Source organism: Leptonotus elevatus, chromosome 1 (assembly GCF_054856555.1).
Source record: "Leptonotus elevatus isolate MCC_2025b chromosome 1, RoL_Lele_1.0, whole genome shotgun sequence".
NCBI lineage: Eukaryota > Metazoa > Chordata > Actinopteri > Syngnathiformes > Syngnathidae > Leptonotus > Leptonotus elevatus.
Genome location: NC_141239.1, coordinates 4,249,779 through 4,361,493, shown reverse-complemented (window position 1 = coordinate 4,361,493; position 111,715 = coordinate 4,249,779). Strand labels below are relative to the sequence as shown.

The 111,715-nt window shown below is 42.7% G+C and overlaps 4 protein-coding genes across 6 annotated transcripts; all 4 read left to right on the top strand.

Annotated features, from left to right (window-relative positions):
- The first annotated feature begins 2,241 nt into the window (after nucleotides 1-2,241).
- dnaaf11 (dynein axonemal assembly factor 11) lies at nucleotides 2,242-19,011 on the top strand. Its single transcript, XM_086077407.1, has 12 exons — nucleotides 2,242-2,553; nucleotides 3,813-3,980; nucleotides 4,078-4,155; nucleotides 6,169-6,341; nucleotides 7,774-7,943; nucleotides 8,121-8,273; nucleotides 11,995-12,072; nucleotides 12,173-12,238; nucleotides 12,812-12,881; nucleotides 13,543-13,638; nucleotides 13,771-13,862; nucleotides 18,015-19,011. The coding sequence occupies exons 1-12, from the start codon at nucleotides 2,544-2,546 to the stop codon at nucleotides 18,205-18,207; spliced, it is 1,347 nt and encodes a 448-aa protein (XP_085933533.1). The 5' UTR covers nucleotides 2,242-2,543; the 3' UTR covers nucleotides 18,208-19,011.
- Nucleotides 19,012-27,493: 8,482 nt separating this feature from the next.
- On the top strand, nucleotides 27,494-85,004 carry kcnq3 (potassium voltage-gated channel, KQT-like subfamily, member 3). 3 transcript variants are annotated; one of them, XM_086075301.1, is made up of 16 exons: nucleotides 27,494-27,809; nucleotides 28,413-28,820; nucleotides 62,257-62,347; nucleotides 62,436-62,562; nucleotides 63,654-63,826; nucleotides 66,210-66,383; nucleotides 66,455-66,565; nucleotides 67,585-67,680; nucleotides 67,764-67,858; nucleotides 67,988-68,014; nucleotides 74,116-74,348; nucleotides 76,464-76,572; nucleotides 76,658-76,789; nucleotides 77,743-77,838; nucleotides 77,928-78,015; nucleotides 79,397-85,004. In XM_086075301.1, the coding sequence occupies exons 2-16, from the start codon at nucleotides 28,531-28,533 to the stop codon at nucleotides 80,042-80,044; spliced, it is 2,490 nt and encodes an 829-aa protein (XP_085931427.1). In that variant the 5' UTR covers nucleotides 27,494-27,809; nucleotides 28,413-28,530; the 3' UTR covers nucleotides 80,045-85,004. The 3 variants fall into 3 exon arrangements, with proteins under 3 accessions (XP_085931427.1, XP_085931435.1, XP_085931419.1); XM_086075309.1 differs by having other exon boundaries at nucleotides 28,410-28,820; nucleotides 74,119-74,348; XM_086075293.1 differs by having other exon boundaries at nucleotides 28,410-28,820.
- Nucleotides 85,005-87,339: 2,335 nt separating this feature from the next.
- Nucleotides 87,340-95,234, top strand: LOC147180452 (uncharacterized). The gene is made up of 9 exons (XM_086097030.1): nucleotides 87,340-87,462; nucleotides 87,546-87,629; nucleotides 87,718-87,774; nucleotides 87,883-87,954; nucleotides 90,076-90,162; nucleotides 90,235-91,656; nucleotides 92,625-92,757; nucleotides 93,694-93,776; nucleotides 95,079-95,234. Exons 2-9 carry the CDS (start codon nucleotides 87,572-87,574, stop codon nucleotides 95,120-95,122), a joined length of 1,956 nt encoding a protein of 651 aa, XP_085953156.1. The 5' UTR covers nucleotides 87,340-87,462; nucleotides 87,546-87,571; the 3' UTR covers nucleotides 95,123-95,234.
- A 3,589-nt stretch (nucleotides 95,235-98,823) lies between these two features.
- On the top strand, nucleotides 98,824-107,430 carry vcpip1 (valosin containing protein (p97)/p47 complex interacting protein 1). Its single transcript, XM_086098034.1, has 3 exons — nucleotides 98,824-101,676; nucleotides 102,647-102,733; nucleotides 104,938-107,430. Exons 1-3 carry the CDS (start codon nucleotides 99,096-99,098, stop codon nucleotides 105,615-105,617), a joined length of 3,348 nt encoding a protein of 1,115 aa, XP_085954160.1. The 5' UTR covers nucleotides 98,824-99,095; the 3' UTR covers nucleotides 105,618-107,430.
- The last annotated feature ends 4,285 nt before the right edge of the window (nucleotides 107,431-111,715 follow it).

Here is a 111,715-nt window from a genome sequence, read left to right as displayed (position 1 = left end):
AGAGTTTTAAACGGCTTCACATGCCCACAGTTGACAAATATCAACAACATAAAAAAAAAAAAAACATCAGGCGAAAAATGAGAAACCTTGAGAAGGGACCGCAAATGTGGTCATTCGTCTTCCAGGATGATCAGGTTGCAATCACTGTAGAGTCTCATTTAAATCTGAGTGCAACCAAATTAATCAATACATTGAATGACCTAATAAACAAGTATACAAAGTCTTGGACTACCAAACCTGAAAAGTACTCTTTTCCACGGTTATGCTTAAAATGGATGGTATTAGCATGAATGAAAATCAGTTAATTGCGAATGAATTGAACAGATTCTTTGTGGAATCGGTCCAGGACTTGGCAAATCATTTCAAGAGTATGCCATCATCTCAAAGTGAAGTTCAGTTCAACAGTAGTCATTTTTTCCACATCAAAGAAGTCTTACAAAATAAAATTAGGGAAACTATTCGAAGTCTAAAAAATGATGTCAAACTTTGTGAACATCGCCGTGGCAACAAAGTGTGCCCAAGTAAAAAGCTTTCTGCTGTCCCTCCCACTTTTTGCAAAAAACACCTCAGCTGTTCGCAATGGGTACTCCTGCAAGCCCCTGGTTAATAGTTTTCAGACTGGAATCGGGTTTGAATTTCCCGCGCCCTGTCTGCGGATGTGACGTGCGTGGTGTGTATGTGAAGAACGATATGTGCTGTTTCATTTTCAGCAGGTGGCAGTAGCGAGTCGAAATGGAATATTCGACGTTCGGTAGCTTTAAACTCCAATATTTTACGAACCCTTAACGTTGTTCAATAAACATATGCTTAAAATAAATAAGAACTACAGTTTGTATTTTTAAAATTTTTGATGCCAATGTTTTCCCTTTTTAGTGAAAATGTTGGATCACGTGGCCTTGGCTCGCGACGAGCCCGCCGACGCCTTCGAGTCGGCACGCGCGTGCGGCGCAGAACCGTGACGTGCACACGCGCATCCACGCGGGGGCGCGGCCCTACGCGTGCCAGCTGTGCCCGCGCACCTTCCTCACCAAGTATTCCCTCAACGTGCACCTCAAAAAGTGGCACGCCGTCACGTATGACGTCATTGTGTCGGTTATGAAAAACACGCTTTGTCGTCATCATCATCATCGTTTGACATTCTTAGCGTTAGATTCCCATTCAAGTTGATTTTTCACTAAGTGGCAATCAAAAGAGGAATTGACAAGATTACAACAACAAACGACAAAACAATACACAAAAAAATGGAAGTTGGAGTTCTGAGGATTCAGTATTGCAAAGTTGTTGGAATTTTGGAAAGTTGAATTACTCAGTTTGTTTTCTCAAGTGAATGCAAGACGACGACATCCCTTTGCATTAAATTGATTTCAAGTCCTTCTTAATTCCACTTGAAAGTCTTCAATTTAGAATAGTTCCTGAATTCCGCATCTTAGATTCCCATGGCAACAGTGTTCCCACCCTTAAAAAAAAAAGAAGTCCTACTTTGCATCTTGTTAGCATCCTTGTATCATCGTATGTCACATTTATTTCCACTTTTTTCAATTAATTGTATAAGCAAGAGACAGGAAATTGACTGTCACCCCCAAAATGAAAGTGATCCCTTCTGAATAACGGCTTGTATATCATGTGCGTGTACATTGAGTTTATCATACGTATGTGTGTGTTTACCTTTCTTTTTAACCAAAAGATCATTAGAACGTGACTGAGCGTGCATGAAATATTGACCTAAATGACACGTTAGTCGTTTGAGATATATTTGCATGATTTCTCAGGCAATGTCGGAAATGTGATGCTGGCACACCAGGAGAAAAAAAGTTTAGTATCGACTTAAAACAAAAACAAAAAACGTGCTCGCTTTCACTTTATGACGTGATACATTCTCATTGAATTCAAATTTCTGAATTATTTTTCTCCTATTCAAGTCGCTGTGTGACTTTATTTCTCATTTTTTTGTGTCGTATAAAAAAAGATTAGTAATAATAATAAATAAATGAAGTTAGTATTTAAATAGATTTACGACATAAAAAGATTTAAGTATTAAGTATTTACTTTTTTCTACGTTTTAGTCCGCGTGTCTATAGTGTAGATGTCACGGACTTCAACTTCCGGGTTTTGCACACACACACACACACACACACACACACACACACACACACACACACAAAAACCTTAAACTACAAATTAATAACGTGAAATTGATCAGATATTGAACTTTTTTGTTGTTGTGTGGCAGCAAGGTGGTAGTTGATAGAAACAACGTGACATAATTACGCGAGTGTGCGACGTTCGCTGTTTCCGTACGTGTTGCGAAGCTATCCTTAAATAACGCAAACATTAGAAGTGAGAATGTAAAAAAACATAACTGTTTGTATCGCGGGGCAACTTGTAAACAAAATATGTAGCCACCTGGGTTTTTGATTTGCGTGCAAGTTGACTAGACGGGTTGGAGGAAGTTGGCTGCCGGTGGTGTTCGTATTTCCCAGTGCACCTGGACGCAGCACGGACGTGTTAGTTTCTATGGCAACGGCTGACAACGGAGACGAAAGATGGTTCACAGTAAGCCCACTTTTTCCTCTCCAGAAACTCACCCCAATCATCTCGTTCCGTACAAAAATGATTTAGCAACCTACTACAAACCACTGTGAAAGTGAATGATTCAAATACTAGCTAACTAACTGCAATGCTTACTAATAAACAAACATCTGTTCTAGCCAACAGTCGCGCAAATGAAGGAAGTCACTAACTAGCACCATCATATTTCGGTTCACTCCTGTCAAAGTGATTTACCAGCTAACTAAACACATTACTAACTAGTGTATTGATCACCAGGTCAATGTTTCTCTCACCAGTTGAGATTGAGTCTTGTGATCAAACCAGCCGCTTACTGACGAACTTAACTAGCTTTCGATTCGGTGCCACACTGACGAGGGAAGCAGCTTCGGTAAAGCGTGATTGGCTGAGCAGCTAACTACTAACCACCTAAAAATCCTAATAACTAACTGGTTGTCTGGCTCACTGACTAGCTAACTAACTACTATAAAAGTGACTGACGACTAGGCAGCTAGCAAGACTGTAACACATTTTTATTATTAGCTCACTGATTGCTATTTACCTTATAACTTTATTGACAGAACTGACTTGCTAGTTGACTAGTTCTCTGGTGCACTAACTCAGTTAACTAAGTAAGTACAATGCAATCCTATTGTGATAACTAAAGTACAATGTCCTTACGAGCTGACTAACAACTTTGTATCGATTTAACTGAATTGTTTGATTAATGGCTGATGAAAGGACATGGCTAACTTGCTTGCGATATAGCAAAAAAATAGAACAAACATGCTATTGTCCAATCTTGATGATCAAATTTTTTTTAATGTTGTCTTTCAACTGCCAGCTGGAAAGCATATAAAGAAGGGATGTCCGATACCACTTTTATTTCAGATTGATACCAGTACACATACTCAATACTTGGGTAGTCACCGTTACCCAGTACTGATACCACAGGTGTTGCTTTGATGCATACAATTTCTATTAAACCAATCATGACAGATCATTTTAAAGATAGACCTTTTTATCCCAATATAGCATTTTTCCTACAAATTGCATGAAACTATTGACATTTTCCTATTCCGTTTTTTTCCCATTTATTCATAAAATATTTTGTATGGAACACAAAACAAAATGAATTTAAATAATTAAATACATACACTGAGATCACTAATGGCCCAGTCCTACTCCTGGTTTAGCAACTGAACTGACCCGTTGACCGGGCGAGTCGCGCTGACTCGTCCTTACCCGTCCGTGTGTGTGTGCAGTCACAGAAGATCTGATCCGGCGTCGCGCCGAGCACAACGAGTGTGAGATCTTCTCCCTGGAGGAGGTCTCCCTGCACCAGCAGGACATCGAGAGGATCGAGCACATCGAGCGCTGGTGCAGGGATCTGAAGATCCTCTACCTGCAGAACAACCTCATACCAAGAATCGGTGAGGCCGTCGTCTCGCGTTTGCGTGCGTGCGTGAGTGCGTGCTCGAAGCCCAACAACAAGTATTAGCCGTTTTTTTTTTTTTTCTCCTCTGGTAGAGAACGTGGGCCGTCTCAAGAAGCTGGAGTATTTGAATCTGGCCTTAAACAACATACAAGTCATTGAAAACCTGCAAGGTGAGTTTGTGTGCATTAAACAGCACAAGCTTCAATATGGAGGACCAAAACTTCCCAAATTAAAAATAAATAAATGTGAGGAAAAAAAAACAGATATCAAAAATATACTGCGGTCTCCTCCCACATTCCAAAGACATGCACAGCAGGTTCATTGAACACCGAAATTGCCCAAGACAGCTGGGATAGGCTCCAGCAACCCTTGCCAGGACAAGCGGTTAAGAAAATGGATGGATTTTATTGTATTCATTAATTTGTTTTTAATTTGGGCAGTTTTGGTTCTCCATACTTTACATAAATCAAATCTCATGTAAACAGCAGCAAAACACAAACGTCACGAAAGGACACCATCAATGAAAAGTAGTTGGGTGGTCACTTAAGGTAAAAAAAAAAAAGTGAAAACAATTGGAATGAATGACTGCAATCCATGAATATATTTATCAAATGCGATTTTCTACAACTTCTATAACAAAAATAAGCAACAAATGATCCACTGTGTGAACGGAAACCTTTTTAAAAGTTACAAAAACACATGATGTCATATCCTGGAAGTACATCAAGGTCAGGATCACAGGTTCAATTTGGTCCCTGTTTTAGACAATCGGATTTAACATTCAATTTTGACGACTTTAATTTCCTTTGATATTTCTTTGTTTTGCGAATACAGATTGGAATGACAATGACATCCCTCCTTCTAGGTTTCATAGACGTCTGTACGTCCTTCTGGAATGGCGCGTTTACATTTGGTATATATTAGCGGTTATTTCAACATCTAATATTAGACGAGGCGTATATAAAATCGGTATAAAAATAACGTCTAGCAAACGTCTAACTTGAGACGTCGGAAATGACGCGGGGGTCTCGACGTCTATTCTGATCTTCGGCGCGGAAGAGGTTCACGCGCGGCCGTGAACTTGTGCGTCGTGAAGCTTCGTAGTCGTAGAAGTGAGAGTTGCTTTGAAAAGACAGGTTTTAGATTCGTAGTCGATTTGTAGTCACATGAAAAGCACACCGATTACGACTATTACGGACACGAATCGCTAATCGGCACTCGCTCCCCTGCAATCGTTCCCCCTTCTACGATCAAGGTCTGCGCGGCGGCCTTTTCGGCCCGCCATATTGCAGTGGATGGCAAGTCTGTGGGTTGCCATAACCGAGTGGCCTCTTTTCCTCGGGGATACGCTTCGTGCACGTTTGTGCTATTCACATAAGCTTGTAAATGTCTATAAGCGATTACCCGTCGTTGCAGCTGTGAACTTTTGACTCCAGCGTTTACGAAGGGTGAGAAACCGCTACCTGCCGGGAAAGTGGAGAGAAAGGAACATTTCCTCCGTGAGGATGCATTTCAAACGCAATCTGTAAAATAGATTTAGCGTTGTGAAAGAGTTTGAAGGATGAAGCGCTGGGATGTAGTTTTTCGAATTGCGATGAGATTGTGCGCCATTTTGGGCAACTTTGGGCCCCAGTAAAAAAAAAAAAAATACCATAAACAATATTTACGTGCTATGTAAGCAAAAAAAAATGCCGAAAAACTCACTTTTGTTTTACGGCAGTCCCGAGAATACCATTTTCCACACCAGGTGAAACCAGTTGTCGCATTTGTTGCGTTTCCGCAGCGCTTGATCCCAAAAAACGCAGACAACCAGTAAGACGTTCAAAATTGAATCCACAAAGCACACAACACAAAAAGTACAAGTGAGGGAGCTTGCAACAGATGATTACAGATTGATTTCAGGTGTGTGTGTGTGTGGAGGGGGGGGGGGGCGTGGGTGTGTGTGTGTGTGTGTGTGTGTGTGTGTGTCTTGTGCGCACCTGCTGGTCAAGCTGTAGCTGCAAAACAAAAACATAGTCTGAGAACAGAGCCTGCCGGCACAAGACACGACAGTACACAACCCCCCGTCGTAACGTTCCTAACACTCCTGAAGACTGGCTCGTCATTGAAGTTCATTGAAAACCTTCAAGTCGTGCGCGTGTGTGTGTGGTTGTGTGTGTGTGTGTGTGTGTGTGCCTGCGCAGGCTGCGAGAATCTGCAAAAGCTGGATCTGACGGTGAACTTCGTGGGGCGTCTGAGCAGCGTGGAGAGCCTGAAAGAAAACATCCACTTGCGCCAACTCTTCCTGGTGGGGAACCCCTGCACCGGTTTTGAAGGCTACCGCAAGTACGTCGTCGCCGCCCTACCGCAACTCAAGGTAAGGCGTCGCACGCAAACCCGAGGGCAGAGGGGGGGGGGGGGGGTTGGGGGGCTTCAAGGTAGGGTGTAGGTTTAAAATGAACATTTCAAGATGGAGTCGGTGTTTTCAATGATTTTTAGTTGTGTTTTCAAAGTGGGGTTAGGGTTCGAAATGAATGTTTTTAAGCAAGGGTTAGGGTGTCGGGCTGGAGTTTTAAGCCAGGGTTTGAGTTGCAAACAAGGTTAGGGTTTCAAGCAAGTACAATTTTTAAGCCATGGTTAGGTTTGAACGTCAGTGGTCGTTTTTTAAAAACTTGATTATGATGATGACCATGGATTGAATCACCGTAATCAATTGATGCTAACGTCACTCCACGAACAAAAGCTAGGCTAGGTTAACGCTAGGCTAGTTGAAAAACGCCATAACGAACGCGTTCAAATCTTTTCATTTTCTCAGACTCCTCGTTTGAAACCCTAACCTTTGTTTGAAAACCTCAACCTGAAAGCTTAATTTGAAGCCATCACAACTAACACTAACTTGGAACTCCGGTTTGGAAACCTGCCCTTAAGACCTCGGACTCTTGTTTGTAACCCCAATTTGAAACCCTAACCCTAGCTTGAGACCACAACCATAATTTAAAATTTTAGCCCGAACGCTGGACCTTTATTTGAAACTGTATTCTTTGTTTGAAACCCGAATATTTTTCTTGAAAACCATAACCAGCATTAGAATTAGAATAGGGTTTCAAATTAGGGTGTCAAACAAGGGTTAGGGTTTCAAAGAAGTTGGGTTTAAAGTAGGGGTGTCAAAAATAGTGCATTAAGTTTGAATTAATTTCAAGTTCCTTTCACGCCACAATTTTTTTTTAACCTGCGATTAATGAGCACTCCTTACCTGCACTGGGGGAATTCCAGTCGCAACGTCAAAATTTAACAGTAATAATAATGCATATATTTGTGAATAAAAAAATTTGCAGAATTTCACAAGTTACTTCATGTTAAAGATTAGATAGCTCTTAATATGAAAAGAAAAATGCACTGAGCTGTCACCAATGTCTTACAAATGCAATTATGCCATCTAGTGGCAGAAATATTGACCTCAACACAAATCAATATCACATTAATTTTTTTACAGTACAGTACCTCTTTTAACTGAATTTTATGAATTATTATGAAATTACTGTATCAATGACTAAAAGATGCAGCCGTACTTTTATGAAACATTTTTTCCCCACTTTTATGTTAACAAGAGTATGAAAAAAAAATGTACATTTTATTGTACATTTAGAATCGATATAAAAGTTACGATTAATCGTGAGTTAAACTATTGAAGTCATGCGATTAATTTCGATTAAAAATGTTACGCTCCTGACACCCCTAGTTTAAAGTTGGGTTTTCAGGTAAGGTTTACGGATTTTCAAGTAGTCTCATTCTCTCTTGTCTGTGTTCAGTGTCTGGACGGCACTGAGGTAACGCGGTCCGAGCGCATCGCGGCCAATCAAGGCCTGGTCCAGTTGAGGAGGCGTGTCCTGGAGCAGGAGGACGAATACCTGAGCAAGAACGCCCTCGAGAAGGAAGAGGAGGAGGTCAACAAGAAGCGGGCCGAGGAAGCAGGAAGTGGGTACGAGTCATGTCTGCAAGGATGGATTCGGTCAAGTTTACAAGGCAGGGCTGGGAGTCATACACTCGTTCCCGACTCCCTAAAACGTGCTGTCATCTGGGAGTCGGGTGGGAGCGAACGATTCCGAGCGCCGCGACTTTCTATCTCGTCTGCTTGAACGACTCTTTTGGTCCGCAGCGCTCCCGACTCGGAGGAGAAGCAGGAGCAGGCGAGCCAGTCGGACGAGGAGCGACGGGAGAAGGAGTTCTGGCACACGCCGTGTCCCTTCACTCCGGAATCCCGGCTGGAGGTTCACCGCCACCAGGAGGCCAACAGGAAGGCCAAGGAGAAGTGAGTCATCGCGGGTGGTCAGCATCTTTGCTTCACGCTTCTGAGGTTGTGGGGGTTCGAGCCGTCCTGTCTGGAGTTAGCATGTTAGCTTCATTGAAGAGTCGAAATCTAGGGTGCTAAACTCTTTTGAGTGCAAGAGTCACAATTGATCTCAAGTGGGCTATTCCTGCCCGAGTAAGCTATAAATAATGCCAAATCCACATTTTTCTCATTTTGGGGTAAAAAAAACAACAATATCCGTTGATCTACAGATTTTTTTTTTTTTTTTTTTTTTATTATTTTTTTCTTTTTCTTCTCTAAGAGCTCAGTATTGTTCATTCGGAAATGTCATCATCATTGCTCTTTTTTTTTTTTTTAATATATATATATATATATATATATATATATATTTTTTTTTTTTTTTTTGTGTGTGTGTGTGTGTGGGTGAGTATGTGTATGTGCGTGCGTGCGTGCGTGCGTGTATTTGTTAGCTCACCAGAAAACCTATTAGAAAAAATCTCATACCGTTTTATTATTAGATTTTTTATTTATTTAAAAAAATTTATATGTTTAAAATATTTTTGGCTTTTTTTCTGCATTTTTCCCTCGTTCAGTATATTTAGTATTTATCAGCATTTTATTTTTGTGGTGTAATGCATTTCAATGCGCCATCCCCTACCTAACCTAATTTAGCTCGGTGGTTCTTAAGACGGGTTCAATTGAACAATTTGAACCCCCGAGGTTGGTGAACCCGTCTCGGGGGTTGGGCGGAGGTCAAGAGTAAAGAAGACACACATCCGACTCAAATGACTAATAAATTCTTCCGAACTCGTCCAATTCTTTACCAATTTTGACATGATTTGTTTACAAACATCAGACGTGCAATTGTGATACCAGACATGCGAGTCATTTCATAATCAGGGTTTTCATGATAATTAAATATATGCGGGTCAGACCAAATGCTTTTTAGTAATAAAAAAAAAAGAAAAAGAGATCAGCATCAGCAACAACAACAAAAAAATCAATAAAACAGCAACAACAAACTTGACCTTATTTGAAATATTCTTTCGTTTTTCTTGCTATCACATCACATGTGGAATTGTTTGAAGCCTGATGAAAAGCTTTGCGTCACGTCCCGACCCTCTGTTTTCACCAAATGGAAAGTCAGTCATGATGAGCCGCAGGTTCCGCGTCTCACCACTGGATGTCGCCACCGCATCACTCCATCCACCTGCATCCTTCTCCTCAGCGTCACTTGCCACTCAGCAACGCCCGCTGCTGCAGACGCAACCGCTGCAATCTTTAGTGCTGTCCATCCAGTGCGCTCTTGGGGGCTCCGCCTGTTCTCTTCTGCCCGGTATGGGGTCGGATGCGCTCGAGCGTGATTCGGTGTGGTTGAGTCGGGTCCAGAATGGTCCACTGTGATGCAGTTGTGGTTTAGTTATTTATCCAGCGTGGGGTTGATATGTAATCAAGTGTGATCCAGTGTGGTAAAGTATGATCCAGAGTGGTAGTCCAATGTGATCTTAAGAGATCCAGTATTGACCCACTGGGGGGTTGAATGTGATCAAGCGTGGTCTAGTTTGATCCACTGTCATCTGTGATCTCATGTGCGCTAATTTGATCCAGTGTAGTCGAATATGATCCGTTGTACTACGGTGTGATCTTATGAAGTCCAGTGTGATCCAGATGTGGTTCAAGGTGATCCTATGTTGGTGCAGCAGGATCTAGTGTGATAAATCCTGGTTGTATATGGCCGATATATTGTGATCGATCAAGTATGAGCCAGTGTGGGGCTGGATTGGATCAAGTGTGATCTAGTTGGATCCAGTGTGTTTGAGTATGATCCATTGTAGTCCGGTGTGAGCTTATGAAGTCCAGTGTGACCCAGTTTTGGTTCAAGGTGATCCTGTGTTGGTCCAGTAGTCATCAATCATGATCCATTTTAGCGCTGTATATGATCAAGTGTGATCCATTGCAGTCAAGTGTGGTCTAGTTGGATCCAGTGTACTCCAGTGCGAGCCAGTTGTGGTCCGATGTGATCATGTGGGGTCCAGCTGGATCTATTGTGATTGATCAAGCATGATCCACTATGGGTGTGAATTGCCTCGTACCTGGCGATTTGATTCGTCTCACGATTCATAGGTCACGATTCAATTTGATGCCGATTAATCCCGATACGAATCTATAAATTGATTATTGCGATTATTTTTTTAAAACTCAAATTTAGAAAATACTAATCAGTAAACTTGTACATATACACTGTAAGATTTGTATGAAAATGTCTTTATTTATCTGAAAATTCAGGCTTTTAACAAACAGGTTGCAGTCTGTTTCATGTTTGAACTGCACTGAAATAAAATATTAAGGCTTAATGTTCCATTAATATAACATTCTTCCATGCTTAATGTGTGAATCCTAAACTTAAGTAAGACGTTTTGTTGAATATTCCCATAAAAAAAATGTATGTTTAAAAATCGATTCGGCCGCATATCGAATCGATTCGAGAATTGCGCGCTGTAATATCGCGATATATTGCCGAATCGATTTTTTCTGACACTCCTATGATCCAGTGTGGGGCTGGATTTGATCAAGTGTGATCCATTGCAGTCAAGTGTGGTCTAGTTGGAACCAGTGCAGTTGAGTGACCCACTGTGGTCAAATATGATCCAGAGTGGTAGTCCAATGTGATCTTATAAGGTCCAGTATTGATCCACTGGGGGCAGAATGTGATCAAGTGTGGTCTCGTTTGATCCACTAACATCTAATGCAGTGTGTCCAAACTCGGTCCTCGAGGGCCGGAGTCCTGCGTGTTTTGGATGTTTCCCTGCTCCAACGCACCTGTTTCTAAGGAACGGGATTGTGAACACGCTTATTCAGAGTGTGCTGTGAGCTTCAGGTGTGTTAGAGAAAGGAAACAACCAAAACCTGCAAGACTGAGTTTGGACACTGAGTTTGGACACCACTGTGGTTGAGTATGTTACTGTGTAGTCCATTGGGATTTTATGAGGTCCAGTGTGACCCACATGGGCTGTCTCGAATGTGATCCAGTTGTGGTCCAGTGCAACAGGATCCAGTGTGATCAATCCGGTATGATCCGGTGTGGGCTTGGATTTGATCAAGCGTGATCCATTGCGGTCAACTGTGACCGAGTGTGGTGCAGTTGGATCCATTGCAAATGAGGGCGATCCATCCGGCGTGCTATCAAGTGTGATCCGTTTTGGTTCAATCAATGTGATCTACTTGTGGACGAGTATGATCCAGTGTTGATGATCAATCGCGGCTCGTTCCACGTGGTCCGCCGAGGCCTTAAAGGAAGCGGTGTGTCAGAGGGCGTCTCAGCTCAGCGCCACTTTCGTTCCAGACGGACACTCGACAGCGAGCTGTCACCGTGACCGGTCACGGCGACGCATTTACAACGACGAGGCGCTCGCCGCGGCCTCGACCGCTGGGCCACCCCTCGCCTGCTGCTCAGGGTTCACTCCACGGACGCTCCATTTTCATGGCTCAACCTGTGTGTATCCTACAGTAGCATCCTGTGTGATATATTGTCATCGTGCTCCTGCATGGAGGGGGGGGGGGGGGCGAAGGGGGGGGCGGAGGGGGCGGGGTGGTCCTTCACCTCTTGGAGCACATCATATCAACATTCTGTACAGTCATTTGTCAGTCTCTCACACACACACACACACACACACACACACACACACACAAGCTCAGTTGATGGTGTTGTGTGTCCCTGCAGAGGCAACGAGAAGAAAGTGAAGCCCCCGAGGACTCTGATAACTGCTGATGGACGAGTCCTGAATGTCAATGAGCCCAAGTATGACTATGCACGCACGCACGCACGCACGCACGCACACGCGCGCGCAGTGTATCAAGTAACGTCTGATGTTGAACGACAAACTTTTCTGACTTTGCAGGCTGGACTTCGCGCTGACGGAAGACGACAACAGCAACAGGATCGTTTTAGACCTGGCAGTGTACAGGCACGCACACGCACACACATTTAGAAACTCACGAGCAGTTGCGGTACTATTAGGAATGTTCAATACCACTTTTTTTCACACCGATACCAGTACACGTACTCAACTCTTGCGAAGGGCTGGGTATCGATGCAGATTTCCAAAATGGATTCAATTCGACTTATAAAGGTCAATTAATGGTTTTATGAACCCACTATTGGGTTATGAAAAAGAAAATTAATTTGATTCGATCAATATATATTTTTCAACTCTTGAGTAGTCACCGATACCAAATAGCAATACCACCCCAGTATTGCATTTTTTTTCTCCTTAAAACTGCACAAAATGACTGTAATGTCAATTTTCTACTTTTCTCATTTCTGGTTCCTGATCGTAAAACGGCCATAAAAGGGCATCCGACGCAAATGCGATACCTTGAAATGAGGCCGGGTATCGGTTCAATGCAGATACCGATACGTGATATCGGTACTCGCCCATCCCTAGCCTGTCGTTACTTCAGAGGTGACAAATGTTTTATTATCTCCTTGTGGCCCCTCCCCCCCACCCCAACCCCGGCTCTCCTTCCCCACCTCACAGGCACATGGACACTTCGCTGATGGACGTGGACGTGCAGCCAACGTATGTCAAAGTCGCCGTCAAAGGAAAAGTAGGTAATGGCCGACCGATGGGCGTCTTAATGACATGAGGGCAAGAAGAGATCAAGTGGCGTCCGTTGCATCATCGTTGCCATGTTGATGTAAAGTGACACAAGTATCTTCACTGTCGTCGTGGAGATGTAAAGAAGTTACTCCTGCAGCGTGACTGTTGTCACGGCGACGGTCACCATGGTCGTCATGGTGAGGATGTTCCCGCTGGTGCGCACATGCTGGACGGCCAGTGAAAAGCGTGATGCCGCAGATTAGGTTTTGGCGCCTGTGAGTCAGCAAAAGTTCATTTTTGCACCGTCAGCAGACTGGACCACATTGGCGAAGGGGTCCCAGGGGGGAGGTCAAGCGCGCGACATGCTGCCGTTTGGGCCGCCTCGGCCCCTCCTGGCGACCTTCCGGCCCGACAGATCAATTGCGCTCGCCTCATTCGTCGCCATGTTTTCACGCCGACCGGCAAATTGAAGTCCACACACTGCGTGGGGGGCCATGTTTTATGGCGGGGGTCAACCGGGTGGCTTTTCTGCAAGGTGATGAACTCAACGCGGTTCCCTTGAACCTCACGTCCTGTACGTCCCGTTGGCTTGTGGAATGCACGTCATAAAAAAATGTCCAGTCATGATTAACCTGCTTGTTATTAACGCTAAAATGATAAATGCGCAGATATTTCAGCTGGTTCTGCCGGCTGAGGTCAAGCCCGACAGCTCGACAGCGCAGAGGTCGCAGACCACGGGACACCTGCTGCTCCTCATGCCCAGGGTACGTACACAGGCTCATGTACACGTTCATAGCGTGCGTTGGATTGACTCCTAATTGAAGCGTCCGGCCGCTAATTGTTGTGCATGTGACACAATTACAACCTCGTCATCGTGACTTCTTCTTACTTTGAAGGCTCGAGGTGAAATCAAGGCGACAAAAGCCGCCACGCGTCCGTCCAAAGGCGACCGCCGGCGCCACTGCAGCTCGTCTGACAGCAAGAAAAGGTAAAGCCATTGTGACGCAGCGTTTAGGCTAAGCGCAGAACATGATGAAAAGGGGACAAGACGGGGAATGGATCGCTCTCTGTCGCCAAGGTGACACAAAACAAAAAGGTCAGAGCGGTTGCACAACTGAATGAAAAATGAAAAAGCTAGCGTAAGGAAAACCGTTTTTTTGTTTTTTACAATAAATTCAAGTGTTTACAAACTGGGTCGAAAACAAAATGCAGCAACTGCTGGCACACAAACCAAGGAACGACACCAAAACTAACTAATAATAATAATAAACAACTCCAGCTATGAATAAGAATACACGAACGTGGATGGGTTGTTCACACATATATATATATATATATATATATATATATATATATATATATATATATATATATATATATGTGTGTGTGCGTGTAAAAATAAATACAATAATAAAAACGAGATTCAATAATATATTTTTTTTTATATATATATATATTTTTTTATATATGTGTGTGTGCGTGTAAAAATAAATACAAAAATAAAAACGAGATTCAATAATATTATTATTATTTTTTTTTTATGAAATAAAATACAAAAATAATATCTATTATCCACCTCCATTATTCATGATTTCTTGTGTCACTGATGACACCAGCAAGGGTTGTTTGTAGTGTTTATGAAACGCGTTGCTTTTCCGTGTCCTTCTCGGCATTTTACGAGCGGGGCGGCTTGTCGTCCTTCAGCCCGGCGCCCCCTGCTGCCCTGTTGACCGCCGTCTTTAATGAAGCGTTTGATCAAATAAGCTGACAGCTGATTTATTCCCCCGTGGACGCCATTAGGGCGACCTCAGCGTGTGATTGGGTTTGATCTGCTCACTGATGACATCATGATGACATCATGACCAGCAGCTCATGGTGGGGAAGTTAAAAGTTCCGTGTGACATGAAAATGTGATGTTTGGGTTTCGAAAGGTCAAAAGGTCATTTCTTGATTTTTCAGCTTACTCATTTTGTCTATATTCTTATAATATAATTATAATATAAATTGCATTTTCATTCATGTTTATGTGACACCATGGCATTAACCCCTCGGTCAGGTCGTCTGCGTGAGAGGTCAAAGTTGAGGGAGAAAGGCAAGCGAGTTGATTAAGCATCTAACCTGTGAGTGTTTTTTTGAATATTCATCGCGTTCCAATAATGCAGCGCTGGACGTTTTTCGCCAGAGACTGATGGCGTCCCTCGGGACTGATTACGTGATGTTTGTTTACGCCTCCTGCGCGAACCCTGACCCCTGGCATCCTTGCAACAAACGACCTGCCCGAATGTTGCAACATCTGCAACATCCTCATCGCTTGAGACACGTGACCGGCACTTTTGTTGCCTTTGTGACGACGTCCATCCTCGTGTTCTGCTCACTTGCATGCTAACGTGCTAGCTTGCTAAGCTGTCCCGAAACCCTAAACGCGTAGTTTAAATCCTCACAAATGACTTCTTATTTCACGTACAAGGGCGGCCATTACTCCAGACAGGCAGCAATAAGATGCTTTTCAGGGTACTTGAAGTCACTTTACATAAAAACAGATTATGAACAGATAACAGTAAGATGAGGGTCCTGGCTAGCGAGCGAGCTCAAGAAAAGGGGGCAGCGGTCCCAGCCAGTAAGGATTTACCACCCCAAGAAACGTACAAACCAGCCCGGGTTTGATCTTCCACCACAGTACAGCGATGGATCAGAGAAAAAGTCAATCAAAACATACCAGCGTACTCTAATCCTACTTGGGAGCCTGCCTAGCTAGCGCGTTTAGCTAGATTACTCAAAATGCAAGACAACTAAACAATTTTCACGTACTTGTTAAGTCAATTCCTTCCACAAAACAGATGATGGAAAGTCTGTCTGTCGCTTGTAACTTTTTTGTACAACTACTTTTATTTATTTGTTTATTTATTTTTAGATTAGATTAGACCTTTTTTTTACCCGTTGTTGCGGGTACAAGTACGAAAACAACGAAATTGGAAAATACCTAAACCACAAACACAAGACGCTTTTGTCATTGTGTCAATTCAGGTCCGTACATCTTCTTTTTTTTTTTTTTTTCAAACATTATGACATATCCCACATAATGATTGGGATGTAGTCAATAGTGGGGTTTCCACCCACCCATTTTTATTCAAATTTTCAAGAAATGCGAAAATAAAACTGAATAGAAACGCTAGAAATTCGAAAAAGGGCCCAAAATTCACAAAAAAAGTTTTTACACTAAGAGGGGGTAGATTTGGAAGCATATTGGAAAAAAAGGAAAATTCAAATTTTGGCTATGGAAATGTTTTGCAAATGAACGCTGGCAAGACCGGATACATGTCTTGATCGGATATGACGTCACACGTACGTTTGTAGTCACAAAGCAATGTCGGACGATAAAGTAGGGTATGTTTGGGGGGAACGACAAAACTGAAATATTTTTGGAATTAATTAAAGAAGGGAATATTAATGCAATTTTTGAGGAAAAACTGCAAAGGAACGCTACAGTTTATCAAGAATGACAAAAGTAAACTCATATAAGGTCATTGCACGGCGCAGTCGCTTCCTAGTCTTCTTCGGCGTAAGTCGCATGTCCCTTTTGCGCATTTTCACTAAATTCACTTAAAAAATTTTAAACATTTGGATGGAAACTTGACTATGGATTCCAATGAGTACACCAGTTTCTTAGCGGATCAGGTGATTTGGCAGTGTAGTGCCGACGGGTCTTTGACTATCTGCGGGTGTCTATCCGGCCGTGCAGAAGACGACAACCAGCAGTGATTGCTTTAGTCTTCCTCTTATCTGCACGCTGGCAGATGGGCTTAAGATGGGACCTGTGACACGGACATGGTCCCCTGACGCTAAGCAGAAGTCGCTGAGGCTGTCACGCCGGCTGCGTCAAACTCAATTAGAAAGCCATCAGTGAGGGCCGGCTCGAGGCCGGCTCGAGGCCAGCACAGCGGAAAACTTTCTTTAAGGTCACGTGACGCAGCAACATGCAGGCGATGTCGCCAAACGTCCGTCATCAAATGGATCAAAATTGCAGAAATGCACACAAATGCTTGTTACAAATTGTTGTAGACAGTGGAGCTATTTTTGGACACGCCAACCAAGTGACTGACTGACCGTTTCACTGGCCCACTGACCGAGAGATCCTTTGACTGAGCCAACGACGCCACATACCCAGCGGCCAGCTAATAACCGACCTTCTGACCAGCTGATCAATCGACCCTGTGACTTCGCCTTGTTCCCACCTACTGACTAACCGAACTAACTACCGACCATCAAGCAACGCGCTGAACCACTGTCCGATTAAACTGCCTATAGATTGAGCCACCGTCTAACTGGTCTGCTAACTCAGCCACCGTTCCACCAAACCCAGTGTCCGACTGACTGACCTACGACAAAGTAACCCCTCATCCGACGAACACAACACCCTGACTGAGTCACCTACCCGCTGTCCAACTAACCCACCCACTAAGTCAGTAACTGACCAACTTACTAACCCACCAATCGCCACCGACCCACCTGCCGGCTAACCAACCTACTAACCGACTAACTGACACCTGCCAACCCACCAACACAATGACTTAGGCCACTAACCCATCTTCCACAACTAACTGACCAGTCATCCAAGCAACTGACCCACCAACTCAGTGGCTAACTCCCAGACCTTTTATCCGACAAACTGAACTAGTGACCCACCAATTAACTGACAGACTAGTTGACCCCCCAGCAGACTGTCACGCTACTACATGACAGACAGACCAAATAATCCAGTGACTGAGTGGCTGACCCTTTGTTTGACCCAAAGACCCACCAAGCGACTAATGACCTTACCGACCTACCTACCTACGATGCACTGACTGACCTCGAGACCAGGGTTGGGGAATCCAGTTCGCGAAAGTAAAAACACTGAAACAGCTTGGCTTTAGCCACAGCTACTTCTACTAAACAGGTGGAGATGAGCTTGTTTACCTGCCAGTTGAGTAGAAGTACTTGTGGCTCAAGGCAATCTGTGGCGGTTTTTACTTTCTGGGCCGAGATTCCCCAACCCTGCTAGCGACTTACCTACCTACCTCATCCAACACAGCAGTTGCCAACATTCATACTGCTTACCCACACAATGTATATTTTTGATTTTATATTGTTGACTCCCCAGAGAGCGTTCCATTCCAGAGAAGCTGGAAGTGGACGCCAGTGGAACCGTGGACATCGCCAACATCGTAACACGTCACCATACCGTCGAAGGGCCACTGGAAGCTTCTGGCTGGAATCCCACCGTCGACGCTCCTCCTGACGATGAACCCTCGGAGGGATTTGTGGACGACCCCGACGTCCCGCCACTCATTTGACCTAACCCCGTCACAGAACGGCAAAGGGGGGTCATCCACTCAAGGAAGATCAAGAAGATGAGAAGAAGAAACTGCTGAGAAGACAATATAAGGTGGACTCGTGCAGAAGAAAGAAAAGTCATAATCAATGACTTTGGTCTGCTTGGCTTCGTCCTTGAGTATGCGATGTCTCCGGAGGACCCGAAACACTTCTTAAGGTCTTTTTCTGACTCGTCAATCAATCCAACCTGACTGGGACGCCTTCTTGTAATCGTTGAGGACATCACCTTTACGTTTGGTAAGCATTTGGAATGAAACGGACCAAAAAAAAAGAGCCGACAGACAAACAACAAATCATGTGAAATCATATCCTTGTCTGCTTGTCGTCTGTTTCATCTATTTTGTGTCTGTTGCCGTGACGACACAAAGTCCTCCTCAACTGCTGACTCACCCGGCACATTCGGGTCAGGAAGGACCACTTGGGACTTTGCTTCTCTCTTCCTATTTGCTCGTCCTCTCTTGCATATTTCTTCCTGTCTTCCTCCTCACTTTATGCTCGTCTTCCAGACTCCTCCCACCCACCATCCGACCTCACTTTTACTCCTCTCTTCACTTCCTCTTTCCTCGCTCCCAACTTTTAAGTCAGTTCTTTGTGTTTCCTGACTTTGCGCCAGGTCCGTGACATACTTCCGTTCTTGCCAGTGATCAATAAAGTAGTTTCCGGTTAACTTTCTGCTCCATTCTGTGACAAAATCCCTACAACAATGATGGTATGACATTTGAGACCAAAACCCGTCCACGGAGTAATAAAGTCTCTTTTTCATATTTTTGTGTATCCACTAGGCTAATTTGTATTTACTAGTGTTGTACTGAAGACCCACACCAACTGAGACCAAGACATTATCGAGACCAGAGAGCATCGATACCGAAAGAAGACTAAGACTTGGTCGAGAGTTAGCAGGACAATCAAGTGTAGTTTTCAGGTTTCATTTCTGACTTTCTGCGGCCGGAACGCCAGCAGAGGACGCTGTCCACTTCAAATATGTCCCGCTTTTCTGCCACACAAGCTAACTTCGGCTGTAATATTGACCGCGTTCGGAAGTACGCTCTGAAGTCCGTGCACGACAACGCACCAGGGTGTTGTAGCGCGGCTTGCGTTTTTGCTCAGTAGTAATCAACTCCAGCTCACATAGCTAGCGTAACGTCAACGTTAGCTAGCCAACAACCACCATCTTAAGAAAAGCCAACTTGCAACTGCAAACTTCCGAAAAGAAAACGTTACCTAGCTTAGCAACTTGAGAATTTCCATCCCTCAAGCTACAACCCTCGCGTCTCGCTCGTCCCGTTGCCATGTCATCCAGCGCAGAATGTTCCGCTCACATGCCGCTTCACAAAGTAACTCCTTCTGGTTTTGGAAACCTACTAAAGAGTTTGCCGACATTTTGTCGAATTTTTCAGAGGCTTGCAGTTCGCGTGACACTCTTGGCGCCACCGGGAAGACGAGCACGCAAGCACTTTGTGTTATTTCTTGACCGCAGTCGTACTGGCCTGGTCTCGACCGGTCTTGCTGAAAAAGCCAGTCTGCCGAGTCCATTCCGAGATACGACACTTAAAAAAAGTGTTCTCGAGACCATGACCGATCTGGAGAACTTCCAACACCAGTTTTTCTGCGACTCCTTATCGATCCTCCTGGCGACGTCGCCATCGGGTCGACCTCACTCACCTACCAAACGACAGTTGTGATTGGTAGTTGTTTTTTGTTTTTGTGTTCCTACCGCACCCTTCCAGAATGTCGGGAAAACCCAAATGGAGCGGATGCGCGCTGGGCGACTGGCGAACCAATCGGCATGGGCTTGTCGACGTGAGCGGAGAAGAGCGGCCAAGATGTTGGCACCTTCGCCACTTGCACGCTGAGGTAAAACCCTCTTTAATAAGTCCGGCCTTTCAGCTCGCATTCTTCTTCGGAGACACTTTTATTAGGCAAGTGAGTTCGTTGTTTGGAGGAGGATTGTCGACCGGGCGGACTTTTGTTCCATTGAGTGTGAAGAACTGCTTGTAAATGACGGTTTGAGGACAGACGCAAAACTCGCCTGCAAAAATTCCACGTTTGCTCGTCCATCACGTCTTCCTCTCCTCTTCCTTCTCCATCCTCTCTTCTTCCTCGCTTGTTTTCTTCTCATTTTCTCCTCTTTCCCGATTCCTCTTTTTCTTTCTATTTTCTTTTTTCCATCGCCTTCTTTCTTCAGTTGCTCACTTCTCTCCCTCTCTCCCTCACGTCACTTCATATCACACTTCTTTTTTGTCTTCCTTTTCTTCTCACTCGTTTTAAATTTTCTCACTTTCTCCTCTCTCGTTGCTCATTTCATCCTGGCTTCTTTCTCATCCTGCTCACTTCTTTCCTCTCCTTTCTCAGGATCTTCTCTTCCTCCTCTTCCTGTTTTTGCTCTCCTTTCAATCCATCTTCTCTTCCTCTCTCTTCCTCTCTTCCTCCCTATCCACTTTCTCGCTTCTTCCCTTGTTTGTTCTCCTTTCTTTCCTTCTCCCTCTTCTCTTTCTGACTTCTTCCTCCCCTCTTCTTGTCTTCCTCTCTTTCACCACCTCATCCTCACTTTTCCTGTCCTCTTGCTTACTTGTGCATCTCTTCACTCATCAAGTTTTCCTGTTCTTCCTCTTCTCTACATCTCTTTCCTCTCCTTCCTCTTTTCATTGACTTCTTTTCCTCTCCGACTTGTTGACTTCATCCTTCCGTCCACACTTCTTTCACCGCGCGCTCTGTTTTCCTCACACCATCCTTACATTTTCTTCTCTTCTTCTCCCACCCTCTTTACTTTCTTCTGACCCTCGCTTCTTCTTTATCTTCTTCCTGTCCTCCTCTCTTCTCCTGCACGTGCACACTCCTCTTCTTGAACTCTTTTTACTCACTTTTTTCCCCCTTTTTTTTTTTTAAATCACTTCATCCTCCTCTTCCTGTCCTTTTCCTCACTTCCTCTTCTCCTCTGCCTTTGTCTCCGGCGTGTCCGCTGGCTGACCCGCCGCCACGTGTTCACCGGGTGATGGAGAGCTCTGGCTCAGACCTTGTTGACGTGGCCCCTCACCTCCAAATTGACGGCGAGATGGACAGATAGACAGATCATTGGGGACCTCAGTGGCGTGTGAGGAAAGTGTGGTGAGCAGGTCAGGGCCAGCAAGGCCTGACCTGCATTATAAGCTCAATTCTAATATGTGTTTCATTATTTTTGTGTTCCCTATTTGGCATGGGCTTATATCCGATTTTGACGGTAAAAAACTGTGTTACTCATTTGACCCAACTTTTTGGGTTAAATGAACAAACAAAAAAGTTGGTTCAGTGCCTTTTTTTTTTTTTAAACCCAGTTTGGGTTATTTTTGGCCCAACAGTTTTTAGTGACCTAACCCTTTTTTTTTCTTTTTCCTTTTTTTTACAAAAGTTTGGGTTATTTTTTACCCAAATGTTTTTAGAGTGTGTTATTAGTTATTATAGCTAATTTATGTACATTGAAGTTAATGTTACCTGTACTCTTTGAACTACATATGTATAATTATGACCTCAGCTAATTAGCATTGTATTGAGGAGGCATTTACATTTATTCCCACATGTTTATTTTATTAGTAGTGTTATGGGTTAGGGTTAGTAGGGTTAGATCTAGGGATGCACCAAAATGAAATTTTTTGGCCGAAATCAAAAACCCAAAATGAGAAATGCTTGGCCGAAAACCCAAAATCTGGAAAAAAAATTATGCCAATTTTTTATTATCATTGTATTTATTATAATTAATTAAAATTATAATATTATTATATAACATTTAGGCCTATTTAGCACGGGCATTTTAACAAAGCACAATATCAATTGAAATACGTCCACACCAGACATCAGAGACATGTTGGCAAATGGTACATTAAACACCAATCGCGGGGCGAGCAACGGAGCATTTTCTGGCGGTTCAATTGCACTTTATTGTTAATGTAAAGTAGTTCACACCGGGGGGCACGGATGCGTGCGGTGCGGTGCGGATGACGCATTTGTAGGCTATTTGGAGCGGGACACGGTGCGGCACGCTTAAAATCGGCACATTCATATATTCACCAAAGTTTAAAAATAAATAAATGTATTGGCTTTGGGAACGGACTGCAAAGTCACACACGGCGTCCCGTACGGATCTGAAGTCACCCGGAGATAGTGACTGGTAAGTGTTGACTTGTTTAAAACTGTTGATAGCAATAGTGCTAACATTAGCGAAAATATTTAACACGGTGAAAAAATGGAAGCGCTCGAGGGGCTCTCATCAAAGAAAAAAAAAAGGAAGGCACCTGTCGTGCAGTACTCGGCAGCGCTCTCTTTTTCGACATTGTTTAGCAAGCGACCCTCTCCTTCTCCGGTTTGCACAATGAAGCTGCCGGGACTCAAAAACGCCAGCGAGCAGCAAAGCGGACACACACTCCCGCGTTTGGTGTTTCGTTCAAACAGACGCTTGCTTGCAGCGGGTTTTTTTTTTGCTTGCGTCACCACAACATTCTCTTTCGGCCATATTCTTTTGGCTTGAATTTTATTTTGGCCGAATAGCCAAAATGCAAATTTTTGCCATTTTCGGCCGAAAATTTTGGGTGGCCGAATATTCCATGCATCACTAGTTAAATCTCTTTTTTACAACGGCGTATTAGGGCCACGTATAAATAATTTTTTTTAGAGGGCGGGGGCAATGTTCCGCAAATTTGCCACTTTTTGAACTCGCAAATTTGCCACTTTATATAGTGGCAAATTTGCGAGAAAAAAACCTCAAAAAGTTACGAGAAATACACGTAGCGTACGACTCAACTGTTTTGTGCCAATACTTTTCGGTCGGGTTTCCAAATAAGGAGATTGTAATTGCTTTAGCAGAGACGAACCAACTGATGTTAAGCATTCGCTCTTTGAAGCGTTTTGTACGGCGGCTGGCCAGCAACAATGACGCCTCGTTTTGTGAAGGTCCACACACGGACGATCAAGCATTTCAGTTAATATGTTAAAATGTATATTTACTTGTACATTTATGTTTCCACAATTATTATTTACACGTTCATACATATATATTTTTTTGTACAAGTATCTATGTTGATGCGTCGAGTCTGCTGCTTTCCATCATTCACTTGCATTCACTTTAATTATGCTAGCATCTGATTGGTTAGTGTTAGTCAGCTGATCGGGGATCAGGAAGTGTTGTCGCTCTAGCTGCCGTGTATGACGAGTAAAGTTTCAATTAAGAATGAATCCGTCTCCATCCTGCCTTTTCATTTTATAAACAGTGTCTTACTAACCACTATCGAATCCTCACATGATTAGACTATCGCTACGCTACGTGTATTTCTCGTAAGTTTCAGATTTTTTTTCTCTCGCAAATCTACCATTATGTGAAGTCGCAAATTTGCAGAAAATTTTGGGGGTAAATTTGCGAGTTTTTTTCTCTGAATATTGCCCCCGCCCTCTAAAAAAATATATATTTATACGTGGCCCTAATACGCCGTCGTACTTCTTACACCCCTGGCACTATGCTTTTTAATTTTTTAATTTTTTTTTTTTTTTTATGACAAAAAGGAGCATCGTTTACTCAACTCTGCAAGCAGCCAATCATTTTGCACCTTGCTTAGAAGTCCCCTCAAGAAAGAAAGAAAGAGCTCAATGCCTATTCCCAATCATTTCGTTTGGCTTCCCGTTCATGTATGTGGATGTTAGATTTTTAATTATTTTTTGGGGTCCAATCAGATTTTCAGATTCTCTGTGTTGCCACGTCAATGTAATCTGCCCCCGCCGGGCCTTCACATTCAGCAGCGTTGGCTGATGTGACGATATTAGCAACGGGATTGTTAAACCAACTGCGCTAGAAATGTGAGCGCTGGCGACCTCGGCAATTCTCCGCCTTCTGATTGGTTGGTCGGAGCAAGTCGAAATTCTGAGTGGATGTGCACACATGATGACTTCCTTCCCTCCATTCTAACCTCCTTCTCTTGTTTTTGGATGAATAATTTAAGGCTTGAGAGTATCACCCAGCAAGCGCCCCCCCCCCCCCCCCCCACGCCCCCCAACACTGCCTGCCTGCCTGCTTTCATCCCTCCTGCTCTCTCCAAACCGCAGCCAAGGGCAAAAAAGAAACCAGTTTTCTTCAGTGATCACCTGCTTGTGGGTTGACGCTGAAAAAGATTTCTTGGATGACTTGAGGTTTTGCTCAGTAAAAAAAAAAGAACGATGAAGACGTTAAGGGTTAGCAAACCCAGAAGTTCTCCGGTGGCGGCCCACGGAGGGCTCGTTGTTGCGTAACAGGAAGCAGAAGAAGACGTTTCAGTGGAAAAGACGGCAAGCGCAGCAACATTTTTTTGGGGGGGGGGGGGGGTCTTCGTGCTCAGCGAGAAATACAAGCTTACCTCCTACTCTTCATCTTCATCCTCCTCTCACTCATCATCATCTGATCGCTAATCTTTACGTTTTTGTCTTCATCGGGACAGCTCGTGGTTTCAACCAATCGGCTTTCTCCGGCCATTTGCGTCTCGTCAGGCTGTTTGGTTTTAGTTGCACGAGTTCTCTCTTCCTGTACATCTTCTTTTTTTTTTTTTTTAACGTCCTTTGATTGAGTTCTCGACTGCACGTGTGTAGTAGATGTGCTTTTTTTTTTTTTTTTTTTGTCCAATCAGATTTCTGCTCAGGGCCTTCACAATCCGTGCTGCTGATCCATGGAATTGAAATGAGAAAGCATGCAATGAGAATTTTTCAGATTGGTTGGTCAGAGAAAAACTTTGTATTCGTTGCATCGCCAGGAAATAAAATAGAACGACAGGATGACGTTAGCAAAAAAAACAAAAACATTTCTTCTTTTTTTTAACTAAGCACATTTCCTGCATGTTGATCTACTTGCATATTTAACAAATACAATACAACAAAAAGATGAATTCAAGCTAACTTAAACACTGAAAAAAAAAAGTTTGTTGCCCACTTTTATGGTCTTTATGTACTTGGGTTGCTCCAAATAGTATATTTATCTCTAAAATTGCTTTATTAGTATTTAAGTAATACTCTTTGCACACTCTGTCAATGAGTACACCTCCGCTGCCACCTACTGTAGTGGATGTACAATTACACAAACATAAAATAACAAAAGCGTAATAAAAAAACAAATCTCGTCAAGTTGCCTGAGCTGGCCAATGCAAATTTTCAGTTATCGGATGAACTGTTGATAAACGGCAGACATGAATTGACGTTTTTTTTAGTTTTGTTTTTTTTAGAGCGTTACAAGGAACCAGGTAGCAAATTCCGGCGACTTGGATGTCGTTGGCCTCAATGGCCTCAACTCTTGTTTGAATTAAGAGCACACTTCATTCTGCGCTAATTAGTCGCAGGTGGCGACAATTAAGTGGACTAATCAATCTATTTTAGGAGCGCCGTAATCCTGTTAAGGCCGATGCGGGAGGGGCGGGGCTAACGATATCACGGCTGTCAGCAGGATCCAGAGGGGCAACTTGGGGCAGACATCGGCCTCGAGCACACCTCTGCAACTTTGTCATGTTTTTTGTTTTTGTTTTTTTTCTTGTGCTGGTTGTCCTGCCTCACTCGCATCAATCAATCCCCAAAAAGATTTATTAGCTTCGTTTATCGATGAAGCGCTCCCACTTTGCAAGTCGTGTTTAAATTTACGACCTGCAATTGCTGAGGAGCATTCACGTGTTATTCGGCACCAAAATTATTTTTATTACTATTATTGTGCCATTCAACTACGTTTACATTTCAATGTCACTCCAAAATTCGCCATTCGGTGTCAATGGGACCTTCGACGCGATTTTCAGCCCATTCAAAACTTCTAAAAAAAAACACATTTGAAAAATTCTTACAACCCAATGAACGCATTCAAACTTCCACATTTAGTTATTCACACCTTCAACATTTTTTTTGACACGTTCAAACCATTTCAACCACAAAGCATTTTTCAAGTTCCCAAAAATGTCTACAATTCAAATTTTGCATCACAGCGTTCCCTCGCTATAACGCAGTTCACTTTTCGTGATTTTTGTGTGTGCAATTTTTTATGATCTATTTGAGAAAATTTCTAAAAGGTTTGATCATTGAGAATGTTTAAACAAGAGAAATGTGTGAAAAAGTGTATAAACTGTGTGGTGAGCGCTTTTAGAGTCTTAAAACATTTCTAATAAATGTAAAACACAAAGTTAATAATTTGCAAGTAATTTTTGGAACCGAACTCCAGTAAAAAAAATAAATAAATGAGGAAACACTGTATTCTACATTCAGTTCCACATTTTTGCAGTAGAAGAATTACTTATTTTTCCACCTTAAAATGTTCACTTTTTTGGGGGGGCTGATTCAAACATTCGAACTTCGAACTGTTCAATTTATTCCACATCATTTCATATCATGCAATATGATTTCATATCCCGCCATAGAATTCATTCAAAATCGTTCCATATGCTTCCATATTATTTCATTTTGTATTTCAGCATTCATTGACAATTTCTCCAGAAATGGCATCATTTCTTTGCATATTATTTGATTATTCTATTCCGTTTTCACCAACTTACTTCTTCTGCATTTCTCCATTCCAATTTCAACATGTTTGCTGGCCGTCCGTCTGCTTTCCGCATCCACCAAATAAAATAGCACAATTTCCTCTGAAAAACTCTAGTGAGACATTCGATAAAAAAATTGGCTACATTTGATGTATTATATATCGAAAGAAAAAGGTGGCCATCTTTATCATTCCCACTTCAAACACTTGAGCTCATTGGGCACATCTTGGCAACTTTCAGAATGTGGAAAATAGTTGCCCGCTTCATTCAGTAAAACTCAAATAAAGAGATGTTTAGTTGTTTTGTTGTTTTGTTGTTTTACTCATTGACTTCCTCCTTCCACACTTTTTGACCGATTCAAACCATCCCAACGTCAAACACATTTGCATATTCCGCACTTAAAAGTTTTCACAATGCATAAAATTAACCATAAAGCACCGCACAAATAATTTCCTTTTCAATGTATAATTACATTTAAAAAAATAATTTAAAAAGCAATTTACAACTGTGTGCGAATGTGTGCGCGCGCACGTGTTGCGCGTGTGCCGCGTGTGTAAATCCAGCCCGCCCTCCAATGGACTGCCAATCAATCAATCAATCAATCAATCGATCAGTCGATGTGATCTTGATTGATTGTGCAGTGATGGATGTCCTGACTTGTTTTTGCCCACCTGTGCTGTCCTTTCATCTTTGCCCCTTTCTTTTGGTGAACAAGGTGTACCTGCTCGTCTGGTTCTCGCGCGCGCGCGCGCGCGCACGCACGCGCCACCGTGTTGCTGCGTGCACGCGCACGCCGCTGCCGCTCGTCTCGCTTCTGCTTCACTTCCAGTATCGACCTCCTTCCTCGCTCCTTCATCTCCTCGTGCCGCCTCCGTCTCCACCCTGCTCGTCTTCCTCTTCTTGCTCCTCTCTTTTTCTTTCTTTCTTTCTTTCTTTCTTTCTTTTCTTTTTTTTTGTCGTGTAGCTGGCGACCGGCGAGTCGTCCTCGCTGCGGAGCTTCCTTCATTTTCGCGCGCGGGCTGCATGGAGGCAGGAAGCCAGGAGGACCCGAGCCATGCCTGCCGGTGAGCCTGCTTTCTTTGTTTTCTCTTTCCACCCGACAAAAGACAAAAAAAAAAAAATGACAACAAAATGTTTTGGATGAATTGTCGCGCGTGCGCGAGTGAGGGCTCCTGCGTGCACGCGCGCTTCCAGCTCTTTTGTCTGCCGTGCGTTTTGTTTTGAGGTGTTGCTTTCGTCTCAGTCAGAGATTATTAATACTACTAATAATAATACAGTAGACCCCCGCGACTCGCGGTTTGGCAACAGCGGATTCACCAATGCATGGAACCCCCCCCTGAAAATGCCTATTAGCAGCATCCACGTGTCAACAAGAATTTTTTGGGTGACATAAAAAAAAAGTCGATTTTATAATTGACACTTTTATAATCAACACCAGTGATACACAGATTTGCACTATTTACGGAGTGACACAGTTTATCACCAGCGAAAAGCGGGGGGGGGGGGGGCTCTACTGTACGCTTGAAGCCATCTGGGGACAAATGACAACAAAAACTAATAAGAACAGAGTTCTACTCTGAAGTCAAAGAATGAAGCAGTTGATCGACAGCAACGCTCCTCCTCGGTGATTTGACGCCACTTTTGTTTGTTTTGTCCCGTCGCAGCAGCCAGCACCTCCCCCGGCATTCTTAAATGACCCCAGGCTGAGGGCACGGGGCGGGTGGGGGGCACCCGGACCGGACCGGACCATGGCATGCGGCCCGACCCGGGCAAGCAGCACTGACCATGGGACTGCGGTCCAGGAGCGCGGCGAGTGGCTCAGAGGACCACAAGAAGGACCCCTCGGACCAGCAGGGTGGAGTGGGGGGGGCCAAAGACGGCGCCCTGCTGGCGACGGTGGCGCCGGACTACAAGCGGGGGTCGCAGGGCACGGCCATCGGGCTGCTGGCCAAAACCCCCCTGAACTACAGCCGGCCCGCCAAGAGGAATAACGCCCGCAAGAGGAGGATTCAGAACATGATCTACGACGCGCTGGAGAGACCGCGAGGACGGGCGCTCCTCTACCACGCCTTCGTGTGAGTAACGTCATCAACAATTCTCACTTTTTTTTTGGTTCGCTTCCGCTTTGGGTCTGAACACATTTGGCCGTCATGCTTTGTTTCTTGGCCTCCTGTCATGTGCGGGCGATTGACATCTACTTGTTACTAATTACAATGAAAAAAATGGAATGAGCTCATTTGCTCCCAAAAATGTATGAATACGTTCTGGTCCCGAAAACGTATTTATACGTTTTTAATGTTTGTTTGTTTTTATGCTAGAGAATACAGAAGGTTTTGATGCAGCTTCTGAACTGAAGCGAAATGCTTGAAGCAATGGTAGTTATTACAAAAAACGGCCGGCAGGTGGCAGCAGAGTATAAGAGATCAACCAGGGCCACGTTGCAAAAAGGTGTTTTTCCCATTGTTTTCAACAGATTTGTGAATAATGATGAAACTTTGCAATATTCTAATGCAAATTGCTGCAAAATGGAAACAGATAGAAATATTTTTTTTTTTCCTGATGAAAAAAAGAGACTGGAATCTTTCTTTTGGTAGGTTTTTATAATAATGGAACACAATATTCTGTGGGCCTTGCAAAATCAGTCAAAATCCAGTAAAAAAAGAAGACGAGAGCGAAGGGGGTTGCTTCAGTCAAAATGGCTGCATGTCAATGAGTTAAGTGTGAGAATAGGGTAAAAAAAAAAATATATATATATATATATATATATATATATATATATATGCAGTACGTAACAGCGTTCCTTTGTGGTTCGGTTCGTTGCGTCTTAACTCTGATTTTCATTTGCGACCATAATTTCATTGATTGCAGTTTGACCTCGATTGACCCTTGCTGACACATTTCGAGACTATTTAGAACAAGCACAAACCACACAGCAAAAGTGCAAAAATGATACGAAAAAACTTCCGGCGGTGTCCTCCTGGCCAAGTTTGGTTCCGTCGCAGGAATCCTTCCAGTTGTCTTTTCTTCCGTGTCATGAAATCACTTGCAAGCCGCTGGATGTGACGTCGGCAATCTTCGGCACTGGAATGTTGCTTCCCGCCTTGGCCCTATTTATTACGTTGAACGGGATTAGGGTCACCTCACTACTCCAACAACACTACGGTATTCCTATTTTTTATTCCTCCCAATTTTTTTTTACATGCATCTACTTCCATATCATTCAGCCGATGCACATCATTCCAATTTCAACACATTTTAAAAAAAATTCACGCCGTGGAGGCTATTATTTTTTTCATTCCAAATATTTATGTTTTTTTGCAAGATTCCACATTTTTACTCCAAAATTCCCCATCCATCCCCAACGAGTTTCCCTGGAATGTTGTTGACCTTTCATTCCAATGGCACATTCAACACATTTACATCGTTATTCAATTCTGCTCGGAAACTCGTCCAAAATTCCTCAAAATTGTACGTTTCACAAAATTTACGAAAGTCACCAAAAAATTGACCTCTTTATTCCCAATGACACTTTTGACAAAACATTCACATTGTCCCCATTTGAAATTCAAAATGTTCCACTCATTCTATTTTGCAAAATTACATACCAAAAATTCAGATTGACCAAAAATTCAACTTTTTCCCAAATAATAATACGATTCCATTATATTCAATATCAATCCATGTTTCAATATTTTGTTATTCAACATTTTATCCTTCACACGCAATTTCTCCATCAACTTTGAGTGCAACATGTAAGGCATCTAAAAGATTGGACGCCGGCTGCGTGTGAAGTTTAACACACGACACTCATTCCTCCCAAAAGCGATTGTCGCCGTCGAACGGGCAAACGGCAGTCAAAGGCGAGCGAGGAACGCCGCCGCGATGACACTCGGTGAGTCAGCCATCAGTGTGCGTCTGGCGTCCCATCCATCAATATGGCCGCCCCATATGTGAAGGTGTCGCCGACTTTTGTCAGCCAACGCGTGCCGTGACATCATCATCATCATCATCATCATCAGCGCGGCGCCGCCACAGCACGAACATCAACATTTCCCGGTGGTTGTTTACGCTTCGTGCGGGGCGACGGGCAAATTTGCTGCAGTGCGAGCGAGCGCTCGTGTGCAAAGCGCGTGCATGTCAAATCGGTGACCTTTCAACTTGTCAGGACTGACAGGGCAGATGCTGTGCCATAATTCCAACGACGTCGTTTGTGATTGGTTCCCTCTGCCGGGCTGCATCTCTTTACAACCGTCACGCGACACGGTGACGTCGTCAGATGATGACGTCATACAACGCCTCGAAATTCCAGTGCGTGATTTGAGTCGATTTTAAAAGTCACCTGATTGATGTCAATGTCAAATAGTTGATTGAAATCACGATCTGTGACTTAGTCCATTTTAACTCCCCTGTTATGCTGTGGATCAAAATGACCCACTTACAAGTGAAAACAAATGTACGCTTTTCGACATCAATCTTGACACCGACAGACAATAAAAAAAAAGTTCATTTCGACATATTTGCAGTGAAAAAGGATGATTTCGATATACCGGGTCAAACTGACCCAACAAGGTTTTTTTACTATGAAAGTTCACATCAACTGATGAAGAAATTAAGTTCGATGCACTGTATGTGCAATGGAAGCGGCTAATAATACCGGTATGCAATGTTTATCGGAATGGTTTTGCAACTTTGAACATAGCCCGGGTCAAATTGACCCATTTTAAAGTTGAAGATACAAATTAGTAGTTTTTTGCGATGAAACTTCTCATCAATTAATCGGGCGGGAACATTATTGCTGTTGCTGAGAAAGCGACATAACAGGAGGGTCAAAGGTCACATTGACTATGTGACTTTAAGGGGGATGATATATATATATATATATATATATATATATATATATATATATATATATATACGTATATATATACGTATATATATATATATATATTTATATATATATATATACGTATATATATATATATATATTTATATATATATATATACGTATATATATACGTATATATATATATATATATATTTATATATATATATACGTATATATATATATATATATTTATATATATATATATACGTATATATATATATATATATTTATATATACGTGTATATATATATATATATATATATTTATATATACGTGTATATATATATATATATATATATATATATATATATATATATATATATGTGTATATATGTATATGTATATATAACCCGGGGGTTGTGCCTTGGCGCCACCGCGGCCTGGGGGGTTGTGCTTGCTTTTCATTTTATTGTGCTCCCCTCATTTTCATGCATGCCAGATCCACCACACGAGCATCTACCGAAATGCAAACACAATCTGCTTCTTCCTCTGGTCGCTGAATCAGTGGAGGCTGATGTCTGTGGATCTCACTTTGCTTCATCTATCCTTCCTTCCTTGCCTCAGTGTTTCCTTTGGTCTCTAATTTGTTGGAATTTATATGCTTCTGGGGTTGGTGAAAGATTCTGGTTTGTAACCCGGTGGGTAGTAGGTGGTGTCTGGTCGGAGCTGGATTTCACTTTTCTTTCTTTTCTTTGATCCTTCCTCGGGTCTCCTGACAACTTCACGACTCTAGCGGGATTCTGAAGTGTTCGGTTCAGGTGAAGGGTATGAGATTTTTAATAGGTTTTAGGTGAATTAATATGCACACACGCACCTGCACATTCACATACAAAAAAAAGAGAGAGAGACAGCAATGATGATGACATGTCGAATCGGTAAACAATAGTTAATCAAATGTCAATAAACACTACTGAGCTCTCTCACGAAAGAAAAAAAAAGATCAGGCAAACCTGACTTCGTGGACGAGGGTGACCGACAAGCGGGATGAGCAAGCTCATCGTTAATGAGCCAATGGTCCTCCTGCTGGGCGGCGTTCAATTGCAGCGGGGATTGTGGGAGGTCGCGGGGAGGGCACGGTGGTCCCGGTGGGGTGAAGCTTCTGATTGGACGCCAGGCCTTGCGAGGGCCTTCGATCTTTATTGCTCCCCACAAGATTTTCATCCTGCTTCAAACACATTTTTTTGTGCACTCAAAGAGCCTTTGTGGTCAAAATGGACGTCCTTCAGAGTCGCGGGCGGCCGACCACATGACCACTTGTTTGAGCGTGCGCCCGTCACGTGGACTTAAGACACCCCGATCAATGCGAGGGTGTCAGGAAGTGCCGCCGGTGGTTAAGAGCATCGTTAGCGCTCACTTTGCGGCCGCGGTCATTTCACGTAGCGCGGAAGTCGTTAGCGCCGGCTAATCAAACGTACATAAATGACCGGCTGCCATCTGGCTGTCAGGTTTGACACTTCCGGATCGATGGAAACGATTAGCTGTTTTTTACGCGTTTTTTATTTATTTATTTCCTCCCCGGCGGGACTCGTCTTTGAAGCGGCGGCGGCGGCGCACAGGAAGCCGCCGGGCTGTCGAAAAAGCACTTAAATGCGCACAGGTAGTGTCTTCGGGAGGTCGGCTGCCACATTAGCGAGCGACGTGCTAATGTGGCAGGAAGGAGAACCTGCAGAGAAGCTAAAGCACAACAGCAACAACAAATGACCTTTAGGACGACAACACCTCAACTCTTGCTATTAAACACGCAGCAAAAGAAGTGCGTACGTTGCTTGACACGCTAATTGGAGCGTTAGTTGCAATGATAAATATGCTAATAAACAACTAGCCACAAATTTTTTTTGTTTTTGTTTTTCCCTTCTTCTAACTAGCCACAAGGGCGAACTTGCTAATATACGCTAATTTGACCACATTGTGGCAAATGCTAAGAGATTCTAATAAGCATCATAGATGCACGACCTTAGACCAACCGCTTTAAATTGACTCTGGCATGTGAGTTATTAAATGGACTTAAGTCACGTGGCTCTTTAAATCAACTTCTAGAAAGGATTTATTTGTTTCACTTGCATGAAGTCGACTCTTTCAATCAACCAAGTCGTGTCACTCTCTTTGAATTGACTACTTTAAGTAGACTAAGTCAAGTGACACTTCAAGTCGTTAAACCGACTAAGTCGTGCCACTTGCGTTGGAGTCAAGTGACTCTTTAAATTGACTAAAGTAACTGGAGCCTCTCTAACTCAAGGAAGTCATTTGAGTCTTTTAATGGACTAAGTTGTTGTGACACACTTGAAATCGACAATCATTTTGACTCTTTAAACCGAGTCGACTCTTTCAATCAAGTCGTGTCACTCTCTTTGAATTGACTACTTTAAGTAGACTAAGTCGAGTGACACTTCAACTTGATGAATTAACTGGAACTCCTCTAAATGAAGTCAGTTCTTTGACTCTTTAAATGGACTGAGTTGTTGTGACTCACTAAATCGACAGCCATTGTGACTCTTTTAGACCAGCTAATTCATCTCACTGGCTTTGGATGACTACTTTAAGTACACAAAGTCAAGCGACTCTTTAAATTGGCTAAAGTAACTGGAGCTTCTCTAAATCAAGGAAGTCATTTGAGTCTTTAAATGGACTAAGTTGTTGTGACACACTTGAAATCGACAATCATTTTGACTCTTTAAACCGAGTCGACTCTTTCAATCAAGTCGTGTCACTCTCTTTGAATTGACTACTTTAAGTAGACTAAGTTAAGTGACACTTCAAATTGACTAAGTCACTGGAACTTCTCTAAATGAAGTCAGTTCGTTGACTCTTTAAATGGTCTAAGTCGTTAAACCGACTAAGTCGTGCCACTTGCGTTGGAGTCAAGTGACTCTTTAAATTGACTAAAGTAACTGGAGCCTCTCTAAATCAAGGAAGTCATTTGAGTCTTTAAATGGACTAAGTCGTTAAACCGACTAAGTCGTGCCACTTGCGTTGGAGTCAAGTGACTCTTTAAATTGACTAAAGTAACTGGAGCCTCTCTAACTCAAGGAAGTCATTTGAGTCTTTAAATGGACTAAGTTGTTGCGACACACTTGAAATCGACAATCATTTTGACTCTTTAAACCGAGTCGACTCTTTCAATCAAGTCGTGTCACTCTCTTTGAATTGACTACTTTAAGTAGACTAAGTCGAGTGACACTTCAACTTGATTAATTAACTGAAGCTTCTCTAAATGAAGTCAGTTCTTTGACTCTTTAAATGGACTGAGTTGTTGTGACTCACTAAATCGACAGCCATTGTGACTCTTTTAGACCAGCTAATTCATCTCACTGGCTTTGGATGACTACTTTAAGTACACAAAGTCAAGCGACTCTTTAAATTGACTAAAGTAACTGGAGACTTAGTCTAAGTCTTTTCCTTTGCTTTAAGTCCAGTTCTACAATTCGATCAAGTCACGCTCCTCGCTTTGAATCGAATCGCTGTGAATGTGCTAGCCAATAAACATGCTAATAGCGCGTCTGGGAAGTGCGTCACTTTTTCCCACCTTTTATGTTCCAGCCTTATTCCAAAATGAAACGAGAACACTTTTATTTTTGCCGTTGATACATGCGCTATCGCAGGTTAGCAGGAGGCTAACGGCGGCGTGTTTGCTTCCGACGCGGTCGCGACGCGAATTGATGGACTGCGGGAAGCGGAGTCAAAAGATGACGACTCGAGAGTGTCGTTAAAGGTGAATCATGAGTACGCTGCTGGCTGGCGCGGCCTCACGCGACGGGGGGAGGAGCTGTGCCGAGCGAGACCCCCCCCATCACAACAAACGGCAACGAGCGGCGTAAATCAGCACCAAGCACAGCTCGACGCTGGGGCGACATTAACGCGCCTACAGGACACCGTACTTTGTTGTCATTAGTGTTGCCCACCAGAAGACGTACTTTATTGTTATTACTGCTTGGCACATGACGTACTTTATTAGTATTGCTCTTAAGAGGACAGACTTAATTAGTATTACTCATCACTGCATTGAGACTCATTGGACGTAAAAGTCTTTTACAACAAATCTCTTTACGCCAAGTAGCCTTGCGCCAACTCGTCTTAAATCAAATCTTTTCACGCCAAATGAAGTCAACTCTTTGTACATCATTTAAAAAAAAATCTTATTTAACATCAAATCATTGGATGTCAAATCATGACTCGTGAAATTATTATAAACAAATTGTTTTTTGTTGTCATTTTACGTCAAATCATTGCATGTCAACTTATTTCACGTCTCACGTTAAGTCATTTAAAATCAAATCTTTTTGCGTCAAATTCTTTTTGCATGAACTCATTTGACACCAAACTTTTTTTCACACCAAATCACCATACGCCAACTAAATTCACGGCAAATCTTGTTAAGCACAAAACTTTTTTGCCAAATCATTATGTCAATTTTTGGGGGGGCGCCAAATTTTCGTTTCACATCTAATGCTTTTTACTCCCCAAAATTTTATGTCAACTCTTGTTCCTTAAAATATTCTTACATAAACTCTATTTAGGTCAACTCTGTCAACTTATGAACTAATTTCACATCAAATAATTCAACATCAAAATAGTTTACGTCAACCAATTTTAAATCAACTCTTCTTTTCCTCCATTCTTTTTCAAAAATGTGCTCATTTGAATGATTGACATGATTTGATTTGAAATCACATTGTGTAAAATCATTGTTCATAAAATCGTTTTATTTTAAATAATTTCATGTCAATTCATTTGACATCTTTAAACACACCTAATTGCTTTAACGTGTCAGGTTCAGTCAACCTAGAACATTTAATAAAGAACGGACAAGGAAGAGAAAGACAAGAGACTTTGATTCTTTTTGCTCGCGAGGAGAATGGACAGAGATGTGCACAGATTACAATCTCCTACCACTCTGAGCACATTCTGTTAAGCCCTCTCTTTTTATTTTTTTAGGGCGATTACACAATCATTTCTTTCCTAAAGGTTGGGGGAACACACAGCAGCAACCATCACGGGTTTGAGTCATTGTGCAGATACTAATACAGACGTGTCGTCTTTCTTCGGCGCTGAAGGTTTCAAAAGTCAAAGTTCAACAGTTCATCCGCAAAGTGTTTCTATCTTGTGATAAGGGCACAGTTCCTGTTTTGCAGCTGCAACAGTTATGCTTTGCAATGCTATAAGAGTAAATATGGGATAACTTATGTACATTTATTCTAATATAACGTAAAATCATTTGATCTCAAAATCTACGGCAACCCATTTGACATTATGACATTTTACGGTAAATCATTTCACATCAAATCTTTTTGCTTCAAATTATTTCGCATCTTTCACATCAAAATCTTTTTAAGCCAATTTTTTTTTACGTCAACTCCTTTCACGTCAAATATAAAAAAAAAAATGTTTTATTAGTTTTATGTCCAACTAGTTTACGGCTTCTCATTTCATACAGTAATAATATCAGTAGTAGTGCTGTAGTGTTAGTAGTAGTAGTGGAAGGATGTTTTTGGTGGGGGAAGGAGGGGGGGGGGGGCTCATGTGCACATACATGTAACGTGTACGTAATCACTACCAGCAATGCCTGACAATTTGATACTCGCGTGCACGCACACACAAGGCGATCAATGGGTGAGGGGTGGTGGCGGCGGGACCCGGAGGAGGATGAGCTTACTGGCTGCAGAAAGGAGATCTGCTCTTTGTAAAAGACCCCCCAAAACCTCAGACACGGTGGGCCGCTCGTGCACTCGCGTTCACTCGCCAGCTCTGCAATCATTTGACATTTTGCATGTTAGTTGCTTTGCATTTTCTTTGAACTTTTGTTTTTCAAATTCTCTTAATTTTAGTTCATTGATAAAAAAAAAAAGCTTAATTTTAGTTTAATTTTCATTAGCTTAAGTATTAGGTGGGTTTTTTTCAGTATGGGGTATTTCTTGTAGAGATGTAACAATATGCAAACATCACGATATCACAATATGAACCTTACGATGCGATAATTATCACGTTATTGAGGGAAGGATGGCGATAAAAAAAAAAATACTGTATAAAAACTCACAATATGAAAAAAAAAAAGCTCATATTGGAAAAAAGCCCAATATTGTGTTTTTGTACATAACTGTATTGATATTGAATATAGATGTCTCTCCTTTGTCAATTGGGGCCATCTTGCAAGGTCGCTGGAAAAGCCATCAGATGGGTGATACTGCCCTCTAATGGATTATTCGTGCAATGCATGTGTCAGATTATATACGTCAGGGTTTTAATGGAGGGGAAAATTCTATACTCATGAAATAGAGGCTCAAAATGTCATTTATTTAATATGATGATAATTTTACATCAAATTGACGTTTTCTGTTGATGTCAATTCGTCAACTTCCAATAATTCATCGTCAACTGATTTCCCTTTTTGTTTCAGTCAAATCATGCTCCAAATCATCAACGTCAACGTATTCCTTGTCGCCGCTTTTTTATGACATCCTGCAATATTTATTTCTAAACATGGATGATATTCAAAGATACAATTTCATGAAGTGAAACATCAAACTTTAAAGCTACTTTTCCGATTTGCAAATGATGGACTTGATGCGATGATGGTCAGCAGTGGACGTGCGTTAAAATGCTGACACGCCATCTTTTTGGATAAGACGTGTGAAGCGGTCGAGGACACGGCCGCTCGCTTTTGGGTCTTGGCCGAGCGTGATCAGCATCGAATTTCCCGGCGAAGTCGCCAGCCGCTGACTGCGCACTCCCGCGTGAGCGACGCTCATCATTTATTCATCTCCACCACCCCCCCCCGCCCCCCCCACCAAAAAAAATGCTAATGGCGCCTCGCCTCCGCTTCCTGCCCTGGCGGAACGCTTCCTGCTTCCTGGACGGCAGCGAATCTGATTGGCTGGAGGACGGATTGCTTTTCGCTTACTAGGTTGAAAGGAGACAGAATTTGCCTCACACGCCAAAAAACTTCATGGAGAAATCAATCAGGCGCCGTTTCTAAGACCATATCAGACTTAAAGCAGAGAAATTCAAATCATTTCACGTCAAATGATTTGACGTCCAATCATATGTTAAATCAAAATTAGCGATAGATCGATGTGTTTTTTTCAAGGCAGACGGCGATACCGATTTATTAGTAGTCAAGGAAGCAGATAAGCAATATTTCATGTGCAGCAAAAGAGAAAATATTCCTGTAAAAAAATTTTTTTCACAAATAGTCAGATGACAACAACAACAATCTTTTTTTTTAATATAAAATTACAATTTGTGCATTTGACAATTAAATACCTGAAAATGAATTTCAAGTTCAGTGACTTGTTGCTGCAATGTTGCGTCCACCATTGATAACAAAATTCGCCTCTTACGTTGCGAACCCTTGCTTAAGTCCCCAAATATGGTCGTCACCCTCCGAGCCCTTCCTGCGAGTGACCAAAGTCAGCGTGGATGACATTTCACACACTTGTTTGTCTTTTTAAGGCCAAATCGGCGCTGCAAGGCCCGGGGTGGGGGTGGGGTGGGGGGGGGGGGTCTGAAGGGCGACAGAGGACACGGTGGGGGGTGACGGGGGGGTGGGCTTGATATATGCTGACACTGCAAGTTGGATTTATTTGCAAAGACACCAATGTTCTCGTTTTTGTCGGGACAAGCACTTTTTTTTTTCTGTGCCTCACTGACTGTGATGATGTCACTTCAACTTCCTGTTGAAAACATAACAATTAAAAATCAATTGTGACCCCTCACAAGACCCTCTCGTTCGTCACCGTTATCGTTCTTGGGACAAATAACATCCCAAAGAGCTTTCACGCTCTAAAAAGTTATCTAAGTTGTGTTGGGGGAAATTTGCACGTCGGACAAAAATTGGCCCGGTCACACTTGATGAATTAATGAACTCTTTGAATGCCGTCGACGGAAATTCCCGGTAAAAAAAAAAATAAGTTTAGCTTAGCAATGATGTGCACGTGAACATGATCAACTTCTCAATGCACAGCACAATGTTAAAAAAATAATAAATACATTCAAACCGGAGCTGTATTGGCATTTGCAAATAAATCGGAAAGTTTATTGGCACAAGTGTGGGAACATTCCACATCGAAACGCGCAACGTGTGGCGCGATCATTTGTCACATGGCCGCTGCTCGCCACTGAAGTCAGCCACTCGCTTGGTTGAACTCATCTCGGCTCTCACCGTGCTTTTTTTTACAGCGATATTCACGTTAATGTACCTTACTAATACACCATTATACCTGCGGAGGTTTTTTTTTATTTGTGGTCATCGATTCGTGGCTTGGATTGTCACGAACGTGCACTTTATGCGAACCGCTGACGCTCGTGTCACTTATTGCGCAGGACGTTTAAAGAAATGATAACAAATAACAAAATCGTGGATGAATGAAATTGGTTGAAAACAAGCAAAGTTGCTGCTTTTGTCACTGATGCCGCCAATCATCGCAAATTTCCAATTGCCTTAAAATTGATTTCTAGTCAATTTGGGCCAACTCAAAAAGTGGCATAAAATCCAGAATAGATTCTTACAAACTCCGCCTAATTGTATTCATGATACAACTTTCATGAAATATATGTTTCTGGAGTTGGTGAACGGTATGGGATTTTTTCTAATAGGTTTTTGGTGAGCTAACGAATACACACAAAAAAAAATTTTAATAAAAAAAAAAAAGAGCAATGATGATGACATTACCGAATGAACAATATTGAGCTCTTTTTGAAAGAAAAAAAGCAACAAATAAAAACAAAAACAAAAAAAAAATGATACAACTTTCTATCCAACGATATCGTCTATTTTGATATCTTCCCTCACTTTTCACTGGTGAGACATTCCGGAGATTTTGGCCTCATTTTCATCATTTCAATTTTGATGAAATTCAGCCCCCGAAGCCAGTTTGACGTCACTTGAAATTCGTTTATCATGAGTAGAATCACCAAAAAAGTCTCAAGAAGCCATGTTGGAAAAGACACAGGAAGTCTTCCAATTTTCCAAAGTCCGCATGTAATAACTCCCAGCGTCCTCAATTTGTTGCTGCTCTTAGCTTCCGTTTCCAATTTAACGTCCCCTTAAAAAAAAAAAAGACAAACGACATCTGAATGAGGTCAGCGAGAAGGCGGGGCAGACGACACGACGATCAATAAACTTTTCCAATACGTTTGCGCTCCAAAGGACTAGCGGCGGGACGTTAGCGGCGGGACGTTAGCGGCGGAGGAGAGCTCGCCCTGGCATGCCACTGAGCCCGGGGATGATGGATGGCACTTTTAGCGCCGTCCTGCCTTGGAGGGATAATTACATCTGGAGAACACACAGCGCGGCTCTTCCGTGCCGCCATTGGCCAACCACAACACGCGCACGCACACGCTCGCAATGTTGTGTGTGAAATGAGTGCACGCTAAATCCGACATCCGCCAGGGAGTGCACGGCGTTATTAGGGTTATTATAGTTTTGCAATTTTCATTTGAGTTCGTTTTTACTTCAGTTTGAGTTTTTGTTTTTTAAATTGAGTTAGTTTGACTTAGTTTTCAGGGTGGTTCTGTTGTTTTTTTTAATTAGTTTTAGTTATTTAAAAAAACACTTAGTTTGAGTTTAGTTTCTGAATTAGTTTTCTTTCTTCTTCTTTTTTAAACAAACTTAACTCATCATCTGAGAATAATATCATAAAATGAACATACAGCAGTTGATTTTCATCTTCAGCAAAAACCAGGCTGGGCTGAAATACTTCCTGTTTTCACTCTTCTTCTTTCAAATCTAAACGGTGACAAACAAATAGCATGTTGCCATCTAGTGGTCAATAGCAAAATGACACCCAAAATAAACACAGACGGAACAAAATGGAGCAATTACATTTGTAAATGTCGATGTTTAGATAACTTTTTTTTTTTACGTTCAATCTGCTTTGTAGGTATATTAGTAAACGCACAATCCACAATTGAATTTTCAAAATAAAGCTGAACCGTACTACAAGAGGTCAAGTAATTCTTTCTCAGAAAATTAAATGAGTCGCTAATTCTGTGCTCGTTAGTGGCGCGATGCATTCTTCCAGCGTTGTCATTGGCCTGCCCTCCATGACATCAGCATTTTTCTCTCCTCTGATTGGTCGGTCAGAGCAGAGAATATTTAGTGCAGAAGAAACATGTGAAGATTCATGTCATGAATAAATGCTAACATTCTTCTTAGTAAGTCGCAGTGTCCCATGCTCCCTCCTCCATGCGTAACTGCTCACCCCTCCCCTCTCTGAGAAAACAACATCTGTCGTGCTCGTCCGCTTGTTATGGCAAATTGACCAATGGATTGGTCGTCGCGGTCAAACCGTCATCACAAAGACAAAAACAAAGTGATAAACAAGAACATATCGAGACGAATGCCAAGAAAGATTTCCTGCTGTTTTTTGTACAATTGTGAGTGACAAGGATTTCCAGAGCTGAGCGGCGGCGTCCCATCGAAGCAAAGTGATTAGCTCGACATTTGTCACCTCATTAACCGCGCGGACTTCAAGAAGTCTTTTCACGACAAATGCACAAGAAAGAATAAAAAGAAAAGAAAAGTGAGAAGCATGACGAATGACGGTTGGCGCGTCTGGTCTCACGACTTCCTGTGGGTTGCCAATCGCTTGTCTCTCTCTCCATATGTGACTTGACATTGACTGGCGACCAATTGCCAGTTTGTCTATATGTGGCATATCATTCATTGGCGACTAGTCCATCATTTGTCCATTTGTGCTCTGGTATTACCTGGCGACCAATCGCTAGTTTGGTGACCGGTCTATCATTTGTCCATATGTGTCCTGGCATTAACTGGGGATCAATTTGTTGTTTGTCCATGCTATCTAACATTTACAGGTGACCAGTCACTCATTAGTCCATATGTGCCCTGTCATTTACCCGATGGCTGGTGACCAATCAACTGTTTGCTGGCGACCAATCAGCAGTCTGTCAACATGTGGCATGTAATTAATTGGTGACCAGTCCACAATTTGTCAATATGTGTGCTGGCATTGACTAGCGACCAATCAGCTTTTTGTCTATATGTGGCCTGGCGTGGCTGGTGACCAATCAGCAGTTTGTCTACATGTGGCGTGTCATTCATTGGCGACTCGTCCATCATTTGTCCATTTGTGCTCTGGTATAACCTGGCGACCAATCGCTAGATTGTCTATATGTGGAATGTAATTGATTGGCAACCAGCCCATCGTTTGTCCATTTGTGCTCTGGAATTGACTGGCGACCAATCACCAGTTTGTCTATATGTAGCATGTAATTCATTGGCGACCAGTCCACCATTTGTCCATATGTGCCCTAACAATGGCTGGCGACCAATCAGCGGTTTGTTTATTTGTGGCCTGTCATTGACTGGTGACCAGTCTATCATTTGTCCATATGTGTCTGTTGTTTGTCCATGTTATCTAACATTTACTGGTGACCAGTCGCTTATTTGTCTATATATGCCCCGACAGTGACCGATGACCAATCATCTGTTTTCCATTCTGTTTACCAGGACAGGCGAGTTTTTCTCCATTTGCCTTTTAATGTTGACCAGTCTATGTTTGTAGGCTAGTTTGTTTATACGTGCCTACGACCAGTCCATCATTTGTCCACGTGCCCTGAACATTGCTGGCGACCAGTCAGCTGTTTGACCCTGGAAAAGATTCAATCACTTGGGTTTATTCCCCACAATTGTTTGAAGTGGAACGCGTCCTGTTTGGTTGCCATGGCAAAAAAAATCAAACGACGATTGCGTCTGCGATTGCTCGGCGGGAAATTCTTCTGACTTTGATCCTCGGGACACACACAGCCTTAATTATTAAACATGCACGCAAACACACACAAATACACAACTTCCCCCCTCTGGGCTCTTGCACACGGGAGGCGACGTCGCTCGCTCTCAATTCATTCCAATGGAAGCAGGGCCACAAGGCCAAAATCGCGCCCCCCCGGGCGACACGCGACATTCGTGCACGTGAAATTCCGCGCTCGTAAATGTAAGACGTGCACGTGTACGCTCGCGACGCGATGCTAGAAAGTTGAAGCATGTTCAACTTTTGTCGCCGGGAACTTCAACCAATCAGCGAAGCTTTCATTGATCAGCCAATGAATGCAGGGCATGCTGCACAGTGGGCTAGCCAGCAAAATGGAGGAGATCATTTTAGCAGCATGCGACTATCATTTTGTAAAAAAATATTATATATGTTTATATCATTTTGTATAATACTTCACTCAATGATTTCCGTGACGTCAACAAAAAGGCCGGTGCGTGAGTGCTTGTTGGTGAAGGGTTAATTTGTCTGGTAAGTTTTCTTTACCGTTTTTGTAACAGTTAATAATAATAAATAATAATAATGATGATAACAAGTAACTTTTCTGTGGGTGTTTTAATGGTGAAAATGTTGAATTTATGGTATGTGGGAATTTCTCGGATGTTGAAAATCATCTCCAAGGTGAATTGAATGAGTTCAATGTTTAGAATGATGTAAATGTGAAATGTTGAATCTGCCATTGGAAATGAGTGGGAAAAATTTGGGTTGGAAATCGGGAATTGTGGGAATGAGAAAAATATATGCAGTCGTTGTGGGAATTTTGGGAATATGTCGAAGTTTGAATGGCTAGAATCGGTTGAAAAATGTCCAAAAAGTGCGAGGAATAAAATGTAAACAAACAGTTTGAGGAAACTTTTGTGTCGTTAGCGTGTTGACAACGGCCGTTGTTGCTGTTGTTGTCCTCGCGTGTCATCGTTTTTGTCAACAGACGCACGCCCCGGCGCGCTCGCCTGCTCGCTGGCTTCGACCGCCACTTTGCACCTGATGAGCTCCCCGCTGGCATGCGGAGTGCGCCGTTGCCACGCCAACCGCCAGGCTGGTTGCCATGGTAACCACCCGGGATGAGCGGGCGGCCGCGGGAGCATCTGCTCCCGCTTTGGATCTCCACGTAGCATGTCGATGCACACACGTAGACGCGATCGTGTCGTCATGTGACGCTGGCACATGTCGCATGCTTGCTCATGCATGGAACACGCTAACCACAATTTAGCATGTTAGCCTGTGTGTGTGTGTGTGTGTGTGTGTGTGTGTGTGTGTGTGTGTGTGTGTGTGTGTGTGTGTGTGTGTGTGTGTGTGTGTTTGTGTACAGCAGGCAGGATGACACAACAAAGAGTTTCAGTTGCCTGGCAACCACGTCTAAAAATGCACACCAACCCAAAAAATGTGGAAGCAACAGCATCTTCAGCATCCTCATCTTGGTCTTCATCCTTATCAGCATCGGCTATACGCCATCATCTTCATCGTCACCATCATCATCTTCATCCTTGCCAGCTTTGTCGACACGTCATCATTTTTATCAAACACCTTCATCATCATCTTCATAATCTTCATGATCTTCATCTTTATCAGCATGGTCGACACGTCATCAATGTCATCATCACCTTCATCATCGTCATCATAATCTTCATCATCATCTTCATCATCACCGTCATCATCATTATTCATGACTTTCATCATCTTCATCATTTTCACCATCATGTTCATCGTCATCATAACCTTCATCATCATCTTCATCATCACCGTCATCATCATCTTCATGACCTTCTTCATCTTCATCCTTATCAGCATTGTCTACACATCATCTTCTTCATCATTTTCATCATCACCTTCATCATCTTCACCATCATCTTCATCATCCTCATTTTCATCATCACCTTCATCATCTTCATCTTCACCATCATCTTCATCATCATCATCATAATCTTCATCACCGTCGTCATCATCTTCATCCTTATCAGCATTGTCTACACATCATCATCTTCATCATTTTCATCCTCATCTTCATCATCCTTATCTTCATCATTTTCATCATCACCTTCATCATCTTCATCTTCACCATCATCCTCATCTTCATCATTTTCATCATCACCTTCATCATCTTCATCTTCACCATCATCTTCATCATCATCATCTTCATCATCACCGTCGTCATCATCTTCATCCTTATCAGCATTGTCTACACATCATCATCTTCATCATTTTCATCCTCATCTTCATCCTTATCCGCATCGTCTACACGTCATCATCTTAATCATTGTCCTTTTCATCATTGCCTTCATCATCTTCATCTTCACCATCATCTTCATCATCATCATCATAATCATAATCTTCATCATCATCTTCATCATCACCGTCGTCATCAACTTCATCTTCATCATCATCATCATAATCTTCATCATTTTCATCCTCATCTTTATCATCCTCATCTTCATCCTTATCCGCATCGTCTACACGTCATCATCTTAATCATTGTCCTTTTCATCATTGCCTTCAACATCATCTTCGTCAGCAGCCTCATCTTCATCATCTTCATCCTTATCAGTATTGTCTGCACGTCATCATCATCATCATCTTGTCATCATCCTCATCATCAACGTCATCAATCTCCATCATTGACGTCATCATCATCATCGTTATCATCTTCATCCGCCTTGTCATCATCATCATCATCATTTCTACCTATATAATCCTCGTCTTCATCATCAGGTGTGAAGAATGACGGGACATATGTTGAGGGTGGGGTGCGTTTGTGCGTGTGCGCGTGTCACTGGCGGAAGTAGATAAACCAATCAGATTCTGTTCTCTCTCGTCGGGCGTCGACTTCGGCACGTTGACGGCGCCGGCGCTGAGGTCTCCTCTGATGACCTCAGCAGGGTCAGTCCGTTCTCGGCCGGACAGCTGACTAATTAGACGGAGGCCAGCTCGTTAATGAGGCTCGGGCGGGCGGCGACGGCTGATTGGCCGGCCTCAGTTGTGCCGTCCTTCAACTCGGCTTCAACTTTGCCGCAAAGACGTCAGGCGGCTTGTGGGGGAGCGGTCGGCAGGGTGACGTCACAGGTTTCGGGTTCGAGTCTGGGCTCAGGCCTTTTTTGTGTGTTTGCGTCTTTTCTTTTCCTTCGACTGAATTCGACAGGCGACCTGTGCCCTGATAATGGCTGGCGACCAATCCCCTTTTGGGCTATATGTGCCCTACATGAACTGGCGACCAGTCCATTCTTTGTCTATACCTGACACTGACGTTGGTCAGCTCATTCCAAATTCTTTCTTTCCGAACTTAACTCATTCACTGCCATTGACGGCTATAGAATTCATTTGAACTGTTAGTTTAACATTTTTTTGCACTTTTGTTAAGAGTATGAAAACCGAGAAACAATTTTGTTGTTGTACATTTAGAACAGATTTTTTTAACAATTTGAACAATTTTTTAATCGTAATTAATCGCATGACTTCACTAGTTAACTCACAATAAATCACAAATTTTATATCTGTTCCAAATGTACAATAAAAAAAAGTGGAAAAAAAATGTTAAACTAATAGAAATAGTTCGAATTTTTGACGTCATCATTGGCAATGAATGAGTTAACTCATCACAGACGTTCGCCCACTCGGGAGTACGCACACACACAACCTTTTGGGCGCTGCAACGGTGAGCTGACGCATCATTGTGTGTCCATAAAGTGCGCGTGTGTGTTTTTGGTTCTGATCTGTTCTTTTTCCAGTCCTGTTGTGATCGAGAATGAGGAATTGGTGAAATTGTGATATTCCATTCTGATGCTATGGTAACCATGAGAACAAATATTGCGGTATCACAGTATTAAAATGAGCTTTTTTAAAAATATGTATATTTGGATAAATAAAAACAGCAGTTGGTTGTTGTTGTTGAACATTTTTGTTATCGTGGGATAAGCATGATGAATTTATGGTATGTGAGATGCAAATTGCCGTCTATGATTTAAAGAAAGCCACCCCAATTTATCAGACATTATTACACAGATCTAATAAAAAATATATATATATAAAAAAAAAAAAACTCATATATTTATCGGAGTCCTGATCGGGAGACAACGTCCGATTCCGATCGGGCCCGATTTCCGATCACGTGATCGGATCGGGACATCCCTAAACTTCATATTCGTATAGTGATTAAAAAAAAATAAATGGAGATTGATGTTGTACTATGCGACCGGTTCAATCATTGTTTTCCAAAGTAAAAACAGATATTTGCAAATGTCTTCCTCCATGAAGGACTCCAGAAATCAGTCAACAATCGCTGTTGATATGCTCAAATTCAAAAATGGCTCCAAACAATTACTCAATTATTAAAATAGTTGATTCATTTGCTAATGGATTACTCGTCGACGAATCGATTACATTTTGACGGCTCTCGTGATGTCATCTTCAGTCGACGGCAAGTGGCAAAATGGCCGCCCCCTGAGATGGCTCAAAACGGCCCGATTTCGCTTCACATTGCACAAATGTAATATTCATCAGAATGTCACGTTTCGACAAGCGCGCTCACATGTAACGTATTATTGTCAAGAAATGTTTCAGGTCGACTTCCCCTTTTTTTTTTTAAAACCTTTGTAAACCGTCACGCGGCCACGCCGAGTCGTGTACGCGGGAAGCTCGCCTTCGTCCGTTCTCTTTCTCTTCGGCTTTGCAATTGAAGATTGAGAAATGTACTTCTTCCTTTTTCCTCTTCAGCGAGACGGATGATCGTCGTGCTGCTCCTCCTGGGAAATAAAACGCTAAGACGTCAATAAATCTTGAGTTGCGATGTCGAAGGAGTTCAGCTCAGTCTTATTGACATCGAATGCAACGTGCGTGCGATACGACAGCTCGTTCGTCTTCCAAATCGTATTCGGCGTCTTGTGTCAATCAATCGTTTGGGAAACGGATGAAGGGAAAAACAATGGAATAATCGGAATTCAAGTAAAGGTAAAAAAAAATAGAAGTGTTTTAATTAGTAAGAATTATAATAATTAATAATTATAAATACTTTTTTTTTTGTATCTAACTTGCTTGCTCGTAGTTAATTTCACTTGTAAAGTCAGCTTCGGCGGCGTGACGTCTCGTCTTTTCCCGTGTCCTCCTCGTCTCGAGCGGCACGTTCTTCAAAAGGGCACGTTCACAATTGCGCCCAAACTACGATTTGTAGAACAGCGCGTGGGCGTGGCCAGTTGATTTTTCGGACAAGGAACGCAGGCGGGGCGACTGAGAGAGTGTCATTGGTACGAGGCAAAACTTGGGAACTGACTCGTTATTTCACCACAAATGTACTTAACAGACGTATTATGGTTACAACAAACCTCTGCCGCTTTTGTGACTGGCGTTGTTGTGACCGGGATCGAATGGAGGGAGTTTCCAGAGGGAATGTCTCCGCTGGGTTCAAGCATGTACAATTCAACGGCAGCCATTTACGTGAAAAATGTCACCGAAGACACCGTTATGTGCGCCCTACATTTCGTCAGTGGAAATGGGCCAGCAGCTGAAAATCCAGAACCAGTCGATTGCAGGTCTGGTTATCGTCTGTTTTCAACCCACGACAGCCCCACAACATCCAGAGCCTTTAGGAACTCTGGGCGTTGACAGCTCCGCCCCTCTCTTCACCCGAGTGTCCAAAACATGCGGCCACAAATCTGATGACACGACTACAAAGTCGATCATCGAACTGCAGCCTAGGGTGTCCTGGTGCCAAGTGCACATATGATCACCCTTGTGTTTGAACATGGTGTTCGTTATGGACAATCCGTGACGAGCACAGAAGTCCAATAACAGAACATAACTCGGTTTCTGATTGGGGGGGGGGGGGGGGGGCGTTCCTTCCAATCACGCCCCTCCTGGTCTCAACGTTATTGCCCACGTGAGCGTTGAAGTCCCCCAGCACAACGAGGGAGTCCCCAGAGGGAGCGCTCTCCAGCACACCCTCTACGGACTCCAAAAAGGGGGCGGGTCCTCTAAACTGCTGTTTAGTGCATAGGCACAAACAACAGTCAGGACCCGTTCCCCCCCCCCCCCCCCCACCACCCGAAGGCGGAGGGAAGCTACCCTCTCGTCTACCGCTGTGAACCCCAATGTACAGGCGCCAGAGTCGGGGGGCAATAAGTATGCCCACACCTGCTCTGCGGCTCTCACCATAGGCAACTCCAGAGTGGAAGAGGGTGGTACCAGAACCCAAGCCGTGTGCGGAGGAGAGTCCGACTAGATCAGAGCTGGGCAACCTCGGTCCTCGAGGGCCGGAGTCCTGCAGGTTTTGGAGGTTTCTCACTTCCAATACAAGCTGATTCCAATCAACAGGATCGTTATCAGGCTTATGCGGAGCTTGCTGATGAGCTGATCATATATCAGCTGTGTTGAAGAAGGGCAACATACAAAACCTGCAGGATTCCGGCCCTCGATCTAGTCACTAGATCTAGTCGGAATTTCTCTGCCTCACACACCAGCTCGGGCTCCTTCCCCGCCAGAGAGGTGGCATTCCGTGTCCCAAGAGCCTAGCTTCTGTAGCCGGGGATGAGACCACCAAAGCTCCCGCCTTTGGCCACCCCCCCAACCCCCCCCCCCCCCCCAGCTCGCTACGCACCTGGCCCCCTTTAGTCCCTTTTACAAGTGGTGAGCCCATAGGAAGCGCGACCCACGTTGCCTTTTCGGGCTATGCCCGGCCAGGCCCCATGGGTAAAGGCCCGGCCACCAGACTCTCGCCTTCGAGCCCCGCCTCCAGGCCTTACTCCGGACGCGGGTCCCGGTGACCCGCGTCCGGGCAATGGAAACCTCGATCCATTTTTCTTTTTCCCCAATACGGGGTCTGTCTGAGCCATGCTTTGGCCCAACATGCTTTCTTTTTAAATGTTGCTTTATCTCTGCCGTATTGCCGTGAAAAAGGGAGGTTGACCTCGTATGAAGTATTTTTGGTTGAAATGCGCCTCAGGTTTCAGGTTCTGTTGCGAACACGGGTTAGCCATGACACTACACGACCCATCATGCTTTTCTTTCCATCACGGATGACCCAGATGAACGCTACTGCGCATGTACCGTCACAAATACGACACGAGAGAGGGAGGGAGTGCGAGACGAGGCAGTTTCCGACAAAAACAGAGCACCAAATAAATAAATACATAAACAAACGACTCGTCGACTATTAATATTAATTGTCGACGGTTTTGATCGTCGTGACTAGTTGACTAATCGTGGCAGCCCTAATTTGCATACAGCCATACTCCACATTTCCAGCATGTGGCGCTAATGCAACATTTATTTTTTTATGGCATTTGAAATTCAAATTCTGAGTCAAGGAAAAACAACTTTGCCAGATTTTTTTCTAATTAAGTGTTTTATTGCTATTGTTAGTTGTTTGTGGTCCTCTTGTTGTTTTTATGCGTTTTACATATTTAGTTTTATGTATTTACAGTAAATGTTACGATCCAGCATCTTCATTTGCTGTAACTTACAATTGTCTGTCCAAGCTCACATTGGCCTGCTGAAGGGAAATTTGAAGTCATGTGAACGGTTGCAAATTTGAGATGTAATTGAAATACATAAATCTTGATGACGAGGCCTAAAATATTTCATATCTTGCGCGCAGACGTGCCTCATCGCACGAGGCAGCGGCGTTGTGGTGGCAGACATGTTTGTTTTGTTTACGCTCCATCACGGCGGGCATCCAATGGAAACGAGCTCAGACCAGGCACGACTGGCGATCCCTGACTGGGAGGGAAGCGGGGAAGCGAGCGGGTGTCGCCATGGCGACCGGGGATCTTCCCGGGAGAGTGGAGAGCGCAGCTGTTGCCATGGAAACGGGATGCGTGTCAGACAATGTATTTAGTCGGGGGGGAGTAGGGGGGGGGGTGGTCTGGCGGGAAAATAGGACGCAGGATCCAGGAGATAACGTGCTCAATCGCCGTCCCTTCATCAATTTGCTTGAACCGTTGCCAGCCGTGTGACGGGCAAATTACAACCTGGCGAGCTCGCCAACGGGCAGCAGTTCAGCCTCACGTTCGCGTGTCGCCAAATGAAAGCAAGCGGCCTGCACAAAAAGTCAGGCGGATTTGGATGTAAGCGCTACTCTGCGCGTCTCCTCGTTTTTAATAAGGCTCGGCATTTCCCACAAGAGTCGCCACTTTTCCGTCCGCGTGCGTCAGCGCCGCTCTTTCCCGCACAAAGCGTTCCTTCCGTAATGAGCGTTCCCGTCAGGTGAGACCGAGTCGTGACAGCGGGGCAGCGAGGAGGACAATGGAACGGGAAGTGACGGTTGGATGGGATCGTCAGGGACCGCACCTTGACCTCGCGCCGGGGTCACGACTGACTGAACCCGTACTGTTCCAATACTCGGTACCTGGGAATCGATACCGATACTGTTACTGATAACGGTACCAATTTTTGGTACTTTTGACCTCTCTCTTTTTTTTTTTTTTTTTTAATGTTACTTTTTTTAAATTAATTTATTTGGGTGGTAGTAAATATTTATCATTGTTTATTTAATAGTAACATATTTTTAAAAACAAATTTAACAATTACCTTTCAATATATAAAATTAAATAAAATGTCATTAAAATGAGACAGACAAATAGTAAAAATAAAGGTTTAACATTTTACAATTACTGAAGTATAATTAATAAACATAAGTTAATATTACAAAAAAAAAAACTCGGTGTGAATGAAATTTCTCGTGATTGCATTCAGTGGGGCAAGATGTCCGCCGACATCTCCCTCCCGTGCGCTTCATGTGCGAGGACATGCCAGCTTCCGCCCGGGGCGGAGTCTTTCATACTTCATAAACTACAGTATATTTGTTTGGCTTGGCGGCGCTAAAATCTTGCTCGTTTCTAAATCCGGAAATGTAGGCGTCCCCGCGCGCGGGGCAAACCGGGGCGGCGGTCGGTCTCTCAGCAGAATATTTGTATATTAATATATTCATATTTGTGGAATATGAGTTATGAAACAAAATCAGGCTGTTTTCATCCATCTCGGGGGCGGCCATTTTGCCACTTGCTGTTGCAACGACCAATCACAGCTCACCTGTTTTCTGAAGCTGAGCAGCACTGTAAAAAAAATAAAATAAAATTCTGTCAGTTGGGGCGGCAGAAAAATACTCGTGTATAGTAACAGAAAATTGCTTTCTCGTAAAAACAGAGTTTTTTTTCATAACTAAAGTACAGTTTAAACTCATTTTAACAAGATTGTATGTAATATAACAGTATATGACAAAAAAAATTATGTGATTAATCTTTCAAAACATTGCCAATAATTGTTGAAAAACTAGAAATTGGGTTTTAAAGTTGAATTTTACATTTTATTCCATTAAATAATAACTAGAAAAATTCCCGCGGAAATTTTGAATGGGCCTGCTAACTCTTGCAACTCTTTTCAATGAGCAGTTTAAAATTTCAACCGTTGAAATCACTCAAGAAATGTGGAAGTTATAATCAACTAAAAGTATTACTGCCCCTTTAAGAAACATGCACATTCACGCACATACATTTGATTTTAACTAACATTTCAATGAGCTGAACAGTTTAAAATTCAAACCATTGAAATCGGTCAAGAAATGTGGAATCTACCATAATCAACAGTATCTCACTGCCCCTTTACAAAACATGCACATTCACGCACACACATTAGATTTTAAGTTGTGAGGAGACGTCACGCACCAACGTTCCATTGATTTGTATAGGATTACGCTCACCTCAAACAAAAGCCTCTCGCGACTTAACGGTTGAAGATGCAGATTCCAGAAATGGCTCGTTAGAACGGCAAGGGTTTGGGGAACGCGAGCATGTTCTCAGTTTTTTAATCGGATGAAAAATGACCAAATGAGAGCAGGTTGAAAACTTATGATTGATCGAAAATGAAGAGGGGAACACGGCGAAAATAACATTGAAAAGAGATCAAAATTGTGCGACTTCTCCTCGCTTAAAGTGAAAATAAAGGTACTAAATGACACCTTAGCCAAATAAAACTTAGTTTGTCAGAAAGCAGAGGCTTGTGGCTATAAAATGTGCGAATTTGATGTCTAGTGAGCAAAGATTGTGGCCATGGTGACGAGTTGAAGTGAAACTTGAAATCTATTTTTTCTCTGTCTACACTCTGATTCTTAATTGGTCCGCTCTAGCTCATGCAATACACACACATGGGATAACGGATATTTCACTCACTGTCTTTGAACCCGCACAGGGGGGAGAGCTTTCATTCCTTAAAATTTTTTTGACACTGAGCTAAAGATGACAAAAATTCCAACAAAATGAGCTAAAATTCATATCGGTCGGTTAACGTATGCGCGCGCAGCGTGTCTTGGAAAAAGGTGCTTGATTGGAGTTGATCTCTTTCGGTTTCCCATTCATTCCTATGGGACTTTTTTTTGGGAGTTTTTTGGGAATAGCGTCGCCATGGTAACTGGGAATTCTTATAAAAATAATAGCGCAGCGAGTCAGATCGAGCCGCATCGTTTGATACCTCATTTGTGCCGGTGCGATCTACGGTACGGGCCGCATTTTTGCGGAAAATAATAAACCCTTTTTCCCTTTTTCTAGGATAGTAATATGTGCCTTCTGCTTCGCAGCAGGCCCATAATAATATTTCTGGAATGACGATACATTTGTGAACGTATTCTAACAATCAATATTTACATGTATTTCTAATGGAATTTTTTGTAAAAGAATCGAAATATTCAGAGGTGGGTAGTAACTAGTTACATTTACTCTTTTACGTTTACTTGAGTCGTTCGCTTTTGGAAGGAGCGTCATCTTCGCATATTAGCGTCAATCAAACAATTAAGTTGTAAGTGGGTCGTTAAGCTCTGAAACAAGCAGAAAAGGAAGGAAAGGGGGGGGGCGGGGGGGGGGCGGGGGGGGGAAGGACACTGCTCATTAAGCATGCCTGCTTTAGCACCATGGCAGAAGTTAGAAACACGACGAGCTCAAAAAGTTATATTTTTTTATTTTATTTTGAGATTTGAAGATGCCAGCATTTCCACATCATTTGATCTTTTTGTCTATCTGGTGACATTGTTCAAAAAATAATAATAATAATCAGAATTCATGTTCAAGCAGTTATTCAGTACTTGTACTTGAGTGATTTTTTTTTTTTATGACTACTTTTTACTTTTTCAACGTGTGATTGGTGGTCACCTGAGACCTGAGAAATTGTGGAGTAATAATAATAATAGATTTTATTTGTAACACTTGTTTGCAACACATCTCAAAGTGCACAGCAATAAAAGCACAGTTTAAAAAAAATAAAAAATAAACATTCAATAAAAAATAAGATTAAAAAAAGTCGAGGCTAAAATCAAAACTCAAAATAGAAATAAATCAGGAAAAGCTTTTGATGTCATTTTCACTCGACAGCAAGTGCCAAAATGGCCGCCTTCTGATCATGTTGATAAAAACTGCTGAATTTTGCTGCTTAATTTATATTCCACTGACACAATATTAACCAGAATACCATATTTAGTGGAAACATAATGTGAAGAACAAATGTCTGTCAAACGTTCAGCCTCGAATGAAGAAATCAACATTTGACCTTCGCAAATCGGAAGCTAACGAGCGCTAACGACGCTGATTGCTTATTATTTGTTTATCCCGTGTGGATGTTGGCGCCCTACGAGATGGCGATGGACGCGCGCCAGTTGGATGTCATCCAGCCGCTCGTCCGTCACTTTGATGAGATGAGAGATTGATGGCGTTCATCGCTGGTCAATTCACGTGCGTTTATCTGCTTTCCTCGTCATCTCTCGGGTTCATCGTGTGCCGTTCACGAATGCACCGAAGAGGCGAACCTCCGGCCCGTTTCCTCCCGCTGACTAAAACGCTAATTAAGCGAGCAGGAAATCAAATGTAATTAAAGTCCGGCCTTCCCGAAGATGAGGTTACACCAGGCCGTCGCTTCTCCCACAGCATCACCTGCAAATATGCTGAGTCAGCGGCGGCAATCGGAGCGCTTTGTCATCATGTGGAATAACAACATGCCGTTTATGCGTTCATGTTGTGAGCATGACGTTAAGCTAACGGTGGAGCATTAGGGACTCAAATCAAGTCTGATTTTGTTCACAAAAATAAAATTTTCATTTATTTTGATCACATTTCCTCCCTTAAATTTCTAGAAAAAGGACAATGACCGACTTATGGCAAGTTTTGCTTCTGTCAAACCCCCCCCCCCCCAATCCCCCCCCCCGCCCCTTCAGGAATTTGGGTTATTTTTCCAATACCTTTAAAAACAAATTTTGGCACTTGCTGTCAACTGAAAATGACATCACAGGTCAGCTCAGAGTTCCGATAACGACCAATCACAGCTCAGCCGTTTTCTGGGCTTGTCCATGTGACGTTAGCAAACTGAGCCATGATTGGCCGTTACCGGAGCCCTGAGCACACGTGATGTCATTTACAGCCAACAGGAAGTGGCAAAATGTGTTTTTAAAGGTATTCATTGTAGAAGCAATAAAAAAATCATATTTTGTCCAGAATTAATTGTATAAATTAATTATTTTTCATGTACAATAACAATTTTATCAAATTTATGAAAGTTTGAACATTGAGAATGTTTAAACAAGGGAAAAATGTGAGAAAATGTAAACGCCTCAATGAGAAAAGTGTATAAACTGTGTGGTGAGGGGTTTTAGAGTCTTCAAACATTTATAATACATGTAAAACATAAAACTAACTACTTTGCGGGTTTCATTTGTCGCGGGTATTTTTTTGGAACCGACCTCAGCGGAAAACGAGGAAACACTGTATATGTCAAATGCTTATTTTCCTTCCCTTAAGTGCAATAACGCCACGTGTCCATTTTGTTCCAAGTTTAAAGTAGTCAATCCAAAGGTCACATGACTTTAGTTGTATATATTTTTTGTATTATCCTATATACAATCATCTGTAAATATTAGTGGCGCAATGGATCACAAAAGTCACGGTTCGGATCGGAGCACGGATTTGAGTCACGGTTCGGATTGTTTTTTTGGATCAGCGGGAAAAAAAAAGGATTGTCTTCATTAATTTTGTAAAACCTTTTTCCCTTCAAATAAAAAAAATCAATATAAAATGTCTAATATAGCCGCAGTGTGTAATACGAGGCAGAAACATTCTTATTTTTTACAATATGGTCCATGTTCCTAAAATCTAAACAGCTATGAATGTTTTTCTTTTTTTGATGGGCAAAACTGTTTTATAAAATAAATGAAGACAAAGTTCTACTTATTTTAATTTTATTCTTTTAGTAATGAAAACACCACAAAGTAGCCGTAAGCCAGTTACCAGCTGTCGAACTCATTTACGACTACCAGCCGGGCACTCGTTGGTAATGCTAACAGCTAGCTTCTATTATGCTAGCCAGTAGCCACTGACGTCGGCGTAATGAATTAGCGCTTTCTTAGCGTCCTGAATTAGCGTTCGGGATAGCGTTGCATTGATGTTGGTTGCAACTTTATCGTCTAACGTCGAAAAGGGAAGTCAAGCTCGCCGTCACGCCACGACGTGGGCAACTTTCAAAGTAAAAGTTTACCCAAGGCTCTTTGCCTTGCCACCAATGTCTTATTTGGTACTTTATTTCGAAGTTAGCCTTGTTACGTTGAGTAGTAGTTAAGTTTCAGATCGTGTGAATAGTGTCGAGACGCAGAAAAAAAATCCCGTATCACGAAAAGGCACTTTTGTGATCCACGAGAAGTTTCAACTTCTTCTGCTGCAATTATAGCGAATGTGGACTGATCATGTTGCTTTCGTGTGAATGCGCTCTTTGTTTTTTTGTTTTCCGCGGATCGCGCACAATCCGAACCGTGGGGCCTGATTCGAACCGACCACGGATCAATAGTGATCCGTCGCGCCACGAGTAAATATCCTATTCTGATTGGAACGAACCCCAATGGATTAATCAGCCTGTAGTTTACATGAAAGTTCCCACGTCAAAGTTGACGCGACGACAAAAATCAATTAAGGTTTCCCCGATCGATCCCGCCGCCGCTCGCCTCCTCTCTCGGGACGTCGGAGCAACCTGGCGAGGAAACTCATTATCCGCCGCGAGGCCCGATTAACTGCCGGCTCCCTAACGTGCACTAATGGCTCCAATTAGCGCCGCTAATCACGCTCGTTTGTTTGACATCAGTCGGACCGGAAAAGCGGAAAGCGCTCCCGTCGCAAATGCGGCGCTCGCTGGGCTAATCTCGCTCTCAGCAACTTTCCACCTGTCAGCAGAAGAAGACGAAGAAGTGGAGGCGGCGAGCAGATGTGTCGGATAAAAAACTGACGCCGGCGCGGCTGTGCCGCCTGGAAGTCGCTGTGAGGCTTGCGAAGGGCTGCGGAATTTCTGGTCGGTAGGAAGAGGTTCTCGCGGCGTAGTTTGTGTAGCTGGCGGACAGATAGCTAAAGGCTAACTTCAAAATAAAGTTGACCAAAGAATACATTGACGGCAATGCAAATAGCTTTGGTAGACTTTTACTTTGAAGTCGAGCCACGTCGCGCGGCGTGATGGCTAGCTTGACTTCCCTTTATGTACAACATTGTATAGTTGCGACAAACATCGACACGACGCTATTCCGAATTTTATATTCAATCACAAAGTTCGAACGCTGAGAAAGCGCGAGTTAATTTGCGCCGCCATTTGTATGGCACGGCACAAACTTCCGATGTTAGTGGCTATCGAGCTAGCATGACCTACGAGTGCCTGGCTGGTAACATATATGAGTTTGACAGATAATACCTGGCTTGCTTCTTTATTCTATAATAATAATAATAATAATAATAAAACATTTGATTTATATAGCGCTTTTTTTGGAAGATACTTCACAGAGGTTGCATTATTCATGCGCTCGCACATTCTCACCGTGGTGGCGCTAAGCTACTTAAATAGCCAGAGCGACTTTGGGGCAGGCTGACGGAAGGATTGCGTGGCTGCCCGTGTGCGCCTACGGCCCCGCCCACCAAACATTGGCACCTTCCATACACCGGTGTGAGTAGCAACACATTGGTGTGGCAAGTGCCTTGCCCAAGGACACGCCGACAGGTAATATGGGCATCGAACAGCCGACCTTCTGGTTACTGGACGTCCACTTTTCTGCTTTGTAATTCACTCTCCGTAGTTAAAGGAAGGGAATGTGCCTTAAATTGCAATTTGAGGACTTTTCATTATTTAAAAAAAGAAGAAAATAAAGATAACTAGAACTTTGTCTTCATTTGTTTTATTTTATTTTAAACACACCCATCCAACTCAAAATGGTCAAATATAGCCGTTTAGATTTTAGGATTTTACTTTAAGCCATGAATGACTTTGTTATTTTACACATGGACCAAGAATGTATCACGCTTCATATTGCACTTAAACTTGTGTTCCTAAATCCTAAACTGCCATATTAGACTTTTTTGTTTTTTGTTTTGTTTTCTAATGCTCATAAGTGTTTTACAAAATAAATGAAGACAAGTACTATTTATCTTCTCTCTCTTTTTTTTTTCTCGCTGATCCTAAAAATGATCCGATCCGAACCGTGACTTTTGTAATTGCATATTCAGCATAATTTTGGTATATGTGTTTTTTTTTTTTTTAATATGCCAACGCATGCATTTTGTTACCACTGTTGTTGTTGTTTCAAGTAAAAGGCAAATAACACAAATTTGGCTATAAAATAAATGTTGTGAAACATGAGAAGCTCGCTGCTGTTTTGCTTGCGGTGGAAAAAAGGTTGCTGCTCGTTGAGGGACCGTCCAGAAAAAATGCCACCAAAATCACCAACCAACATCACAGTTGCTCAGCTCTCAGGTAACAAACCAGCCCAAAATCGCGTTGTGCCACAACTTAGACCGGTTTTTAAACTTTAAATCCCCCCCACACACACCCCAAAAAATCTAAATCAGTACTGAAAAATGTCAAGGATTTGTTTTCCGACACTTGGATGTAGATGCTTTGATCAAGTGTCCAATTGAATGAGAAGTTTGTGCTTCTCTCGCATTTTCCCACACAAAGGACGCATCCGACCTGCTGCGTCTGCAATCTGCTTATTGGATCTCGTCAGTAAATTGCTCGTTAGGAATCCTCGGGGGTGGGGGCGGTCCGGGCGGGGGGGGGGGGGGCGAAAGCCTCCCGCGGGCTCCGCGGATGGGAGCGGATTAATGGCGGGAGCGCAAAGAACTTTCCTTATTTTCCTTTATTAGCCGAGCGACCTTGAGAAAACATGAGACTGGCAGCTGAAGCAGCAGAAGTGGGACGACCTTCGCGCTGAACTTCAAGTGAGCAAGATGACACCAAATTTAACACACCTGCTCTCCATTTACACATGATCAGACATTGTCACATTAACGAGAAGGAAAGAAAATTGCTAATTGGGCACAATTGGGACATTTTCACATAGGGGTGTACTCACTTTTGTTGCGTTGTTTTTTTTTTGGGGGGGGGCGACAGTGAATATTGAAATATATACACAAATGTATCACATATTATTCAACAACTAATTGATTATCAAACTAAATGACATATTTTGATAATCAATTAATTGTGTTAGTAATTGTAATGGTTTCATCCTTTATATTGATATTAATTATAAATAGGCAGGACAAAATAAGTCAAGTTTATTTTGTGGAGTGCAAACCCCGTACACAAAGAAAATTCAAAGTGTTTTATGTACAGCAATATAAAATGACAAAAAGGCCGATAAAATAATGTCATCTTTATGCCCGTGTTCGCCTGCGTTGATGGAAGCTGGAAGCATGTGCAGGTTGAACAGACGGGGTTCCGGGATCGACCCATGGGGATCTCCACACCTCGTAGCCATTTGGCCAGATTACAATCCTTATTGCCATCGCACATATTTTTTCTCTCTACCGATTTATCACATTTGATTGATGTGTTGTAAATACAATAAGATAATTATAGAGTGATTATTAGTCATATCAACTGTTTTAAATATTTTCTTACAAATTAAACGTTTCCTTTTTATTTATGTATAATGTATTTTTATTCTATAAAACAAGAGAAATACGTTTGACTATAGTTTTTACAATTTTACAAATTTTACATGTCCATTGTTTTTTTTGTTTGTTTTTTATGAATGATAATATTTACTTTTTTGAGAACAAATTATAAGAAAAATGTTTTCTGGAAATCTAAAATGGGAAAATGAATTAGTATTAAAATGAACTATTTGACATGTATATTTAACATGCAGATTTAATGTTTTTTATGAACTTGACCTGACCCCTTCAAAATGAAATGTGACCCTTAACTCATTGACTGGCAGCCATTTTCACTGAAGCAACCCCCTTCGCTCCCGGCTGTTTTACTGGTTTTAGACAGATTTTGCAAGGCCCGCAGAATATTGTGTTCTATTGCTATAAAAACAAGGAACCTACCAAAAGAAAGATTCGAGTCTCTTCTTTCATCTGGGAAAAAAAAGTATAATTCTATCGGTTTCTGTTTTGCAGCAATTAGCATTAGAATATAGCCAAGTTCCATCATTATTCACAAATCTGTTTCGAACTGTGGGTAAATGAGCTTTTTTTCAACATGGCCCTGGTTGATCTCCTTTGCTCTGCTGCCACCTGCTGGCCGTTTTTGTAATAACCAATGCTTCAAGCGTTCTCTTCAGTTCAGAGGCTGCATCAAAGCCATTTGTGTGCTCTAGCATAAAAATAAAAATAAAGCATTTTTAAAAAAAAACGTATAGATACGTCTTTTGGACACGTCAAACATTTAAATAGAAATGTATTTATACAATTTTGGGAGCAAATGAGTTATACACAAACATAGCAAAGTGCTTCACAAGGGGACGCTAGTGAGTCCAAGAGTCGAGTGCAGAACCTCAAAAGAAGACTCTTCACAGGGACAGGAAGTCAATCATTGTTTACGATCAGTGGCGGCCAATTACAGTGTGGAACTTGTGTCTGCTGAGTCATGAGACTTGACAGACATAAGTTCGCTACAGGAAGTGGAACGGAACCGTGAGTGTAAATCTATGGTAACCATGACAACGAGACACATCAAAGACACACTACGTGTGCGTGCGCGCGTTTGTGTTGTATTGACGTGCTGAGAGCAACAAGGCCGTCGAACGGCACGTCAATGAGCATTGATGCTAACGCTGTTAGCGCTTCGTTGAACAAATACACCACTTGAAGGCAAACAGGAAGTAGCATCGATTGCCCTCCGTGTGACCTTGACATCGAGAGATGTTCACCAACATCGATACAGTTGTGCCCCCCCCTCCCCTGGAAAGTTTTTCTTTTGAAATTTTCCCCCCAATTAACAAGAAAAGATCACTCGTGAGAACGATGTCTCAAGGAGCTATGTCTGAAATTGAACAGGAAGTCGGCCATTTTGGTTTCAAGCAGACATTTCGCATTCAGTCGCATCTTGTGGAAAGGTAGAAAAATGAAGCGCCGCCAACCAACATGAAATTTGATGGACACGTCGATCAAATGAATACGTTTAGAAGATTCATGCCTGAAATTGAATAAGCAAGTCAGCCATTTTTGATTTGGAGTAACCATTTTGCACTCATTAGCATCCTCTGGGCAGCTGGCAAAACTTTTTTCCCATGTGTGTATGTTTCTGTTTGGATCTTGTATTAGCCGTTGACAGAACATGCAACAAAATCCAGAATGTTCATTCCACATTGACCTGAATAGCTTGTGTTGCATTTTCTCCATCTTAAATGTCAGTGTTATTGTTCTGCTGAGTCAGCAAAAAAAAAAAAAAAAAAAAAAAATAGTTTGCTGAGCTTGCTGCTGAGTTTTCTGCCAACACTGAAGTGAGATTGTGCTGCCCTCTAGTGCTCAAACGTTTGTCCTACACATCTTTCTTCAACTGTACTCGGCATTGTTTTTTGTTTTTGTTTTTTTATGAAGTCACCCGTGTGTGTGTGTGTTTTTGTAGATTTCTGATTGTCCTTGGCTGTCTGATTTTGGCCGTTTTGACAACATTCAAAGAGCACGAGAAGACTTCAGCTCATTGGCTGGTGGTTCTGGTGAGCTTTCACACACACACACACACACACGCACGCACGCACACACGCACGCACACACGGACGTGACTGTGTGTTTGTGGCTTCCCAGGAGACGTTTGCCATTTTCATCTTCGGGGCCGAGTTTGCGTTGCGCATCTGGGCTGCAGGTTGTTGCTGTCGTTACAAAGGATGGAGAGGAAGGCTCAAGTTCGCCCGCAAGCCGCTTTGCATGCTGGGTAAAGGACGCCCGACACATACTCATTCCCAACGTCCTGAATGCTACATGGGAATTGATTTTGTTTTTTTCTACACCGGATCTTCCTGAAATTGCCCTCTGAGAATCCATTTGTGGTGATGAGACTATCCCAGGGTTCGGCAACCTGTCCTGTCAAAAAAGACATTTTAGGCCAAATAAATAATCTGTCTAGAGCAGCAAAAAAAATTCAGATTGTGATGAAGCCCAAATGCTAATTAGAGCAACACAAAAATATGACATTTATTTTGTTCTACCTTTCGTCTTCCATTTTTATTTTTATTTTGTTCTTCTTCGTTTTTCATACAATTTTAGACATGTTTGGCAATTTTATGAACATATGGTCATTTTCTACCTATCTTCTTCCTTTTTTTTTTACTTTTTGTGGCTTTTTGTCTGCCTTTTTTGTTTAAAAATTTCAAACATTTTTGGCAATTTTATGGACATTTTCTGGTCATTTTCTTGGTGTATTGTTTTGTTTTGGGACATTTTATGGTTACTTTTTGAAAAAAAAATTCTGCCTTTTCTTAAATAAATTTTCTGACTTTTTTAAAAATCTCAAAATCAAGTAAAAAAGGTATGTAAAAAAAAAAAGAAGACTTCTACAAAAAAATGTTTTAGCTCCACAGGGAGCCACAGGCGAGGGACTAAAGTGCCGCATGTGGCTCCAGGGCTGCAGGTTGCAGACCCCTGGACTGTCCGGCTCATCCAATCGTTGACTCAGCTATATTGTATCATATAAAAATCATTAATCGTCTATTTTCATAGATAGCGTAAAAACTTTTGGTGATGGAAAGTAGACTGGACCTGACGCCATCTCAAAGCAGGTCTAAGTTGAACGCTAAATTGATAAAGAGAATAAGAGAAATGCCTTTGATTGGCTGGAAATCAAATTGGCTATGTTCACTCCCACAGCGGCGTCACTGCCAATTTCAAACAGTGCACATACCAAAACAAACAAACAAACACACAAACTCTAGAAATCCCCACTGTAGTGATTGCGGAGTCGGGAATGAGCGATCGATTGCGAGCACTATTTTAACCTTTGTGATCTTCTGCGATGCCGGCGCTCAGACATCTTCGTTCTGATGGCGTCGGTGCCGGTGGTGGCGGTGCGTAACCAAGGCAACGTGCTGGCCACGTCCCTGCGCAGCCTGCGCTTCCTGCAGATCCTGCGCATGTTGCGCATGGACCGGCGAGGAGGAACCTGGAAGCTGCTGGGCTCGGCCATCTACGCGCACAGCAAGGTGGGACGCGGCGCCCCCTGTGGGACTGGAGGCAAACGGCGGACAATCGCGCTGCCACTCTCACTTGCACTATACATTGTTTTGCTCTCACACTATTAAAATCCACTTAAGCACACTAGGAAAACACTCTCAGGTTTTAGCTCACACAATATTGAAATGCTCTCTCACTCAAAAGTAAAAATGTTATTGCTCACACATTCTAATAAAATGCCCTCACTGACATTGTGAAAACACTCTCACACAATCGAAACACTCACACACTACAGCATTGAAAAACTCCTCTCTCACATGCCACCTACATTTTTAGCGCCCTAGAACACTCTCACGCATACTACTGAAGCACTCTTACTTTCTACAGAATTTTTTTCCCACTCACAAATACTACTATAACATTCTGTTATATTCACGACTGAAATTCTCTCACACATTTCATTTTTTTGTGCTCACGTTGGCTATTAAAATGTTCTGTTCACTAGTGCTGTTAAAGTTAAAGCGTTAACTGATTAATTAATCACAAAAAATTAATTTTTTAATTTAATTTTGACCACAGATTATCCTTTAGCGTGATAGCGGATGGCTACGCTAAAGGTAGCACAGGTTGTGTTTGAGCAATAAACATAATTACATGCATTAAAGTAAAGCATTTAATAAATGTTTTCGTATCACATTTCGAATGTCTGTTCATGTCAAAATATTGGGGTCTTTTTTTCCCCATTTTAAATGATGCAAGTAATTAAGTGGTTAGAAAAAGATCCAAAAATGTGGAAGAAGTCCTCATGACATTAATTGTCAAAAGAATTAACTCCTCAAATTTGTCGGGAAGAAAATGTTGATAAAAAAAGGCTTTTTTATGAAGTGATTAATCAAAATTCTAAGATGTGATTAATCGGATTAAAAAATGTAATCGTTTGATAGCTCTAGTTCTCACACTACACAAACGCTCTCATGCAATACTCATTATTCCCAAGTACTACTAAAACACATGCAACTGAAACAACACTAAAATGATCTCCTACATGCTACGGGAAAAACTCTCACACACTACTGAAGCCCTCTCACGACTGAAATTTGTTCTGATCATACTGCTTACATACTTTTTTTTTACTGAAACAATCTCTGATAGTCTACAGTTTGTTTGTTTTTTGCTCACTTTTGCTACTAAAACATTCTCTCACTCTCCACAAAAACTCTCCTACACTACTCAGGTTTTTACACTCTCACACACTACTGAAGCCCTCACTACTGAAATGTTTGCCACTCACATTTACTGCTAAGACACTCATACCTTCACTACTGAGACACTCTCTCATATTCTACATTTCGCTTTTGGCTACTAAAACGTTCTCACCCACTACACACATGCTCTCATACACTACTCAGCTTGTATTGTTACCTTGTACTACTAAAACTCTCACACACTACTGAAGCCCTCTCACGACTGACATTTTTGCCTATCACAAATACTCTCACATCCAGTACTGAAATGCTCTCTCACTTTTAAATGTTTTTTTTTTTTGCTCATCTTGACTGCTAAAATATTCTCACACACTACTCAAACACTCTCATGCCCTACTCAGCTTTTTATGGTTCTCATGTGCTACTAAAATGCTCTCACATTTGCTCCTGAAACACTGTCACACACAAGCTCACTCACTTTCTACTGATTTTTTTTGCCACTCACTGCCAAGACACTTTACTTTCACATTTACTACTGAAAAACTCTCTCACTTTCTACATAATTATTTTTACTCATTTTGCTGTATTAAAACATTCTCCCACACTACTCAAACTCTTTCACACACTTCTCAGCTTTTTATTGTTTTGTTGCACTACTAAAATGATCTCCTACATGCTACCGAAACTTTCACACACTACTGAAGCCCTCTCACTAGTCATTTTTTTTGCCACTCACAAACACTCTCTCATTACACTACTGAAATGCGCTCTCACTTTCATTGGGGGGGGGGGGGGTCACCTTAACTACTAAAACGTTCTCACACACTACTCAAACACTCTCTAGCACTACTCAGCTTTTTATTGTTCCCTTGTAGGCCACTACTAAAGTGATCTCATACATCTCTCATACTGAAGCTTTCTTACTACTGAAATTGTTGCTATTCACAAACACTCTCACATCCACTACTGAAATGCTCTCTTTTTTTGTTTTGTTTTTTTGTCACTTTGACTACTAAAACGTTCTCACACACTACTCAAACGCTCTCACGCCCTATTCAACTTTTTATCATTTTCATGTACTACAAAAACGCTCTCACACGTGCTCCTGAAAATCTTACCCGCATGACGGAAACACTCTCATGTATTTGTGTGTGAGCGCGTGTAAGTAATGCGTGCGAATGAGATTTTGGTGCGCCGTGGCACGTAGGAGCTGATCACGGCCTGGTACATCGGCTTCCTGTCGCTGATCCTAGCGTCCTTCCTGGTCTACCTGGTGGAGAAGGACGACGTGTCGCTGGACGCGACCGACCAGGACGACCCCACCGCTCAGCCCAAAGCTCAGGACTTCGACACGTACGCCGACGCGCTGTGGTGGGGGCTGGTACGTAGTGTGACGTCACGCGACCGGCGCGTCGGCGCGCAAATCTCACAAGTTGCCTTGCGCCGTCGTAGATCACGCTGACCACCATCGGCTACGGTGACAAGACGCCAAAGACGTGGGCGGGGAGACTTTTAGCCGGAACCTTCGCGCTGATCGGCGTCTCTTTCTTCGCGCTGCCGGCGGTAAGCGTAACCGTGGATATTGATCACGTCACATTTGGTGAATTTGTCACATTGATCACGTCACATCCAGGGTTATTATAGTTTTGGAATTTTCATTTTAGTTCGTTTTTATTTCGGTTTGAGTTTTTGTTTTTTAAATTTAGTTAGTTTTAATTAGTTTTCAGGGTGGTTATGTTAGTTTTAGTTATTTAGTTATTTAAAAAATGCTTAATTTTAGTTGAGTTTTAGTCAGTATTAATTTTCGTTTATGTTTTTTTTTTTTATGTGTGTGTGCAGAGGTGGCAAATCCAGATCCGGAAAGTAAAAACCCTGCCACAGTTTGGTTTTAGCCATTAATGCTAGCTAGCGAGCTCCCTAGCAGGTAAACGAGCACCATGGGAGCTAGCCAGGGAGCTAGCTAGCTAGCTAGCTCGCATCAATGGCTAAAGCCAAACTGTAGCAGGGTTTTTTCTTTCTGGATCTGGATTTGCCACCTCTGCTTGTGCGCAATATTTAATAAACAGCACGGTAAAATGAGAAAAGTAGCTAATTTCTTACCTAGCGTTGTTTTTTTGGTGCGCTCACACACATATACGGTCTCCCAGGCGGGGAAGCGAACTCACGCCAACCTGCACCGAAGGAAAGTGACGGTAACCACTCAGCCTCATTTGTGACCTAACGTTGCATTTGGTTGTTGCCTCAGAGTGACGTCATCGGAAGGTGCTTTTTTTATTGGCTGCTGCTCGATGACGTCACTTCTGTGTGACACTTTTCAAACGTCCTTATTCCGGTCAAATAAATATACTTCAAATCATCCCCAAAGGCTCATGCATTAAATTGATTACTAAAGACTAAAAGGACATTTTTGCTATAAATATAGTTATAGTTAGCTTTGTAATCATAAAATGTAGTTTCAGTTCGTTTTTTTGAAAAACATTTTCGTTTTGATTTTATTTCATTACCAAAATTTGTTTTTTGAATTTTAGTGTTCGTTTTTTCGTTAGTTTTCGTTCACTAAAATAACCTTGGTCACACGGCAGGGTATCCTGGGTTCTGGTCTGGCCCTGAAGGTCCAGGAGCAGCACAGACAGAAACACTTTGAGAAGAGACGCCATCCGGCCGCCGGACTCATCCAGGTGAGAGGAGAGGAAGCCCCGCCTACCCGCTCACCCGCCGCCGTCATCCGATTGGACAATTTCAGGCTGCGTGTCTGTTGCAGTCGGCGTGGCGCTATTATTCCACCAATCCAATCAGGGAAGACCTCATCGCTACGTGGAGGTTCTACGAGACCATCATCTCGCTCCCGTGCTTCAGGTGAGTCGTGTGGACACGTGCGCACACACACACGATATAGATTTTTTTTTTTGGTGGGGGGTTGTCAGTTGTCCGCCTGTGTGGCTTTTTTTTTTACAAGTTAGCATGTTTGTCTTTGTCTCCATGCAGGAAGGACCATCTGGACGTCATGGCCAGGTAAGACACGTCATGACACTTTGTGTGACAACCGTCCTTTTAGACAAAAAATGGACTGGTCGCCAGACAATCTCAGGTCACATTAAGGTTATTATTGGTCATGAAAACAAATGAAATAATAAAAAGTAAACAAAAAAATTTGCTGACGAAATAAAATAAACATGAAAATGTTTTTAAAAAGGAAAACTAACTGAATATCGGTATCGGTTGTAATTTCCTCAATCAATTCGATTTCGATTCACAAGAGTTCAGTTCGACTCGATTTCGATTTTTTCCCCGATTCAATTCACTTTAATTCAATCCAATATTGATTAATTATGAAACATTAATTATTTTAAATATCAAGGGCATGATAAAAACTTCACAAACATTAAATTCCAAATAAAATTTTGTGGAGGCAGTAACTGGTCAAAGGATTTAGTTTATTAATGAGAGTAACACGTGAAAATATTGTCTATCCATCCAATTTCTTAACCGCTTGTCCTCACAAGGGTCGCAGGGATGAAAAATTGTAATTCAATAATTGTAAAGATAAATTAAAATTATTCTAAATTGTCTGAAAGTGCAATAAGTCGGTTCTTTCATAAATGTAAGAAAATACTTTTAAATTCATTTAAACAGTCAATTTTAAGAAAACAGTAAGACACAAAAAATCTGCCTTTCAAATTTTATTTTCTTACGAATTTATTAATAATTCATTTTAAAAAGAGATATTTTAAATAATTGACTCATGAGTTTATGAATTGATATCAGGCTCAAAAAAGAAAATCGATTTGATATGGATTATTTGTTTTGTTTTTTAAACCCAACCCTATAACTCAAGCTAACGCTAACATTGATAAAACTAACTGCAACTGAAAAAAACTCATTCATCATAACAATCATAGCGAAAATGTCCTTCGTTTTTGCCATCGTCAATTAAGAGCTTTTTCGCTTTATTTCAAGCCAACGCAAGCCTTGCACAAAGCGCAGTTGAACTGCGCACATGGGTGAACTTTTCTTTCTTTTGGTATTTTAGTTGACGAGCACAGAATGCGTAGAGCATTTTGCGCCATTGCGGGAAAAGAATGCAGCCGGCTCCTGGCCAATAGAAGCGGCTCCGCTCATTCCCATTCCAATCAGGGCGATGGAAGCGCTTTGCGGAAGCAGAAATGGATTTGCTAGGGTCCGTGCGTGAAATTGTCAACTGCAAGATCTTCCCTTGCCGGATGATGTAGTCGGCCGCGCATGTGACGTGGGCATTTGGAGTTGTGCAATTCATTTGTAGAATGCTTGATAAAGCTTGTCCCACGTGGTTGTAATATTTAATGAATGAAATTCGATATCATCCACAACACACGTCTGTGGAGCGCCAAATCTGTCTACCTCCATCAAATGCCAAAATCGCGTTATACCACCTGCGTCACTACTTAGACCTGCTGTAGAAAGTAAAAAAAAATATTAATAAATGACTTAGTTATCACACTTATAAAGAGTATCCAAATTTTGGACAAAATAGCTTATATGTCGTATTTTTTTTTTGTCGACCCAAGAGCTAGATGGCGCTATATTTATAACTGACTATTGTCATAGAGATACCTTCAGATCATGCCTATAAACATGCATGTGAAGTTTGGGATTTTTTGGAACATGTACCGGGGAGTTACTACGCATTTTGTCTTTCATGGCAAAGGAAATTTGAAACACAAAATATTATGCCCCGTCCCTAAAGGTCAAGATTTTTTTCCCCTGTTGATGGGCGAGGTCTTAACATGATCCAGGCCAAGATTGAAGTAAATCGGCTGAAACGTGTAGGAGAAATAGGCAAAAGAATGCCCCCTGTAAATGTGCAAAAATCGGCAAAAAATGGGACATTCAAAAATTCGTAGCTCACTTCCTGTTCATTTTAGCATATGGGTCCAGGAGATTTTTTTGTAGGTCTTGGGCTCTCTCATATACCTAAAAATTGTCGTAGATCTTGCTTAAATGTACAACCGGGGCTGCTTCGTTAAAATTTAGTAGGGGGCGCTAGTGAGTCATTTTTCTAAAAATCGTACAATACACGATAAGTTTCCCGAGTTTCTGTATAGGCCCTCAAAATTGCCGTTGTTTTCTTGGCGAACAGTGCGTAGCCCCGCCCACAGTGATTCACGAAAAGTCGCAAATTTTGTGTTGTGACATCATGAAGGCCTAAACAGTCTTCTTAACAAATATGAGGTAGATCCCGGTTGGGGAACAACATCGAACATGTATTTCATTTGGCCAGTAGAGGGCGCTATGACTATGTAGAGGTCTTCAGGACTGGACTCTCATCAAATGTGTGAAATTTGGACAAGATCGGATCATCTGGGTCAAGTTAACGCAGCTTTCATTGTCACGGTGAATCATCAGACTTTGCAGCGCCGTCATGGCCACGCCCTTTGCCAAAACGTCACAATATTTGATGTGGGGCATGTCATCAACATGTTAAGGCTTCTGTGACAAATTTTCAACTGGATCCCTTTCACGGACTCGGTGCAGTAGATGAAAATGTAAAGAATGTCAATTTTTGTCACCACTAGGTGGCGATATAGGTATAACTGAATATTATCATATATATTCCATTCTTTACAGTTGAGAGACTGCATCAAAGCCTTCTGTATGCTCTAGCATAAAAAAATATATATATATATTTTTTTTTAACGTATAAATACATCCTTGGGACGCTTGAACGATTTAAAATAGAACTTATTTATGCGTTTTTGGGAGAAAATGAGTTCAAAGTAACTGAATTCAAAAAGCAAGTCAAAATAAAATAAAAAGAACTGTCATGAAAAGTAAAAGTAAAACTATTCCAACCCTGGTGCACAAACAAGCAACGAGCTAGCGTATTTGCCATCTGATGTCAAGGAGTTGACGATGTCAGTAGGTGTCCCAAAACTTTTGTGGGCTCCCTTTGAGCGCCAAACAACGACGTCATCTTGTTAGTTTAGCTGTTTCGCACAATCTTGTCCTCATCTTGATGTTGCGAGCGTTCCGCCGCCTCCCAGGAGCTTTTCAGCGCCCCAAAGAGGCGGACATTGTTGGGGGCGCATGAGAGCGCCGGTGACGGTGTCGGGTTTGGCCCCCCGGCAGGGCTCTGGTTTTCCGCCGAGTGCTCGGGCCTTTGTGCGGCCCAACAAAGAAAGCGTCTTCAAGTCTTCTGCTGCTGCCAGGACGCATTGTGGCGTCCCTCAAACGCATGAAAAGTCCCACGATGCCTACGTGGCGTCCGATCGCCGCTCCCCGACCGACCGCTGTCAAAGGCGCCCAAGCACATATTTCGTATTTGGAAAATCCAACAGAACAAATACCTCACAAATATACGTTTTAAAGTGATAAACAAAAGAAAGCAATTCCTTGCGTTTCAGTGTCACTTTTGAGTCCGTTTTTGGTCTTGTATGTCAAAGTGTTACTTGCTAAGCTGCTCGTCCTTCATTTTTTACCAGTGATACGTTTCATTATCCCCCGAAATATGTTAATTTCCACAAAGTAGAGGTTGATTTTTTTTTTAAACGCTCTATTAACTCATTTTCACTGAAGCAATCCCCTTCGCTCCCAGCTGTTTGACTGGATTTGAATTGATTTTGCAAGGCCCACAGAATATTCTGTTCTATTGCTATAAAAACATGGAACCTGCCAAAAGAAAGCTTAGTCTTCTTTAATCAGGAAAAAAAAGTTTCTGTTTCCGCTTTGCAGCAATTAGCATTGAATATAGATAAGTTTCATCATTATTCACAAATCTATTTCGATTTGTGAGTAAATGACCTTTTATCAACATGGCCCTGGTTGATCTCTGCTGCCACCTGCTGGCCGTTTGTAAAATAACTACCATTGTTTTAACCGTTCTTTGCATTTTAGAGCCTTTTGTGCTCTAGCATAATTTTTCTTCTTTTCTTTTCTTTTTTTACGTATAAATACGTCTTTGGGACACTTAAAACAATTAAAATAGAACGTATTCGTGCGTTTTTGGGAGCAAATGAGTTAAGCAAAAAATAAAATATTTAAGATTTTAAAATGTCACGTGACATGAACAGGCAGCATTAGCTTCATTTGGGTTTTTTCAAATGCCGATTTATAAAAGAACGCAAAATGTCAAACTTAAAATGTTAAAATGTGAAACTTAAAACGGTTTATTATGGTGTAATATGAACTTTAGCACGTTAAAACATTCAATTTATCACATTGAACACACAACTTTTTGCATTAAAATGTGAAATTCATCAAACTAAGGTGTGAAATTAATTTTGTTGTGATGTGAAATTTAGCATGTTCAAATGTGGAATTGATCACATCAAAAATAAAAATGTGAAACTTTATTATGTTATAATTAGGGGTGTGAATTTCCGAGTACCTGGCGATTCACGATTCATAGGTCACATTTCAATTTGGGACCGATTAATCCCGATACCAATCTATAAATAGATTATTGCCATTTTTTTAAGCTCAAATTTAGAAAATGCTCATCAGTTAACGAGCACATACATACACTGTAAGATTTGTATAAAAATATACTTCAGGCTTATTATAACTGTTGCAATCTGTTTGAACAGCATTGAAATAAAATGTTAAGGCTTAATGTTCCATCAATATAACAATCTTCCATGCCGAAAGTGTAAACCCGAAGTAAAACGTTTGTTGAATAATTTAAACATGGATTCAGCTGCATATTGAATCGATACGAGAATAGCGTGCTGTGATATCGTGATATATTGCCGAATCGATTTTTATCGATCTAGTTATAATGTGAAAGTTAGCGCATTAAAACGGGAAATTTATCACATCAAAATGTTAAATTTACATATGATACTAATGGACTCATTTATGTGTGATACTAATTGAAGAAAATGAAGGACACTGTTTGTGTTAGTTTTAGAAACCTAACATCAGAGGTGGCAAATCCAGGTCCAGAAAGTAAAAACCCTGCCATAGTTTGGCTTTAGCCCCTGGTGCTAACTAGCTAGCTAGCTAGCTCCTGTTGGAAATCATTTCTCTGATTTCTGCGTGTTCAAATAAAATTCAAAGTTGAAGTCTTGTGGAGAAGTTTTGCTAGCTTTATTTCAGAGTCTGAAAGCCACTTGGAGTTACTGCTCAATCATGCAGCTCACCCACAAATGTGTTCTTCTCAAAGTTCATGCATGCATATATACACAAAACGTTCCCACCCCCTTCATTGACAAAGAAAGTACCATTTGGTCTATCAGAACATGTGACATTTCCTGTCAAAACAAGTCTACACACCCCCTATCCTTATCTCTTCCTCAAGGATGTGGGCAAACACCTTGCCCCCGCCACCTCCCTGCACCAGGGACCCCCCATAAAACCCCACACAGAGCACAGCCCCCGAGGAAGAGACTGTGCCCCCCCTTTGATCTTGTCCTGTCAGCAGAGTGAAATACAATCAGGCCATCTCCCATTGAGTTCTTTCAGTCCTTAACAGATGTGAGGTAAATTATTGGCTTCCTAGATAAACTATTGAACTCTGTAGCAGCTTCGCACCAGAGATTCCCGCATATCTGCCCTGTAGATTATTCAGATTAAGTCAGACACCTCACTTCCTTAGGGGGAAAAACAGACCACATTCTACTAACATATGGGAACAGTTTTACATATCTAACTAAAATCAAAAACACTTTGAAGAATATATATTGAAACAGAAAAACAATGTTAATAATCCAACACTCCCTAGCAGGTAAAGGAGCACCATGGGAACTAGGAAAGCTAGGTAGGGAGCAAACATGAAGGGACAAATGCAAACCATTGCAAGATCAGAGGTGGCAAATTGTGTTTGGCTTTAGCCCCTTGTGCTAGCTAGCTAGCTCCATAGCAGGTAAACGGGCACCATGGGAGCTAGCTCAGGAGCTAGCTAGCTAGCTAGCACATGGGGCTAAAGCCAAACTGTGGCAGGGTTTTTACTTTCTGGACCTGCATTTGCTACCTCCGCCTAAGATGTAGTTTCAGTTGTTGTTTTTTAAGCACTTTTGTTACTTAATTTTGCTAACCAAAATGTGGCTTTTTTTCAATTAAAGTTCTTTTATGTTGACTAAAATAACCCCACTGGCCTCACTGGTGTTGTTTGTAACCATGACGACCGTGTGGTCCAGCAGCCAGAAGATGACGCTGCTGGAGCGCGTGCGCCTTCCAAACGCGCGGCCGGCAATGGCGGCGGTGGCGGCGGTGGCGGCGGTGGCGGCGGCGAGCAGGAAGATGGCGGCCAATGCCGAGGCGCTGGAGGAAAGTCCATCCAAGGAACCCAAACCGGCCGGATTCAGCAACCGCGAACGCTTCCGCACCGCCTTCCGCATGCGGGCGGCCACGCTGCGCCAAAGCTCCGAAGGTACGCCCACAAAAGTGGCGGCGGCGTTTCATATGGCTGTCATCCATTTAAACGACTAGTTTATTGCTGGGGAAAAAAGTCGACTTTAAAAATGTAAACGGAAAATGTCTGCCTCGAAGCTCCACCGGAACAATGTTTGCGTCGCCGTCTATGTTTCTACACGGACCCCTTTTGCAGACGCGCACAGTGAACAGGAAGTTGTTGAGCTCATTTAATTTGTAGCTAACAGGCAGCTAGCTCCACTCATTAGCTTTTTGAAGCATCGTCTGGAAGTGACTTTGAAGACACGGTGTGTAACGTACTGTTAGAGTAGACAATATTAAGTATTGTACTCTTTGCGTGTTCAATTAACTGAATGGTGAGATTCTGTTGAAGAAGTTCCTTTGCAAAGGTTTTAATTACCAGAAGCTTCTGGTCGCACATTTAAAGTCACCCAAGCAGTGCTCCGTTCAAATGTGATGATCTTTCTAGCCCACATCGTTATTTATTCACAAAAAGGGTTCAGAAAAAGGTCAGCCCACAACACACCTGGTTACAACTAAATGAATACAAGAGAATCCGTTCCCATGGGTATAAATCAGATTAGAAAAAATACAATAATAATAAGCCTGACTCCCTTCCGACACAGCAGAATCCCCGGCCCTCCCTTTATATTACCTCCCTTTAGATTACGAATGAATAGACAGACCCGTTGCTCTTTCTCATGAAAGTAACACAGATAAGAATATATGTCTATTCATACAGCCATATTGAGTTAACTAAATCTAAAACGGCTAAAATATAATTTAAAACTAAAAAACAATGTTAATAACTCATCACGTACATATAAAGATGTATGTGTGAGCTAAATGGTGGTTAGTGTTTGTTTACCTTAAATGGTAGGCTAATTGCTAGCACGCTAATGCTAATCGTCATGGCTAACCATTTAGCATATGCTAATTCTGTTGGTTTAGCATGTGTATAGAAGATAATAAACTATAAGTAGTTGTATCCACTCATCCATCCATCCATCTCTGGTACTGGTCGCACATCCCGTATCAAGGGGCTTGGTACCATGTACTCCCGAAGGACCCCCCACAGGACTCCCCGAGGGACACGGTTTAACGCCTTCTCCAAACGCACAAAACACATGTGGACTGCTTGGGCGAACTCTCATGCCCCCCTCGAGGATCCTGCCGAGGGTGTAGAGCTGGTCCAATGTTCCATGGCCTGTGCAAAAACCACACTGCTCCTCCTGAATCCGAGATTGGACTTCCCGACGGACCCTCCTCTCCAGCACCCTTGAAAATACCTTACCAGGGTGGCTGAGGAGTGTGATCCCTCTATAGTTGAAACACACCTTCCGGTCCCCCTTCTTAAAAAGGGGGACCACCACCCCGGTCTGCCAATCCAGAGGCACTGTCCCCGATGTCCACGCGATGTTGTCGAGGCGTGTCAACCACGACAGCCCCACAACATCCAGAGCCTTTAGGAACTCCGGGCGGATCTCATCCACCCCCGGGCCTTGCCACCGAGGAGCTTTCCAACAACCTCAGTGACCTCGACCCCACTCACTTCAACTCGATTTCAACCTTAGTGGATTATAAATAAAAATAAAATGAATAAATAAAATTTTATTATTTTTAATTAATTTATATCTATTATTTTAAATTGTTATTATTATTATTTTTTGAAATTATTTTTAATTATTTTATGGGGGTGATTACAGACTCATTTGCGTGAATTTATTATTGATTTAATTTTATATTTAATGCTATATTAGTATATTTAGGTCTTTCATTAAAATGATGTCATTGCAGATTTTATGTATCAAAAGGTGTTAGTGGTATTGGTACTTGGTATCAGTGACTATTCAAAAGTTGAGTTTGTATTGAACATCCTAACCCCAAAAATATTTTAAAACAATGGGAACAAAACAATTGCGTGTGCTGAGAAACCTCCGATTATTTCGCAATGACTGCACAGAACGTTCCTGGAGTGAACAAAGATGAACGAATGAATTTTATTTTGAGGATCCGACCGATGACGTCATTTGCTGCAGTTGGCAAATGACGTCATTCCAACCGATCACCAATTTTGCATCCAAAATGCCAAATATCTGCAACTCTGCCTCAGATGCAGCAGCGCTTGCGGCGGAGGCGGTCCCGGAGGATCGCGGCTTCCCGGCCGACATCCTGCTGGAGGAGATGATCCCCACGCTGAAGTTGGTCATCAGGGCCGTCAGGTTTGCGCAATCCGCTGCCGGCGTTGGCGTCGTCCCGCCGAACAAACGAAATGAAACTCGGCCCGTGTTTTTGCGCGCGCGTCAGGATCATGACCTTCCTGCTCAACAAGAAGCGCTTCAAGGAGACGCTGAGGCCTTACGACGTCAAGGACGTGATCGAGCAGTACTCGGCCGGACATCTGGACATGCTCTGCAGGATCAAGTACCTCCAGACCAGGTGAGCCCCCCTTCGAAAAACCAGGAACCGCATGGAACACTGCTGGCTGCTGAAAATAAAAACAGGTCAAAAAATATATTTAAAAAATAAAATACAAATTTATTTATGGGATTCAGAAAACTAAAAATAAATATAAAAATAAATGTGGAAATAAATACAAACATAAATATATAGACTTAAATATCAATAAATCAAAACGCTCTGCAACTTTTAATAGTTCTACGCAAGACCCATTTTTCATGCTGACAGCACCTGCAGCATGAAATAAATCAATATGACAGCAAAGCATTTTTGTTCATTCATTAATTTTTTTGAATCTTATTGAATTTATTTCTACTTTTATTTATTTCTCTATGTACAGTATATATTTTTTGTTTTTATTTTATTTAAATATTTTATTTATTTATTTATATTTTACATCTGTGTTTATTTTCACTTTTAATAATTGTATTTATTTTTTATTTTTTTCCACATAATAATAGCTGCTAAGTCGAGTCAAAAATGTTCCTGGCACTTTTGTTTTTGGAGCAAATTTTTCATTTAAAATATTATTATATAACTATAAAATTTAAAGTTTTATTAGTTTTAATTTTTACAAAAAGGCTTTGTTTTAGTTTTTTTTTTTTTTTTTCATTTTAGCATTGCTTTTTTTTTTTTTATATATATATGAAGTGCAAGATAACAAAAAGTCACTAAAGTGTGCCGAACCCGGATTATTATGAGCGTGTACACATAACCCCACTATCATTTTTGTTTTTCTTGAAGTTCTCGAGAGGTCCCATGCCAGTTGCACGTCCCTGTTCCGCACCAATACCAAAATAAAAGCATCTTAAAAGAATCATATGATATGAGTTGACAAAGACAAAATCTCAAATTTCATATATGTGGAGTCTTCACGAGCAGCTACAGAATGTTCTGGAAGCTCCTTCATCATCATCCTGCTTTTCTTCCAGGATCGACATGATTCTGGCACCTGGAGCCCCCCTCACCCCCAAACAGAAGAAACCTGTCAAGCCGCCCTTTAATTACACCAACAGCCAGTCGCCCAGGTGGGCCCCGACCTCAATTTGGCATCTGAACACAAGCACCGGGTCAAAGGTGATCAACGGCCGTGCGTGTGTGCGTGTGTGTGTTCCAGGCACGAATCCTTCTTGTCCAAACCCTCCTCCATGGCAGAAGCCGAGGACCAAAGCATGATGGGAAGATTTGTGCGTGTGGAGAGGCAGGTGAGCGAGCGAGCGAGCGAGCGAGCGCACACACAAACGAATGATCCATTCCGCTGCACGTCTCCCAAGAGAGCTCAGTGCTGCTCGGCATGTGGTGGCAGAATGTGGTACTGCGCTAAAGATTAGTAGTGCAACGGATCATCATTGATCTGCGGTCGCGGTTCGGATCAGGCACCACGGTTCGGATTGCGCGCGGATTGGTTGGTGGGGGGGAAAAAATGAAGAAAAAGTGCACGTTCACAGTCGATACCATTCTGGCATGTCAAGGAAACTGAAACATACTTAACGTAACACGCCAAGCTTAACTTCAAAATAAACATACAATCATACAATGCAAATAGCCTTAGTAGACTTTTACTTTGAAGTTGGCCCACGTCATGGCGTGATGGCTAGCTTAACTTCCCTCTTAGACATTACTTAAGTCGAGTCAAGTCATCTTTATTTGTCGTCGTTTTGATTGACATTGTAATTGCGACCGACATCAATGCTATCCCAAACTCATATTCAGTTACTAATTTAGGACGCTAAGAGACCGCTAGTTATTTCGCCGCCATTGTATGATACGGCAGAAGTCTCCGACGTAAGTGGCTAGCGGCTAGCAACTAGCTGTTAGCATTACTAACGAGTTCCTGTGGCTGGTAGTTGGAAATGAGTTTGACAGCTGGTAATTGACTTACTTGAATAATTTTTCAATATTTTGGACCAAGGCTACTTTGGAATTCACTCTTCATGTTTAAAGGAAGGGAATGTGCCTTAAATTGCACGTTGAGGTATTTTCATTACTTAAAAAAAAGAAAAAAAGAAAGATAAATAGAACTTTGTCTCCATTTAGTTTATAAAACTCTTTTGCCCAAAAAAAGACAAACATTCAACTCAAAATGCCAAACATACCCGTTTTGATTTTAGGAACACAACTTTAAGCCATTAAAACCTTCTTATTTTACACATGAACCATTTAAAAATAAGAATGTTTCTTAAAAGTTGTGTTCCTAAATCCTAAATGGCTATATTAGACGTTTTGAATTGATTTTTTTATATTTAATGGAAAAAGCGTTTTACAAAAAAAATGAAGACAAAGTACTATTTCAAGGGTCTTTGTGCAGTTAGTCACTTTTTGACTCGTGATTGCCACCTCTGGCCCAAAGCGTAACTACAGCATCTGTGTTAGGCTCGTTCATGGTGCGCCATCACAGATTTGGACTGCTTTGTCAACAATATTTGAGACAAATGCTGATATTGTGTATGTGGAAGAAGTTCGACATCTTTGCGTTCAACTCAAAATATGGAAGCAAAAACAAAAGTGTTGTGTTTTTAATTGTTTGTTGAGTATAGATAGAGGCAGTGTGTTCATTTCATAATCAATATTTCCCGCCGGCTTCAGGTGGAGGACATGGAGAAGAAGTTGGACTTCCTGGTGGACATGCACATTCAGCACAGCGAGCACCTGCAGGTGGACTCGGCGGGCGCCGCCCACATGACCCTGGGGCCCTGCCACCCCCCAGGGGGCGGAGACATCCGCCGGCTCTTCCTCAACTACCGCGACGGCTTCCCGTCGTATCGGCCGCCCGCCGTCGAGGCGGGACCGGCCGGCGGAGTTGGCGGGAAGGGCCACTTGCGCCCGCCGTCCTCCGTGCCCACGTACGCGGCGCGCCCCACCGTGCTGCCCATCAGCTCTCTGCAGGACTTGTCCGGGGTGTGCGGCAGGACCACGGGGGGACACGCCGGCGGGCGCGGGGGCGACTCGCCGCTCTCGCTGCTGTCGGTGAACCACGAGGAATTGGAGCGCTCGCCCAGCGGCTTCAGCTTCTCCGGCGAGGAGGCAGCGGCGGCGGCGGCGGCGGCGGCGGCCGGGGACCGAGCGGGGGCCAAGGAGGAGGGCGGCCGGACCCGACCCAGACCCAGACCCGTCTACCTGGCCGAGGGCGAGACGGACACGGACACGGACCCCTTCACGCCCAGCGGGGGGCCGCTGCCCCTCTCCTCCACGGGGGAGGGGCTCGGCGAGGCCGTGTGGAGTACGCCGCCCTGAGTCTTGCCCACACCGCTTCCCTCGTCAACTCTCGACCTTTAAGCCAAGCCACGCCTCCACACTTGAAGCCCTCCCAGGATGTCCGCCGCCTCCACGCCAATGATGTCGTCAGTAGGGTTGCAAGCAGGTGGATCATTTTCTGAACATTTCTCCAAAAGTTTACGGCAAACTTACGACAATTGCGAACATTTCCCTAATAAGATGCAACCCTTATTTTTTTGTAAATTCCTGGTTTGTTCATTCCCATGAAAAAGTCTCCAGAATTCCCGACAAGAGATTTTGCAACTCTCGTGATGGGTGATGTCACCACTGATGTCATCGGCGACGTTACGGCGCAGAAGGAAGCTTTACGCCGCTGCATGTGACGCATGCTCACTAGCGTAGACGCCGGGGAAGTGCTGGATGATGCTCACACCTGCGATGCCATTTAACAGAAAAAAACGAACAAAAAACTTAACATAAACGCATCATACACGTCACACATATGTACACTTCACGTATCCGGAAAGTATTCACGGCACGCCATCCAAAATGGATTCCATCAATTATTTTTGCACAAAAGTCTCGAAAATGATCCATTGAAAAATGAAACATTTTTTACATCTTTTTTTGTTGAAACAAAGTTGTTGTCGAACTGAATTTGTTTTGCTGCTTTAACTTGTGAGCGCTGACTTGAGATGCGAGCGCTGCGTGGTAACATGAACTCAAGTTTACTCTAAAGCTAAATACAAAAGAAAGGTAATTACATTTTGGGTATATTAAACAGCAAGGCACGGCTAGCTTAACGCTAATGCTAATTAGCATTAATGATAGACCGATATGGGTTTTTTCCAAGGCCAATACCGATTATTAGTTGTCAAGGAGACCGATAACCGATGTTTCAAGCCAATATTCATTTGTGTTAAAAAAGAAAACATTTTAAAAAATAAAATAAAATGATACTTTTTCTTTTAATTTTAAACGTATAAAGAATTGACAGCTTTGTTTAAAAATTCTAACATAAATTGCAGGGAGCTTCCAGCATGTGTTAAGCTAAATTCAAAACTAAGCAAGTAAATTGTTCCATGAAGTTTTCTACTGTAAATAATTTCTTCATTTTGTGGAAATTTAAGTACCGTAAATCCATAAATGAAAAGTTCCCTGTATCTCGCTGAGCGACAAATGCATGTGAATGTAGCTTTTTTTATTATTAATTTATTTTACCTTTATTTAACCAGGTACAAATCTTTGAGAACGAATTCTCATTTCCAAACGTGACCTGGAATGACCTACCTAGGTTTTCGTCAAGCTTTCAAAAGATCTTCAAATGATCTGAAGATCTTTTGAAAATGATCTGAATATGTTTGAAATGTCTTTGCGACAAGTAAAAACTGTCTGTGAACATTTTCCAAATCCTGATGAAAAGCCAAAATGTCGCTACGTTCGCAAGCATTCGCCGCTCAGTGGGATACCAGCTGTATCGGCTTTCAGAATCGTAAAAAGTGCCGATGCCGATATTTGTCAAGATGCCAAATATCGGCAGCGATAATCGGTCTATCCCTAATTAGCATGCGTGTGACAGTGTTTTCACATTTCAAGCAACCGATTGGGCGCAACAAAAGTGAAAGTGACATAAGAAAATATGAAAAACCGTGAAAACTTCCCGGATGCCCACAACACGTATGTACACGGCGCGCATGTACATAACACATATGTACACGACGTACATGTATGTACACTTTTTGTTTGCATGGATGCATGCTAGGACGCCATCTAGTGGCCATACTCAACCAAAAGATTCACGTGTGTGCACGCGTGTGCGTTTCGTTGTCTGTCCTTCACGCCCACAAGTGGGCGGTGCTTCATTGTCACATGACTTTGCTTCGTGATTGACAGCCTTCAAGTGTCAATTAGTCCAACGTGCCAAACTACACTTTTTATTTATTTATTTTTTTAACAACCTTTGATTGGTCCGTCTTACTCTTTACACAAACGACAAAGAAAATCAGTGAAATAAATTCCATTTTTTTGTGGAGATTTTCTAACGTTTCAAAAGTATTTTCTAAAAGACTTTCAAGCCTTTGTAGTTTGTGGTCTTGTTGTCATGTGATTTGCCGGCCGCGTGCTCATTGGCTGCGGCGTTTGACGCGGTCGCTCGTTTCCAGGGCAACCAGCGACACGCTTTGGGCGTTAACGACATTGACAGGAAGTCAGAGGCGGGTCCTCACTCGGGAGCCTTCATCATCATCATCATCATCCACCTAAGAATCGTAAATTCAAATAAGTGATCAAGTTAGCAGGCGTTTCAAATGTATCCAAGCTTCAACTTAACAATAATATCGTGTCAATAATCGTAATTGACAGCTGCCTTCACGTGAGTCACATGACGTCACACGTCACAGGCTTCAGCAGCGCGTTCAGCACACACTCGCTGGCCACTTTATTAGGGACACCCTTGGAAGAACAGAAATGTTGGTGTGTACCTAATGAAGTGTCCGGTGACGGAGCAACGACAGCAAGCGGCACGACTCGCCTGTATTCTTCTTGCGCAATCACGTGTCCCTTTTTATACTTAAGCCTCGATAGACGATTTCAGCACGGAAGACTTTCTTTTCTGCATTCACGCAACGACGGCATGTTTTAAGACATCGTGTAGAAAGACGCGTTCGATCACGTCATAACGTGTTCGAGGGCATGTTTGATGACATGTTCATATTTCATAACATGACATATTGAATGACATTTTTGTCTACATGTGCCCTGACATGTTTAAGGACATGTTTGATCATGTGACATGTCCCATGACACATTTGATGAGAGGGTCACCGACATGTTTCATGACATGACATTTTTGATGACATGTTTACGCACAGGTGTGATGACGACGCACTTCATGACATGTTTAATGGCGTGTTTACAGAAATGTTTCATGGCGTGATGAAGGACGCTTGATGACATGTTGAAGGTGTTTGACACATGACACGACATGCTTAACGACATGTTTCATGACATGTTGTTTAGTGACATTTGATGAAATGACATGTTTGATGGCTTGTTTCATGACGTTTCGCGACATTCTTAATGACATGTTTCATGACATGACTATGGAAACGTTTGATGACGTGACATGTTTAAGGACACTTGATGACATTTTTGATGACATGTTGGAGGTGTTTGACACATTTAATGACATGCTTAATGACATATTTGATGAAATGTTGGATGTTGTGACATGTTTGATGACATGTTTGATGACATGTTTCACAACATGACAGGTTTAATGCATTTTTGTCAACATGTGCCCCAACATGTTTAAAGACATGTTTGATCATGTGACATGTTTCATGACTCATTTTGATGCATTTTCATGACATGACATGTTTGATGAAATGTTGAAGGAAATGTTGGATGGTGTGACATGCTTGACATGTTTAATGACGTGTTTGCTAACATGTTTGATGACATGTTGTTTAGTGACACATTTGGTGAAATGACATGTTTAATGACATGTTTGATAGCATGTTCAAATACATGTTTAATGATGATGACATGTTTGATTACATGACTTGTTGAAGGACATACTTAGTGACTCTTCCGACTCCATGTTTCATGACGTTTGATGACACAATTGATTGCATGTCCATTGACATGTTTAAGGTCACGTTGGCGGACAAAGACAGCTAAATGTTGTATAATCGAGGCAGTGGCTCTAAATGTGAGCCCTGTGGAACACCTGCAGTTGTATTACATCATCTTCATCATCGGCTGATCGGTTAACATGAGTTACCGTATCACATGCTGAAACATTTTTGCTTTGACACTCTCGGATGATTGTCTTCTGCTAAGCCTTTTTATTTGTATCTTCTTAATCAATTTCAATCAATCAATTCAAATCTTTTTTTTTTTTGTCTTGCCGTTTTGAGTACACATGAACCGTGAACACATGAATGTTTGTTGACACTCCACCGAAAGGATAAATGCCTTTTGTCATCACAAAATGTTCCCTCCACGTTTCTAGCTTGGATTTCACTCATATGATGAAAATGGTGCTCCTCATTGGAATATGCATGAGGAGCGTTTGAGATTTCGCCATCCTCATTGGAATATTCATGAGGCGCTTTTGAGGTTTTGTGAAGTCCCGCCCCTCTCTCTGATTGGTTCCCTGCGATTGACGCTTCCTGTTCTTGTTGTTTGGACGAGCACACACAAGTTCTGTTGGACGACAACAGTCCAAATTGTCTTATTCACACACACAAAAAAGCCATAAAATATTCAAGGCGTGTATGCGTGCGTACGTGCGTGCGTACGTGTGTTGATCCGTCATGATGATGATGTTGTCAGTCCTGATCGTAAGCTGAATCTTATTGGACCTTTTGATTGCTACCAATGATTTGTGCCTTGGCCTTTTCACATTCATCGTTTTCATCTTTTTGCGTGTGTTCTGTTTTTGTGCGGCGGCGACGGCGGCGGCTGCCAAGTCGCATCACAACGTTGTCGTGTGACGAGCAACTAAAATGACTAATGTGTACACACACAAACATTTTCAATAACGACAACATATAATCCGCTGTACGTATCTACTCTGACAGCCAGTAAACAATGCTCAGCTAAGCTAACATACGCTAAGCTAACAACCACGATATACTGTCTATTTATCTTATAGCGCGCATGTGAACGTGCACGAGGATACGATTAGTCCGTTGCTATGACGACGGGAAAACTTTGTGCCAAAGGCGTTTCCCAGCTAGCGTGAGCGCTAACGCGCGGCAGCCACGCCACGCTGCGAGCTAACGCGCCGTTTGGCCGCTTACCAGAAGTGAGCGACTTGGCGGCGGCTCGTCTTGTTTCCACGTTAAGACAAGAAGTGACCTTCACGTGTCCCCGCAAAACATGTTCTTGTTCATCAGATGCAAATATGCAAATTCTTGTCGTTATTATGACGATCACTTGTTTTTTTTTATCAAGTGCACCACTTATTAACAATAAAACACTCAAGTGACAACAAGTGTGTTCTTTTTCTTGTTGGGACACACACACACGCACACACAAACATACACTTGGCGGGGGGGGGGGGCGGTTGCTGTGAGGACACACCCCCTCCCCCCACCCCTCCCTAAAAGGTCCAATTAGCTTGTGGTTTGTCGACTCATGTGACACTGACTCAGTCAGCCAGAGCAGTACTGGTCGGGTTCTGTTCGCTCCACTTCCATGCGAGCCCACTTTAGATCCGTTTGACGTGAGTTGCTCTTTCGGTTCTGCTTCAACCACAGCCGACTTTAGTTCCGCTTTGGGTCAGTCCACTTTGGTTCTGGTTCTATGTGAGTTCACTTTGGTACTTTGTCTACTTTTGTTTTATTCTGTTAGCTGTGTTTCATTTGGTTCTGATGATTATTATATTATAATTGTTATTATTAGGGGTGTCAAAATTAGTGCATTTATTTTAATACCACTAATTTTAACACGTGATTAATGACCGCCCCTTATTGGAAAGCCTGTAATGGGCGAATTCCATTCGCAACGTAGCAGACAAGTCCACCTAAAAAATTAGCAGTAATAAATGTAATAATATTGCATACATTTGTGGAGACTGGGGTCAAGTTGTATTTTGCAATTTTAAAATTGAGCAGAATTTCACAAGTTACTTCATGTTAAAGATTAGATAGCTCTTAATATGAACAGAAAAATGCACTGAGCTGTCACCAACGTCTTACAAATGCAATTATGCCATCTAGTGGCAGAAAAAGGACCTCAACACAAATCAATATCACATTCATTTTTTACAGTACAGTACATCTTTTTAATTTTAACTAAATTTTATGAATTATGAAGTTACTGTATTAATGACTAAAAGATAGCCATATTTCTATTTGTTTATAATTTTTTCCACTTTTATGTTAACAAGAGTAGGAAAACTTAAAATATTTAATTGTACATTTTATTCTACATTTAGAACGGATCTAAAATTTGTGATTAATTGTGAGTTAACTATTGATGTCATGCGATTAATTACGATTTTAAAAAAATAATCACCTGACACCCCTAGTTATTATTTTTGCTGTGTTCAATGTTCATCAACTTTGGTTTCGATTGCATATGTCAGTACACATTGTGACGTCATCAGAATCGGACCGGTGGGCGGAGCTTCGACATGAGACTCATCATTTGTGTTTGTTTCCTCTTCATCGTCATCCTCCTCCTCCTCCAACAAGGTAACAAGCTCACCATCGTCATCATCAAATCATTTTTCAGATGTCATAAAAAAAAAAAAAAGTTGACACCTCAACTGTAAGTTTCAACTTGTTCAGACAGCACACGGCGTGAAGAGATGAGCAAAAGATACGTCAACTTGACAGGTAGAGTAAAAATCACGCAACAGGTGGCGCTATAACCTGGAGCTGGCAGTGAACAGCAGTGCAAAAATACACTTCAATACGACGGCAAACTTTTTCCTTGCCAGAAATCCCGACCGATGCGATCGATCTGACGCCATTGGTCAACAGCTTGATCAGCTCCAGCCAATCACGTATGTTCACCTCGCCAACGTCATGTGACCTGAAAATATCTTCGTTGGCCACACCATCTATCTATCATGTACCTAATAAAGTGGCCACTTTTATTTTGGCTACTTCCTGTCTCATTCAGATTTTTTTTGGTGGGGGGTTACATTTTTATTTTTTATTTGTTTTTAAACAGTGCTTTGATTAAATCGTTTTTCAAAATTGTAAGGTGTGCTTAAATGTCTAGACGCCTATATATATACAATGCATTATTATCATTATTTTTTATTTTTTTATTTTGTCACCAACCTTTTTAAAAATAAGGGTTACCAGTTTGATACAGCGTGACTTCGCGTTTTAAAGTAAGGTTTGAATTTGAGGTTGGGGTCTCAAATTAGAGTTACAGGTACAAAGTAGGGTGAGGGTTTCAAATTAGGGTTAGCATTTCAATGTAAGTTTTGAATTTCAAAGTAGGGTTTCAAACATTGGTTAGGGTTTCAAAATAAGATTTAAATGTGGAGTTAAGGTTTAAAAGTAGGGTTAGGGTTTCAAAGTTGTGTTTAAAAGTAGCATTAATGTTTAAAGGTTGGGTTTTAAATAAGGTTTAGGGTTTCAAAGTATTGAGACAATTTTTCTACTTCCTGTCTAATCGAGGCTTTTATTTTGTCCACTTCCTGCCAGGTTCCCAGACGCTTTTCTCTCTGCTGACCGTGACGTCATTCAGCCCGCTTTCGCTGCACAAACTGACTCTGCTCGTCTACAACAGTACAACCACGAATATGATTGATTATTCTTATTTTAATTGATTGTTTTGTTTATTTTTGGATTCATTCATTTATTATGGGGTGGGCGGTGTAGTTTCTGGCAGTGAAAACGTGGACGTGCACGTGTTGCGGAAACGTTTGTGTTACTGCGTCACAAATGACACCAACGATTTGACAGGTGCGTGAAAGCTATCTTGGCCGTGATCATCTTCAGAGTGATTCCAATATCTTTTCAAATAAATGACTTTATTCTGTTTACAGACTTTACAGTTCTTCTCTTGGACGTCATGAAAAACTCAACAAGTTCTCTGCATGAAGTTTTCAAGTCGTCATCCATACTCTCAGGTGCCGGGCGTGCGTGTGTGCGTGTGCGTGTGCGTGTGTGTGTGTTATTGGCATGCTAATATCACGTGTGTGTTTGTTTTTGTGTCAGTGAGCCAGAAGAACAACTCGGACTGTATTTACATTTGTGTGATGGCAGGCAACAAGGGTAACGTGCATTGATCTTATTTATGTATCATTTTATGAGTGAATGCATTTTGATATGATTTATGCACTTAATTAATTGAAAAATGTGTGCGTGCGTGCGTGCGTACAGGCCCCACGTTGTGGGAGGTGAGTGACGTCACAGCAATCTTCAACACAACCATTGTTGAAGGACCACTCAAAGGTTTGTAAATACCTAAAACAATATTGTATGTAAATGAAAGTTTTATATGATACGGATGAAATCCAACCTGATAGTCGGGTGACAATAAGAGAATAAGACCAGCAGGTGGCAGAATTGTCACATCAACAAACCTTCCAATGAATTCATGGTAGGCCTATTTCTTGACTTAAACGCCGTTAAATACACATACACTATTTTATTTTTCGTAATATAAAATATACAAGTCATGTGTGTGTTGTTTTGCGTAGTTTCTCTAAGGGTTTTCTTTATATATAAAAGTGAAAAATATTTGCTGGTAGAAAGGGAATTATGAGGTTGATCACCGCTGCAGTATGTTAGAACGTAGCTTGTCCAGGTGAGGCAATGATCAGGCCAGCTTATCTCTTTCTGTTGTTTGATAAGAAAAGTGTGGCACGAGACAAACAGGTCAAAATCGTGGTCAATTCAATTGAAATAGAAAGAGTGTATGAAAATAAATTTCTTGGAGTAGTTATTGATGAAAAATGATGTTGGAAGTCACACATGGATAACGTCAAAAGGAAAATGTCCAAAATGATAAGGATACTCTCTAAAACTAAATATGTCCTGAATAAGAAATCATTCCACACATTATATTGTTCATTATTATTAACATATCTGACCTATTGTGTGGAAATCTGGGGAAACTCATATAAAACAAATACCCATCCTGTTTTCAAACTGCAAAAAAGAGCCATAAGAATTATAAATCGATCAAAATATACAGAACCAACTCATTCTCTATTCATGAAATCAAATTCTACGACTTAGTTGAATTTAAAATAGCACAAATAATGTATAAAGTACACAACAATCTAGTCCACAGTACTTGAAATGAGAGAGAGTCCTAATATCATAAGTGTCTACAAAAAAATGAAAACAAGAACAAATATTAAGCAAAAGTGTTCATTTGTGGATTTTGGAACTGACCTGAAAAGATGTCAGTCGTTTGCTGAATTTAAAAAGTTGTTAAAATTGTACATATGCTGTAAATTTCTGTATGAGTGTAATGAAAATTGTACATGTGAGTATGAGGATATGATTTAGAAATGTCTTATGGTATATGTCTATGAATTTCATGTACATATGTTGCTGGCAAATGTTAAAGTGCACTTGTATAAATGACTATGTTTATACATTTCCTTTTGTTGAAATACATTAACCTTATCATTTTGTCAACATAAAACGAATAAGGTAAGTAAGATACGTTTTTAACTTCTTCCTACCCTTTTTGAACATACAAACTTTTCTTTCTTCTTATTCTTGTTTTTTTTCTTTTTTTTTCAATTTATGTTTTATACTTGTAATGTTAAAAAAAAAAAAAAAAAGAAAGTTTTTTATGTTTATATGTTCAATAAAAAACAAATCAAACCAAAGTGCGCATTAAGTTTGCGCATGCGTGGGGAAAAAAAGCGAGGCTACCAAATCCCGACGGGGATGAGAGTGGTGACAGTCTTTGCGTAACTGTACACCTTGAAGCTTGCAAGTCAAGCACCAAAGTCAGTAAAGCACATGCTATGCATGTTAATCGAAAACAGAAACTTTACAGCGGTTGAAATGTTACAATCAGAGCTCATTCCATTGGATCCAATTCAGCCTTACCCACAATGCACCACGCCGCTACTTTGCTTATTGTGGGGGAGGGTTTATGTGTGTGCGGTTTCTGTAAAACAAATACAATACGATAGAAATGAAACGGGAGCCAATGTATGGTGATACAACGCTACTTAGCTGGGCTACTTAGCGATACATAAAGTCCAAAATAATACAAGTGCCATTACCTTAAATGAACATATATGACTTAGAATTACGAATACGTTACAATGAGGCACCTACCCGCTAATGCATGCACACATTGAGAAATGAGAATTTGCAGCAAAGCTTGAGCGTGTAGCAACCAACTTTGTCTGTCGATTCGCGTGGGTCTTAACAACAAGCATAGGTGGCCAAGAACATGCCTGACTATAATTGAAACTGACCAACAGAAGGCGCCACAACCTCACAAACACAGTTCAACCTGGCCCTTTAAACTAAAAGTATGGGTTTGTGTTATTATTATTATTATTATGATTTCATATCTCATTTCTGTGTTTGATGTTCCAGAGTGGCATCAGGTGTGGTCTGACCCGAGTGTGGTGACGTCACCAGCGGCAAACTTGGAGCTCAGCAGAGTTCACTCCAGTGCGCAAGGTACCTGCCGCCCGCTGCGCCACGATGCGTCAGCCACGCTTGTCACACGTGCGCTTGTTTGTGCCACTCAAGTGTCACCGGCGCCGCCAGCCGTGCCCGCCGAGACTGCGGCGGCCGGCTCGCAGAACGCGCCACGCACACGGCGGCAACCGCAACGCGTCGAGCCAGAACAGGGACAAGGGCGGGAGCACCATCGGGGAGGCGAGCAGCAACAACAACCAGAAGAAGAACATAAGCAAGAACCGGATCCAGAAAAGCAACAGGAGAAATATCAAGAACAGGAAAAAGATCAGGAACAAGGAGAAGGGCATACACAAGAGCAGGTACACAGAGAAAACCAAGCACAAAAACAACAAGGACAGGAAGAGGAACAATTACATAGACCAGGAAAGGAAGAAGAACAGGAACAAGGACTGAGACAGGAACAAAAACAGGAACACACACAAAGTGGGGATCAGGAAAGGGTACAAGGACGGGAACAGGAAGAGAAACAACCTCAAGAACAGGAACAAGTACAGGTAGAAGAACAAGAAACAGGACAGGAACAAGAACTAGTACAAGAAGACAACCAAGCACAAAACCAACAAGGACAGGAACAGCAACAAGAACATAGGCCAGGACAGGAACAAGAACTGCGACAAGAACAGGAACAAGGAGCAGGACAAGAACAAGAACAGGGACCCAGACAAAGTTGGGATCAGGAAAGCGTACAAGGACAGGAACAAGAACAGGAACAATCTCAAGAACAGGAACAAGTACAGATAGAGGAACAAGAACAGGAACTAGAAGTACAAAAACAAGAACTAGATCCGGAAAAGCAACAGGAACAATATCAAGAACAGGGAAACGAAAAGGAACAGGGACAAGGAAATAAACAAGAACATGTACAAGAAGAAAACCAAGCACAAAAACAACAAGGACAGGAACTGCAACAAGAACATAGACCAAGACAGGAACAAGAACTGCGACAAGAACAAGAACAGGAACAAGTACAGGTAGAAGAACAAGAAGCAGGCCAGGAACAAGAACAGGAACAGGAACTAGAAGGCCATCGGGAACAGGAACAAGGACAGGAAAAGAAACTGAATGAACAAGACGAAAAAGACGAAAAAAAGCAATTACTGGATTGGGAACAAGAACAAGGTGAGAAACAGGAGATGGAACGAGAACAGGAACAAGGACAGGATCCGGATCAGGGACTGGAACAAGAACAAGAACAAGAACAAGAACAAGAACAAGAACAAGAACAAGAACAAGAACAAGAACAAGAGCAAGAGCAAGAGCAAGAGCAAGAGCAAGAGCAAGAGCAAGAGCAAGAGCAAGAACAAGAACAAGAACAAGAACAAGAACAAGAACAAGAACAAGAACAAGAACAAGAACAAGAACAAGAACAAGAACAAGAACAGGAACAGGAACAGGAGCAAGGACAAGGGTCCACCATCTTGTATCCTGTCCCATCAATCACAACTACCAAAGCACCTGCGCAACATGCAGGTAAAAGTGTGTGTGTGTCTGTGTGTGCGTGGGTGTGTGTGTGTGGGGGGGGGGGGGGGTGTGACGTACGTGCGTGCATGTGTGACGTATGTGCGTGCAAGTGTGTGCCCCGCGTGAAGCTGAGCTGGTAACCGTGGTAACAGCTAGCATAGCAGTAGGCTACAGCTTCGACACTTGATGTCATTTTGAAACTGATCTTTTAGATTTTAGTCACTCAAGAGAAATAGAAAAGTACGATTAATAACTAATGACGTTTGTGTTAGATACAAAATGAAATAAAGAAAGCAATAATGAAAAAAAGTTTAACATTTCCTCGTGGTTGTATGTTTGTATATGCAGCCATTTTATTTCTCATCAGTTCATAAATTGGCCACTAGATGGCGATGACGTCACGCTTCCGCCACAGCTAGAAGCCACTTCTGCCTAGCAGGGGGCTCCAGGTGGAGGAGTGGAACCGTCACTTGCCTACGATGCAGGTTGGCGTGGGTTCGCTTCCCCGCCTGGGACACCATGTTTGTGTGAGTGCAAAAATAACTAACAAAAAACTTCTGCCTAACAACACGCGTGCGACAGTGAAGCACGCGCATGTCAAGTTAATGACTTTAGATAAATTAAAGGAAGCTTATGGTGAATTTTTCAACTGAATTCAGGTCCACTAAAACAATTTGGAGATTAACAAATCTTCCTTGCTTTTAGAGGTGTCCAAATGAATGGATTATCAAATTCATGAGCAACTATTCTTCCTTGTCTGATTTCAGCTCCTCTAAAGGAAATCTTCTCTGATTCCTGAGGCTGTTTTTGTTTTTTTAAGTAATGTCGTGTGAATTTGTTGTAGTCTTTTTTGTAATCACAAAATGTTCCCAAATAAACATATCATTTGTTAATAAACACTAAAAATATTGGAAAAATAACGTTTTTAATGAACTTCAATGCAAAATAAAATTGTTGTTGTTTTGTGGATGTTGAAGGTTGTCCATGGACGAAGCCTGAGGGTGCGGTTGCCATGACGACCGTCAGCGTCAGTAATCTTCCGGCGTGTCTTCTGGAGCTCTGCAGGTTTTTCTCCGTCTGCATGTGTGGACCGATCACCACCCGCAACAGGTTAGTGCCGCCACAAGAGGTCGCCAGCTGGCCTCCACTAGAATCTTCTATGACTCCAGTTGCGACTCTTGTGACGTTGTGACTCTTCTGACTTTTCTTTTTGGGTCTCTTCTTGACTCTTTTTTTCACAATCTTCCATGAATGTTACACTCTTCTGCGATTCTTCTCCTCTTTTGTCACTTGTTCTTTTTATCAACTAACTCTTTTCTGGCTTTTTCTTTCATTATTCGTCTCCGAATCTTTCTCTCCATCTTTTCTATTATTTTTCCGGAATTCTTTTCAAACACTTCTCTTCTGACTCTCCTTTTTTTATCTTCCCAACAGGCTTTTCTTTAAAGATTCTTCTCTCTGACATTTTCTTATATGTGACTCTGACACTTTTCTGACTCTTTTTACTAACTCTTCTTTGATTCTTCTTCTTCTTTCATGACCCTGTTCTCTGACTCGTTTTTTTTTATTTGATTCTCTTCATCCTTCTGACTCTTTAGTCAAGGCTCTTCTTTTCTCCCCTGACCCTTCCTTCTTATTTCATTCTTCTTTTCTGACTCTTTTGCCCAACCCTTTCACGACTCTTCTGACTCCTCTTTTCGAACTCTGCGATTCTGAGTTGTCTTTTGTAACTCTTCTTTAAACTTGAAAATACATCACCAGTGTGGTGGTAAGCATTTCAACGTGACAAAAAAGTTGTCGTGAGGGTGAGCGCAGGCTGTATTCTTAAAGGTGCTAAAGACACTTTCTGTTGTTGATGACCATAAAAGGCATGACGGCAGTGGAGGCGTGTTCCCATGGCAACAGCTGCAGCGTCAAGTCAAAATAGTTCTTAAAGTCATGACACCGCGTGCATGCTGTCGATGTCTTTTGAAACATGTCCGTCATATCTCTTTAAATCTGATAAATAATATGATTATTCGTGCACGTGATCATGTCCGTGTTTAGGTTGTGCGAGGACAGCAGCTCGTGGTACCGCAAGCACACCAACGAACTCTGCAGACGAGTCCAAAGAATCTCCTTTTCAGCCAGTAAGTCAAACCAGGAAACGCATATTGTCATCAACGATTGTGCATTCGTACACTATCAACATGATTTCACATACTTGACACAACCAAGGGGCAATGGAATGCAAATCCTAAATATTTTTCAATGATGAAAGATCCAGTCAGGCATTTTTGGATTTAAAATGTCCATTTTCATTGGAAATCCCGAAAGTCAAAAGTAATTTCCATGTAAACTACAAATAAACAGCTGAAGAAAACAAAATCAATCAAAACAAATATTCTGGGAGCAGCATAAGAACAATTTTTCTTTTCAAGCACAAAAAAACAAAGTGTCGAGTAGTTCAGGGGTCCACAGATTTTTGGTGTGTGGGAATATGTCTATGGTTTTATTGGGTATTTTTGGTCAAACACTTTGTTGCTTTTAAAGTATGAAAGGTGCTATACATATAAAGATTTGATTGATTGATTGATTGATTGATTGATTGATTGATTGATTTGATGTGACTTTATTCATAGAGCGTGAGAAAGAATACCTAATTGGCAAGGAAACCCAAATATAGGATAAATAAGTCAACAATAATGAAATGACTCCAAATGAGATTAAGGACAATGTTTGCTTTAGCCAAATTTGGGCAGCAAGAGGCCACACTTCCTGTTTGCTTTAGTAACATTTGGACAGCTAAAGCTACAAAGCTAATGCAACACTTTAGCAACAGTTCCACAGCTAATACAACACTTCCTGTTTTCTTTAGCAATATTTCCACAGCTAAGGCTACACTTAATGTTTGCTTTAGCAGCATTTACACCGCTATCACCACACTTCCTGTTTGCTTTAGCAACACTTACGCAACTAATCTAACACTTCCTGTTTGCTTTAGCAACATTTACACCGCTAACACCACACTTCCTGTTTGCTTTAGCAACATTTCCACAGCTAATACAACACTTCCTGTTTTCTTTAGCAATATTTCCACAGCTAAGGCTACACTTAATGTTTGCTTTAGCAGCATTTACACCGCTAACACCACACTTCCTGTTTGCTTTTGAACACTTACGCAGCTAATCTAACACTTCCTGTTTGCTTTAGCAGCATTTACACAGCTAAAACCACACTTCCACACTTCCTGTTTAATATTCTTATTTTGAAAGACAAAATTAACTATGGTTTGGGGCGTGGCTCAACGTGGGGTGGACCTAAATGACTCCCCCCACACAGCACCATTATTTGTTTATTTTTCCTTGGTGAATTTAATGATGGACCTTTTAAATTTTTTTTAAATCTTCTAACGTCATGCCGATGACATCATGTTGCGGCTGTATGTGTAGCGGTGAAGCAGACGTGTCTGATGAAGATGTGCGCGCGGCCGTGAGCGCAGGCGAGGAAGAAGAGGAGACACTGCAACTTTTCATCATCATCATCATCATCACATGGTTTATGACATCATCAAATCAATTCTTCACATTCTCCATCTTGTTCTTACAATAAAAAAAAAAACTGTTACTTCATGTCTGCTTTATGGAACACACCTCTCATAGATACCTCTGAGTGTTTTTTCCACTCTCACATGCACCTGAAAGAGGCATTTGAGTACATTATATGAGTGCATTTCATGATGTGTGAGAGGATTTCAGTAGAATCACTGACAGTCCCTCATATACGTACAAACTGTCAGCAACAATTCAGGATTCCCTCTCACACACATTGTTGAAATAGCTTATTTTCTCACACTCTATTGAAACATGCTAGTGAAACACGATCACACACACTACTAAAATTCTTTAGCTCACAGTACACACATTACTGAAATGGGAGTTTAAGAATATGAGTGTATTACAAAATGTGTGAGAGGATTTCATGTGTCGTATGAGAGGTAATCCTGAAGTGTTTAACTGTCACCGTTGGACTGTCACAAACATGCAGGCCTTAAGACACAATTCAAGAGTGGCTCTCTCACATTTGAAATCCTCTCACACATTATCCTCGCACATGATGAAGACAAAAAAAAAAAGAAGCTCATTTGAGAACCACGCCAAAATCTTGCTGAGTAACCAGGAGGTCATGTGCAAACATGAACTGCACATTAGCTTAAAGGGTCTATATCACTGTATTTTACTTTTATTGTACTTCCACAGGTAAACATCTGGACGCTGATGTCACGCGTCCCAAAATGGGCGTTAGCGCAGCCATTTTGGCAGCATAAAAATTCGCGTCTGCCATTTTGAGTAAACGGCAAAAGCCACACTTTAAACAATGATTGACAGCTGTTGTGGACCAGCTGCCAAAAAAAAGGTTGGAGGATTCTTCAGGCTACCAAAAGAGGAACCAAAGTGTCGCCAATGGATCACAGCAGCCATAAAAAAGGGTGACCAACAAAACGGAGCATTTGGGATCCTCCTCATTGCTTGCGTGGCGATCGCTTCATATCAGGTGAGTCAATTACTGAATCAATTAGTCGTGTGGATGTAGCTCGATGGTATGCTTCTTAAATAAAGGCAAAATACGTGATTGGGCACTTTGTAAATCAGCAGATGTTAACTTGCCTGAAGCTACGGTAGGAGGCTAGCTTCAAGCAAGTTAGCACATGCAAGATGTGGGGGAAATAATCAGTTTGTTTGTTTGTTTGGGCTGCTATGGTTTAATAGAATACTACACAGATGATTTTAATTGACCAACACCATAAAGGAGACTTTTTTACGGCATAAATGATGGCGTCCAAATTAGCAGCTGCTAAGTTGCTAACGTCCCTAAATAACACTTGCGCGAAAGAGCTAACTTTGATGGCATTTTGACCACACATAAAGGGGAAATAAATTCGGGTTGTTCAAACCTGTAAAGCCTGGGTATGATCGCGCTTTTGCATAGTCGCTATCCATCATTTTCAATGGGTGTTCCCCACTTCCTGACCCCCCCCAGTTGAATTTTGCTCGCCGCCGGAATCTTGTGATTGCAGCCCACATAATGGCAAATAATGATTACGTATATAGTCCGGGACCTTTTGCTTACAGGGTGAGCACGCAAACTCACTACACCATTCGGGTGGCAAGAAACAGCGAGTTTTACATGTAGTTTGATGGTTTTGCACATTTGGAGTAGGATGAATACTTTTAAACGTATTAAATACGTTCAAAGGTTTTGAATTTGCCAGTCAAAAACGTTGACTTTATTTTATTTTATTTTTCATTGGCAGTTCCACGCTTCTGTAAAAGTGCAATGGTGACAGACGACAGACATTAACGCCTGACATTAACCACACAATATAGTACATTCAAAATGCAACACATGTATTTATTTAATACGCATAATTTATTTAAAAAAAATAACACAACGCAAAATTGTTAGTAAAATAGTCAAATAAGATAGGAAACAAAGTGCAGCCGCATTGCCGCAACGAAAAAATGTAGAGTCACTTCAGAAATGAAACTAAGAATTGCATCAATAACATAGGCTACATTTTTGGGCTGGTGAAGTCAGACAGATTTCCAACAAGGCTGAAGCACCCCAAATTCCTAGTGTAGCGCCACGCATGCTTGAGCTCATGATGACGTATTCGTATGACGTGAGGATCGAACCTTACAACCTCACGGATGGGAGACGACCACTCTACCATGAGCCATGCCACCCCCAAAGGTTAAGAGATGATGGCATACAAATATAGGTTGTAGCGCTGACTTTCCCAAGTGGCCCATGGAAAGTAATCATGGCTTAAGGACAGAAAACATCTTAACAAAAATTGATAGCGCGTACATTCAACAAATACAATTAGATATTTAATGTACAATAATATAGTTCCGCAATATGAAAAATTTATCATTTTACATTAGAAAGAAGAACAAAAAAATAGCAGCAAAAAGTGTTCAATGTAAAAAAAATAATAATAATATTTGTAAACGTATGTATGAACATACATTTATGTTTGTATGTATGTACATTTACTGCATGGAAACGTAATTGATGCTGTTCTTGGTTGCCATGGTAATAAAGTGTTGAGGTTCCAGTAGTACAGCGACATCTCGTGGAGCAAAATGCTGCGCATGCACACGGTAGCCTTTGTGCTAAAATTATCAATATTTGTCACAAATATACTACTAAGTGTCTCTACATACATAAACACACAGATAAAATTAGGTAAGTTAATTACACTACAATTGTGTTTTTAATTTTGATACGTAACAAAGACACGAGGCGACGTGCGATGACGTCACGGCATGAGTTGCGGTTAACTGAAAGGAGAAAAAAGATGGATGTATATTTACAGTCCATCTCTACTTCCAAAAATAAGGCGGCTATCAAGACCTTGAATTTGTGTTCTCATTTTGGTGTTTTTAATATTTCTTAGTTTAAGACCCCTAGCATATTTTTTTATTTTACTTTATTTTATTTATTTTTCCTTTATTGTTATTGTGAGATTGTTGTGTACTTTGACGATGTTTGTTTGCTTAATGATTGCCATGTGATTTCAATTTGTTAAATAAAGCATTTAAAAAATAATATTTATTTAAAAAACAAATAATAAAAAAAACGAGAAGAAAAAAGGGCCCCAGGCGGTGGTACCGTCACTTGCCTACGATGCAGGTTGGCGTGGGTTCGCTCCCCCGCCTGGGAGACCATGTTTGTATGCGTGTGTTTGTGTGAGTGAGTGAAAACAAAAAAAAATTAACGAGAAGAAAAAAATGGTTGACCGTCAACTTGTGCAAAGCAGCAAAATGGACCAAAACAAACAATCAAAAAACAACGAGACACCTTGCACAAGCTAATAAAAGTTAGGTTCCATAAGCTAAGTGAGCCTCTTAGCTCGTCTTTGTCCTCATTAGTCGAAACCACAATAAAAAAAAACAACAACAACGAAATATGCCGATTGTGCTCTTTTGTGGAGCTTGTCGGTTAAATAAATGTGACTTTTATCTGCAAGTCACAACACAGCAGCAACGGCTGGTGTGATTTCACTTCCTGTTACAACAAAACTCCACCAGGCCGCGTTGCATTGTGGTCGCTGTAGGCGGAATTACGTGGTGGGTGTAAAAGAGTCTACCTCGACTAATCGTTTTTTTGTTGTGTTTCTTTTTCTTTTGTCTTACTGTCTTTTTTTCTCGACGCGCACAACGCGAGTACGTCTGTTCACGACGGCTGGTCTGTGTCTCGACGACGTCGCGTTCGAGCACAACTGCAAGTCCCATAATGCCTCGGCGTGACGTCGCTCGTTTGGCAAGGCGAGTGGCTGGCTCCAGACACCCGGCCGCTTCCGTGTTGTTCTTGTCGGCTAGCAGCACTTTTGACGGCCCCGCGCTGCCATGAAGAAATCTTTGTGAAGCTCGGACTTCACTCGACAGCCTCCTCGTCCCGACATGTCGCTGCCGCGCGGCTCCAGGAAGAAGGACAAGCGCATTCTGTCGGCCACCTGCCCGGACGCCAAGTGTCAAGCGAGCTTGTTCTTCCCGGCTCATGGCACCGTTAGCATCGAGTGCACCGAGTGCGGCCAGCGGCACGAGCAGAAGAACCTGCTTAACGTCCAGGAGGTGACCGATCCAGATGTGGTGCTCCACAACCTGCTCAGGAACGCCCTGCTGGGCGTCGCGGGCGCCCCCAAAAAAGGCACCGAGTTGGTCAAGGTGATGGGGCTGTCCAACTACCACTGCAAGCTGCTCTCGCCGGTTCTGACCCGCTACGGCATGGACAAGCAGAGTGGTAAAGCCAAACTGCTGAGGGACATGAACCAGGGCGAGACGTTCGACTGCTCGCTGCTGGGCGACCGGGCCTTCGTCATCGAGCCGGAGCATGTGTCCACTGTGGGCTACGGCAAGGACCGCTCGGGAAGCCTGCTTTACCTCCACGACACCCTGGACGAGATCAAGCGGGCCAACGGCAACCGGGAGTGTCTCATCCCCGTCCACGTGGACGGGGACGGCCACTGCTTGGTCCACGCCGTGTCGCGGGCGCTGGTGGGCCGGGAACTCTTCTGGCACGCCCTGCGGGAGAACCTGAAGCAGAACTTCAAAGAGAACCTGGACCGCTACAAGGCCCTGTTCCAGGATTTCATCGACGCCGCTGAGTGGGAGGACATCGTCAACGAATGCGACCCGCTCTTCGTCCCGCCCGAAGGCGTGCCGCTGGGACTGCGCAACATCCACATCTTCGGCCTGGCCAACGTCCTGCACCGGCCCATCATCCTGCTGGACTCTCTGAGCGGCATGAGGAGCTCCGGGGACTACTCGGCCACCTTCCTGCCGGGCCTGGTGGCCGAGGAGCGTTGTCGCGCCAAAGACGGCGAGCTCAACAAGCCCATCTGCATCGCTTGGAGCAGCTCCGGGCGCAACCACTACATCCCGCTGGTGGGCATCAAGAACACGGCGCTGCCCAGGCTGCCCGCCCACCTGCTCCCCAAGGCCTGGGGGGTCCCGCAGCAGCTCATCAAAACGTACATCAAGCCGGAGGCGGACGGCGGCTGCGTGATCGGCGGCGACCGCAGCCTGCAAGACAAGTACGTCATGCGGTTGGTGGGCGCCATGGAGGAAGTGTTCATGGAGAAGCACGGCATCCACCCGACGTTGGTGGCCGACATGCACCAGTGGGTCTACCGGCGCACCGGCGTCATCGGCATCCAGCCCGAGGAGGTGACAGAGGCGGCCAAGAAGTCGGTGGCGGAGCACCGCCTGCACCGCTGCCTGGTCTGCGGCGCCCTCTCGGAGCTCCACGTGCCGCCCGAGTGGCTGGTGCCGGGCGGGAAGCTCCACAACCTGGCCAAGTCCACGCACGGCCAGCTGCGGCCCGACAAGAACTACAGCTTCCCTCTCAACAACCTGGTGTGCTCCTACGACCCGCTCAGCGACGCCCTCCTGCCCGACTACAAGCTCAGCTCGCTCGACACGTGCAACTGGTGCCGCGGCACCTCGGTGCGCCGCGTCCGGGGCGACGGCCTGGTGGTCTACCTGGACGGAGACCGGACGGACACGCGCTCGCGGGGCGGCAAGTGCGGCTGCGGCTTCAAGCACTTCTGGGAGGGCAAGGAGTACGACAACCTCCCGGAGGCCTTCCCCATCACGCTGGAGTGGGGCGGCCGGGCGGTCCGGGAGACGGCGCACTGGTTCCAGTACGAGGACGACCCGGCGCTCAACAGCAACGTGTACGACGTGGCCACTAAGCTGGTCACCAAGCACTTCCCGGGCGAGTTTGGCAGCGAGATTCTGGTGCAGAAGGTGGTGGACACCATCCTGCGCCACACCGCCAAGAAGAACCCGGACGAGTACAACCCCGTGGCGGTGGACGGCGCCCACGCCCGGCGGCTCGCCGCCGAGACCACGCCGCGGACGCCCGACCCGCCCGCCAAGATCATCTTGACCGGGCCCAAAGCCAAGACACTCCACAAGGAGGAGTTGACCATGAGCCGGGCCGAGCGCAACCTCCAGCACAGCATCAGCGAGCGGGCCTCGGTCTCGCAACGCCGCGTCAAGCCGGACCCCAAAGAGCGCTCCCCCGGGACCCCCGCGCCTTCCTCTGCGCCGGCCACCCCCACCAAGTCCTCAGTGGCCCCGGTGCCGGCCAGCGGGGAGAAGAAGATCCGCGTGAGCGCTGGCGATGGCCGGACGGCCACCCTGACCCTGGGGCCCCACGCGTCCTACTCGGACCTCCGCGACAGCATCGCCGAGCACTTCGGGGTGTCGCCCGCCCGTCTGTGCATCCGCTACGGCTTCCCGCCCAGGGAGCTGCCGCCGCCGGCCGCCGGCCACGAGAAGGAACCGGTGGCGCTGCGGCACGGCGACCGGGTCACCCTGGAAATCCTGAGGGGCGCCGACGAGGAGGCCCCGCCCGCTTCTGAGCCGCCGCCCGAGTGCCAGGAGGCCGTCACGTCCAACGTGATGAGTGAGCGTGACCTTCAGGACAGCATCGACCTTGAGATGTCTTCGCTGTGTCTGCTGGCGACCTTGATGGGTAAGCATGTATGGAGGACCAAAAATGACAAAATACAAAAAATAATAATAAAAGCGAAAAATAAAAACGGATCTAAAAAATAGCATTCCACAATGTTATCCCCAAAAATTTAAATGGAAATAAAAGCAACAAATAAAAAATGAGATTCCAAAACATAAAAGCAAAATTGGAAATAAATACAAAAATAAATATGTAAATAGAATTAAATATCAGTCAGTCAATAAAAACCCTCTGCTCCTATATTGATTTATTTCACGTGAAACGTGTCATGATGAAATGTTATTCAAATGAGGGGCGGTTCTAAGCATGTCTCGGGTTGAACTATTCGCCGACTGGTTCAGTATGAGAGCAGTGTTTTTATTTATCGATTGATATTAAATTCTATTAACATACATCATATTCATAGTTGTTTTTATTTCCATTTATATTATTATTTTGCATTTAAATTTGGAATTATATTTTTTATCGTGCCTTTCAAAATAAGACCAACGAATTGATTGATTATTGATTAGAAGAATACATTCTAAACAGCGGCAACAAGCTCTGCTTGTGTTTGTGTGCGCGCGCGTTTGCTGACTGAGGCTTCTGGACGCCTCGCCATCTGGCTGCCAGCTGTGTCAAAGGTCGCTACAGCGTTGCGAAAACACACCAGCCTCATGACTCAGGCTGCAAATAACAATTATTTTAATAATCGATTAATCCTTTGATTTCCCCCCCCCCCCCCCTTACTACAAGTTGGTCCAAAACATCTGTTAGAAAATCGGCATAAATGTTGATTATTGTTTTCCAAAGTAAAAGCAGATGTTGCAAATGTCTTGTTTTGAATTTTCTGAACTACAGAAGAGATGTATTTATTTTTCCTGATGAACTTTCATTCATCAAACATGGACTGATCAACCAGCCTTACCTGCTGACGTTGCACTTCCTGCTAGCGTGTGCTAAGATAGAACTGCCTTTGATGCTGTCGCAGGTGAGGACGTGTGGTCGTACGCCAAGAAGCTGCCACACTTGTTTCAGCAGGGCGGCGTCTTCTACAACATCGTCAAGAAGGACATGGGTACGTGAAGGCGCTTTCGGATCTACGCACCGGCCATCAACAAAAATGTCCTCTCGTTCTCCTTTAACATTTGGAAATCCGCAAAATTGTTTGAGAAATTTCCACCATCAAAGAATGAAATCCCTTACTTGCTTCCTTTCGGTGAACAACTTTGTAGTATTTCCACCCGCCCTTGTGGCATCAAACCGCAACTGCACTTAAAAAGGTGTGGCGGATGGAGTATTGCTACTGCACCAGAAAACTTTAAAGTTCAGCATAACTAAAGACATATTTTAAATCTGTAAATGACATTTAAGACACGATTACGTGTGTGCTGTACATATCATGATGTGTCAACTAAACGGTAGTGTTTGTTTACCTTAAGTGGTGCTTTCTAGCGGGCTAATGCTAATCCCGATCGCTAACTGTTTAGCATAGACCAATTGTGTTGCGTGTGATAAAGGGATACTTGATTTATTGAGCCATTTTCAGCAGTAAAAAGTTAATATTTTGCCCAGAATGAATTTGATAACGTCATTATTTTCCTTGTACAATTAATACCTTTAAAAACTTTTTTTTTTTCCCACTTGCTGTCGACTGAACAGGTGATGTCATCTTCAGTCGACAGTAAGTTGGAAACATGTGTTTTTAAAAGTATTAATTGTACATGAAAAATAATGAGGTTATTCATTCTGGGCAAAATATTAACTTTTTAATCATTCTAATGCACAGAAGATAGTAAATAATGAGTAGTTATATCCGCTCAATTCAACTCACATTCAACATTAGTGGATAAAAAAAGAAATCAAAATGATGTGGGATGGGGAAGAGTGTTGATAATTTGATGGAATAATTAACAGGATAATCAATTTAAAAAAAAAAAAAAGACAGCCCCAGTTTTGTGTTCTAATGACATACGATGTGTATTATTCATCTATACAACCATTTGCTACCGCTTATCCGGGGGGGCAGCAGACTTCCCTCACCCCCGCCACTTCATCGAGCTCCTCTGGGCCGATCCCAAGGCCAGCCGGGAGATATTGTCTTTCAAATTAGTATGGGGTTCGTCCACTATTGATGAGAAATTGTACAACAAGTAATGAAAATCTGCCAAAGCGGGGCTGGACTTGCACAGGAAAAATCGGCCCCTGGCATTTCGACTTGGGGCCCCCCAGCCCGGGCCGACTCCTGACCACCGCAGGCTGCCACATAGCTCTGCCACTGTTTGCTGTCTATATTGTAAATATGAATGAATGGACTGCTCCCTCTAAATTGTGGGACGATCTCTTCCGGTAAAATGGAGGAACGTAATCATCAGAAAGCACGGCATTGGCCCCAAAAGCCACCGGCATCTGCCCAGAATGCCCGATGGCCAGTCCAGCCTTGCTGCCAAGTCATTTAAACCTGGCAAAAAAAAATTCAAAATGTCTCCAGCGGCACCCCAGCGTGAGACTTTAAATGATATTTAAAGGTGCATTGTGCCGTTTCAAAAGGTAATATTACCAATGCCCAAATGAGTACGAAGAGCCCTGACTGTTTGACTCTGATTGCATCTATCAGCTTTCATCTTCCCTTTATAGTCGAGTGTGCGGACACTCACACTCCACAGTTTTCTGACCTCATTTGAAGTCGTGTCTTCGTTTGTCAACTGTGGCTGTCACTTTTAAAATCGCGCACCATGAACGAGCCTGACACAGATGCTGCAGTTACGCTTTTGGGCCAGAGGTGGCAGTCGCGAGTAATAAAAAAAAATCACAGTGTATGCAAATATTTCAGAAAAATATAAGTTCATAAAAAGAATGCTATATTCAGTATTCAATTTTAATGTCCTGAAAACCAAGCATTTCTCTCAAAATATATATATTTTTAAGAACAGATCTTTACTATGATGCCAATGGAGAACACTTTATGCTGTCAACAATTTTGATGTGCACAAAGCTTTATGTATAATTAAATGAATTGTTTTCTCTTTTTTTTTTTTTTTTTTACTGTATCTTTTTTTATTTCCAAATAGTTCTAGAGAGACCACATAAATCCAACAAGTGGGTTAGCGGGGGTCAGGAATAGAATAACTGCAAATAAGCAGGAGGTGGGGAACAGGTCTGTGAATAGCGGGGGATGGATTCCAAACAAATTGTGTCAATGATGGGATCAGCGGGTTGCAGATTATGAAGATGTAACCCAGATTTGGCTCTAACATGACGTGTCACCGTGTGTGCGTTTAGGCCTGATGAACGGGAAGCACTGCACACTGCCCCACCTGACGGGGCGCACCTTCGTCTACAATGCGGCGGAGGCCCGCGTGGAGCTGTGCGGCGACACCGCCGGCCACTTCGAAGTGTGCGCCGACGTGGAGGAGCGCGTGAAGGAGGCGCTGGCCCGGCTGCGCTCGGACGCCTCCGGGGGAGGCAGCAGGGAGGGCAGCCCGTCGCACGGCGCCCCGCGGCTGGGCGGCGGCGCCGTGCGCAAAAAGGAGCAGCTGCACGCCGTCCAGGCCTTCCAGGGAAAGGGCCACTCGCTGGGCAGCCGCGGCGCCTCCCCGCCGCCGCCCGAGCGCCGGCCCGTCACGCGCCAGCACAGCAGCGGCGTGGACCTCGCCGCCGGCGTGTCCCGCGGCGGGCCCCCCGACCCGACCCGCGTCCCCGAGGCGGTGCGCGTGGCGCCGGGCTTCGTGACGGTGAAGGACGGCCGCGGCCTGGACCCCGTCCTCATGGAGCAGCAGCGCCGCAAATTGCAGGAAATGGTCTCCTCCATCCAGGCCTCAGTGGAGCGGCAACTGCGCCGACAGCCCGCGTCCGGCGCACGGACGATCGACGGGCAGGAGGCCGCCGGCGGGAAGGCGGAGGACGAGGACGAGATGGAGAGCCAGGACGGCGAGCGGGCCGAGCCCATGGACCACTCCTGATCTCGGGCCCTCGCCGCGCTGCCGACTGCGGGTGGAAAACGCCGCTTTGCTCGCCACGTTCCCAAGCGCGCCGACTAAGATGGCTTCCCAACATACGTAAGTCGTGCGCACGCTCCATGTATCGCTTGCGCACAAATACGAACGGCACGGGTTTGAGTTGCGCTTGCGAGATATGCAAGATTTCCAAATTGTGCTACGTGACATTGGACTTACGAGCGCGACTTGTGCATCATGCGATTGGGATTTACTAGGCGGCCAAGATAGGTAAAAAGACGCGCGTGACATATGAAGTTGCACCCGCAAGATTCACGTGCCACTCGTCTATCTCGTGTGCGTAACTTCAAAAGTCACACCTGCGATGTACGACGTTGCGCTCGTGAGAAACAAAACGCGTGCGCACTTTCGCCCAAGTTTTCCTTTACTCGTTTTACTCGCAGCTTTGTAAGTCGCACTTTTCACGGGTCGCGCACACCAGCAGGAAGCGCTGGTACCGCTCCTGGTAAGCTTGGAGGGCGAGGACCAGATGGAGAGCAGGGTGAGCGTTCCTGCATTCTGCTAACTGCAGGTGGGGGGAAAAAAACGTTTTTATCGCCAATTGTCTTTCTTGTTTTTTGCTGCAGCCAATGATGGCGCAGCGGAGTGGAGCACGCGACTGCAACGACTTTTTTTTTTTTTTTTTTTTTTTTTTTTGAACAGCGATATGCTTGACAAGTAAGTGTTAGGAGGCAGAGCTTAACTGGCATGACCTCGCCAGGCCAACAAGCAAACACTTTGCTTTCACTGCCATGACACTTCTTATTCGATGACATCACTATTAACAATCGCTATACAAACAAGGGAGATGACGTTTTAGTATTTTGTGTAACCAAATGATAGTACAAAATGTATAACTCGTACAGGCAAGATTCGTGCCTTGCATATCATGAGCGTGACTTATTATTTTGCACACACGAACCTTGGGTCGTTGATTTTAGAAGTCGCCGCACACGCCACTTGCACATCTCGCAAGTGCAACTTTGGGAGTCGCAGCCGCGTCTTAAGAATCTTGAAAGTGCTCAGAAAAAATTTTCCATTGTAACTTGCAAAACCTCGCCTTGTGCGGCAAGTTGCCATAAAATCATCACATTTGACGTGCAAGTTGAATGGACAAGATTCAAGCGAGTTACGTGACCTTAACATAAAACGCGATAAAACACGTGAATGAATGTCGTCTGCCAGGATCCGTTTTATTTCACATCCGTTTCGTTCCTTTCCAACACTTCCTGTTTTGCGCTGTGGCCGCGTTTCAAACAAAGAGAAGAAGAAAAGTCGCTCAGGCGGCACGCTGCACTTTGGCGCCCTCCAGTGACTTTTTCACGGAAACCAACTCGTTGATCGTCACCAAAAAGGAAGCGGGCAAAATGTCGTGGTCAGCAAAGCGGATGCACCGGCGAGTTTGGCGACTGCTCGTGACCAGCTGAGTGGCTTGTCGTCGTCTGTCTTTCTTTTTGCCGGCACCGGTCTTAATTGCATCATTTGTAAATATTTCACGAGGCTCTTATGCAAATGTTGCTCCAAAGTGAAAAAGGAAGGAAGGTTCCATCGCGTGAACCTTGGACTTAGTTTTTTGCTTGTTTGTTTTCCAACTTTGCCACAATAAAGGATGACCACAATACATTGAAGAGAAAACGATCAAGATTCCGTTGAGTGTTTGAAAGGAATCCCGTTTGAATTTGAAGCTTTTCTCTGATGCCAAGAGTCAACCACAAACTCAATTTCATCCTTTTGTTGTTTGCACGCGTGATGAATTGACAATAAAATCATTCAAATTGTTTCCAATCTGCTTCTTTTAGTCCCAATTGCAGGCCCGTGAAAAAATACTGCAGTACAAGTACGGATGATGCTTGTGCAAAAAAAAAAAAAAAGTTAAAAGTACAAGGACTGAAACCAAATTCCGCATCCCACTGAGGGGTGAACATTTGCAACGCTAACAAATGTTGATTTCATATCGGGGTTCCTTCAAGGTCGCAGCGTTTCCTAAATGTTCTCTAATGGTCTTTCTTTTTGCAAGGAAATTTTGAACGTGGTGAACAAAACAAGACTGTTTAGGAAACGCTGCAATCTTGAACAAACCCTGACGTGACATCAACATTAGCGTCGCAAACGTTCATCCCTCAGTGGGATACGGGATTTAGAAATGACTCATTTAGCTCTCGATTATTTTCATTTAGGGCTAGACAGAAGAAAATATTTTGTGCCCCCAACTCCACCTCGACTATAAATCGTATCATTTGTCTATAAAATAGTTATAAGTACACCATTGTATTCTTATCAACATTAAAAAAAAATATATATAGATCAACTTGGTCTCGCTTCACCTTTTTGCTGTCAGCCTTTTGCCATGGCTGAGGGTTTGTTTACTGCACTTTTATCTCCTGCCCTGTGCTGTGTGTGTGCGTATGCTTGTTGCAAAAAAACAAAACAAAAAACAAACCTACACTTAAGACATATTACTCCCTGTACAAGCGGTGAGAGTGGCACTGCCACCTACTGTAGTGGATGTGCAATTACACTTTATGTGAGTATGCATCCCCCCCTCCCCAATAAAGCATGTTCCCTATTTCAGAAGGAATGACTGTCAGCCTGTATCCCACACTTGCTACGCTAGCAAATGTTGATTTCACGTCAGGGTTTGTTCAGGTTACCTAAATGTTCTCTAAACCATCTCAAAATGTTTTAATGATTTTTCTTCACGATTTTCGCAGGTCATTAAAAAACATTAAGTCATTCAATGGATTTTGCTAAAGTTAAGGCCTTAAATTGCATTAAAACTAATTAAATATGTCCGGGGGCATTAAAGATGAAAATACAATTGATGTAAAAACGTTTACTATTTATTTTAAATACAACCTTACTATCACACAATTTAGCAATAATATTCATGCTTCATGTTCCACGCACCAATTGCTCTGAATTTGAAAGGAAAAATGTACTGTTTCGACCACCAACATCCAACATGAAACACCAATGCCATCTAGTGGCAGATAATTACACAACACAAATCTATGACTCAATGTTTCACACTCTTAGTTTTAAGTTACATTAAAAACGGCATTAAAAAAAACATTAAATTAAATGGAAGTTTTGTTTTATTTTGGCAGTGGTGAAATAAATGTCATTGCTCACCTTATTTAGGCACTTTTAAAAATCACAAGCACATATTTAAATGTCAGGGGTAGAAATTATTTCTGTTTCAAAAGTAAGGAGTTGAAGTTGCCAGAAAGAAACTTATTCCACAAGAATTCCCTTCAAGTACAACCAGAACTTGGTTACTTCGCACCTGCGCGCTCAAGCGCAAGTTGTGTTAGTGGTTTGTTGTCACGTGTACATAACGGCCTTTAGGACCCACAGGCCCAGCAGTGCGGTGGGCACATGCGACCCGGCTAACCACGTGACGGCACTTTTGGAAAACAACACCCCGGAAGGAGACCACGTGAGTGTTGACTTTGTCACGTCTGTCAGTTTCTTTTAGTTTCGTGTTACATTGCAACAACGTGTAATTATTAGTCTTAATAACGCCACAGGCGGACCCCCCCCCCCCCCGCCCCCCTCACGTTTTTCCAAATGGCTTTACACTTTGCAAACAGTTTGGTTCTCCTCGGGCTTTCTCATCCTCCACCTTGAAAGGTCTCCAATACGGCCACAAGATGGCAGCCGTGTATGGCGAGTCTTTGAGCTCGCCTTTTTTGCCCCTTCTGACGATCACATATCCAGATATCTCGAACGTCATTGTGACTAGACGAAACATGGAGATATCTGGAATTAAATTCTGCCCGAGCAAAATGCCTTTCCAGCTATCTGAAACGTCATTTGGCATGGGACAAATGACGTCACTTTTGCCATCCATGCGAATGGGATTCGTCATTCCACATATCCACTATTGAGCCGCCAATATCTACTAGTCAATTGCGGATATCGAAAACGGTGATTGCAGATATCTGCAATTGATTCCTGCCTTGGCATAATGCAGGATTCTGGTAGTAGTATATGAAAATGAAATGGCTCCATGATGATCACAAACTTTTTGGGGGGTAAAAGAATATTTTCTATTGAAGGGCAAGTAGCACATGTAGATATGATTTTAACGTTAAGCTAAAGTTAAAAGTTGGTGCGGTGTTGGCATTTTGTCCTACAACTGTAGAGGCCTGCAGGTGTGTCAGGGCGCAGGAGACGGGGCTCGCCGCTTGGTTGTTGATAACCTCCTGGCAAACGGTGGCATTCTGTGCTTGTAAGAGACGTTTTTTTTTGGCCAAGCAGGACTTGGCAAAATTGAACTCTCTTGATGATCATTTTCATGGAGATGGGGAATCTACAAGTGACCTCTGCACTACTACTTGTTTTTAAGTAATTGAGGATACGAATGCTGACATTGCGGACGAAAGCTCATTGTTTGCGAATCACATGATTCCGTTTTGCTAAGAAAACAACTTACTGCTGTCAAGTCAAGAGTTACTCCCTCCCATCAGATAGTTTAACTTATATTAGTGAGGCCTCATGGTTGGATCAGTGAATCAGTACAGCCGACGCACACACGTCTGTCTATGAACATTCTGTATGGGGCAGCAACTTCTGATCACATGTCGGTAATTATATTGATTCATGTTGAACATATTCCAATGCTCTCCCGAGACAGCTTTGATCCGAATACTGAATTTCTGGACTGGTCTGCCCTCACAGAGGAGGACATGGCAATGTTTATGCTGATACAAATGAATCATTGAGCAATATCAATCTCCCCCATGATGCAATTAGGTGTGATGGTGTTAATTGTAACAACTGGAAGCCGAGGGAAGAAATCTCCCCTTTTATATAGTCGTATTCAGACAAGATGGTGTTCTCCCTCCAATTCTTTTTCATTCCTATGTTGACGTGAATCCTAAAATGTATGCGGATGACCTGGTGGTCTTCAGGCGCTTCTCAAGGTCTGCTCACAATACGGCACTGCCCATCACATGGAATTCATTTCTCTTACTGTACGCCATCAGAGTTGCCCGCGAGTACAAAAAAATATTTCAAATTTGAGGACCCGGGACCAATTCGAAAGTGATGTCTAAAATATTTGAAGGACAAATTCAATGTCATATCGAAACACAAGTACATTAATGCTAATAAGCGTTGATATCCTTAAGCTTTGTAATTATTATTACATTTGTAAATTAAATACTCCAATTAGTATCCACTTTTCAGCTACTGGAAGTGCAGTACAGTCATCTCATTTTCTCGTTGGTGTTTTAAGAACTTTCTACCACTAGAGGGCGCGTCGGGTATAAATAACTGGCCATGCAGTGCACAGCGCCACTTTAACTTAGGTCGTTGCTGAGGTGAGTTGGGAACACTTGCTACTAGTATGGAGGTAAATTTGGTGCAAAACTAACTTGTGCAAAAAATGTGTACCTGTAGAAAAAAGTCTAAATTTGTATCTGTAAAAGTCGTGATTTGTATCTGTAAAAAAAATGTGTGCCTGTAAAAAAAAAATTTGTGTCTGTAAAAGAAATGTGTACCTGTAAAAAAAAAATTTGTGTCTGTAAAATAAATTTGTACCTGTAAAAAAAAAAATTGTGTCTGTAAAAGAAATTTGTACCTGTAAAAAAAAATGTATGTGTAAAACAAATTTGTATCTGTAAAAACAAATTTGTACCTGTAAAAGTCATGATTTGTATCTGTACAAAAAAAAATTTGTACCTGTACAAAATGTATAAATTTGTATCTGTAAAAGTTGCGATTTGTACCTGTAGAAATGACAACTTGTAGTCAAAGAAGTCGCCACTAGGAGTCACAAGTGGGTTTTCTGCTGCTGTCCAGTGACGTGAGTTTTGCCCCATTTATCTCGCTACAAAAGGTGCAAAACTAATTTGTACTTGTAGAGCGCCTGATTTGTACTTGTAAAGAAGGGGGCGGGCTCTGGTGTAATGAAGGGTTGTTTTGACCAATCAAGTGAGAAGGATTTGAGCGGATTGGAGCGCAACCTCATTGGTTTAGCGAACGACGGTGGCGGGACTCGCGGAAGGATACAAGCAGGACACATCGTCGCCAACCAACATACATATTAAGAATACTTC

Coding starts and splice junctions, on each gene's coding strand:
- dnaaf11 (XM_086077407.1), top strand. Junction 7,944..8,120: donor GCCGAGGAAGCAGGAAGTGG/GTACGAGTCATG, acceptor TTTGGTCCGCAG/CGCTCCCGACTCGGAGGAGA. Junction 12,882..13,542: donor AAGTCGCCGTCAAAGGAAAA/GTAGGTAATGGC, acceptor ATAAATGCGCAG/ATATTTCAGCTGGTTCTGCC.
- kcnq3 (XM_086075301.1), top strand. CDS start 28,531: ATGGGACTGCGGTCCAGGAGCGCGGCGAGTGGCTCAGAGGACCACAAG. Junction 74,349..76,463: donor GCTGCGCCAAAGCTCCGAAG/GTACGCCCACAA, acceptor ACTCTGCCTCAG/ATGCAGCAGCGCTTGCGGCG. Junction 76,790..77,742: donor ATCAAGTACCTCCAGACCAG/GTGAGCCCCCCT, acceptor CTTTTCTTCCAG/GATCGACATGATTCTGGCAC.
- LOC147180452 (XM_086097030.1), top strand. CDS start 87,572: ATGAAAAACTCAACAAGTTCTCTGCATGAAGTTTTCAAGTCGTCATCC. Junction 87,775..87,882: donor TGTGATGGCAGGCAACAAGG/GTAACGTGCATT, acceptor GCGTGCGTACAG/GCCCCACGTTGTGGGAGGTG. Junction 93,777..95,078: donor AAGAATCTCCTTTTCAGCCA/GTAAGTCAAACC, acceptor CTGTATGTGTAG/CGGTGAAGCAGACGTGTCTG.
- vcpip1 (XM_086098034.1), top strand. CDS start 99,096: ATGTCGCTGCCGCGCGGCTCCAGGAAGAAGGACAAGCGCATTCTGTCG. Junction 101,677..102,646: donor TCTGCTGGCGACCTTGATGG/GTAAGCATGTAT, acceptor ATGCTGTCGCAG/GTGAGGACGTGTGGTCGTAC. Junction 102,734..104,937: donor CATCGTCAAGAAGGACATGG/GTACGTGAAGGC, acceptor GTGTGCGTTTAG/GCCTGATGAACGGGAAGCAC.